The following is a 144179-nucleotide window of genomic DNA, read 5'->3' on the forward strand; positions in this document are numbered from 1 at the left end:
AGGGTGACACTAGTGCTGCTAAAACAAACGTATCAAAAGGTCACAGGTGCTTAAAGAACAAGTTTATTGACAATTTCGTCACAAATAAACAGTCTAAATAAAATTTCAGAGATCTCTAAACTTAGAAATTTTAAAATTTTGTTCTCATTGGCAATATATTCCCACAAAAAAAAAAAAAAAGAAAAAAAAAAAAGAAAAAAATATGTAAGATGTTACTGGTATTTTTAAACTTTCCTAACTTCAACATTTTGGTTCAGTCCTTTAATTTTATAATACACATCCAACCCTTAAGCACAATGAAAATGAGTCAAAGTACAACTTTTCTCTTTCAAGGGGTTCTCAAGCAATAGGATTGTTATCTTTTGGCAAGCACCTCCATTAATCTCGTCTGTTCACAACTTGGTAGGTAACGTCAGCAAGAAATAACTTCATAAATATTCCAACTGAGCCAAATTATTCTGGTGTTCATCAAAGCCCAGATTTCCCCCAAATGATACAAAGCGCACCCCGTCGTACAAGAAACTATGAGCATGCACTTCAGAGGTCATTTTCGTACTTCAGGTATGTGAACTTAAAAACCAAAGAGGGACAATTCTGATAAAAATGTACTCAGATATTTCATAACATTAATATTTATTGCTTTATATGAATACTGTATTGAAAGCCCAAGCATTCGGTTTACACACAGAAATTATACAATTATATACCGTTTCACAATGGCAGTGAGCACTCATTACAATCTACAAAAATCTACTTTACAGAAATTTAAAAATTCTAAATATCAAAAAGGTACAGTTGAAGAAACAGGTATAAATTTGGCAGCCAGTAATTGTGACCGGGAGGTTGCAGCTTGCATGTCTTTAAATATGGGAACTGGAAAATCTCCAGAGTTTAAAGCAGTAGTTTGTGCTTTGAGCTGGTCTGAAAAAAATGTAACACTGGCTGTCAAAGTAGCATGTTCAAAAATATTCAGTTCACTCCCAAAATGTTATACAAATCGTGGTGATTTCTATGCACCCCTAAACCTTTTAGTTGTTTAGCTCAGGTACATCACTATGGTCATGTATTCATTCTTCCAATACAGTGGTGTGATCATACCGATGCCATCTGCAAACCTTAAAATAACTTTGAGACTTCTCTACAATATTCACAATGCTCCAAGAAGCACTCAAAAAGGCAAGTACCTGTTTCATTTCTTCCAAGATATTTTCTTATCATATTTTCAAACATTTCTTCTACAAAAGTTGAAGCTAATGTTTTGATTACAGCGTTCTCAACATAAAGCACATTTGCTCATAAATAAATGAAATCCTTTCACTCAGGCACCTCAGAAGTATACAAAAATGTTGTCATCCGAACAGTTCTCTTGGAATGTGTTTACTCTGGTGTTTTCAACAATGTTAATATTTCCAGGGTTTCATATGGGCCAGATTTCATTTGGTTTGTTTTCCAGAGGCAAAGCAGAGTGCCTTGAGATGTGAACTCTGTCTTCTCCTATAGAAAAAGTATTTGCTGTATTTATCTTTTATAGAAACAGAAAAACAGACCATTTCCCCCTTAGAACAGTGAGGGTACACATACGAGTGCATGCGTGCATATATGTGTGTGTGAAATGTAACACATTTTAAACACACAACATAAGGTTTCATAGTGTGTAATCAAATAAAAACCTGGAAACCAGCATGAAACCCCATATTTCACAGGTCAAATGTTGAAACTGTAACCAAAATATGAAGTAACTGCTATAGCTGTCAGAAAAAGACAAGACAAAAAGCTTTCTTGCTTACATACAACTAGGTGTGGTAATCTCCAAAAAAGTTGTCAAAATTATAATTACCTTCCAGTTTAAAAACTTTTATTCTAAATAAAAAAAACTATACACAAACCACTGATTTGACCAAACGAAAGTTCAGCGGTAAGCAGGACCTGAAGGAGCTGGTATTCACAGTTCTTATCATGTACAACTCTTTCAAGGTTCAATCCATGGAGAAGTTTATTTTACAACCTGCTTCTTTTTTGTAAAACTAAAGGTCCACTTTATTACATAAAATTATTTATACAGTGTAAAACTGGAGCCTTATGGAAAATACTGCATCTAAGGGTATTTAAATTAGTCTTGCTCCATAGGTTCATCTGCAACTTCTGTGGCTTCATCGCTGTTTTCCATGGGGGCCTCCGACGAAGTTTCTGGCGTTTCACTCGCATCGGACCCCAACTCTTCCGTTTCACTGCAGTCAGCTCCACTGCTGGCAGATCCACTAATTTCACTGTTATCTGAGTGTAAATCCTTCTCAGCCTGAGACTGATCAGACTCCTCCATTGGATTGCTCTCCTCTGAGGTCTCTTCATTCACAGTTGAGGATTCAGTGTCTTTTTCTTGACCTTTTCTGTCTGGACCAACATTTCTGGGAGACATGGACTCTAAAAATGGTGAAAGTACAGTATTACTAAGGCTTTTTTAAACAAATCTTAATCCTGCTACTTTCCATTCCCAGCTATGCTGAGCAGTGCTGCTACAACACAGCCAAGGACAGGAAAAACTCACAATCCTCAATTTTATTAGTATTAGTCACCTTCACCAAGATAGCCAAACTATCCTAATATACCATAAAATAAAGTAATTTTTATAAACTAAATAAGTAGTTTCACTTAATTATATTTCATTGAATGAAGACAGTCTAACAAGTAACAACTTCTTGCTTCCCCACATTCCTTTTATCTTCAGCAGCAGTTTTTTAGACATGTTGAAAACGTTACTGTTTCAAGTGTACATCCACCATGATCTAGAGGAACATTTACGAAACATGTGAACTGCAAAAAGATTAATATTAAAAGGAATATGTAAAAAATAGATCACTGTCTTAACTGCAGTTACCTTTTTTTTTCCATTAGGTACAAGGCATGCCTTAGAGTGGGGTAATTTTTGTTTTTCTAATAGGATCGGGAGAGATTGTTGCTCAGCCTCCTCAGTGAAAGAACAAAGTCATGGACATATTTTGGTAATTTATTAACAATACAGATAGTCAAATGTAGATATGACCCATCTCCCTTCTGAAGAAGACATGAGAACATCTGATGATACCCTGAACGAGGATTCCTGAATTCTCAGTGCATCATTACCACCCTCCTGTAATCTATGGCCTAAGTAATAATACCATAAGTATTCAAATACAGATGTAGGACAGAGAAAAAAAAAAGAAGAAATAAAAGAATTGCTGAACTATGTGAAACTGAAGTATGAACAAGCAGTTCACCTTTATGCACAACTTGAGACATTCAGCAATCCCAACAGCACCAGCCTCAAGCACAGAAAATCCCAACTCCTTGGAAAATGCACAAAGATAATTAAAAGAAAAAAACCCTGAAATACCTTCCTCCTCTTCCTCTGTACAGTGCTGTGTGGCACAAGTAGTATCTTTGTCTTTATCCTGAGATGTAGAGGATGTTTCTGTCTCTTCGCCCATGCCTGAAGAGCCTTCACTGGAGGCAGTTTGGTTGGGTGCATCTCTGGCTTCCCCTTCCTTGTCAGACTTGAGTCTTTTTACCTCACGTCCTTCTGCTTCTGTAGGATCATCTTCAGAATGCTTATTTTTTACTGGGCTGCTCTGAGCACCTTCTGATTCAGATGCTGGTGATTCACTATAAACAACAAAAACAGCTTCAGTTTTTACTGAAGAAAACCACTCTGACATACTTAAAAAAAAAGAGTAGCAGCTATTTCAAGTTAAACACTCCACAAAAGGTAACAGTAGAACTTGCTTCACTTATTACACAACAAAACCTCAAAGCCATCACTCCTCCTTCACCTGTTTGCCAAAGAAAATGCAGAGTGATCAGGTAAGTCCAAATTACACAGTTCTTGCTGTGAGAATCAGTGGCAAATGTCTATGAAATATCGTATCTGGTTAGAGCTTCACATCCTGACACAAATATGGTAACTGTGAATTTCTGAACTCTTGTTCACTCCTCCTTTTTTCCATACATCCTGTACGCTTATGAGCTGTGTTACTGCCGCTGTGGAAATCTGAGCTAATAATTATCTAGACAGTGTAAAGAGTAGTAAATACATATCAAATCCTGCTGCAGATACTCATATGTTAAGACTTAATTATGCATACCTTAAATGGCCATTCTCTTCTGATTTTTTTTCTTTAAATGCAAGTGGAAAAATCTGAGAATAATAAAAACTCAAAATACATTACTGCCCACAAACCTGTGTTTTTTATCTTCTGATTGTGGAGAGCTTGATTCTTTGTGTTCCGTGCTGTCTGGCAAACCGTTTGTTGTCATAGGATTTGACAAAGAAACCTTCGGTCGATTTACTGGTCTGGGTGTTCCAGGACCATTTACATTAGATCTTTAAAAATAATAAAAAAATTAACCCATTTAGGAATTTGTTCCTAACAGGCAGAAAGCAGCTATAACCTTGTTTTAAAAGAACACCAAAACAGAACAAACCAACCAAAAAAAAAGTTGAGGTACTTTGTTATTTTATATTGAATAAAAAATTCCTTGCCTACAACATGCAAGAAAAACCTAAACACTTTAAAGTAACAAAAAAATATTCTAAAAAGGAGGTTACAAGCACATAAAAAAGAGTACCTAGTGTGCGTGTTCATGCCTCCTCTTCCCTCCTTCCCCCAGGATTCCATGTCACACCCCATTTTTGAGGCTACTTATTTGGGATCAGAATAGGTAATGATAAAAGATCTGAAGCAGCTGCTTCCAGAACCACTTTGCTTTTATCCAGAAAAAGTTAACTCCCCAAAGTAAACTTACCTGTCAGAGTACCCTGGCGAATTTCCTGGGAACATAACACCATTCATTCGATTTAAGCTATTGGAATTATTTTTCCTAACAATAAAAAGGTAAGAATTAGAATGTTATTAATAAAGGAACTTCAAATTACTTTAAAGATTGTTTGCACAGAATTCCACCCCCTTAACTTCAATAGTCCTCTCACCGTCAGTCCTCAATGTGTTCTCTACCTTTACATTATACTGGGAAAATACACCAGGACATATATTCACACCAACTGTTATTGAGGGGGTATCTGTTTTTCCATCCCCAGCTAGGGTATAAAAAAACCCACCTTAGCATCTGGGAATGATACTGAACTGCACTGTACATCTGATTCCAAAGTTGTTTGTTCATTTCCAAATTACTACAGGTAGCACCTGCAGACCACTACCACTACTCTTGACTTAACTGCTGACAATGAGAATGGAACTCTGCGTGTCTCTCTTTTGGATACAGCCACCAGAGCAAGAGAAATGTTAGACACACATGCACACATTCTCTCCTCTACCAACACAAGCTGAAAGTTTCAGGAAAAAGATTATACTTACTCTGAAGATGGATACACACAACTGACAACCATGACATTCTGTAATACACAAACATATTAAGAGTTCAGAAATAGAAACTTCAGCTCCTGAAAACATCGCAAAACTTAACAGGTTACACGATTTTGGTCCTATCTGTTAAAGTATCTCTACAGAAAATGGGGTTGAAAGCTATCAACAGATTACAGATACATAAAAAGTGTCTCCTCTCCCTCTCTGTGTGGTCAGGCCATAATTCCACTAAAAGCCAATATTTTAATAGGTGGGGTTACTGTCAAAACAAGACCCACACATTAAACCTCAGGCCAAAGTGTTTGTAGTTTCTACTTGAAGTATCTCCAGAAAGCGAAGTATTCTGAAATACAGAAAAACTCCCGAATTGCTGCAGAAATGCTCTATTTGCACACAAGTCCTGCATTCAGAAGTTTGCAAGCACCATTAGCTATTTTTGTCATGGCCACATATTAAATGTTAAATTATTTTGGCCCCACATAAACAAAGGACAGAAATAATGATTAATTCAATGTATTTTACTTAGGCACCTCTCCCTCTTGAATGGCACTGCCAACTAAATCGATTTTAACATTCAGCAACCTAATTTTAAAATTAGGTAAGTTCCTCTCTTCAAATCAGTACTTAAATTACCCACAGGGGCTTTTTTCACAGAGCCAGCTGAAGTTGCAACAATAAACCTGACTGTACCCACTGTAACAGCGAAAACAAACCCACTTAAAAGTTAACTCTTCTTCAATTGAATAGCTTACGTAGGAACCTCAAACCAATTTAGAAAATCCTACGTGGAACCACATCTTCAAAGGCTGTTACCTACTTTTGAAAGATCCCACATTCTCACGTAAGCTATAAAATACCATTACATGAGCTTTTACAAAGGCACAGTCCTCTAGACAAGAGGATTTAAACACTGAAACAAAACACACTGGAGGGAGGGAGCCTCCTTTCTTCACCTACTGCATCTAATCTGAATCCAAATGCGGAAGGAAACGCCTGATCAAAACCATCAAATTATTTCAACTGATTATTTGACTATTTCTAGCTAGGACTCTAAAAAGTGACCTTACGCTCTCCACAAACTACAGTTTGAGCACTGCAGAGCGATTAGAAAACACAACAGTCAGAGCTCAGGGACTTATTTTTATGTCTTAAATCAGTTATTTTAGAATTGCTTTTTGGCCTTAAAAGGTATGAAACAAACTCGTACACTTGGACTAGCTATTAGCTATACTATGGCTGCGAGCCATAATGAAACCAACAGACCTTTAGCAGTAATTCAGTATTTATTTAAGTGGTGGCTGCAACTAGTTGTGTTATCTCAGAAAAATACATACCTTTTCCACACCTCTTAGAAATTTGTCTGTTCCTGTGTAATTCCTCCTAGGATCTGTCAGCAACTCACAGAGTCGCTGAATAGTGAAGGGGATGCTGCAATGAAATAGATTTATAACCATTTAATTTTATTTTAATGAGAACACTGCTAGGAAGCAACAACATTATTGCTTTCTCCTCCTTACTGAGAAGATAGAAAGCAAATAGTACTGAAATTTGTCATCATTAGCACCATACAGTATTAACTCAAGGCCTTATTTTTCCCTGTCTCATACACCGAGGTAACAAAGCTCTGTCTTCTGTGCTCACCACTACAATACCCTTAAGTAGAGTCTAAATACACCATCCCACATTCAAAGCAATTCATTAAAACAATGAAAAGGAAATCAGATAATCAACAGTAAAATAGTTTAAGGCTGTATTTATTATTCAAACATACGGAACAGAAATGGTAAGCAATTCAAAACAAATTTGAGTCATACACATTAGAGCTAAAATTTTCTCCACTTGTACTTTATTTCATGTTTTACAAAATACATTTACAGAAAAAGCATTAAATGTTGGCATTAGTAGAACCATTATACTTCAGCTGTTACAAATACTCTCTTTTGCCACAACTGTACAGTATACTTATCTATCAAGGAACAGCTCAGTAACAATAATTAAACTCAGAGTAAGATATATATATATATATAAATCCATAAGCACCACATTCACGCCTTCTCTTTTCTGACATTTCTGCACTCAACTTCATCCTCACTTAAGTGAGCAACTGACCTTTCAGACAAGCAATACCTGGCATACATTTACCAGTTACCTGTCATATCCTTTCATTGCAAATTCACAGTGTTGCATTTTAACAAACTTCTGTGACTTTTGACAAAACAGTAAATACTTTGAAAGTTATTTCAATAAAATAATAAGGAATCATGCATTTTTACAGTTAACTATTTGAAGGTGAAACCATGAACTTTCAAAAATTCATCTAAAAATAATATTCAGTACAACTGGATACTTAAGAACCATTTCTTGATTGGAAATAAGACTGATACACCAAATCCAGAGCAATAAATTCAACTTTTATTATTTTCTGAGGAATGCAGTACACAGTATCTTAAGTCTGTTCCATTAGCTACCACAAGACGTATCTCTAGTTTAGTTCATTAGCTAAAAAGCCACATCTTAAAAGATGCACAGATCCACTACTAGTTCAGTGCAAGCAGGTCAGGACAGCTCTGATCAATCACACCACATGACACTTTAACTAAAAGCAAACAGTAATCAGAGAGAGATCAGGTATCAAACATTTAATTATGTTTTTCAGAACTGTCTATTAAATTACTAAGGAAGTTACAATCCTCAAGTGGAAAACAATAAGCAGGTGAACTGAAATGCAGCCACCCTTAGCCCTAGTTTCAACACAGCTACTTGAAAAAACACAGAAGGTATCTCACATTTACCCTATTAGTTCATGCCTTCCCTTGCTATTCACACTGAATTACACCATAGCCACCCATATTTACTTGACTTCTAAGAACAGAAAGACGGTAAAGTTAAATATCCATCAATCAGCTGTGGAGAGTTAAAAGACAGCTGATGAAGCAAAGCATTAAATACATTAAACACTTGCAAAAAGTAATGCTATAAAATGACATCTGCTTTGACATGTTATTGCTTATAAGCAGGTAAAATGGCAGAAACCAAGTGTTTTGGCACCCAGGCAAAATACATTTCACCCTGTTTTGATCCAAAGTATTTCCTCCCTCATCCCCAAAATTTGATAGGTACAAACCAGCACAAACTAGGTACAAGTGTTCCTTTAAATTCAGTTTATTACATGAAGACTCTTAAGCCTGACAATGGTTCTGTCATTATTAATTTCTCTAAAGCTTCCTTAGTATCAAATAGTGCTGCTGTTTAGCAACTTTTGGCCAACCAGTAATCCTTGTGACACTCAGTTCTTCATGACATCCAGCTTCTGTGCAGTGCCCTCTTTTAAGGAAATTCTCAACCCTAATTCAGTCATAAAGAATTTACTTGATGTGTTAACTTTTCCACACAGGTACAATAATTATATCTATTGTTTCTCACTGAAGGCCACTTTGATTTTGGGTTGAGAAGTCCATAATTAAAGAGATTTTTGTAGCTTTTTTTAATAGACTAGATTGTCCATTCACAATCGGTTTATTTCACAGCAACAAAAGTATACAATTTTGAATTCCTTTTCATCAGCTAAAACTGTAAGACATTCTGGAGAATCAGTGCCTGGCTAATTTGTATTTAGCTGTATCCAACTGGACACCTGGAGTATTCAGACAAATTTATGTCGTGAATCTCTATACAGTTCTGGCTACTTGGGGAATAAGCACACAAGAAATCGTGCAGCCTGCAAATCTATCCAGGACTAAAAGCTGCATCCCTTTTTTACTGTCAGCCACAAGATGTTTAAACAAAAACTAAAACCAGTTCATTTCCCTCCAAAATTTTCCATAATAAACTGAACTTCCTTTATTGAGCAGCAGATGGCACCAAGTATCACACTATCACCTCCTCTGTATTTAATTTGTTCAACACTGGGTTTTGCCAACTAAAACGAAACAATGTGATTTTAAAATATAAGCAATCGAAATTGGTGCAAGTCTCTACATTAACACCAATGAAGAAGTTCGTGAGCAGTATAAAAATTGATCTTAAATGCTTAGAAACTTAACTAGTTCAGAGCATTAACAGTCCTAATCTGCCTAATTACAGTAACCACTTAAAATTCCATATGAAAACATTCATAACTGCATTTCCTAGCACTACAGTTCGGAATCAATTGCAAATCAAAAATTCATCTTATGGACAAGATTCAATAGGTATCTGGGGAAACTACTTATAACAGCCATAGTAAATCATAGTCAAAAATATACATAATGAAAAGTTTTGTTATGAATATGTCTATTTTATTAATGCTGTGAAGGCTCCTCTGTCATCTGACATCCCCCAATAACTTACCTCGGAACTTTCTGCTTCACTAGCAAAAGATAAAGACAATGGCAAGTCTTAAGAACTTCCTACTCCAAAGCAATTCTAAAGTATAGCAAGAGAATCTGGCTCTGCAAGCATATTACATAACATTAAGGAAGATGCAGTAGGGTTAAAATAACCAGTTTGAGATTCCTTTAAAAGACACTTCACCTATAAAGACCCCAAAACAAGGGTCATTCTAAATGTGTTAATACTTTGACTTTTAAAAAAATTTCAAAAATTAGCTATTTTTAATGTACTCTTTTTCCCCTCACTCTTTTAAACAATCACCAATAAAAACATCTTAATAAAGCCACATCGAATAGCTTTCTTCTGCACTGTGGTAACCTGAAGTGGTACCACAATTCTAAATAAGAAGCCTGAATATATCCAATTGCACAAACCAAAACCTGCTGCTGTTACTTTTTGGACACATCTCCGCATGATTCAGCTTTAACACTCATATCCTCACTGTACAATTTACTAAATGAACCACTCTGCAACCCTAGATTCTGAAACATCCTGCTGTATTATTTGAAGGTAACTAATGCATGCAGTTTACTTCCTCAAAGACTGGGTGGTTCACTTCAAACTACAAGGAAGCTGAGCCCTTTGAGGTGTTACAGCAACAGAAGAAAGCAGCCAGAGTAAGCTCCACACTGGGTCACCAGAGGTTTGTTTAGTCCACTTGGGAACAACAGAAGGTAACAGCAGCCCATTCATTAGCTGTCTCCATGAGAGAACATTAGAAATGTTGTGGGCAGTGAAGCATTAACAAAAAGCTGGGGGAGGCGGGAAAGAGGCAGTCTCCAGCATAAAGGCGAGGTTTGTTTTTGAATTCCTTTAGTGAAGTGGCCTGGTATAAATATCGGGTAGCTGAGAACAAGCTGCATTTCACGTTCTTAGAAGTATCCTACACAAGTAGCAATTGGGGGGTTGGAGGGTGGAGATGAGATTTGACTTAAGACACTTAAACTGCAAATAAATTAAGTAGTATGGAAGAGTGACATTAAAAATTATTAGCCTAGTATCAAAATATGATATTACAGATGTGTTGGTAGCAGCTCTAAATCTGAAAGTTTATGGCAGCAGGGAGGCAGGCTTTACAGCACACCCATTTACCAACAAGCTGAGAAAAATGCTGAAAAAGTCTCCCTTAAGCAAGCACCAAGACTCACAAGCAGCCTGACTCAGCTTATGGTAAGTATGTAATCCAGCTAAACTCAAGAAAAATACTATATAAACTATTAAAAATACACACCGAATGAAAGAAGAAAAACAAAAAAAACCACATCCATGCCACACAAACACACATATGAACAGGAGCTTTATTTTAAAGGAAACAAAACTTCCATAGTTACTAAAGCAGCAAAGAGTATACACTTTAATCTAAGACACTGTCAGCAATAGGTTGAACATCACAAGTCTCTCAATTAGTATCACTCAAGTCTGTGAAACTGAATCTGGCACAAATTAACAATTCAAAACTACACAGACCTTGCCTTCTGGTCACACCATGTTTATCACAGCATTACTTCTTCAAAAGCTACTGAACTGCCACAAAGCAATTATGAATTGGACACCAAAAGACTTCTTTTTAGTAGGTATTTCAAAATATATTGAAAGAAATCTGACTTTATTACCTATTTTACCTGTTAAATAAACATAGTAATACCATGCTTCACTGAACGGTATTACTTAAAAAACACATATTAAAAAAACTGAAGTAACCAACATGTCACAGGATGTCATAACTTCAATTGAAGACAGAATAATGAAAGTTCTGAAACTACTGTAACATATTTTCAAGGTATATATTTGCTTCTGCTCATATACTTGAGAAAGCAGAATGAACAGTCAGATAGCACAAACTACTAAATTAAAAATTGGAAAAACATTGTTATCCTGATTTTAGAAAACAAATTATACATACCCATTAAATCCAGTGACAATTTTCAGGATTCTTTCTTTCATCTCTTCAAAGGGAATATATTCCACATTTGGATTGGGGGGCCCTCTTGGTTCAGGAGCTGAGGTTCTGAAATCATCCATAACTTTCTCCAGTTTGAAAATAAAATAGCCTTTAAACTGAGACCACTGAACCCTGCATAAAACACAAGAATTAAGACATAGGCAAGTCAGCCCTAAACCCACAGAAAAGCAGCATAACTCTGTTTGCAAAACAACATTCATGCTGGTATGCCAATTCTAAAATAAATGGGGCAAGTAATACAGTATTAGTTTTCTTCCTGAATTTAAAGCATTATAACAACTCAAATAATTACAGTAGAACAACATTACACAAGTAAATTGCCATTAACAACAGTGTAAGCCATTTCCTTAAAGAACCAATATCCACTTCAGACTTCACTGTGAAACATGCACGCATGCTGTACCATCTACCAGTCAGCCTACATGGTACCTAAAGTTTTCACTGGGCTCACAAAGGGGAAAAATGAAAAACAAACAAAAAAAAGAAGGTGGAGAGTTTCAAGTCTTGAAATCATACAGCAATTGTACACAGCATTGTCTGCCTTCCGTTACAAAAGGCCTTTCAATAAGATTTTGTAATTAACTGTTCAGTATCTGTGCACCTTAAAAGCATTTAATGGTACCTCTTTTTCTCAGAATGGCAAATACATTTTGTATCACAGTTAGCACTTGCTAATGAATATTTGAGCAAAACAACTTGGACTCCTGAAAAACATTCCTACAGTCAGTAATCTATTAAGACATTTCCAAACTACCTTCTGCCTTACAACGTAAAAGTCCTAGAATTTATAGAATTCCATATACTGACATTTTCATGAAAACAGGTCTCCCACACTGCATACAATGGACAAAGCAGGAAACTCCTGAGAAAGCCCTTCTACACCAATTGCCCCACACAACAATCACAGAAGAAATTCTGAGTCTCCTCTGGCTGGTGCATTTCTTAGCAAGGAGAAACTTGAAAGCAACTAAATTTAATTCTACTCATGCTGATGCAGGAGCTTTCACAGCTACAGGGTAGAGATGCTAGTGGATACAAAGCAGAAACAGGGAGAATAACAAACCAACATTAAAGAAAGAGAGGAAATGATCTTTGACATTCATCTGTAACATACAGAATCTGGAATGAACAGGCTCAAATCAAATAAGTATAAAATCTGATCCCCCTGGACAGCCCTTGAGCTCCTGCTGAAAGCAATGCTACTTAACCCCCAGCTGGATTTCTACAGGCTGCCTTTGGTAGCAGGGCAGGCTTAAACAGCCCTGACTATTTTCAATCCCACATAAAATCTGACCTTCTTTTGGGCTGATACAACTATTCATGCTGTGAGCTACACGTGGTGACCCCCCAAAGTAAGGACATTTGTGTCCTGCACGCTGTTATTCTCAAGCATCACTACTACCAAATATGAAACCACAGGCCAATGAAATAATATGAACCTATTTCATGAAAAAAAAGGTGCCATGTTGTCTTCGCCCTAATTTTCTCCTTCATCTTAAATTAATAATTATGAGATTAAAAAGGCGGAAAACTTAACTCAGGTTTATCTGCAAAGATTAAAACACAAACTTCTCATCTTTTATCAGGAGTAATAAATCTGTAAGAATGAAGGGAAATCCAAGAGGAAAGCAAACCTCCCTTTTCCTTCATAAGAACTCATTAAGCACCTCACAACAGAGGGGAATTCAGGACTTAGTGAATAATAATAAAACCAGAACCTAAAATAGAGAGAAAAAAAGAAACAAGGTGCCAAAAGGGAATGGCATGGATAGATTAAACGGCATCGACTCTCATTGGATTACTGCTCTAATTAGCACTACACAGCCAAAGCAGAATCACACAGAATCACAGAATGTTAAGGACTGGAAGGGACCTCAAAATACCACAATGTTTCCAATGCACATTAGACATGACTACTACAGATGTTAAATTAAAACACTATCCAACTCTGCAGTGCTACCACCATGAGACCAAGGCTTTCATAACAAATATATAAGCACATCACAAAACACAGAAAAGACCCAGTAAATAACCCCATACCAGAATAGAATTATTCCCTACAGAGCATCCCAGGAGCTTTATTTACCTCATGAAAGGGGATTCCACTATTATTCTAAACATTCTTTGACAACCCCATCAATAATTTTTTATGCTTTAAAACTTGAGCTGTTCTTTCTTTTCATTGTTATCTATTTCTTACTAAACAGTAACCCTTATATTTTCATAGATTATTAATCCAATGTTGTGTTGCCAAAATAAACCAACGTATGAGATTTAAAATGGCAATTGCCTGAAAGCAGTACTTATCTTCTCTTTACAACGCTGAAACATAAAACACCCCAAAACAAACACACACAAACCAACAACCAAAGAATGTAACATTTTGCTCCTATATAGATGTCTAGAAAACTATCATTTGTTTTAAACCCAAGTATCTTAATTACTATTTCTACTATCATAACGAGGTTAAGAACCTGCATCTGCAATACACTGCAATACTGACATAAGAAGCTTGTTTCATCCTGTATTTCTAAAACACATGATAAATGACTGCCAACCAGGTGACACAGTCCAGCTTACAAACAGAAGTTTAAGGATAAACTTCTCCTGCAGTCACAACTTTACTACAGCTAAGGCAGAGACAGCAACACCAGCTTTACACCAAGGAAACCAGCTGTTGCTAGAAACAGTGTAACCACAGCAGGGGGAGCTCAGGCCAGGCTTAATGCTCAGACATTTACTCAGTTTCTCAAGCAGGTTTTTTTCAACATTGCTGAATTCTGTGCTGCTGCGGCTGCACTACTAGCAGCATGAAAGCTAACTGGTTGAAGTGGTGTGTTCACATTGCAGTCACAGATGTAACTGCAGTTCATACCATGAACAACTGCTTTGAAGTCACAGAGGTGCCTCGTGCTTCTCATGTCCTGACCTCAGTGTTGTAATTTAGACATTAAAACATATTCCTATTTAGATGATGGTCTTGAAGCACTTTCAATCTATGCAACTGGTTTCTGATGAACAGCTTTATCCCAGTACGAGTAAGTTACATGGGAACTCCAGCCACTCAACAGGAAATATTATTTGCACCACAGAAGACTTAGTCAGCTCCAGGCCCTTCAACCACATATATGAAATCCAGTCCTGCAGTGGCAGCACAGTGGATTCCTGGAAAGCAGGAAGGAGGTTTCTGGAAGCTGCAATGCAGGTCACTTGTTTCTGTTAGGCCTGACTCTGTCCTTACCCTAGGATGAAGAATCTCCACCTTCTGCGCACCACCCTTCAGTGATCTCCTTCCTGCCTCTCTTACCAGCCCAGCAAGCAGCTGCCCCTCTTCCCTCGCCCTCATCTCATTTACTTATAATTCTGTGTCTGCCAGGAAGGGGGCAGGACTGCACACTACTCCTACAGGAGGAAGAAAACACTTCAAAATCAAGGGCGAAAAGCTCTGGAAAGCAGGTTTCTGCTCTCACCCAGAACTGCTATTGCTTCCTTTTCCCCCAAAGCCAGTCCCTTAGTCAGCAACAGCAGCATCTACCACCACGTTTCCAGACACCGACAGCCTCCAAGAGCTCTGTCCTATGCCTCTAGTTTAAGCTAACCCCGAACAAGTCCTCAGAAAAGAAACATAACACACAAGGCGGATTAATAAAGGATTTATATAAAAAGAATCTCACCTTAAGAAATATGCATAAGTAAGGCTGCTGGAAGAAACTTATCTACACTTGTGACAATGTGCTACAAAGTTTCAACACTTAAAAGTGTTTAAGAAAATACTACCATCAAACTGATCTACAAAACTGAAATATATCTCTGGCTGCATATCTAAAGAAATCGTTAAAATAATGAACTCACTTCTGACAAAAAGAAATATATAATTTCTGCAGGGACAGTAAGATTTTCTTAATTTCCATTGACTTCAGTGGCAGTGATCAAAAGTGAGTATCAAAAGAGGAAAGTTACTTCTCCCGTTTTGTCAGTCTGTGAAAATGACATGTAGAAGCTGATATCAAGTAAACCTTTGAAATTCACTTGCATCTTATCCAGAGAGAAAACCATTTAGTTCATAAACAATGGGTAGAACTGTTAAGCCAATGCAACACGCACAAAAAAAGATAAAAACGGCATATCCTCCTAATTAGCAAAGCAATCTGTATCTTCACCTCTAGAAACTAAGTTATCAGCATCCATTGAAAGACTCGTCACTGAGAAAGTCGGACAATAGCAGTGAGAAGAGAAACAAATGGCGAGTACCTCTTTTCAAGAAAAAAAAAAGTAACGGGAGACTGAAAGTTTAGTCAATACCTCCTGTAATTAAACCAAGAGCCAAATGGAAGCAAAAGAAAACTCTTCCACACAGTTTGATGTTCAACCTCACTCAGTTTCATACACTGGAAGATAACTGACAAACACTTTAAACTCTGTAAAGAAACCAAACTGAAGAAATTCCATGGAGAAAATACTACTCACGCTTTCCTCTGAGCAGGCATTTTTATAAATACTTGCTCTTCCTACTCAGCATTGTACATAATCAGCCTTTTCTGAATGCACATTGTGTCTTCTAAACCATACCTTTCCTGTCTGCTACGCTAACTTGTGAGCTTGTACCAGCAATTTTGAGAGCTCTTTTATAGCCACTCAAAGAAAAAGTCCTGGGAACACTGTATGATCTGTAAAAACAATCTTCATAAACAATACTTAAAGAAAAAAAAAAATCAATTGATCCTAAAATGTTTTAGTTCAGTGTACTTTCATTCTAGAAAATGACAACTTTGAAGTTACACAGATTTTATGTATATCTAAAGCACGTTTCACTACAATATCTGGGTCAGCCTGTATAAACATACCCAAAGACAGTTGCCCTGGGCTAACGAGCCTGTTGTTTCACGGATACTGCATGATAAGCTGACATTTCTTCTAAAAGGAAGAGCCCTCTGCTTCCCTCCCACCAGCCCCTGCAGCATCCTTCCCTTAGATCAACCTAAAGATTTTGCTCTGAAATACAGAAACACAGAGGAAGAAACCGATTTTAGGAAAAAAGCACCTAGCAAGGAAAAAAGTCACCACAGGCAGTAGTGAATGGCAAAAAAGCAGCAACCACAGCACACTTCAGAACTACAGCTTCTGCATGTATGCACATATAGATACAGATATATCTCTCATAGCAGAACTACGCATCTCAAACTCTCCCAGGGCTGATATAAATCCTGGTAGCTTAACTCAACAATTTCTATTTTTTTAAAAAGGACCTTCAACAGCCCTGCAACCAATGAAAGCATAGAAGCTAACACAAAGTCCAACAGTTCAGTCTTTGTATATTACTTAAAAATGTGATACTATGTCCTGGATTTGATGTATGCTAATAGCTGTGCTTTAAGGTACAAAAATATGTTTAACACCATGATATTGCACCAGAACACAGGCCCTGACCTTGCAATTTAAATAAAAATGCAAAACAGAGAAACATGGATGGAAGACACTCCAGTGTTTGAAGACACTGTGTTTTACAGGAATTAAACAGGAAAGCAAACAGCACCTAACTGAGCAGCCAATAGTATGAGAAACATAAGCAAGTTCTGAGAATATTTACATGTAGTTAGAGGCAGCATGAGAACAGACTAAAAAAAGAAAATAGTGGGGAAATACATGTAAGACATGAAATGAGCAAGCAGAGATTAAATAAAAGGACAGGCTACACAAGGAATCACACCAAGAAATGAAAATTAAAACAAAAAACCCCACACACAAAACTCCAGGATAGGGTCAGAATTACCAAGTAAAAGACAAGAAAGTTAAGCCCTATGAAGAAAGACAAAGGAATATAAGGAAACTCTGTGGTCAGAACAGTACTACAATAATGTCCTAATTCATTGAAAGTTGATGAGGCAGCAAAAATAACTCCACTGGGTAGGGAAGGAAGAATTAAAAAACAGATTAATTTAGACAAGGGATACAACCTAGCATTACCAGAGCAGAAAGAAGAATGAATACAATCCTAACTAACTTTGTTTTCTAATAAAAGCAACTATTTCACACCTGTACTTGAACTACATGATTTTCTGTTGGAACTGATCCATTACTACAGATCAACTGAAGTTCGCCAAGCAACATCAACCAAGTTTAGAAATCCAGCAGTTCTATTCAATAAACAGCACTCCCTGACAAGGGACAGAGGTCGCCTATAGACAGAAAGCAGTTCAAGTAATCTGATGCTGTGCTTGAATTTAAAAGAATTACTAGCACGAAGTTGCTTGCTAGGTACGATTGCTTCTTTACTAACATGATTTGCACAGAATTAATCTTTCCAAACACGCATATCAAAAACAAAATTGCATTTCACATGGAAACGATCTAATCCTATCACGTCCAGAGTGCAAAAGACTTCCCTCCCATTCCCTTATCTCCTGCTTAGTCAGAATGTTTGTACTGATGAAACTGAGAAAGCAGCTTTCTCACTTACTGCACTGGTTATTGTAAGAGAGGAAAACCCTCTGTCAAAACCTTGCACTATCAAGATGGCTTTTTTATGTCAGAGAATTAACTGATATTTTCTTCTGACCATTGGTCAAGTTCTTATATTCAATTCTTTGGCCACTTAGTAGCTGCACTTCAGGAAACCTGAAATTTCAACAAAAAAGAGCAGAAAGCCAAAAAAATTAAACAAATCTGTTAAGGCAAATGCAAGATCTTACAAATATGAAAAGCCAAGTAAAATAAGTAAATAGTGAAAAGCAACCTAAGAACCTGAAATGAAGAGGAAAGTTTTGCAGTCTGGAGAATCACAAAAAAACCTTAACTTTCAGAGAAACAGAACAAGAAAGGAAACAAAGCTGTAATTGCAATATCCCTACCTCCATCATAAAACACAGTGCCTTCCCTACTGCTCTTAAGAAAAACTATCCATGTTGAACAAGTAATACAGTTCTTTCTCATGTATTTAGGACTACACTGGAAGGCTTTGCTACAACACCACAGTCCCTAACATTACTATTAACTTGGACACTAAGTGTAGATTTGACTACAAGTCTCCGCAAATGCAGAAGACAACTAGTGTAAGTTACTGATCTCCCTTTTTAGCAACTGTATTAAAATATCAGACACAATTCTAAGGTATTACACACAGCTTACACACTTCATACAAACTGTACCAGATTTTAAGTTTCAGACTTCAATAAGACTCATGGAAGGTTAAGCCAGGATAATACCTAAAAATAACTGAACAACAGGAAGAATTCAGAGTGCCTGAAACAAGGCTACCTCCTGAAATAAAGGTACAGCAATTATTTAGTAAATCTTTCTGGAATTGCTTCAAAGATTACACGTTTAATTAAGAAAAACAAAACATTATATTGAAGGAATGTTAAGCTTCTGGAGACCTTAAGAGTCCCAGGAGTCCTGGTGGGATGTCTGTCTTCAGATTTCACAGTGGTTAAGTTCATTGCAAAATTACTTGGTTTAAATTTTAAGAGGATGCCATCTGTTCTGGAGAGATGCTATACGCCACAAAGAACATAATATGAAAAGGAAAACAAAGCAGATCTACTACTGATTCTGTTAATTGAATAGGCCATGAAAGAAGCATCAGAACTTAGCAAGAGAAGGGAGGACTGCCCTCTACACCCTTATCCTATTAGGTCTCTGAAAACAGAAATAAACTTAAAACCAGTACAAAATAGTATATTTAGAATGCAAACACTCCACATACAGCTATGATGATTTTAAGGCAAAGTTCCCAGAACACAGAAGGAAGGAACCCAAGGACAATCTTGGAGGGATTCACCTAACACATAACAAGAAATAAGAGTAGTTTATATTAGCTCCCCCCTTCCTCCCAAGTTATTGTTAACTGAGATTACACTTCCACAGACACTATTTATTATATAAATAAGAAAGACTGCTTCTTAATGAAGAGTGCTCAGTGGTAGAAAAAGGGCTTTCAAATTCAATTTCTTCAGAAAACACTTCTGAAAAATACTGGGAGTAGAAAGCTGGCACCATTGAACTCCCATGAATGGGGAGATGAGCTATGCTGTGTTTCAGTGGGGTTTTCATCACGTGTGTACCCCCCGCCATGTACTCACCTTTGTGCCTGGTCTACACAGGAAAGGACCAAGCCCGCTCTGCAGCACCCACACTTTCCTGTGATCCCACACACGGAGAGGTGAAGCAAATCACTAGTCTAACCACAAAATTAATGCTACAGATAAGCAAGAGTAAGATGTGTGTGTGATGTGACAATAGAGAGCAGAGCCATTCCTTTAAGCAGCTGCCCTCACATACCAGATATAAGAACACACCTTACTTAATTCCACTAGTTTCCAATATTAAATTAATTTTGAACTTATTTTCCTACTTCCTGTGCTTTACTTTAATACTCATTGTTTTGGTGCAATAATTTTAGTGTCATCATTTTGAGCACTGTTGCTATTTTCACCATCCACACAGTGCAGATTAACAAGGGAAATTCCAAACAATGCCAATAGATTTACACAATAAAATCCCCCGTGTATCAATGCAGGCTAGTTTCCTAAATGATACTGGCAAGCACAACCTAACATTACATTAAAACCATAAGTAAGTGTTACATTCTTATTAATGTTTCTGAATGAGCAATACATTTTAAACTTTAGGTGATACAGCACCATGAATTCACTGGAACATTGTGCTTTGCTGTAAGTGGTATCCTCTTGTTGAGAAACATGCTGGCAATCACTCTTCCTGGGGGAGCTTCCTGTTCACTTTCACCTAATGGGTAATTCATGTAAAATTAAAACACACTCACGTTTTATCTTCAGTAGGATTTGACCTCATGTTACCTTTCACTTTAATTAAAAATATATTGAAGAGCTCAAAAGAGGAAAAACTGGTATTTCCCACAAGCACAGAAGGTGTTTTTCCATCTTCACTTGCTGATTGTTGTCAGCCTAATTTAAGTCTTTGCTCTCCTCGTGAGCCCGACGAGCTCATTGCAGAACCACGGAAACCGGAATACAATAGAACTACATCTATTTCGGTAGTACAAGTGTTCACCTCTCTACTACTTGCAAATTACTACTGCTATTGCCAGGAACAACAAAGATTAAGACTTAGTTACAGAAATAGACAGCTGCTGAAGACATTAAAGTAATATCTATAATCATCAAGGGACTAATTCTGATCTCTCCTGATAAATATTCAGCTGACTCAAACAAAAAACAGCTGTTCCACAGAACAGAAAAAATTTGAACTAAGAGTCAGAATTTTTCAAGAAAGTACTTTTAGTAAAATAGTTACCTAAAAACAAACACAAGCACATTTCCTTTTCTTTTATTTTCAAGGCAAAAACTGACCACAAAACAAAAGAGAACAAGATCACAACAGATTCTGCCTCAAGGAATTTTATTCCTGAATGAAGAGTGGAAAATGATATATACAAAGTAACTAAGAGCCTACAAAACCTCCACTGGCCACCAGCAGTGGCTTACCTATAAAGATGAGAGTGAAAGTGCATTTTATTTTCCTTGAATTTTCCTCTTCCACTTGAAAATTCACTTGAAGTTATCTTTGGCTGCTAAAAATAAACTGGTGTATTTACTGATCAATTTCACTTACTGTGCTTCTGCATTATGTACCAGTATTTAAATTCTCACCTTACTCCGATTTCTTATTCTTCATATATTTCATTTATGCCCATATTCAAATAACATTTCTTATAAACCTCAAGTTTTATTGCAAGTAGAATGATCACCTCTGATACTGACTTGCTTATAAAGTGCACAACAACTGTAAAGCTCTCCAAGTCTTACGAACACAGACTTTTGGATAAGCATCAAATACCAGCTAAGTACTCCCCCATCTGAGCAGCACCAACTATAGTTAACCTATTTATTTACAATTTAGTTATCTTTTCTTTCCTATTGTGCAGAAAAATAACTAGTTCAGGGAACCACACTAAACTTATGCAACAATATATGGAGCTCTAGTATCTTCCTGCTGTCACATATTTTAGAGTATACTTTACCTCAAGAGATTTTATTTCTCTAGTTCTGGATAATTTTTTTACCAATATTCTGTGTAATTATTACATTTAGCTTTGTGAAAAATTTAGTTAGCACCCACTGTACTAGATTATTTTAAAATCATCTAAGTTTTGTGTACTTTGTAATCTGATTGATAACCTTCTAAATAATCTTTCCTGCATAACTTAATAATATCCACACAGAATTTTCAGGAACTCTCAAACACTATGTAGAGCAACATTTTTCAGCCCACATCTGCCTCATTTGTGTAGAATATATCTTCAAGACAGGGACTGGATTACTGCATATTTCTGCAACACTTACTGCAAGACTTTGATTCGGTCATTACTACAACAAACCATACTAGAAATAATTATTCCAAAGAGGCACAATTTCAGCGAACATATTATTGAAATTTCATTTTTAACCTGTAAACTTCAGTTAAAGGACATTCACATCAACCTCTGAATTGCAAAAAAGTGTCACTTAAGCAACTAGCACAAAGAGTTTGGGAGGGGAAAACTATTGGACTTTGGTCACGAGCTACAGTCACACAAACACTAGGAACATTTATGTTCATCTGTTCTACCAACAATAACTGTAGCTGCATTTGAACAACACTAGCCGAAAAGATCATCAATAGAAGATAGATATTATCTGTGTCAAAATAACTCCCAAAACTCACTCACATAGTAATCTAGATCTGCCTTTAACATGGTTGAACATTTTCTTGAAATTTAGACAACTATATCTCAGCTCTAACAATTCCATGGATTATTCTCAGCTTTTCCTTGTTCCCATTGCAGATAAAATTTTACTGAACAGATTAGTGTTCACTGGGGCATGTTTCAAGAATGATGCCATGCACTGTATTATAGAGATTCTGCAGGAATACCACAGCAGAATTCAGAGTGCATCCCATTCAATAGATATTGCACAGGAAAATACTCCATCAAGTAAGGGCACAACGTAATTCTGTAGTACTCTGGAGCTGATGCAGGCAGAATATAGACATATCAAATAGATGACACTTTCTCAATGAACCTGTACAGCAGAAGTGGAGGAGTCAAAACTTCAGTAAAGTATTATACAATAAGTGAAGCATGTTTAAAAATCTTCCTGAACTTAAAACAAGTTAAAATTACTATCTTTATAGGAGCTACCTACAGACAAATCACTCTGAGTAATACAAAATCAATGTTTGGATAATTGCATATATAAATGCATCACCTCTTCCATATGCAAACTAAATTCCACATATCTACTAATACCAGACACTGGAATTATTCCAGGTATCACCAGTTTGCACAGAATAATAAAAGGAATGTTGCAACTCACCTGGTAAGCGTAGCTATCGCTGTTAAATGACCAGTGCATCAAGATCCATAAGTTACCACAGAAAAGCAGGAGAGCTTGCTGAGATAATACTATCAAATCCCTACTACACTGAGCAATAAAGCTGGTAAACCTGCTAAATGAAAACATACCCTGTACAACTACTTTTGGATCTGAATTTGCTTTGTGCTGTACCCCTATGCTTGCCAGTTCATGCATTGTCGTACAGAAAGACAGGCTTCACTCAGGTCTGAAAGCAGTACTGCTAGCATCAGGTAAACAGCACTTCCTTTACTAATTCCTTCCAAAACCAGAAACAAAAGCCACCCCAATTGGCTTCTACACAAGGCAGTTCAGCTGACACACACATAGGCTTGGGCTGACAAGCTGTACCGTACCTAAGTGACCTAATACACTGGCATCAGGTATTCTTCATCATCACACTCCTTTATGACTTCCGAGCAAAGCCTCATCAGATGTAGCTATCATGGAAATCCTGTGACCATCTTCAAGTAGTATTATTTCTAAAAATGAGGCCTGCCAAGGCACCAGCTTTGTGAAAAAAGCAGCATCAGTCTGGTTTACCCACAAATCTGATAATCCTTCCCAAAAATCCACAGAGAGGAAGAGGGAGCAAGGCCCATCAATTACATGGTAAAGACAGAAAAACATCTTTGCTACTATAAAGTGTAATATGAAGTGGAATAATAGCAAAATGTCTGGGAAAGTACTTCATGTGAGATAGTAATGAGCAAGGCCACCAAGGAATAGGAGACTTGAGGACCACTGGAAGAGACAGAGGTAACACTGAGGCAGCCACTACAGCTATGAAGAAACATTACTAAGAGGTAAAGAGCTGATAGAAATTCTGAAGATGAGCACAAATTCAATTAAGCAATGCAGGAGAACTGTGCTTGAACAACAGGAGATGCCAACAGAAGGACACTAAAGGTAATGGATGGGACTTTGAGCAACCTGGTCTAGGGGAAGGTATCTGTCACCACAGCACGGGCTGTGGAATTAGATGATCTTTAAGGTTCTTTTCAAACCCTTTTATGATTCAGGCGACCAGAAGCACATGAAACTGTATTAAGTGCTACAGAATAAACTGGGGGGGCAGGGGAGGGAGTGGGTGGAGCTCTGTGCAAAGTAACAGTGAACTGTCTGCAAAGAGACTAGAGGGGGAGTATGCTCACAGAACAGACTGTTTATTGCTGCAGGGAAGAGATGTACTTAAAAATGGAAGTCAGCATGCACATACAATTACATTTGCAGTCAAAATAGCCCTATTACACCAAAAAGGCTAGCAATGCTACGTGGAGTTTGCTTTTTCTCTTGCATTACACACGTATTCTATAGAGACTAAAGTTTACTAAGATCAGTTCATCACGCACATTTTATAATGGTAGTTGAAGTCTGACCTTTATACTGTAAACTCCATTCCCAGTAGATATGAAGTAACAGCATTAAAACAATATAATAATGTGCATTTCCTAAAGCAGCAAGTGATTTCACCTGTATCACAACTAAGTCCTCTGAAATGCTACAACTATACACTTGATACATACATATTTTTTTTAAATACAGGTACAAGAGACAGGAAGCTAAGCTACCTTTGACAAAGATAAATCAGCAGGCTTTTCAGTCGAGATTTCTGTCCTTTGGAGGCATCAGTGGATTACAAAACAGAGAACACAGTGTCAGTGGAATGGGAATTAGTGAGGAATAACTCCAGTCACTTAGTGGAACGGACTTACTAAGAAATAATAGTAGGAAACAATGCAAGGAAGTTTACTCACATCTCTTGCTTCACTGAGAACATGGAAATGGAAGAGGCCTATACTAAGAGAGGCACAGAGACTTCTTTCAGAAAATATTATCCTGTTCATTATGGCAGGAAGTTGAAAATTGTTTTATTTCACTGTAAAAAAAACCCAAATTAATTACATACCCCCAGTAGTGCTAAAGATTTCCAGGTAAATATTTGCTTCCAAATCATAACAATTTTCAAACTAGCCAAGAAATGCTAGCATTCACATGCCAAGCAACAAAACTGCTAGCTGAATAAAACCAAAGTACTTTACAGAAAAAAATGTAGAGTTAAATTTAAGCATGTGAAACAAGCTAGAGGACATATGGCTACAAAAAACTACATATTTGTAACATAAAAAGGGAAATTACTACACAAGAGTTCAGAATATGTCATTAAAACACTAAAGCTAAGAACAGAAACTTATTTTCATCCATGCTCACTGCTACCATATTTCCACTCACATCTTTTCTACAGCGAACAAACCATTTCACTCCTGTAAAGAAATAATATTTAAGATAAACTGATCCAAAAGTGTTTCAAAAAAATGTAGTAAAAAAGTTCACGGCTTCATAGGGTAAGTATCAAAGGGTCATATTTTTGTTTGCCATTATCTGATAGAACTACAGTTATGTAATTTATATTTTATGGTTATATAAGTTACCAACAGCAAATCGTGTCTGGTCTACCTGACTGACTGTTGATTGGAAAGAAAAAAAAAAAGCTAACACTGTTTCAGCTTTAGCAAAACACACAGCACAGTCTCCCACAGCATCTTTGCAGCCAAGCTGGACAGCCACAGACTGAGTGGACCATTAGGCCTACACACTAGGGGTTGTGGTCAATGGGGTCCAAAGTCCGATCGCAACCAGGTATAAAAGACGTTGCTCAGAGTCGATACCGGGGCCAAGACTCGCGCTGAACATCTGTCACTGCAGCTCTGTTGTGACAAAGGCTGCCTGCACACTGGGTTACATTTGCAACATCAGAGAAAGTGATTATATCCCTCTGTCTGGCACCTATGAGTCCATAACCGCTGTGTCCAGTTTGGGGTCATGCAATAAAAAAAAAAGAGAGCAGAAAGACTGATATGAGTGAAAGGCCACTAAGACAGTCCACAGAGCTGCAGCACATGACCTAGGTAGGGAGCTAAGACAGCGGGTCATCTTCCATAAAACAGGCAGCTATGGTGGAGGAATCTTAACTGCTGCCTTTCACAACTGAAGGGGTTAACTGTGTACAGGCAAGATGGAAATAGGTTCCCTTCAGACATACACAAATGAGGGGTAAGAGGCAGTGATCCCAGCTTGCTCCAAGGGAAACTCCAAGCTGCTGTGCACGTGGTTAAGCAGTGAAACAAGGAGTCAAACAGAAGCAACGGAATTGCCACCACTGGAGATGTCAGGCAGAGCTGCACAAAGCCCTAAGATACCTAAACTTCGGAATTAGCTCCCCTCAAATACAGGGCCTGACTGGATGACCTCCAGAAGTCCCAACTTACACTGTTCTATGATGATACTATAGATGTTCATATTTGCTCTATAATCGCATGTATTTACAGAAAAGCATTTCTATTGGTGCTCAACTGAAGAGATGACGCCTGTCTTCAGGCTTAGATGAGGTGCAAATTAGTATTTCAGATCTTCCAAGGAAACTCTGAGGAAAGAATCTGACTACACAAAGAAATAAAACCAGAATGTATTTTAATAGCTGTTTATACTGCATTCATAGAACTGGTATAACTACATTACATCCTGGCCAGGTCAGTGATCTCTACTTAAGCCTAGAACTATTTTACAGTTAATCACTTCTGCCTACATACTTTATTTCTCCAGATTTTGGTAGTTCACTACTTATTTCTGGATTCCTTCACTGCCAGTAAGCCTCTGTATTATACTTTCCACTATAGTAAGCCATTAAAAGTGTGCTCCATAGGTTGCTTCCCCAGGGCAGGAGTGGGGGAAATGCAGAGAAAAATCAACATGAAAAATAAAAACGATCAAAAATTTTAAGTTTTATTTTCAACTTCAGAACCAAAGGAAAATTATACTTCTCCTTTCCAGTCCAACAAATTGGATTTTCTTGGTGAAGTACCTAAACAAAGGGTTTAGAAACATTTTTTACTACTGAAGGAGCAGAGTGATTTTAAATCCAAGAGAATTTCCTAAGAGGTGAGAAAACGTACTTTAAATACAAGACACAAGGTCAAAACTGACAAGTCATCTTCATACCCATTCTTTAAGAATTCTTTGGAAGACGAAAAAATATTTCACTTTCGCATTTCACTTCTAGTACTGCAGTGCTGTGATTTTTGTACCACCTCTTAAGGCTGTTTTTAATTCAGAAAAAAATTGATAAACTGATTTCTTATGCAAAAAAAAAAAAAAGCACAAAAACATTGCTGTATCTGAAAAACTTCTTTTAAAACAGCCTAAGTATTAAGACTAAGAAATTTTGTTCCTCTTCACTTTACCCAGTTTTGCAAGTCACACTGATCTTTTACAAACTAGAGGGAAGGAAATCATAATGATCTTCCCTGATTCTACCTCATCTCACTAAAGAAATTCCATGTTAGTATCTCAGTAAAGTGTCAAGTCAATTAAGGAGTACATCACTCCTCTGAAAACATAGAAGTCCTACGACTCAACGCAAGACTAAAAAAGGTTGAACCACAAAGTTCATATTTCACCCAGGGCTATGTCTTACCATAGCAACTGTTCAGAAACAAAAAATATTTTTCTAAGTAGCCAAGCAATCAAACTTTTGCTTCTGTTCACCTATAATAGAGGAAGTTTAGACAGGCTTTTGTAAATGCAGGCCATCATCTCATAAACAATTAAGTGAATGGTTAACTTTGCACAAGAAGAAAGCTTAAACTTCAAATAGATGAAGTTAACACAAATGATTACATGATCAGGCTTTTACTGCAAGGTATTGATAACACAACTAAGTTTATGCTGATAATATAACCAAATTTAGCAACATTTATATTGCACACCTTCCTTGTAAGTGAAAAAGACTTTTAGTTACAGTAGAGACACACTCTGAAGAGCCTTATCATAGCTGCAGTGCTGGCTTATACAACTCTCGCCCTTTGTTCCTCCACTACGCCACATCTTCAGCTGTGCTGGGGTCTGACATATCAGTTAACACGGACAAAACAAGCCAGGATCAATGCACTGAACCTTGCTAAAAACAGTAGTGCCAAAAAGAAAGGTACTACAACTGGGAGCAGTTTCCTGCACTAGGTTACCATGTAGCTACATAAACAGTCAAAAAAGCACAAGCTAAATAGTGACACAAGTGCTGCCTTAGACAGGACTGCTGCCAAGAGAAATACTAGTAAAATTACAGCCTAACCTAAAGCTGCATTTACCTGTTCATAACTCACTCAGATGAATAAGCACAATGAAGGAAATGGGAGGGAGGTGCCCAACAGCCTTATGTGAGCCTGTGCTTTTCAATCTGGTAAGCAAGCTGTCTAAGCCACCATCATGCTCTGATGAGAACCTCAGAAGTAATTTTCATTTACTTCATTAGAAACCTTTCAAACTAAGTTTACTAATTGTTTACAAGACCTTCTGCAACTATGTCCAAAAGAGGTTGGGGAGGGAAGAACACTCAGGATGTTGACTCAGGATCTTCTCATTCCAAGGCAAGCTATTTATTACTGGTTTAGATTTCTATTAAGTAAAGTTACTTTTGCATAACTGGAAATAAAGAATATTTAGCTCATTTTAAATTAATATGTATTTGGTAGGTTTGTGTGTTCACAGGAACACTTTCACAGTGATCAAGCTGTACTAGCTTAAAAATACATTAAGGTCCTATAATGCATATTACCAATCTTTATGTGAATGTTTACTAAGAGATTTTAGTTTTTACTCATTTCTTCCTGATACTTCGACACATAACACATCACTAAAAACAGAAGCATACTTGAGGAAGAAATACAGACTTCGGTAGATAAAGGGAAGCAAATTAAATCTCACTGAACAATAGTTCCACATCTGTCTCCAGATTATATTAGATACTTCTGATGTTTACATCTGACACTTTTTAAAAAACAATTTAATGCAACCAAAAGGTCCAAGAATGATGAAAAAAGTTACAGACCTGAACAAAACCAAATACAACCCTAGAAAAATAGAAAGCCAGGGTCTGCATGAAGTTCCAGATGATAAATTCCAGTTCAGGTTTAAGCAACAGTTTGTAATAAACAAATAGTAATGTAAGGAAAAAAAAAAATCTATATTTGCCAAATGGAAATAAAAATCGGGAGTTTATTCACTCTCCAAGTTTCACATAAGAAAGAATTTTCCTAAGAACTTGCCCCTACACAATCACTTTTTAAAATTACTTTGGAATATATGTAATAATAGCAGAAAATATTTTAAACATATTATACAGACAGAACACACCACAGTGAGCCCATACTAAAATAAGTAGCACACCAAAATATTAAGCATTACAGCTGTGGATTTCTGCTGATCCAAAACCTTCTAGTCAAGGAGCAAAGCACATTTCAGAACTTGCTTTTATTTTAAAACCACTAGTTCAAGCAGTACTAGCAAGCTACCAATAAATAAAAAACAACATAAAACCACCAAACAACAAAAACCAACACAAAACCCACAACTCAGTAGACTGAAACCTATGAACCTCTTACAAGTTAGAGGTATCCTAGAAACCCAAAACCCCTGTGATCCCTAGTTGCTAATAGAAGACTGCTAAAAGCACGTATCTCCGGCTGAAGCCTGTAGTCTCGCACTAGGCCTCAAAAACAAGGAGACAGCCCGGGCGCCAGAAAGTGAGCAACTCTACAACAAGGCACCCGGGTAAGCCTTTCCCCTTCCTGCCAAATAGTGATCCCGCAGGAAGTCACCCCGCGCTGGCCGGGCCGGAGCGGGCGGCACAGCCCGGCGGGCACAGCCACCCGGGCCGGGACCCGCCGGGCACAGCGCAGCCGGGCCGGGACCCGGACCCGCCAGGGGCTGCGGAAGGGAGCCCAGGAGAAGATAAACTCCGGTCCAAGCTGAAAAAACGAGCGGCTACGAAAATCCAGAGGAGTTCCCGTACATCTCCTCTGCAGCGAGCACCGACGTGGTTCTCCCCTCTTCACTAAAAGCATTTAGACACAGTCATCGCACCGCACGGCAGATAAAGCCTAAAAGAAATAATCTAAGACATTCATATCTTTATGTAAATAATACTATTAGCTACTGTATACAACAGGTACTACAAGATACAACAGACATTACAACAGTGAGCTAAACTTTCAATTTAAAAAAACATGTCACATGAAATGTAGAAAGAGCAACAGGTTTACTGCACTGAGTGGAATCAGTCAGACCTGACAGATATCCCTGAGCAAAGCCCATGCAAAAAGTCCCCCTGCTAAATAAAACTAACTACCATCAAACAAAACTAACCCATACAAAATTAAATGGGAACTAAGGCAAGCTTATTTGACTCACGGAAGCAATCTACAGACAAAAAGCCAACCCAGGTAGCACCTCATTGACTTAAAATGCAGAAATGTCATATGCTACAACTGAAGATCACAAAAAAAGTCAGACTTACATCGTCTCTCCAGTCTTAGCAACATGACAAAGAAACTGATCCAGTATTGGACACACTTCCTTCTTTCCTCTCTTCTCAAAATCTGTTGGTATGAGAATGACACAAAAGGAATGGTAAAATACGACAGGATAGAACAAAAATTAACAATAATTACCGACTTATTTGCTTTAACGCTTAGCACAGCTCCCACAAAAGTATTTTCACACTTCAACAATGCTTCAGTTGTTCCCAGGAGCTCAGCCAGCTTCCCAGCCCTGTAAAACACTTATTATTTTCATGTGGAGAAACTACGTGCATCTGAGTAGCAAAAGTTGATTTGCAACTTCTTTTGAGCAGCTACAACAGAGAAAGAGGCTGATTTCCTCAGGCTGCACCCAGCACGGCAAGCTAGCCCAGAAGCGGACTGCGAGAGGAGAAAGAAGGTGAGGGCAGAGGGGGAGGCAGAAGGGGGAGCAGAGGGCACTCAGGCAGGGGATCCCGGGCCTGGGGAAGGGGACCCGGGGGGCCACCAACCTCCTCCCCGCTGCTGCCCCTCACGCAGCCCAGAGCGAGCCCAGGGGATGGGAACTGGGTGCTCTCCCCCGCTTCCCCACAGGGACCCCCGGGCCTCTCCCCACTCCGCGGGACCCCCTTCCCTTCCCTCCCACGCGGGCTGTCCCCTCCCGCAGCGCGGGGACCCCGATCCTCGTCCCGCCGGAGAGGACGTGCAGCCCGCACCCATGGGTGCTCCCTCCCCACACGCGGGTCTCGGCTGTGAGGGAGACCCCCCCACCCTGTCTCCCCTTCAGCGTGGGGACACCGCTCCCCCACCCCCCGCTCTCCGCGGCAAGCCCCGGCAGCACCTTTCAGAGCCTCCTGCAGCCTCTCGACATCCATGATCCGCCTGGGCGTCTCCCCCCCGCTCCGCGCTGCTCCCCTCCTCCAGCCCCCCCCACCCCACGCAGAAAACGGGCTCCAGCCGCCGCGCACACACAGAGACCCGGGGCTCAGCAACCCTCCAACATGGCGCCCGGGCCGTCCCCGTGCGCGGCCCCGACAGCCCGCCCTCCCTCTCCTGCCGGGGGGCGGTGGCGCGCAGGGGGGCGGGGCCGCGGGGCGGCCCTGAGGGAGGCGGCGGGACGGCGCTGCGGGAGGCGGGTGGTTCGGAGCGCGGCACTGCTGGGCAGCCTCAGGCTGCAGCCCGTCTCCTCGGGCGGGGGTACCGGCCTTCTCACGTCGGCCCCGCGGAGAAGGGGATGGGAACGCGGAGCTCCTGCTTGACTGGCGGGGCGGCCCCGCCCCAGCCCCTCAGGAAGCGTGTGCGGCTTCCTCCCCCCTCAGGCTGAGGGTGACTGTTCTTCCTCCACCCTCTAATACCTGTTTGTGCACAGATACACCTGTCTCCCTTTTATTCTCAAGGAGAAGCTGTGTTCCCCTTTCTTCACTCTACCTACCTCTCCCACCCTTTTGTGTGCTCTCAAGCTCTCCCTGGCATAGGCTCCCTGTGCTCCTGTGGACGGTCCCTCCTGTCACCCTGTGCCACCCCTGCAGCTCTAATGACAGGGACATGAAGTCCAGGCAGTCCCTACAAACATCATAATGCCAGTGGCTGTACTAACTTCCACTCTCCCACATGCCAGCTTATCAACAGAAAACCTCTCACATGCCTGCATTTCTTAGAAATGCTGCTAATGCCACAGCAATACGACCCAGTTTGCAGACCACCACAAGTGGCTAAGGCAAACATGGCACCTGCAGAGAGACAAAAAGATGACTTGCCCAAATCTCTAGAGGATAAAACCAAACAATCCCCCCAAAAATAAAAACAACAACCAACAAACCCTGGTGCACAAGGTGGCATTAAAACCATAGTGAATTTAGCTGCCGTATTTCCTCTGGCCACTTTGCCAATCAGAGACACGAGGTGACCGTCAATATTCATTATGGGCCACCCTGCCCTTACAGCTCTGCTACCATGGCTCTCCCTGCCCCTGGGGCACATGTACCTTTTAGCATTAGAAATTATGCATTAACTGGAGCTACATTAGTTTCCTTCTATAATTAGACAATAAAATGCCCTCTACAGCATTAAAAATATCCTCCCCCAAAATATCACTGAAAAATCTCTTCAACACAGGCAGAACTGTGCTGAGAAAAGAGTTGAGAGAGGACACAGGAAGGTTTCAAAGCAAGCAGTGGACACTGGGCTGGAACAAACACCGAGGCCTCTGCAGGTGCACCAACAACAGAAAAGGGCAATACAATCAAGGTTACAGGTTAGCCTACATCCATTTTCCTTAAGGTCCACTTTATTATTTTAAAAGAGGTACCAAAGTCCAGTTAAAGTAACAAAACCAGCAGCTTACCTTTACAACCTTGGAAAGAGTGGAGAGCAGACCTTTCCTAGAGCAAAGATTCTCTTTAATAACTTCTACACCCCAGCTGACAGCATTTCCCCCAGATATCCCATTAACTCCCATCCCCAGCACAGCTTGGCCCTTGTAATAATTCCCAGAGCTGGTCACATGCTCTCAATTTTCAGCTGTTCCTGAGGAACTGCATTTCCCAGCATGATTGCTCTTAAAGAATTCCACCAGCCGAAACGAGCCTGGAGAGGCATTAAACATGCAATATTAAAGACTGGTATGGTTAAACAACCTACTTGAAAATCCCCAAGAGAGCAAAATGAATAATCCTAAAAAACATCTCATTCCATTTACAGGTATCATCAAAACCAACAAAATAAAGCCCATAATTGTCAATTTGAAAAGTTGTGTTGCTAGCCTGTTCTTTTAAAACAGTAAAAAAAATACAGTTGTTCCCAAGATACCTAGAACTACTATTGAAAACTGGGACAACATGGCATTTCTTCACTAAAAAAGCAAGTGTGTGGTAACAAAGATTATTTGAAATGCATGTTAGGATGAGGCTCAGATTAGGGGAGGTTTGCATATTTTGAAACCCACATCCCCTCAACTAAATGAAAAATATTTTGATTCGTAACAAATAATCTTTTCCTCCCATTTTCAAAGGAGAAACATTTAAATGTAATCCTAGAATACAAGAAAAGCTTGTAGGTCATTTCATCATCGATTTGTTGTGTGATCTCAAGCAAATGAGTCAGGCAATGATAACCTGTGTTTCTTAATTAATGAAATAGAAATGATAATTACTCTTCTTTGCAGGCTATTGGGCACACTTTGTAATAATAACATACACAGAGAGTATGATTTCATTTGTGTCAGTCTCCGATGCTGCTTGTATTTACAGAGAATCAACAACGATAATAAAAAGTGACTGTGTAGGACATGTGGTGCTTTTAAACAGTTAACTAAAGAACAACAAGAAATCGTTTTCCAATCCAGATTTTGTTTCCCTTCTTGCACTAAACTTCTGCAAAACATAGTGTTTGAGAGTTTTTAGGGAGAGCAGGACCAGGTCCTGCCTACAATATAAGTTTAGTGCTCCCTGATGCACTTGGACAGATCCCCGTTTTCTTACTTGATCTTACACTTGAGAAGCTGGGCTCAAGCACTGATTTGGTAAGACTGAAGTTCATATGCTTCACTACTGGAAGAAGACACAGCAGTAACATCGAAGTTACATAGCATGATTATGTGCTTTCACATTCTCGTCTTCCTGAAAAAACAACAGAAATTAGAACAAACTAGAAACCAACTGACAGCAACATAACACGTCACAGTCTTTGCAGACATAAGCAAACAAACAAAACAGGGCAGAACTAAAAAAAAAACCAAAAGAGGCAGAAAATATATTGCTGATTCTGATGGATCTTCAAGAGACTAAAGTGCAGTACCCAAAAAAGGTGTTCCTGCGTCTCCTGTTCCTTTCTTGCTGTTAACCTAGTTGAAAACTATTATTTTTGCCAAGTTAGTTCTCAGCACCCTCAGCGGGTGTCCTGCAGCATGGCCGGGGCAGCTGGTGCAGAGACAGGCAGGACGGGGCGAGCTGTGGAAAGGACGATGACTCGTCTGGGCAGCCGCAGGGCCTCACCTGGGCGAGTTTGTCTCACTGCACTGGAAGGTCTTTAACTCCACAACAAACAACAAAACCCGATTCTTGAGCTTTAGAACTGTAAGACTTTTGAAAGTCGCCACAGAATTATAGACTGTCCGACCCCTGGGCACAGATCAATAGGCTCGATGTTGATTAAAATTATGGAAGGCGTAGGAGCAGCAGATACTTTTGCATTCAATAACAAAGCGTAGATTAGGTATATAGAGATCCCTGACCTAACCTGACTTAGAGTAATTTCATTCACTGATGTGTGACAGCAATTTATAAGGTATTTCAGCTCAGTTTGAACCAAAATTGATTAGTGTGCTTTGAAAGAATGTGTAACAATTCAATAGAACACCAAGGAGCAATTCAATACAATACCAAGCGAGATGCAGCAGAATCCGAATAGGGAAAACAAGAAGAAAATGAGAACAATTCTGTGTTTTGAGACCCACTTAGATCTTCAGAAAATATTGTACATTGATACAAAGGATTTACAAAAGGCGGTTAGGGTGTTTGCTTTTTGGTTTATAGCTACAGAGACTCAAGTATGACACTATATAACGACACTAAAAATTGTGTGTCTCCGAACCATTTCAGAATGGAAAAGTTTTTTGGTTTTTGTTTTTTTCTTTAAAGTACATCATAGCCACTTCGAGACCAATTGTGTCCCTGCTCTGAGAAAACGACTAACAATCTTTAATAGGCTTTTAATAGACCTGGAAGACTTGGGGGCATCAAAAGATCAGAATAGCTCACGTGTGGTGCCTTAAATCCAGAAAAGGCTGAAACCAGAAAAATAAAAATGGTATTTTTGGGAGCTTGGTTTTATTTTGAAAGAGTACTCACAGTCAGATTTATAAAAAGGAAGAGTTATGTACTAATCACTCTAGGCTTTAACTAGGTTGGTCACTAAACCCTACACTGACACACATCAAATCCCCACATATTTTCTCATAGTAATCTGAGAGCCCACAGCAAACGAGCACCAGTGCAGTTTTCTTTCCAAGCTGCTTTCTCACACCTTTCTCCCAGTATATCCCTAGGAGAGAAAGCTGCTTGTAGGCTGCTCTACCAACTACAAGATTGTTCAGATTACAACCAGACTTGTTTTTTTGCCTGGAGCATCGGGTGTGAGGAAGCCAGTATTCAAACCAAGTTGCCGTTCAGAAGTGCCGAGCAGAAGAGGAAGATCATTTTTAAAGGTGTGTACCCTGAGAAGGCACCTGCTTGGCACGGTCGTAACCACCACCACCGGGAATTAACCTCTTGCAGGATTTGGGAACGAGGGCCATGTCATTTCAGCATCACTATTTCAGTACGACCAAAGTTTTTTAGTTCTAAGATGATGTTACTCATTTTTGGACTACACTGTAGTTTTCACAAAATAACAGAAGCAATTATGATACATTTATAGAAATGTGAAAGTCAAAACATTTTACCTCAAAATAAAACATTAACAAAGTGCTTTGTTAATCTTAAATGCTGACTCTCATTTTGGTGTTGTCTGAATTTTCGTTTTCATTTCAAAGGAAGTGTTGACAGATTGTTTTTTATTCCGATCCAGAATGAAAGCAAAATTTCCAAATATTGCTATTTCTATTGAAGCACAAATAGCAATTCCTCATCTCATGCCAACGATGGCTCTTCAGGAGTCTGTAGTCTGTGTGTATCCCAGTGCGGACACACGTGCCTCAAGAGCACAGAGGGGAGATGTTCCAGCCTGTGTGGGGGATGCCCCGTGTCCCTGTGTTATCCCATCTCTGGGTGGGGACTCAGTGACTATTTACTAGCATCATATATTATGATATCTGAGGGAGAGAAGCAAAACACTATCTGAAAGTTGGCTCCTTTGTGGTTACAGGTACCCAGTTCTTAGTAGCCTCGTCTTGAAAAAGTGGGAAGGAAATTATTTGAAATTAAATGATCAACAGTTTGTGTTAAAGCTGATAAAGTGTCAAGATTTATCCTAGTATTGAAGTCTCACATATTTTTAAGTTAGCGGTGCTTTATTCCCAGCTCCAAATGTCATGGAACACACAGAGACGTTCTCTGCTAAGATCATATTTAAGAGGACGAATGTAGAGTCATAGCTGATCTCCATTTAGACTCGGGCTCTGCAAGAATGCGATGAGGACGTCTCCTGGCTGACGATGTGCAGTGAGGGCAGGGGAGAGACCACACCAGCACCCAGGTCCCTCACCTGTGGGTAACCGAGCGCCAAGGCCTTGCTTCAGTGCTCGTTTGTTCAGTTTGATTATGGAACATGTAACCAAGCACCACACAACCACATACTTCCCAGGCCAGGGACGAAGCAGCGCTGCACAGAGCGCTGTTGTTGTACAGCTGCCTGTACCTTTTCTCATGAATAGCAATAGGAGTTTTACTCTTGAGTTCAAAGGGAGCGTGACGGAACCCAACATACCATACAGTCGAGCAAGTTGGGCAAGTGAGAAAACAATTTCATCACCGGGCGGACAACTGGTTTGGCTGACTAAACAGGTCACAAAATTCTGTCACACGGAAATGTCGCAGCAAAACCAAGGACGTCACAACAGTGACCATACAAGAGTGTCAAAGAAATAAAATTACATATTGGAAGAACGGAAGGGAAATGATGCTAAATGACCAGATACTCTAAGGAGCCAAAGATAACGGAAAAACAGTAAAAAGTAAGAAGAAAAGGTAAAACTTCAGTTTCCTTAGAGACCAGGTTGTGATCTATGGTCACTGTGACACAACTGGAGTTGCAGGATGACCCATTAGCACTTTGAAGTTAAATATATGTATTTGTCTGTTTAATAACATACCCAATCTAGTACTTTTTCACTACACTAAGATTAACATTGTAAAAGAGGAACATTTTAATCTGCTTTGATGCAGGCATACCCTGTACACATACCCTGTAACATCACTAATGCTAAACTCCATGCCAACCGGACCCAGTATACACACACAAAACCTGACATTTAAAAGAAAACTATCAACATGCAGAGCTTGCTTAAAACTTCATTTATTTGTAATGTAAGCCAAAGGATCTTAACACAGAAATGCACTGCTAGGCCTCCTTGGGAGCTATAAACAATTGGTGCACTTGTCGAAAAAAAATACACGAGCAATTAAATGACAGAGAAAAGGTACAGAATTCTTGCCACATGCGCTCTTGTTGTGTACACACACACACAGACACACAAACACACAGAGCAGTTTCCAGTTTCCACCTGTAAGTGAAATGACAGCAAAGCTCTCTAAGCCCACTTTGTACTACGCAGGCAAATGGCCTAGAAAAACTCGGAGGTTATATAAATGATGCAACCAAACGCTTCCTGCTCTGGCAGTTCTGTGTTGTTCAACGCGCACTGGTCGCCTGACGCTTTCTTAAATGGCTTGGGGCTAAAAGGAGGTGCTCAGCAGCTCTTAATATAAAGCCCCTATTTATCTATCTTCGGCAAGTTCAAGTATAAGATAGCAAATTTAAAACCTGAATATTTGACACTGATACAGCATGGCCCTGGTCACATGCTTAACTTTATGCACTCCATATCAGCCTACCAACTAAATTCAGAGTATCAAACAACTGCTGGGCTAGGGCTTCCATTCAAATAACCCAGGTGCAGGCCTCTGTTTTCTTTCTCAGTGTGAAAGGTGATTCTTTTCCTTTGTTATCAATACATTCCATGTGTTGGAGTTTCTCTTCAATTAAAGAAAACTATTTTCGCTTCCCCCCTATGTTATGATGACACTGCTCAAGGTGTTAAATTAGCAAAGGTGTTTTGCTTACATTATACCATTGGAAATAGCTAAAATACATGAGAGGGAGGAGAAATGAGGATATAAAGTCTATGTAAGTATTTACACATCCCGTTTTTAAAATAAATGTAGGCTAATTAACAAGGAATTGCCCACAAGTATGAAATAAGAAATGAATGAAACCTGGTTTCTAAACACGATTAATATAAGAACCAACTACTATTAAAACCAAAATACAACATGGTTTTGGAAGCTGTAATAAAATATAAATTAATAGTTCTAACAACAAAAACAATCAAAGCTACATAATTGTTTTAAAATGCTTTGGAGAGCTCAAATTATAGCTTTTTTTTCTTAGAAAAAGCATAGCGGGGGAAACCTCCCCCATTCTTCCTGCAAGTTGATATTACATTAACAAAAGTCTTCATGCTAAAGTATATACTTCATATATTTTAATAGCTGTTAAGAACATAACACAGTTCTTTCTAAGCATAATGTAGCACCTCCTGTAAACATGAAAAGCACTGTTTTAATCTCTAATCATTTCATATGCAGTAATGCCTTTGTTTTGTAATGAATTCCATTCCTTCATTTTAATGTGCCCGTGGTTGCAGGGTTCTGCTGAATCACAGCTTACGCAATCACAGCCTCCCAAACTTCAGAGCCTGAGCACCAGAGCTGCAACTGTCTGGGCAGCAAGACTTTTGCTCTGCAACGTTCTGTGGCTTCTAGATACCAGAGAAATAAGGAATTCGGAGTGGCCAGCATGAGTCGTCTGTCCTCATCTGACTTACGGTCAGCTTTACCCTAATACTTAGAAATAAGGATCAAAAAGCAAGCTAATAGTTTTTAAAAGTTCTCAGTATTGCTAGTCTAAAAGGTTTACCCTGTCATTAGTTAGGCTTATATTATCTCTAACTGTTTAAAACAACCTGCTGAATTTTTCCTTTCTTTGCCTTCTGGTTCTGAAGTCCTCAAGGTCCATTTGAGCTACATTTTCAAACACTCCTCTGTAGCTAGAAATGTACTGTTCTTTTTAAGTGGCAACTAAAACTTCAAACATACTAACACAAGTTGCAAGAGACAGTAACTTCTACACTTAAGTTTAAATGCCTTTCTGGGTCTCAATAGGAAATTCCAGGCTTTCAATCAAAATAGATGCAGAGCTGCCTCTGCCCTTTGCGTGTTGATTAACACTTACACGGCAAAGGCTGCAAGACAACAGATCTGAGTCAGAAACACACACAAACTGCTGATTAGAATTTGCAGCACACAGAGGCGCAAACAGCAGACGTTTCTGTTTGTCTGTCGTGCCTGTGAGAACGAGTACAGGAGCCGCAGTGGAATTGCTTGGACCAGGCCCGTCTGCCTCTTATCACAAACCTCTAACCTAACACCTCCGCTCCCCAGATGACTCCGTAGCGATGCTGTTTGCCGCGCTGGGTCATTCGCACACCACGCTTACAGACGTGTCACAGACTTTTTCACACGCCAGCGTTTGGCAAAAGTTTACCGGCACTTCGGTCCTGTGCACAGCCTGTCTATCTGGCAGCCTCAGGTGCCAGCAAGGTCTGTGTTTTCCCTCCTTTCATGAGCTGCCACACAAGGAGAGAGGAATGTGCAAACTAAAAGGACTTTCTCTTGAAGATTGTTTTTCTTATCAGTCCTGATTGAATAAGGTAGAAATCCCCAAAACTTCAATTCTTCAGAAATCCTACTTTATAACTTAGGAACATATCCTTTCCCGCATCCACATGCCCCACATATTTATCTCTAATAAATGTGTGTTACATGTACAAGATACACAACCTGTATCAGTTTTCCTTTCATCAGAGCAAAGCTTCATGTATTTCACCCTCCTCACCTCTCTCCTACTTGGCCTATTAGATACAGAAGTTCCAAGTAATGGCTATTTTTTTTTTTTGCTGAACAGACTTGAAAAGTGAGATCATTTTCTCTGCTGTTTTCTTAAACACTCACCTACACACACCCCTCGGGGATTACATTTAGAAAATGCCCCCTGGGAGTCTGCTCTTGTATTGCTGCTCTTTAAGACAGTCCTCACTTTGAGTTTCCCAGCACCTTTCAGCTACTGCAAATTTTAATTAGCTCTTGTTTGTGCATGTCGTAAGACGATCATCACACTTTCAAAATCTGAACTAAATGAAGTATTTTAAATAAACATCAAAGCCATCTTGTATCCTTATTCACTTTGGGTCTATTCATTATGACCTTAGCATAAAACACTTCCAGGAACAAAAGCACCAAGCAGAAATATATTTGTATGCCCCAGGTTTCTGGCGAAGCGGGACAGAGCGTGTCCGAGGCAGCATTCTCAGCCTCCCAATGCAGGGATGGAAGAACAGCTTGTGGTGGCATTGCATTGGTATTGTACAGTAATAGCAATTAAAGAGGAAAACAGATCAATAGTACCTTGTTTTTGTACTCTTCATTCACAATATTCTTGGACTGTGCCTAATGTAATTGTTATGACCCAGGTAAGGAATACACTCTTCAAAGCGTAAGGCAGTGGAGGGGAAGCCCTTGGGTGTACTCCACTCAAGAAAGGATTCTCTCTGATCTCTGCTAGCTGTGCAGGTGCCACAGCCTCCACCGCACCCCCTCCCATTCCTTGTACACTGTTCTCTTATTTATGCTGTAATTATTTTCCTTCTAATTCCTTCGTAAGAAGCCCTCACAAAACCACCAAAGAGCAGAAGGAGAAAATGACAATCGCTAGGCACAAAGTGCTGTAAAATACAAAGTAAATAGGCACTTCTATTCCCCTCATTGAGTAAGAGAACTCTTAGGTCCTACATGTGAAGAATAGCAGGTAATATTCCTTCAAACAGAATGCAATTTTAAGAAAATACTTTCCTCTTGCTATAGTAAATTTTCACTCATCGTATCACAAGAGTGATCATTTCTGTAATTCAGCATTCTTACAACAGTCAAGAGTATTTGCCCTATCACTTCAAGAGTTATATTCCCTATGTGTCACATAGCTCAAATCGTAAATTCTTTGTCAAGCCAAAGATCAGTACAAGCTTTTGCTCAACCTTAAAAAAAGTTACCATGAATACAGCTGTACTTAAACACATAATCAAACAGAACTCGTCAAATAAAACTGAGGATCAATCATGAGTGTTGCAACCAAGAATGAATGTAGGAAGAGAACAAAAGGACAGTTTAGGTAGACTTCTAGGTAAGCTTCCTCTGTTTTTGCCATTTCATGGTTTATCAGGAAATTGGATAGGGAAAATATTTCGAGTTTCAGAAAAGGAGTTCATTCATACTCTTATATATTTCATGAGATGGGGTGCAAGAATTAGAAACTCTGCATAAAAATATAGCTATATTTAGTATCTGTGGTTGGCCCCCAAGTAGACAATGACACGATTTTCATACACCTTCTTCATAGTTTTCTCAATTTGCTTCAAAAATACTTGTGGAATTCTCCCACATAAAGTGTGCACTGTATCCAGAAACTTCGACTGCAGAGGGTAGTACAAAGACTGGAAGAGATTGTCTTCAAATGGAAACTAAAGAAAAGAAAAAAGAATTATTGGTTTTCACTAGTTACAAAATGGCATTTTAGAAGTTTCTGTAAGATAACACTTTACACAGGTAGGCAATGACTTGTCCTTCACCTTCCCAGGGTTTCAGAAGAGCCTATCAACTGGAACCACTGGTATTTCTAGAGTCTGTATTTAAAGTAGATCTACTAACATAGGAATACTGTAACAAAACACGTATTTTAGAGAGTGGAGTTGTAGATATACGACATTCGAAGTGGAAATATGGAGCTGTGTCTGCAAGCTTCTGCCTTCCCTGTGTGCAGAGGCTCTCAGTGCTCAGGGAGGACAAGCTTCCGTTAGGCATTTATTGCCTAGAGCTGCAGTACCAGCAGGAAGAGCTCTATTCAAACACTTATTTTCCCCCACCCCCAGTATTACAGAAAAGCAATTTATCAGCCTTTTTGATTAGAAGTTTACTATGATATGAAGGAGGATCACTTAAATCATCTCAAATATACACACACAATAGCACAGGAGAGGCCAAAGCAACCTTGGTGTCTGATGTGTGTACACAAAGCACAACTATGCTCAGCCTGATCACCTGGAACAGCAATCTGAGTCACCCAGATAAAGCAGTGATCTGCACTGAAATGAAAGCACTGCCTCTATTGAGATAAAAGACTTACATCACGTATCACTTCATAGAGTGTCTTGAACGTAGGCTGTTTGTCATCATGGTAGACGCCTCTGTTTCCATGGAGAATAGAGACACCTTCTTCTTCTGCACCTTTACAGTTGCTCCCATACATACAGTGATCAGGACGGTAGTTCCACTGACATGGAAACACATAAAGACACTCTGCCAGTGTCAGGGGAGGCAGGGGGAAAGACAAAAAGGACACGTCAAACAAGAGTTACAACAAATTAAACCATGTTTCTGTAAAATAGCTGGGACAGATGATCAGAAAAAAATAATCAGTAACTTCTTTTGCAAATATCCCAAGCAGCAGCTAGACGTAAAACCTTCCTTTCCTCAGAGGATGACTGTACAAACCTCAGCACTGTTAGACCTGAACTAACAGAAACTGAGTGCAACACAAAGGCCAAGTGCAAACATAAACCAAGAGCAGTTTACGAAGCTGAAAGTGACAGAATCAAACCCAGAGGGTATGCGCCAGGTGGCACCATCCAGGGTCCTCTGCCCTAGAGTTATAGAAATCATTAGGGAAGTGCACACAGCAGTGAGGGTTATGCAAAATCATGGGTTCTTCTGGAGATGGCATGGGAAAGCTTGCAAAGTATATCCAGTGTTTGCTGCTGAAGCTTTCATTGAGGCTATGACAATTTGTTATACTGAGATACAGCAGAGAACAAGAGGTAGGGTGTTTTATGCACAATCCTTCTAGGAGTTGTCATACCTTAATTTCACAGGTCCAGGTTATTTAAAGATGAGCCTAACTCCTCAACAGAGCTTGTAACCTCCTTTCTCATACTGATTTTTTTTTTTAACTTTCTCTATGCACCCACAGTATTTGCAATAGGCTTACAATAAATCATGCCAGTCCCTGTGAACTTCTTGCTTCAGAAATGGAGTCCAATGATCATTGCACTGTACCCGCAGGTCATGTCCAAGGCACTGAAGACTGAATTCCTCACTTGGCCTTTTTTAGCTTACCAGGAAGTCTGCAGCTGGTCCTGTGTGGCTCTTGAAGAAGCAGGAGAGAAAGTTTCTGAAACATTTCTTCCCTCAGGCCCTCTCTAGTAGGAGACTCCTTGAGAAAGGGTAAATTTTAAGTGGTTTCCACTCAGTCTGACCTATCACACATTCAGAATTGCTCCCCAGTGCCACTGAAAGCACAGGAAGAGCTGTAAGTCCTGATCCAAACCTGTTTCAGTGAATGGGGATCCTTTCCTTAACCCTGAGCAGATGTTTGCAAGTACAGCTCATCAGCAGGTCGCTAGGTGGAGAGGATGTCACCAGGTACTTATTAGTTTTCCTACATGTTATTTGAGTATTCTTGATCTTCTCACCATGATGCTTTTATAAATTTTTTTGCTGTCACAGCTGGACTCAAACTCCAGCTGTTCTGTGAGCCTTCAAATTCATTAATCATCAGAACACTCTTCAGAGACGGGAAAAAGGGAGCAACTTTTCAGGCCCCAGGTAACACAGTTCTGTGGATTTATAAGGCAATGCACTGCATCTATAAAGCGCCACTTGCAGCTGCCTCAGGAAAGTCTAGTTTTCTATTTTAGTTGTATCCAGTTCTTTTGTTTTCTTTTCTTGTGCAGTCTGATGTTACGTAATTTGTAAAAGAATATTTACCAGTTACAAGAGGAAGACAGACTACGGTGCAGAAAAAAGTCCCAACATGTGGATTTGATAGAAAATGCTCTCATTACAAAATTAAAATATTTTTGCAATAATTGTTTTTTTCCTCCACGCTGAAGTTAGCAGCTTCAGTTTGACTTCATGACTGATCTGGCTTCACCTTATTCTTCCTTCAGTAGACTCTATTCCCATAACATTAGTTTAGTTTTGGAAATTAATTTATTATTTCATAATGAAGATGTCTTCCATATTATTTTTCCCCAGGATTGAGGGTAATACATGGTGTACCAGAGACACTGATGTTTGACATCTGTCTGCAGTAAACAGATGTTAGCTTATTGCTTTGCTTCTGCTCTCTCCTTTTATTTGCCTGGATTTGGGTATATCCAATTACCTACCCTATGACTCTTTGGAGAAAAAGAAAAGGGAACAGAATAAATAAAGATAAATCCAAACTTATTCTGTTCTTAAGATCACTTGAGGGAATACAAGGCCACATAGGAAACAAGGAGAGGCAAATAAAAATGGATACTCAGCATACTCAGAGGCATGAAATAAGGTTCTCAGCTTATTTGGGAAGCATGTACTATGCTACAGTTTTGAAATCCTGGCATTTCTCAGACATTACAGTTTTTGGAAGTGCCTGAAGGCATTTCTGTGTGATCAGTGTGAAACACTTGGAAGAGGCTGAATTTGCAGAAACTGTCTCAGCACTTGTGGACAAAGTCACACCCTTTTAAAATAAAGATGCCTAAACTTGCCAGTTCCTTGGAAATACACGCTCATGAGAATGCAACTCCAATTCAAGAGGAAACAAAGGACAAAGCAAAAATGTTACAAGTTGTGACAGGCGGGAATCAGATATGACATTTTCCTGGGCTGACAAGTACGTCCATATTGGTCACACACTGGGACAGGTGGGTGTTGCCATCTGTTCTCTGACAACAAGGTTTTGAGAGGTTTCAAGTCTTCCACAGCTCTTCACAGTCCCAGGGCAGGGAGAATACAGAAGAGTACAAAATGCACAAATCTAAGCAGCAGAATATGGACAACACCGCGTTGGTGCCTGCTGAGCCTGGATCATTCAGCTGAGAGGCTGGAAGCACCTTTCTTAAAAAGTAACTTAGTGAAGGAGGGCAACAGTTTTAGACAAGATATTCCAATGGCTGTGTCCATTTTCTGTTATATTAGCATTTGCATAAATATCAGAATTCAGCTGAGTTTCCAAAAAATAGAGCATAGCTTTGAAGAAAGTTTGGCAATTTCACATTCAGATAAACATCTGAAACAAATATTTTTCAGCTAGGCCCTGGTCCAGTGACGCTGTTCAGTACATACAGAACTTGAACTTCATTCCTGCATTTGATCATTAATGTTATACTTCCTTATTTTCTCAGAATCTCCAGAAAACACATGTACATATTCAGTGGAACCAAGTCCAAGCCCCACTACCTGCAGGACTTTCAGAAGTATCTTCATAGGCTGTAAATCCCAAGTACACTTCCATATTAACTTAATGCCAGAGGACATTATGCAGTTTCTTAATTTTTCTAGTTCAAAACATTTTCTTAACACAGATAATCATGACTCCAAGAATCATTACTTACCTGGATTAAAGTAAAAAATTATATTTAGTAAATCCTGGTCTCCCCATGTAATGTAGTTTTTGTACTTTTGGTATAATGGGTATAACATTTCCTCCCAAGTCAAACCACTTGGTATGATGCTGTTCTATGGGGCAGAAAAAGAAAAGCAATGGGTTAATACTGTGAACAGTGATGTGATATATGACTCAGAGTGTGGCACCCACATATTTGTTAGTCTGCTAAGCCGTGTCAGATACCCAGATGAAAAATGAAGAACCGCCAGGAAACGTTAGACCTGGATAAGGCTGGAACAGCAGAGCTGACCATGCCCTTGTGTATCTCAACAGCAAAGCCAGGTCTCCCGGGTCCAGCTCTGATGTCAGCTCCTGCTATTCAGAATCTTTCTATTCTGAACAACAGGAGGGAGAAAAAGTGGAAAAAATGCAAAAATGCAGGGACAAGGTGAAAACTGTGGTATAAAAGTGTGGAAAATTGCAGACTAAAAATTACCATCCTTTCCCTGGGAATCTTAACAATATTAAGAGCAAGGGCTTTTTTTTTACTCGAGCTGTTCCTATAATGTTATAGGAAATCCCTCGCCTTCACTGAGAAACAAAACCACTCAGGGCAAATAAAGTTTTTAAAGAGATGAGAGAATTCATGTTCAGCAAAACAAACGGATTTTACAAGTCGGGTCTTTCACAAAAGAGGAAAAGAAAAAATGTCGCCTTCTTATTTATATCAATTCATGGAATCACTTGATCTGCAGCAGGATACAAAAAATTACTAATTTCTCTGGATATTTACATCAAGTTTCCCTATTTTAAAAACAATACAGTGACTGGTCTGAAGATCCTTGAGTTTATTCTTTCATGTACTCTTCAAGGGAAAATGAAATGTTGAAGCTGTTTTTACTGCTGCTAACAGACTGCTCCATCTGCAAGTTCTCAGTGCTCCAGCCTTTTGGGGAAGTTTCACTTGTTTTAACAAAAATTTTCACTATAATTGCTTTTAGTATCCAAATATATATTCTATATCTTCACAATTCCTTATATTACAAGCTTTATATGATTTTACAAAGTTTTACAAGATGTGAAAAATGCATAAATCACTAGTTTCTGCAACAGCTGTTTTTCTTCTCACCTTGAACTGAGTGTTGCGTATCCGTGTTAAATTCATTAGCATCACTCCAGAATTGACTCCAGTTGTCCCATAATAAGGGTGACGTGCAAATCGGCTATACCAGCCAATCTTTGGGATTTCATGTTCTGGGGCCATAGCTGCTAGCTGTGTTGAGTTGAACTCTTTAAGGATGTGCCAGATGTCATCGATGGGCCTCAGGAAGAGAACGTCAGTGTCCACATAAAGGAGAGAGTCCACATCCTTTAAAATGACCTTTTAGGTTTGCATAGGGAGGAGAGGAAGAGATGAAAAAGAAACCAAATAAAAAACAAAAGGAAGATCGTTGGCAAAAGGTACTTTCATTTTAAATTGATAGCTTGAAAGAGGTTATTGATTTATCAGCTAAATGTAATTACACACAGGAACAACAGTTATCAGGTTATTGGCTTGCTGCTTTGTTTGTTTGTTTGTTTTAAACTGCACAGCAAAACAGCTACCAGACCACAGAAGTCAGATTCTAACCTTCAAAAGAAACAGTAATCCACTAGGCTCAAAAAAAACCTGCAAGACCTATTTAGTATCACTTCAGAACTATAATGCAGACAGTATCTATTTACATAGCTTTGTTACTTCTTTTAAAGAGCTGCAAGTGGTATTGTTATACAAAAAAGAGTAACCATTTGTAGAAAACGTGCAATTTTTGCACATTGTATAGCAAGGATTATGAAAGGATTACTATTGAAAATTATATAATATACAGTATCTTATGAATCTGCTACTCTGTGTGTGAAAGACGCTTCCACAATCAGTCACAACAGCTAATCTGCATCCTGAACCTGCAGCTGGGTTGGCTAGCACATACCTTATGGAACATATACCTTCGTCCACAGACAGACAGGTTAAGCTAATATAACAGAAAACTTTTCATCTCCATTTGGTATCATGTTCCATATGCCTTTCTAATGACTGTATTTCCTATTACAAGCTTGTGCTCCTAGAAGACTCACACTCAGTATTATTACATATTTATGTTTCATATTAAGAAAACCCTAACCATCACAAACGTGTGTGCATCCTCCTGAAGAGCAAAATTTGCCTAGTAAATAGAATTGTCGTATTAAAAGTTATCAGGTCAGATTCTGATCTCTGTTATCAGACTCTGTGTCAGGAATAACCACAGTAACATCATTCAAGTCAGAAGGCTGTAAACTGTAAATTAGATTCAGGATATTTAATCAGTTCTTGTTGACAACATTCCCCCTTGTGGCTACACAAATCCTTACATGCTCATTCATTTATTTTAGTGGGGCAAATTATATAGTGCTTCAACAGCCTAAGAAAACTCCCTTGATGTTTGTTTGCATCAGCTATATATAAGGTTGTTTGTTAGGTAATAAATAACCTTAGCTAAAGCTGACCAACAGTTCCAACTGCATTTTTGTTGCTCTTGTTCATTATTTGCCAAAACTTTCCAAATATTCCTGAAGGACTGAAATGTTCTTACTGTGGTCTCAGCCAAAAGCCCTATTTCTCTCTCTTTCTTTGAAAAGCTAATCCAAAAGGCTATTGATTTTCACCATGTTTTGGAACAGAACAATCACCCTGTCATCCAAATGAAATTATACTAATGACAAACGCTCCTATTTATGCAAGTAATTCAACAAATTCTGCTAAAGAAATTGGATTTTACATCAATTGAAACATATTGTGACTGAAGATTGCTTGTGAAAGAGAAAGAACATTAAGATTTTGAACAAGTATGGGGAAAAAATTACCTTTAAGCAGGCTCAGGAGGCATCCACTAAGATACCAAATCTGTGAGTATGGACTTAAATTAAAATTTTCACCTGACTGAACACTTTGGGATTCAGACCAACATTTAGCCAAGTTTAATCCCTGACCTGTATGTCTGACATGATAACTACATGTCACCATACATAATAGGACAAGCAGGAGAAGGCAAGTGTCTCTACATTTTAAACAGAAGCTATGCTCACAGGATACTCCATGGAATTAAGTCCAACACAATCCAGATAATACTGTTGGATGGAAGGTTGTAGCAATACCCCATTTTTCCATGAAAAATACAAAACAGCATATGAGAGTATCAACATATGAGTGACACAAATAGTTCAATAACACAGTAAGAGCTCAGAGGCAAATATCTGTAAATGTTATGTATCCTGGAGTCCAATACTAAAGAGAAAAACAAAAAAGAAAAAAATAGAAAGAAAAAAAAAAGAAAAAATATAGTTACTTTAAGAGTAAATCAATGGAAGACAGACAGTTGAAAAGAAGAAAGGCTTTTTCATCTTAAGGATATCCTGGATATTGTATATTATTCTGTACCACCTAAAAGCCCTAATTCATAGGGACGTATATAAAATCAAAATATATTAAAAATAGAAACCACCCCAAAAAGCTATTAGACTTTGCCTGCTGCAGCACATTGTATACCATGTGAGATTTTTTCTAAGGGTGCCCTGCTAAAAAGACAAGTTCAGGCATTTTACAGCAGAGGGTTAAGGCAGAAGTTTAATGGGTGCATATCGACACTCCTCCCAAGCATCAATGACAGCGTGGGCAGTGCTTCTTCCAGCATAATACTGTTCTTTCAGCAACCATAAACATACACATAAATTTAAAACTCTGCAAGTCAGTGGACTGAAACAATTTTCCTATATACAAATGGATGCAAGCAGATATTTCAGTTCTTTGTGAAATGGGTGCCTACCAGCACTGGACCCCGCGCTTTCCGCCTTGTATTCCTCCACTTGGGATTCACACAGTCTCGTTTCTGGTGTGTCAAAAGGTTCTTCCCTCTCCTGTGCCCAAGGTGTTGCCCTGCCCTGACACCCAGCAGGCTAAAAACAAAAGCTGTGCTACTTCCTTAAAGCCCTTCACACTTTTCTCTTCCATGTGTGAAGTGTTAGGACTTACTTAAAACCTACATGCGTCCGTTTGAATTGATCACATCCCCTTCTGGCTGTGCACTTAACTTAGAGGAATTCAGTTTCAGAAATTGCGGCTTGTTGAGTTCCTTGCATAGGTCCCGCGATTTCAATGGAGTTACACTGGGGATAAACTTCATTTAAATAACTGCAGCATTCCCAACATCCTGTAGCTTTCAGGTAGCTCTGTTTTCAAAGTAAACAGAGATTAAAAAAAAAATATTTTAGGTTTTACACAGCCCTTAAAACAATATTTAGCTTTTACTTATTCAAAAGCATACAAGAGGGGATGCTGTGTTTTTGGCTGTGCTCATTTTCCATGTCAGAAGCAGTTGAGTAAGACATGGTGACCCTGTGGGACAAGAGACCTTCCTCAGCTTGTTCTGCCTGAACCAGACACTGCATGGTGAGGGCGGACCAGAGGAACAGGACTGCAGAACATGACACACATCTGACCTGGCGCATAAGCAACACAAGTCTGCGTCTGGTAGCCTGAGGTCAGGCTTGCTACCACAAACCATGTAGACACACCTGACAGACTGTGATTTTTGAAATGAATGGTGAGGAATATGGCTTGACTGTGCTTGTCTTCCTCCTCGCTCAACAGGTACTTACAGCTTAAAAGAAGTGGGATTCTTTTTTTGCAGCTATGTAGAGTATTCTTAGTGAATCTGTCAAAAAGTTCTGCACAAAACTGGCTATATTTAGCCTGACACTTGACTTAAAACCTCAATTATCTGTAGTTTTATTTCACAACTTCTGTCTCCATAGATTCTCCCTGTGTTAGCAAGGTTGGCAAGTAATACCACGCTGTGTGAACACACATTGGTGTATTGTGAAGCTGTGCTACCTAATGGTTTGCAATGGCTAGCAAGGCAGTTTATCATAGCTTTATTCAAAATCATGGCTAAATCACAAATCCTTATACTAAGGTAGGAGTACCATGAAGCTGAGTTACTAAATTTAATTGTAGTATGCAATTAACTCAAGTTAGAATAGAGATGGAGACTTTTGTCTAGGTAATGTCCTGACATCTATTCCCAGTGCTGCTGCTTATCCACTGGTGTGGATACTTGAGTGTACTCAAGAGGACAGCTATAATACAGAGATATTGCTAATCTACCTTAGAAGCTCTTATGTAGATTAAGTGTTTTCAGAAGGGTTCTAAATTTTAGTTACTGTTGGAACTAAAATAATCCAAAAATCCCTTAAGCATTTCATGGTACTTTAACTGATTGTTTAGGTAGCTCCAAAGCAGCAATAGAGAGAGCTGCAAGCCAGCTCTGTGGTACGCACCATTCGTGGGACCAGAAGACAGTTTTTCCCCTGGTGTCTTAACATCCACGTTAGTATTACGAAACAGTTTCAAGTGATTGCTGAGATCATTACCATCCTAGTTTATTTTTAAAGTTTCATTTTGTGTTCCTGTTAAGATCTACATCTTCCTTGTTCTGTCTTTACAAATCCCATTGATTGTTTTATGGTAGTAGACCACAGCGAGAGATTTAGACTTGTGAGATTACATGGAGGCTCAATCTACTTTCCCTGCATATAAGTGAGAAGTGTGATTAGATGTCACAGAACGCTTCCACTAAATGCAGGATGCTGCATGATCTTCCTCACTATTTTAGCAACCCAAGTAGATTCAACAAGTTGGGAATGAGTACATCAGCCTATCAACTGGGACAAAAGAGTTCATTACTACAAGCTGCAGGATCACATCCCAGAGCTCTAGTTTTATCAGTGATTAAAACCATTGAAAGATTCTTATGCAATTTTCCCTTAACACATTCCTCATACCCTCCTCTCCACTTTCACACGCCCGCTGGGGCTGCAGAAGAGAGATTTCTGTGTCAGGAGAGGCACTTATGAATCAAAGACTCACATTCCACTCAGGCTTAGCATTATCAGGAGCAAGACGATTTGCACAACTGAGAGCTAAACAGCTGATAAACTCAACTCCTGCTCTCTGGGGTTCTCCCTAAATCCAGTCACATTTTATGCTGCTGCAGAGGAATATGGTTAGTATGGGGAAGGATTACCAAAAAAGGGTACTGACATTCTGCTGGTGCTTATTAAAAAAGTCAAAATAGTTCTCTAAACAATAACACTAGAAACACTCTGCTCCTGCTGTGTGCAGACTGGATTTCTACTGCATTGTCTTGTTAAAATGCCGTATCAGAACCCACTTATCAAGCACCAAAAAAAAAAACGGTGGCCAAAATTACCCAGAAACAGCCCAAGGTTCTGTCAGCCTGTGAACTTGAATATCGAAGTCCAATTGGACACTTGCCAACTCAGCTATTGCTACAACTTGTTTTCTTTACTATATTTGCATCAACTTAATGTCAGATACAACTACTCTTGGACAACTCCTCCTATTCAAAGCTATAAACTATAACTATAACTGCCTCAAGATTAAAAAAAAAAACATTTACAGTTCAGGCTGCCTCCTAATTTTGCTAAGACAACACATAACACTCTAATATTCCTTACAAGAAGTTACTGGAGCATTTCAGCAACATGTGAGTGACAAAAAAGGAACCAAAAAAGCACTGCCCAGCCTAAAGGAATCAGCATGAATATAGAACCCTTTTCTGTCACCAGAAGAGTGGTAACAAATAAATGTGAAATTGTTTCTGTGATCAGAGTCTACTAAAATGACAAAGATAGCAAAGAAATAACAACAAAACATTATGTTTACCCAGTGAAAATAGCCCCATTTGAGTACAACCTTACAAACAATCTGTGTTGAACAAGCTAACACTGGGGGATTATTTTCCAGGTGATATAAATATTTACTCAGGGAAGAGAGGACCCCTGCTGAAGCTGGAGTTACTTTCAACCCATCTGGCCTTTGTGCATATGATAGTCTACCCCTAAACGGCAGATAAGCAGAACTGCTGACAGCGCGTATTTTCTCACATATGTATTCATAGTTCACGTATCTGGACATGCAGCTGTCTCCTGATTGTTTCCATCTGAGAAAGTAAAGATTTCTTCATGTGCCCCCCCCCAGTTTCTCATAAGACAGCAATGAAGAAATCTGGATCATGTGAATAGCATGTCACTTTATTGGAGTCACCCCAATCAACAGCAATGCGTTAAGATATTTTTGATAAATGTTCTCAATTCCACAGAAGCTGCTTTATGCAAAAGTTCTTTCAATTAATTTCTGATATTTCTACACATGCAAAATTGTTATCGACACCTCCCTTCTCTCCAGCAACCTTAAATATTTTCCAAGTTTATGACAGTAAGTATTATGCAGTAAAGAATACAAATTTATATACAGACAAACCTGAAGATCCCAGGATATACAGGGCTCTTGCATGAAATCTCATTTTAGGCACCACATTGGAATTATTACCTTAAGGGCAAATCTGACAGTCTTGGAAAAAGAAATAAAACTCAATGAAAATGGATTGCTGAAAGCATCAGTCTAAGGACTAACATATGGAAAGGGAGATAGTGGGTGAAGAGGATATGATGACTGCATGCTGAAAAGAATGTTATTTATGGAAGGCATACAGCATCAACCCTGAAAGCATCTGCCCCGAAAAAGCTCTTGCACTGAGTATGAAGAGTCTGAGAGGCTAATGGAGCTACAGACAAACAAGAAACACACATCTTTTGTTAGCAGGACAAAAAGCGATGCTGGATTTCTGTTTTGGGTGTTTTGTGGATTTTTTTTTAAGTGGCTAAAGCACAGACTAAAATATCTTTAAGCAGATGTTTCAGCCTGAAAATGGTTTTAATATTACACCAGCAAAGCTTCCTTTCTATGGAATTAACTTTTTCCTGAAGCAATCTACTCAGAAATCCAGGTGCCTTACCGGAAGAAAAAGGCGCTGGGCTGCACATGGTTTGAATAACTTTTTCCATTCCTGAGCATTTCCTACTGAGAAGGTTATTGGGTAAATGTTGTATTCAAACTTCTTTGTATATGAGGAAGGCCATTCTTTTAACTGAAAGACATGGGGGGAAGAATTAGACACTATGTGTTATATAGTTGCTTTTTTTTTTAAATATGCACGCATAAGGAATTGAGAAACCATGTACAGTAAAAAAAAGTGCTTAGTTGCTACTTGTTGATGTCAATGTAATTTTTCTGAGATTTGTGATTTATAACTAACTCATTTATTTATTTACCAAATGACAAAGAAACTCACCTTCTTCTCAAATTCAGGTTTAAGGGAATCTTCAGCAAAAATGTGAAAACAGAGCCTCCTGTTACTAAAGAGAACTGCTGATTTCAGCATGATTAGTGTCTCTTCCAGCCGGTCCCCACATGCCACAACTGCCAGATGCATGCATTGCAAAGATGGAGGCTCTTTGGAATGTTTCTGTTCTCCAGGCTTCCTGAAAATTCATAAACAGGCACATAAATAATACTGAGGTAAACATGAAGAGAATCCCACATTAACAGATATCAGGGTTTTTTCTTCCCCTTCATTTTGTAAAGGATCAGGAGAGGTTTTTTTTTCTGATAACATATCCACAGAACATGCAAGCGGCATGCCAATTTTTGACAATGGTACAAATCAACAGTGTTAAAATTACAACACAAAGAAATACGCTATTCTCAGATTTTTTCTGACTATTCCTAAGTTTCTGAATTTGCAGAAATCACTGCACTGCATATGCAGATGAAACTACTTCAATAGCACCTCAAACCAGACAACAACTTTCTCTGTGCAAATGATAGCTTTTTTTTTTCCTGTTTAGAGGTTATGAAGCCAGAAGGGACTTACTACGACCTAGCCAACTTTATAACACAATGCAGATCATAGAACTACATCCAGTAACTGCATTACCAGGCCCATAATGATTGGACTGGAAGATGACACCCATACTTTAAAAAAATCCACTCCATCCATATGTAAATTATTCTAGCAGTTAATTAATTTTGCTAAAAAATGCCTGCCTTAATCCTGGCCTGAAGGTACTGGCATAATTTCAAAGGACTGCTCTCCATTTCACTTGGTGGAACCCCTGAGATTTTGCTAAAACAGAGATTTTAAAAAACAAACACATATCCCAGATGAATGGGACTATATTCCACAAGCAGTCAAGGGCCAAACTATGGGTTTTTCACTCAGCACCAATCTGTGTGGGCTTAAAATAAACTTCAGCTAGACTATAGAGGAATCTGCATGTAAAAGGCACATGGGAGTTACCTGTTAGCCAGAAAAATCAGAGTTCTTTTGGAAGTTGAAGACATTTCGAAAATGTGGCCTTTTGGTTTTGTTTGTCTCCCCCCATCAGTATAGGTGTAAAATCATGTCCTCTAGGAATGTTTCTAGCGTATTTTACTCACATTCCAACATAGATTGTGTTTATACTCCATTAGATGGATGTGTGCTGACAAAGCAACTACATCACAAGTATCCTAATCGTTATAGGAGAGTTCAAAAGGCTAATCATACATCACCACCAGTTCTTGACATATCACTGAACAGAGGACATCAATCCCTGCCTCTTCGCACCACACAAAATACATAAATGCAATTAATCAGTAAAGTTAATATTGAAACAAAAGTTATAAATGAACGCGAAAAACAACAGTTATCAAAGCTGTCATTATCCTTTTCCAGACATTAAAATGCTGCTCTATGTAACAGCAGCGTTCTATGCTACAGAGTAATCCACTTCTATGTCAAGGAATACCAGCCAATAGTACTTTACCGACTATACAAAGCAACGTGTTTTATTAAGGGTTTAAAGTCTTAAGCTTTAGTCTTAATTAAACCCCAATTTCACCAGTGCATAAATAATGGAATACTACATCTATGTGAAGTGGTATTTACTTTCCAACCTATTAGTGTAAAAACCACTGAATTATTGAAGTGAATAATTAGCTGCTCACACAGATCCCCTTTTCCCCACTGCTCCCTATCTCTTTAATGTTTCCTCTTAATTGAGTCTCTAAATCAAACCATATGCAGGATGAGAACTGCTTTGATATAGCTTGTGGCAATGGAATTCACTGGGAGAGGGGCTAAACTCTGAGCTTTTATTGTAACGTTTCAAAACCCAACACCAAAGCCCTAAGCTTTTCTTTGCAAATTTTAGCCACAGTGAACGCTCCCTTATTCAGCTATTTTGTGGTGAAAAATCCAGTATATTTAGACAAGCACTTCCAATGAACGGGCTCAGCAGAAGCAACCCATGATGAAAGCAGAATGCCCTGTAAGCCCACAGGAGCTACAGATGAACAAGAGATGTCCCGCCTGCCAACACAGACACCCTCACAACCCCATGGAGCTGAGGAGAAAGCTGAGCCTTGGAGAAAAGGAATTATGAGTCATGAAGGTCTGGGCTTAAGGGCTTCAGGAGCCTGCAATGGTCTCAGCAGGAATAAAAATCCCCAAGACAAGGAGCACGAGGTAGTATTTGAACTACTTCTGTAGCTGTCTGGGACACTGAGGGCAATAGTCAGTGAGGAAAGCAGCAATGAGGTACAGTAGAATGTTGGGACACAACATTTGGCATTTTTTTAAGTACATAAGGAAACAAAGAGGACTGTGAAAAATAAAGGTGAGCCAGAAAGGGAGATAGAAGTGTCACAGCAGGATACATTTAATAGTAACTTTAGTTTAGCCTTTACAAAATTATTAACCAGAAGGCTGAAAAGAGGCAGGTGTAAAGGCAAACTGCTAGGAAGGCAAATGAGCAGATTACAGCAAAGAACATCACAACTCCCCTTCCCTCCTCTGTTTATACATACACGTACATACACTGCAAGGAGGAAGGGAAGGGATAGGCAAAAATAACATCTGGATGAAAGGATATTCCTTAAAGATTTGCAGGATACAGCCAATATCTTCAAATCAAAACAGTTCCAGTGGGACTAACAGCATCTGGGATGTTTCTGCTTTACACAGAATAACGGCTATGCTGGCTTATCTGGATCCCCTCTTGAAGCTAAGAGGGGCCCCATCATGTGTTGTCAAGAAAGAAATTGGAGGTTAGAACTTTGCTCATACCAGGGGAGCAACTGCTTCATTTCTACGAGTGGTAGGTTGGGCTCGGCACCAGGAGCCTTTTTGTTCAGACAGACTCACTGCTTAATCAAAGGCCTTCGCTAAGTTGAGGTTTCATATAAGGCATATATCAAATCCTGATTCAATACAGTATATGTCCTCTAATTGAAAATGTTTATTATGTAGCTCCAGCGGTTGATGCAAACACACTGGGAAGTTAAGAGTTTTCCAAAACACCACCTGCTCAGATGCTCCTGGGCCACACAACAAATGGAACAGATGAATGACACGTACCTTTTTTAAAGGATGGAGTATGTTAATACTATAGTAAATTGTACAAAGAATAAAATTTGTTACATAGAATAAAAATAGCTTTCAAGAAAGAAAGAATATATTGCTGGGTTAACAACCTAAGACATTAATAGGTTTTTGACATAGAGAAGAATTCAGGTAGTAGTTGAAGGGTAAGTGAGCACCATCACTGACTCTATTTCAGTAAGTCAGGCCCTGCAAAGCTTTCAGTGAGTGAATAATTCTTTATGCGTTAGTTGTCCTACCTGTAAAATGGGAACAGCTGTTACATTAGTAACAGTTACCTATGTCAAGAGATTTCCAAGCACATTAAAAAGCACATAGATCCATGGAGTACCACAATTATTACTAGCCAGTTCTTCCTAACACTTACAAGCGCATGCATTCATTCATTTAAAGTCCAACTTCTTGGTTATGGATACCGTCTATAATTGGGTTTTATGACCTAAATTAAATGTTTAAATGCATCTAAACCAACTCAGTGACCTGGGCATTAAAGTTTAACGTGTTTGACACAAACAAGTGAAGAAATTATATACACAAGGTCTTCGTTGCCTTGATATCATTCTTCTAATTTCAGTACATAAATGTAGCTTGTCAATACACTGCAAATATAACATTGTGTCAAACTCTTTGCTCTGTTCCCTGTTTTAGCCATCTGTTCAGAGAAAATTTCTCCTGCTCTCCCTTTCCTCCTGTTTTCCTACTATATTATTATCTGGGTTTAAAATCAAGCACTGTTGCCTAAGATTAAGCACTACAGAAAGCACCACAAAATACTTGCAGGATACATCCCTATGAAACAGCTGAAGACAGACTTCATAAGACGTAGCACAATAAAATGTTCATAGTAGAGGCCTTCCAACAATACAAACCAACTCCTATCCAGTTGCCCAATGGTATTTTATTTACTGCATACATTTTTTTTCTGACAGGCATGAGTATTGACATTGCAGATGAAGCCTGAATGCTCAAGCACAATAGTGTATGCTTCTAGGTCTTAAAGTTTAGGTTACATGCAATTTTCTTATTAGTCACAGCCAGACTGTCTCAAACATAATTAACCCAAAACCTGTCTAAATCAATCCAGATCCATTCAAAATAGTGCATTCCCATCTCATTACAGAGCCTGCTAATCTATTCAAGCCTCCAGATTTATTCCTGAGAGAAAGATAATGCATGCAGATTCTTACAAAATGCAATATAGTTGTTAGTTTTTGAAACCTTCTTCACATTATGATCTCATTTACTCTTGCAGCACAAACATGGTTAGGTTTAGGCAATGTATCAAAACTGGTGATTCACTCAATAGGCTCCTTTCCTGACAGTCAACACTGAGTCAATGTCCCAACAGTGGCTCCATTATATGAAACACATTCTTTCACACTTGAAAATTTAAATTAGAAATTCTCTAAAGCTCTAAATGTTTTTAAATAAAGTTCTCTCACTTTACTGCAGTTGCACAAAACCAGCTGTAGTTGCTGACTACCAAAAAATCGTTGAAGTTTCAATCTCCTTCTGCCACTTAGGGAAGAGAATGAAAGAATTAAAAACATTCAAAACCAGAATGGATATTTGTATCTTCTTTTATCAAGTGGGTTCTTGTTAGATGAGTATGAGGTACTTTGGCCTTCGGCATGTTATTATAGGCTACCAAACTCAAGCCAAACTTGTACATGTGTGCACACAGACTGCAAAGAAAGCAAAACTATCTTGACAGGTTGCCATATAAGAGATGTTTTGCTTTGGTAAAGTTATTTCGAGGGAACTAAATGTGCTGGCAAAAGTTCACTTCCTGAGCCTTGCCACGCTGCTTTAACAGAAAGTGTGGTCACATCTGCCCTTCAAATGTAAAATAACTCTTTTGCTTTTTGATACTTTGCACGCATCTGTTTGGCACATATAATTCTTCATATGAAAGAAAATCTCACTGAAGGCATAGGACTTGCTACTTCCAAGCAGAAGGATCAGGAAGACCACAATAAAAAAATCAGTTTTCAAAGATAATCAGAAACTTAAATGCAATGATCATCTAGATTTGCCAAAATTAACTAATGACCAAAGCAGGACATATGAACGTATTTACTAGCATTTGCTAGGTACCAGCCAGCTCATGATATGTGACTAAATTAAGCTTTTATCATGTATGATTACTTACATTAGAAGAAACCTGCACTTCTTAAAAACTAACATCTATTATTACCATGTGACTACAGAAAGTGGTATTACAAATTCCATGTTAAACTACAATTCACCTTGCCTGCAACATGCCTGATTCTTATAAAGAGAACGTACATCCTAGATAATGCCTTTGATTATTTCCAAGTTTGGCCCAAAAGCTGCATCCTTCTGACAAAACTACACACATCAACTTGGCAAAACTGAATTAAAACAACTTTTTACATTCGCATAGGCAAAACTTCACTAAGGTTATTTGAGTCAGTCATGCAGTCTACATATAAACACATACACCATGATCAGATCACAAGATCTTACACAGCTGTAATCAGAATTATTTTATTCTGCAGGAATCATATCATATATGATCTCTCAGATCAAATTAAAAAACAAACAAACAAAAAACAACTTCCTTTGCTATTAAGAAAAAAAAATCTTCCCTTGCTTATAAGGAGTAACTAAAATAATGTATATTATAGGAATGCATAGGCAGTAACAATCCTAATTCAGCATGTTACATTGGATGTGCTTGCATAAGCAAAGCCTATTAAATCAGTGGGAATACTGACTTCTGAAGTCAGTAACTAGTTAAATCACTGCCTGTTTCTCCCACTCCAAATTCAAGCCCCCTGGAAACAGCCTCACACTGTTTTCAGCGTTTCTTGGATCAGAATATCTGAGCAAAGCAGATCCCACCAACTGATGCCTTCACTGTGTGAGCGTGGATGTGATCCATTCCAGAACAGCAGCCACTGGCAGGTATTTCAGCCTTCCCAAAGCAGCAGGTATCTCCTTGACTTGGTCCACATTATGTCGACCTCCCTAAAAAAAAATTTTGTATGGATATCCTCACTCAAATTTTAGTTTGGTAGTCACTAACCCAACACAGAATCTTTCAGCAAGGGGCAGAACTGGAGCCACAGAATTGTGCTTCTCAGTTACCCAAACTGCTGCTGGTGCCAGTGGTGAAGGATCATGCCCTGCCAGTAGATGTGAGGGAAAAGAAAAACAATCCAGCCCCACAAAAGAAACAAACAAACCAACAACAAAACTACCCCAACCAAATCTGAAGAAAAGGCATGGTATAACTACAGTATTCCTCTCTTTTTTTATTGTGCTGCAGACCTTGTAAGAAGCACTTGAAAGTCAATAAATAATAGAAAAGTTAGATAACGTCAAATTTCAGAACATGAAGATGCTCACTGAAAAGCTCATTGAAATGGAACAGTTGTTTACACTCTCTAGCAGTTTCATACTTTGTGGGCTCCTTCTGTCAGTGTTCTTGATTTCCATGATAATCGCAGAGATATGCCTTAAAGAAAAATGACTTCAGGAGGTACAGTTGCTAGCGGAAATAATCCTGCTTTAATACGTGCATTTGAATTCTGTCCATGATCCATTCTCAGCCACAGTAAACACCTCTTGCATTCAGTAGGGTAACAATGCTTGTAAGAAACCAACTGCTTTAATAAGTTAAGAAATAAGAGCTCAAAAAACGGGAATGGCCTTTCATTCAGAAGATCTCTGTGGAATCGTGAATCAAGGACACAAAGACATACCAAGTTAATTAGATATATGAGGTCACACTGACCATAATATAGTTGGAATGCAAAGGGGAAAACAGTCCTCCACCCACCAAAAGCACGCTGCCTGCATCTTTTGCTGAAGTAATTACAGTTTTTAAAAAATATTCTGCCTGTAAGGTGCTGCAAGAGGGAACACAACACACCATGACTTCAAACTCTTTTAAAAAAGTTCTGCTATATTCATTAACATATTAAAACCATTCAAAACAAAAAGCTCAACAACTTAAAATCCCTTGGATCTTCAAAGTATGGAACTCCGTGGTACCACACAGAAGCAGCTATCTGCCTTCCCTTTTCGCTGCAGCTTTAATGAAAAATTCGCAGAAGTGCAGCTCCCGAGCGTAACAGCAGCTCCTCACAGACTCGAGCCAGCGAGTACCACATTCCCCACGTCAGCCTTCAAAACAAGGCCAAAACTTATGGAAAAGCAGCTATTTCAGAGGCCGCCCTCGCACAGGCAGGCAGGGGAGGTATCGTCCCGCTCGGACGCAGGGACCAGAGGCAGAGGTAACACCTCCACGCACTTTCGTGGCATCTCTGGCAACCGCACTCCAAGTGAAAACATATAGGAAAAAGTTGGTACTTCTGTTCGCACAAGCGTTTCTAATCACCGGTCACACGCAGAGCCGAGGGGGGAAGACCTGGGAAAGGGAAGCGCCCGACGTACCGGGCGGCAAAGAGACACCAGCGAGCGGCCACGAAAGAGGGGACCCACAAGGCGGGAGGGCCCGGGCACGCGTGGGGCTGGTCACGGCTGACAGCGGGCGGGCTGGAACTGGGCAGGAGGGATCTGGCGGGCTCCCCGCCGAGGACAGGGACCGAGGAAAGTCGCGCGTGGGGCGCTGGCCGGTCACGCGTGGGCCAGCCGAACTCCCGCGTCCCGGCGCCGGTCGGATGCGCGAAGGCTGAGCCGCTGCCGTTACCTGGCGCTGGCGAGTTTGCCCCCGGCCGGGCTCCTCCGCGGCGGGCTCCGGCTGAGCCGCGGCTGCCGGCGGGCGAGCGGCGCGGCGGGGCGGGCGGGCGCGGAGGAGGGTGCGGGCGGCGGGCGCGGGGGCGCGGCGGCGCTGCCCGCCAGCAGATAGAGCAGCAGCAGGCTGCCCAGGCACAGCAGAGCCGCCGCGACCTTGCAGGAGAGCCGCATGGCGCGGGGGGGTCAGGGCGCGGGGCGCACCGCCCGCCCGCCCCTCAGCCCGCCCGTCGCCGCCGCCGACATCGCCCGCGGCGCGGCCGGCGCGGGGACGTGGCCGCCGAGCCCCAGCCCGGCTCCCGGCAGCGGGGGCGGGGCGCGCCCTACCGTACTCTCTGGACTAGCCGCCCCGTCCTCTCCTCGGCCCCGCCGAAGGGGCCAGCCTGCACCGGCCTCTGCGGCACTCTCCCGGTGGCCACAGCACCTCTGGGAGGCGGTTCGCGGAGTTAACGGGATCGCAGAAGGCTTTGTATAAATCGTATTATTTACTAACGCAGTCATCAAGGAGAGTTTCCTCGTTACAGGAAAAAGGCGAGGCAGGCTCCGGGACCCCAGCTGCTGGCAGGCTGTTTTACTCAAAGGTCTCTTTGATTTCCACACCACGCAAAGATCCCGGCGTGTGCAGGCGTGCAGTGCTGGGAGAGCGTGAGTGTGCACAGAAAGATGAGCAGGAAAAAAAGGTGAGAAAAGAAACTGGTTTCTTCTGTCTGCGCTAACAGGGAACTGGTGCTGAGCGTCCCTCCATCCTGCAGCCCCAGTTTATCACCTGCCTACACACTATTGTCATCGCACCTATTTCAAAAGCATGTTGTATCAGGATAAACTGCAATATTGGTAGAACCGTGAAGGAATATAAACATTCACTTACTTTGGGTGGCTTTGAAGTTGTCCTTATGTGACTGATCAAGTTACTTCAGTAATGTTCTGTGAAACATCAGCAGAGATTGCAACACTGTGAATTTTGCAGAAATAAATCCACTTAGGTTTGTAACCTGACTGATCACCTTTAAATGTGGAGTATGACAGAAATAGAAGTATTCTGGCTGCCTTTGTTTTAAAATAACTGCTCAGTGCCACAACTGTCGGGCGAAAAGCACCATCAAAGTCACAGTGCTACCTGCGGGGAAGTGTTACACCTCAGACAGTCACTACACAGGCTGTGAGGATAAAATCTCTTCTGTTTGCAGATCAGGACCTTGCCAAGGTCAGGGATCAGCATACTGTAAAAGATGCAGCTCGTGCAAAAGGGTGAACCTCCTGCTGCACAGCCCTACTTTGTGAAGTCAGGTTTACTTTTAGGCTAAATCTTCCAGGAGCTGGTCCTTCACTATTTAAATGGCATTGATTTGGCAGTGAAGCTATGCAGCCCAGCCATTTTATATGGCTATCACAACACGCCTTCACTAATGGCATCTCAAAATGTACTTTATCAATGCAAATGCAATGAACAATTACTATTTCAGGTTTTCATCCAGCTCAGATTCTGAGCAGATGTAAAAGTATAAATTACATCATGCTAAGAGAAAATAGCAACACCAAATATGAAACTATATAAAACCACAATGAATAAACATATGCTATTTTCTGAGAACGTGCATACTACAATAAAACCCTACCAAATCTGATACTTGCTTTGGCACAAAAAATTCAGAGTTGCCACAAATATGTACTATACCGGATGTGCCTGTCTCCATACCACTTCATGGGCACGCATCTAAAAATCCTCTTGCTTCACAGTGGCAGCTCAGGCTCTCGCAGAGGTTCACAAGGGCCTCTGCATTACCAGTAGTGATATTACAGTTTGTGTCCTTCAGTCACTAAGAAGCTAAACTATAACTTGGTCTCTCACATGCCAATTTTACATACACTTACTTCAAAGCAAGTCTGACATCTATTTAGCTGGTCACACCACAAAAGGTAACACCAAGAAACACATTACATATTTACATCCCTGACTGTTACAATTTCATTCTTGTAAAGACTACTGCAACTTTGATCCTGAATTTATAAAGACCACCATCCTGCCTCTAGAGACCCATGTTGGTATCCTTACCTGAAAAAGCACAGAAGGTCTTTGTGATCCAGGATACTTCCCTCCTCTGGAGAAATAAAATTAGAAGCTTCTTTATCTTTGGATCGTGGAAACTGCAAGAAGAAAGAGCAAAAATAAAGCTATGAAGATATCATGTTATCATGAACACAGTAATTCTGTAAGTGAAACTGCTAACGATTATAAACTCCTGGAAAATGAAATCTATGGAGGAAGGGAACTCAGCATAAAATGCATTATATTTGGGGGAACAACTTTTCTGCTTTTAGCAATTTTTGAACTCCTTGTTGTATTTTCTCCGTAATGCTGTATTTATTTTGATTCATCAGGATCTGCATCTATTCACATTGTAAATCTTGTTCACATTTATTCCCTGTCCTTAGAAGAAACAACGTAACTGAGAATTCCTGTTGGCAGTGCTGATGGGGTCACTCTCCTGTGTATTTCTGCAGCCATCCACTTCGATGTATTTTAGTTCTTGAAATCATTTTATCCTTACTACAATTTAAATTACATTAGGCCTAAACCTTCCATTCCTATTTACTCAGTTCTTAACTCCATTCTCTCCTCTCTGGAGGCGCTTGTTCTCACTACATGCTTTACTTACACGTACAAGCACTTCTTACATGCTGTGAGACACATCATTTACTTTCAGTAGCCTGTTATGTTTAAGATACAGTACGTGACCGTGTCAGATGCTTACAGTTTTAAGTAATATCTGTGGCTATCACAGAGGACGAAAGACCTGAGGTTGTCAGATGTTCATGCCGCAGCCCATCTTGACTGGCATTCTCACAGCTTGATCAAGATGACAATAATTAAGGGGTAAAATGCTACTTTTGTTTCTTGAGATCGTTACACCTCCCTTGAAACACCACGTCTGGCCCACCACATCATCATTTTTGTTAAAAAACAAGGCCAGTGAGGGGAGAAATCTAAGGGAAAGAAAGATCCCCTTCACCGGCGGGGCCCGGGGCGCCCCAGCCACCACCTCACCGTGAGGGGAGGCCAGGCCGACGGCTGGTGGAGCCCCTCTCAGCCTCCCGCCCGGGACAGAGGCTGCTCGCCTGCCGGTACTACAGTGTCACAGCCCTTCCGCCTGTGTCCCGCTCCGAAGGCGGGCAGCGCCCGGAGGGGCGGCCCGTGAGGGCGGCAGCCGGGGCTGGTTCCCGCCCGCCGGGGCTGCCTGCGCATGCGCGTTCCCGCCCCACGGGGCGGTGAAGACGGCCGCGGGACGCGGGGTGAGTGGTGGTGGGATGGCGGGCGAGCTGGTTGCTGTCTCAGTGGGCACGGCCGGAGCGGCGTTCTCTCCGTGAGCAGCCGCGGCCCTGGCGGGCTCGCTCCTCTAGGAGGCCTCGGGAGGGGTGGTGGCGCTTTGCGGCCCTTGGCCGTGGTGCGGCTCTGCGGGGGGAGCCCGGCTCGGCCCCTCCCGCACCGCGGCCCCCGGTCGTCAGGGGCGCGGCGGGGCTGCCTGGTGTGGTGTGCCCCCGGTACGGCTGGGAGGTCGGGCTTTGGCCCAGAGTAACGAGCAGCGGAGGGAGATCATGTCTTGCTGTGGTGCCTTTGAGGGAAAGCGAAGGGTTCGTTCCTTTTCCTGCCAGCCCCGTGCTGCAACAGAAACTTACTAGTTCTGTTAGCTGTTTGTGGTGGTTTTGTGGGGGTTTTTTGTGTTGGTTGTTTTTTTTGTTGGTGGTTGTTGTTTTGTGTCTTTTGTGTGGTTTTTTTTGTTTTTTTTTTTTTTGTTTTGCTTTTTTGTTTTTTTATTTTTTATTTTCTTTAGTGCGTGGCGGCCTTTTCACAGAAGCTTCATTTTTGGGATACCTGTATTTTAGGTTGGGTCGGGGGTGTTGCATTTCTATGGGATGGATGTCAGCGGTCCCCAGGCCGAGGTTTGTCCAGGAACCTCCAGATCAGTTTGGGGCTGTTAGTTAGTGTCGGGGCCTAAACGTGTAGCAGTGCTGAGAAGCTCCGAGCGGGAGCTTTGGGGCTGCTCTTACATGTTACAAAGCTCTGATTTGGGAAAATAAAAGTGCAGGCCGGCCTGTCATCCTTCAAGGGTCTAAATGAGCTGGTGGATTTTTGTTACCTCTTATCCTGTGTTATTAGTGTGTAGTGTTTAAATACATAAGAAGATCCATAGAAATGTACATTGGCTTGCAAGTGTTTTTCAGGCCAGGTGTTCTCTATCGAGATACAACTCAATAAACACACAACAGCTGCTCAGCCTGGGAACGAGTTGTATCTGTATCTTCTTCGGCATGTGGAAGATAATTTTGTGAGAATGTTCTTCTTACAGAATTTTGAAGAGACAACTATTTGCTGTCATAAATTGGGAACCACAATAATATTTTCTTGTTTTCCTTTTTTGATAGGGCCACACAGCCAGTGGTTGCTGTTCCTGCTGGATTCCATCATGATAACTCCAGCTTTTGAGTTGACCCAGGATCCGGATTTTCTTACAATAATAATCAAAGTACCTTATGCCAGAGCTTCAGAGTTTGATGTGTATTTCGAAGGGGAAGATTTTAAATTTTATGCTAAGCCATACTTTCTCAGGCAAGTAGCGGCAGGATTTAAAGAAATTGAACTTCATAAAATAAATAAAACCCAGTAGGGAATGAACTTTATTTTAGTCTCTTCAGAACATTCCTCATCTGCAACTCTTACATTGTAGATTGCGGACAGCCCATTTTTTTCAAATATTTTTTAATGGATCTGGCCTCATTGTTTTTAGGCATTAAATCACATTAAAGGGAGTTTAAAGGAATATTTTTCCAAGTTTACTTTATGATAGATTTTTAATTATAAAATGGCAAGACAATTCTCCGAATTTATGGAAGTTGCTTTTGAGAGCCAGATACAGTGTATTTGGTGAAGAGTAGGTTTTGATGCACTCATAATAACATAAGGGAAGAAAAGTTGTGTGAGCCTGGGCAGTAGGAAATGAGGTTCCAGGTGTATCTTTTCTCTAGATAGCAAGTTCCCCACTGTGCTGTAGGGAAGGAACAAGAAGCAATCTCAGTATGAAATTGTTGAGAGACCTTTGGCATGTAAGAGCTGACAAACTATTCACCTTCCTTATTTTATCTTTCCTGTATCGTTGGGCATGCTTCCCCTATTATACATTAGTAAACCACAAGGGATTTTACTGGACTGGTTGAATGCTGTGAATTAGTTATTTGGAATATCAGTACAAGAATTCCTGTCACTGTGAGTTAGCTCTGAGGTTTTTAAATTGCAGATCTTCCAAGTGTTGCACATAGTGCCAAGAGTATCATTTCTGTGGTGGCTGTGACCTTGTCCAAGCTGCGAAATGAGGAGTTGCAAGTTTTCTCTTATCTCAGAGGCTGTTGTCTTGTACCAATAGTTAGAGAAAAAGATTTTTGAAGTACATTGGGATTTAACTGCGTGACTTCCCTTAGTATCAATAGTAGTTGTGTAGTTAGGTCCTTTGTACTTTTGGAATGTGCCTTTCGTTTTTATGGGCTGAGATGGTAAGTTGCACAAGTAGTCAGGCGTTCAATGAGACATCTCATTTTTTGCCTGCAGATTGACACTTCCTGGAAGAATTGTAGAAGATGGCAGAGAAAAAGCATGTTATGATACAGACAAAGGTATTAGTTAATGTTCTTAGTGTAGATGTCATTAAAACGCTACTATCTTTCCAATAATTTATATGTTGCTACACTGGAATTGCTTAGAATTTAAGTGAAGTATATGATACTGTAAATAAAGGTAAACTTTCCAATATGTTATGTAGTATAAAAAAAATCTTGCTTTGGCCTAAATAAGTACAATAAATCCTTTGTTAAACACAAAGGACGTGTTCAGGACTGTCCCAATAAGGGAAAAATTATGTACAAGTCTCCTTCAGAGCCTGTGGGGACTGGGCATGTTGTTGTACCTACATCATTAGGCCAGTAAATCTGCAAAGAAGTCAGGTAGTGCTGAGTAGAAGTGAGGTAATCCTGAGGCAGTGTCTTGGCTACGTCTTAAGAGAGAAGACATTAGACTTTCTCCACACCTTGAAGTGGAAGGTATTTCTGGAATAAAATATATACCTTCTGGAATTAATGTATTAATTATAAAAAACCTAGCAATAAAACCTATAATTTGCTGCTTCCTAAGCCTTTATTACATGCTTGGCTTAAGACAATAGTGGAGTTTTCTATGATATTCTGTTTATTGCTTGATTGGTAGAAGGATTAAAAATAAAATAAAGCTTGTATCCTGTTGGTTTGTGCTCAAACAATGTGAATCAAGAGACCAGAAGTAGTTAAATGTTCTCTTTCATGCTTTATTGTTAAAATTTTTGATTTTTGTGGAAGTTGTGAAGTAAGGTTAAAAATATGCACAGAGACGGATGCATAATAAAATACTACCTGCGTGTGTCCCAGATTCTGTGAGCCTTTTTCATTAGAGGAAAAACGCACCTTTCTTCTTTTTATCTTGGATGTTTTAATGCAATAACTGTATTCTGACTTTTATTTTAAGGAACTTTTACAATTCAGTTACCTAAGGAGATTCCTGGCCAATATTTTGAGGGACTGGACATGCTGACATCTCTTTTAGCACCAAAGAAATCAAGATCAGCAAAACCTTTAGTAGAAGAGATAGGTACGACAAAAAAATCTCACTTAAACTTGTGATATAGGTACACAATGAAATAGTTATAGACTTAAAGAGTGATATATGGAGAAAAATAGTGTTTCTATTATTGCCTAATCCAAGGTACAAGAAGCGTGTGAATGAATCTGAAAGTATGGTTAGGTATAAAAATACATGTGCTGTAGGTGATACACGTGTTGTCTTAAAGGCTTAGTTACGTTTATGTTTTTCCAAAATATGCTTAACATATGCTAATCCTTTGTAGATCTTTGTACCCCTCTAGTGGCTGTATAATACAGACACATTTGAGTCTTCTTTCTACAAGCTCGCACAACTGGACTTTTAGCTGAAATAGTAGAAGCTAATTAAAAGCCCAGGGTCTAGTGGATGACTTGCTTAACATCAGTATGTAACAGACAAGAAGGTTTGACTATCTGCGTTTAATTTTTAATACCCATCTTAAATTTTTGATAACATCACTTTGCTCCTGTCAGGATTCTCTTAGCATCAAATTCTGGTCTTGTTGAAATCAGTGGAACAATTAATTCAGTCTTTAAGTAACTAAATAACTTTAGTGTTCCTGGTCTTCATTTTTAAAAGCTGGAGAGTTTGGAGCAGGAACTATGGATTGCTGATGTAAGCATCTGCCCCTGTGACCCAGCCTCGTATAAGATTTCTTAAAAGATATAGTAAAATGAGAGAGGTTTATTGTGTTACCATTGTTTGCCTTTCTGTTAAAGCATATGTATTTCCTATGTAATAATTTTCTTTCTCTGACCATACAATATATACAGCTGCCTCTGCTGAGTTGTCTGAGGAGGAGGAAGAAGAGTTTGACTGGGAAATAGAGCAGACCCCTTACAAAGAAAGTGCAGAAAACACTCTACCACTGCAGTACCGTTATGGATTTGGGAATTTGCGCTCAGGGGTGTTCCAGCGGCTGCAGGTGGATGCATTTTCATCTTTTCCTATCATAAAAGTTCTGGGTAACTTTCTGATGAGGTAGGGTTCCTGGCTCATTCTGTAGTCAGGAGGGGACCATTGGATAACCATTCTTCTCCATTATCCCATTCTGTAACTGAGAATATTCTGCTTTTTGCATGCGGTAGTATGGACAAACCCTTGTTCGTGCAGAAGTAGGGGGTGATCAAGACTGAGTTAATTGTGTAGCAAAGTCAACAGGCTGGTCTGTTTCTGTGAAAATTTTGGTGTTAGAGGAAGGGGCTGAATTGGGTCCTTGGTAAAAATGGCCTCTGGCTGTGGGCTGCTGTCACCAGCAGGGCTCAACTGGCCTATGGAGGGACAGAGAGAAAGGCCTGTGTGGGGTAGGCCACTTACCAGGTGAGTAGTTCTGGCAAGATGCAAACAGTCTATCGGCTTTTAACAGTCTGCTGTTAACGCTTTTGCTGTGTACTTGGTATTGTCTTCTATTCTGACTTCAAACATATTTAACATCCATGTACAGTATACTTCAGGTGCCATAAATTTTAATTTATTTTTAAATTACAAAGAAATTACTAAATTGAAAACAAAAAATACCCAACAACAACAAAGAAACCCCAAAAAACCAAAAATAAACCTGGCTAATCGATAAGTCCTGTTATCACCGCTGCATCAAATTTCTTTTCATTGTAAAAAGAGAAAATTGCCATTGAATTTCACTTCTTATTTTAGACTTGATTTTCTCACAGGACAATAACTTTTGAAGTGTGCTTCCTTCGAAGTGTCTGCCCACCTGGAATCTGGGGGATTTACTAGAGTTACGCTGATGCACTGAAATTTGCTTTTTTGGATTAATTGATAGGATAGGAGCTTTAAAATGCAGTTACTTTGCTCTTGACCATTCAGCAATTTCTTTAATTCATGAATAGATTGAAGCTAATCTACAACCTGTAGCATGCCAGGTAGTATAATAATATTCATAGTATACAGAGATTTTATTAAAATAGTGAATGATAACCTGATTTTTTTGGTAGTGTTCTTACTTTAAGCAGTTTAAGTTTAAAGCAATTTAATTATGTAACTCTGTAACTCATAAATGTATGAAGTTTAGTATTTTCTGGGTTTGGAGCAGGATTGCTATTTATGGAGAAAGTATTTACATTCTGTTAGGATATATACACTGGCTTATTACCATGAAATTCGTAAAGAAGTACATTTCCTATCAGCATTAATGTACCACTATCTAATGATGCTTAAAAGGGCACTGCAATTGCCCATTAATTAATGTCTGACCACTTCAGAGTGCGAGAGTAATCTCAAAAGTCACAAGAACAGTATCTATGACTTGTATCTTTGTTGTGGTTGTGTGCTTTTGTTAAATATTGCAAATTTTATCATAATGCAAAATAACCCACCTGCCTTATGATAAAGTGGCCTGAACATGCTTCATAATACTGTGAAATCTAAGGAGCTTCTAATAATTGAATTTCCTTGGAATGCTGATGTTTTATTTGCACAATGGAGCCTGAATTTGCAGGATTTGAAAGGGAGGTTGAAGTGCATCTAGGGATTGAAGTGCATCTAGGGCAACAAAGATGATTAAGGGAGTGGAGCATCTCCCTTATGAAGAAAGGCTGAGGGAGCTGGGTCTCTTTAGTTTGGAGGAGACTGAGGGGTGACCTTATTAATGCTTATAAATATATAAAGGGTGAGTGCCATGAGGACGGAGCCAGGCTCTTCTCAGTGGCAAACAATGATAGGACAAGGGGTAATGGGATCAAGCTGGAACACAAGAGGTTCCACTTAAATTTGAGAAAAAACTTATCAGTACGGGTGACAGACACTGGAACAGGCTGCCCAGGGAGGTTGTGGAGTCTCCTTCTCTGGAGACATTCAAAACCCGCCTGGACATGTTCCTGTGTGACCTCACCTAGACGTTCCTGCTCCAGCAGGGGGATTGGACTAGATGATCTTTTGAGGTCCCTTCCAATCCCAAACATACTCTGATACTGTGATTTCAATGGAATACTGATAAGCATCTTTCCTAAACTTTTACTGAATGCATCTTGCTTATCATACCTGTGGCTTGGTCTTACTATTTTTGTTCCATCTGCAGGATGAACTCAGTGATGTTATTGACATCAAGGATCCAGACCAAACTCCTGTAGGTGAACGTAGGAGGAAACGCTTGGCAGCTGAGGCTGCCAAGTTTGACCCTGATCATTACCTGTGAGTATCAATTTACTTCACCTGGTCAAGTAAAAGTACCTCATTTGAAATATATTCACTTTTTCTTTTCATAAATAATTGGGTTTAAGATCACTTTAAAAAATAATAGCTTTGTTTGTTTCTTTGTCTCATCACAGCAAGCCTTAGAGGATCTTCTTAAGTATGACACTGACGCAAGACATTACTTATCTGTTTTGGGATTACTCTACTGTTTAATTACTGCTTAAGTCTGTAGTCAAGCAGGGCCTGCTCTGAACTGTTGCAGAATGTTTTTTCATAGCTTGCCTCTCCAGCATCTGAATAGCCAATCCCTGCCAGCATTTTGGGTTGTAGATGTCAGAACTTTGTTTTTTTCTTGTGAAACAAGGATTACTGAACAATCCTGGGCTATGAGGAAGTAAATCTGAGTTTAAGTTATGAAGGTTTTCTGGAGGCCACTTTGTTCTTTGCCTTCATCACATGGAACCTTTTTTATGTCAGAATGAGGAAAAAAGTTCCAAACCAAGACTTTGTGTTTCTTTATGCTTCATCTCACGTATTGAAGGTGGAAATGAGTCTGCATGCCTTTCAAGTTGGGGTATTTCAGGTCAAGTTATGTTCAGAAACTTCCAGATAAGTAAACTGAATTGAAACTGTGAGATCTATTAATATAGTAATTCCTGCAAAATGGTTTTGGTGGGAGAACTAGTATTTGTGGTGTGTTTTGTCAGGAAAGGCAGGTTTAACCCATTTTCTTTGCAAACTTGGAATTTTTGCTCAGCCAGGTGTCCCAGAGGCAGTTGCATGTCTTTGTGTAGCACATAGCAAAGTTTTCTTGAAACCTCACTTGCAAGTACATTTCACTAGAAGTGAAGCAGTTCCTAAACTGTAATGTGATGCAGATTATAGTAATTGCAAGTTTCCATCTTAGAACCTGTATTCTAGCCTGGTGGATGAGCTACAACCATTTAGTTTAATGGCTGTGTTTTGGAGGCTTCAGAACAGATACCAACCTGTCTTCAACAGAAATCGCTTTCCTGTGTACCCTAATGAGAAGGACAGCCCAGGGAGAAACAGTGGCACACAGAAGTATTTTGTTGCCTTTGAGAAAAATGCACACTGGCTAATATCTAAGTTACTTTATAAAGACACTGAAGATAGGCATCAAAAAATCTGTCAGCGCAAGGGTAAAGCAAGTTACATTCTGTGTTCACTAGATTGGGCAGGTTTTGTATGATGATTAAGATGATATTAAAAAATTTCCTGCCTTTTTTTTTTTTTTTACCCAGTGCTCAGTATTTGTGCTGTTGTTTGGCTTGAAGAAAAAGCTTAAATGATAAGAGGAGGCTTAGAACTTGAATCATTTAGTATAAATCGTCCCAGAGTTACTGTATTGAGATTTTCACCACAGTGGCTTTGTGCTGAGGTCATCTCTCTTCCAGAATTCATGTACAGTTCTTTTTCTACCTTGCTACGGCTTACCTAAAAGTCAGTCCCTGTCCCTACTTTGCCCTTCTGCTGCACACCCTTCCTCCCCAAGGTATATGCAGTTCTAAAGTGGGACAGCTTCCCAGTAAAATCAAGTTTGCTGCCAGCAACATTCTCTGAGAAGTCTTCTCTTTGGAATGTTTTCCCTTAGATTACTGCAGAACAAGTCAGGTTTCTTCACCTTCATGTCATGCTGCAACTCTTCAATTTTCTGGGCTTCTGGGTGGCTCAGGAAAGGTGGAGGAGGTAAGGAAGGGGCACTATGAGTTAGTGCTTATACTTTTAATAATTACTATGGTTTTCTGGTTTTAAGTCAAAGAACAGATACTAGTCAGGTTTGTTGTATTTATGATGTATGGAAGATAGCCTGGAGCTAAATCAAGTGTATTCTATGTATGCAGTAAAGTATACCCACATACACCATAAATTGACATAAATAACATATGACCTTTTTCTTTTTCTAGAGCTGATTTTTTTGAAGATGAAGCTATTCTGCAGATTTTGAAGTACAAACCATGGTGGGTTGATGCTCATAAAAAAATGATAGACTTGAAGGGAGAAAGTCATCAAGAACATGACACTTGTACATTTGGTGAGAACATATATATGTAAACATCTGTAGCTTGAATGATAATTGCTGTAATACCATGTTATGTTCTACGTTACTGTTCTTAAAGGAAGAAGTGTGGTTTTACCCTACAATTTTCTGTCTTTAACTGTTCTTAGAGGAGTATTCTATTACTTCTCCTGTCCTCAAAGAATTTTTTTTCTCGGAGGGACAGTTAAGTACTGAGATCTTTGAGACAGTTGTGTGTGGAGCAGTTGACAATATGTTTGTTATAAAGTGGTTATTTCATCTTCAGCTTTTACCTGTTAATCGTGTAGTGTGTACTCTTTTTCATCTGCGTTACATATTTTGCAGTTAACTGTTCTTAAAGGCCATTCTAGAATTTCAGATATCTATGAAGAAAAAGTTCCCTTCTAAGGGTGTGCAGTAATCTTTTAAGATTTCAAAGTAGCTTCTAGTGTCAGTAAGTCATGGTATCTGAAATCAAATCAAATTTATCTTTGTGTAGTGATTGTGGTAGCTAGAAAATGAATACTGTGTTTCTGGTGCTTATTCACTCTTTTTCTCATTTTTTTCAAGAATTTATTTTTTTCTCCCTCTCCTAGTTGTGTTTTCAATGGAAAAAATAGTCAAAGCTGGTTTTTGTGCCCACTACCAAATATGGTTCAGATAGTTTGCAGCAAATTTCCCAAGAATGAGCTGTGGAAGATTGTGCTAATGTCAGCCCTTCTGTCTGTTTGGTAACGTCCTCTGTAGGATGCTTTATTTACACAGTATGACAGAAGTTCATGGCATTTATTACTCTACTGCTGTTTTATGGGTCTCGGAGACCTTTTTGGAAGGAAATTCTTTGTGTCCATATAGAAACTAAAAGGGATGCTTTCAGGTTTAGTACGTGACCTTGTAACAGAACAGTTAACAGATAACTGAGTTTACCTTTCTGTACACAGTGACTGCACAGAACATTACGAGTTACTATTATGCTTATTATTTTGTTGTCCTTTGTTCATTTCCGATGTAGTATGAAAATCCAATATTACTAAAGTAGATAATGATAATCCCTTCACCAGAGGTTCTTAACAAATATTAATGCACTAATAATACCTGCGCTTTCATATTTTCTACAGGAGAACAACAATGGAATTTGGGTAAATGTTGTGTATTTTGCTGTGAATGTAATCTGATCTTCATTACTGGTCTCTTTTCAGCCTCTGAAGCCAGAAATTGTTAATTATACCCATCATAAGCATTTGGTTTAAAAAGCATTGGACAAAGGTACAAGAGGCTTGAAAATAGAATAATGAGGGGTTCTTTTGTTTGTTTTTATCCATTCACTCCTTAGTAAATGAAACACTGCTATAATGTTTGCCTGGGTTAAGGAATATAATGAAAAATATTATGAAAATTTAGAGCTGCTGGATGATTTTATTGATAAAGTATATTTTTGCTTCAAATTGAGATTCTGATGAAAAACACAGATATATGTTGCTGGATTCTAGAGGCAACCACAACAGACAAACTACTCAAAAGCCTGGCAAGCCTGCTCATGGCAGTTGTGCAGAAAATCGGGCTACATAAGGATTGTATTTTCTTTAAGCCAGGGGTGTAAAACTCAGTTTCACCAGGGGCCACATCAGCCTCGCGGTTGCCTTCGAAGGGCTGAATGTAATTTTAGGACTGTAAAAATGTAGGAGTAGTTACCTACCTTTTCCCCACAAAGACTTCTGTTTTCGTAACATTGTTACTGCCGTTTCATTGACAAAAGTGCCTGAGGATCTGAAACTGTTGGGTTCTTAAACCTGAGTGAGTTGTGGTGAAAGAAGCCACCATGAGAGGGAGTACAGGTTCCACTTGAAGGTCTCTTATGAAGGGAAATAGGAAAGGGCCGGAGGTGGGTCCAAGCTGTTGGACCTGGAATCTGATCATCAATAGAATGAGTTCCATGTGGTTTTGTATTGCTTTTATGCTTTGTCAAAGGGATGGTCTGGGTAATCTGAGTTACACATTCAGGAGTTCTTACAAGCTGAATGCAATTTGACTGCATGGATATGTATTCAAGTGTGCATGCTTAGTAAGTGGAAGTGACATAGAAAAGGCACATAAATGAAGCAAAGACTGTGCTAACTGAAGGGCTTTCTGTACTACTTGAGAAATTTTACGTTATTTCCACTAGAGCTGGGGAGAAGTCTGACTGCATTAAGCCAAGGTGAGCTATGCAGCTGGAAGGATGAGGAGGCTGTCACTGGTGCTTCGCTCTGAAAAGCAAAAGGGTACTCGAGCGTGGAAGCTATAGGGGCACAAACGTTATACATACTGCAGTATGGTCTAAGGTTTTTTATGAAGTGATGCGTGGTGAGTGTTTGAACCTGTGCATGCACATGTTGCCCTGCAGGTAGGTGTGAGGTCAAACTTCTTTTTTTAATAAAAAACAGATACAGATATCCGCTGTTTACTTTTGAACCCTTTTAAGGGCAATAAAGGAGGAGGGGTTGACACCTTCATGCAGTGTCTTTTTCTTGCTTGTGGAAAGGGGCATAACATTAAGATTATCCAGATTTCTTGCTTGTCCTGAGTTCCAAATTCATGTCTTGTGTTAAGGAAAGCATCTAAAATAAGGTAATGTCCATAATTTTCTGTGATGAGGACTTCCAAGCATACAGCTTTTAAGGAGACCTCAAATATTGAGGTGTGTAAAACATGTACAATTTGTAGGAGGTGTACTGCCATGACCAGCTTGCCGAAAACATTTGTCTGTCCTGCATGAACGTTATGTTCTTGATTAAACATGTGCTGTCCAAAGCCGTTACCCAAGAACATAGAAGCAGAGGACTGATGGAAATCACATGCTGTCAGATGTGCAGCATCTCATACTGAGGAAGTCTGCTGCCCTCAGAAATGAAATGATATGAAATGGTGTATCTTTTTAGAGGAGGTTGGAATGGTAGTGTTAACATTGATGGCAGGTTACAGGCTATCACAGTATTGAGGTATTGGCACTAGAATTTGGCACCTGGTACCTTTATAGTCCCTGTATTTTGGGCTCTGTTTTTGATGCCATTAGGACAGTTCCCACCTACACAGTGTCTGTGGAATCAGGAGTGTCACTGGGAACTGACTCCTCAAGTTACTATATGGAAAAGTGAATTTAGTGGGGGAAAGTGAAATAAAAACTAGCAGGTTCTTTAAAAGTATATTTTCTTATTCAGCAACACTGAACCAAGAGAATTATTTTTTGTTTCTTCCTCTTGCTGATTTATATTGATGTTTTTATCTTCATTGGTTTCTTGGAATGAAAAACTGGTTTACTTTTGTCTTTATCATGTCTTTGACTACAAGGAATATCTAGAAATACAGATTTTTTTAATTTTTATTATTTTTTAAATTTTTTTTTTAATGGCACTACAATTAACTGAAGGTTTTGTTTGGTTGAGTACTGCTCTTTCATCCCTGGTTATTCGCTCTTCTGTTTTCACATCACGAGGTTTTTTGAATGTCTTATTACCAGATGTTTTTCTTTTTGGATCAGCTCTTCTCACAAACACTTAAACTTTTCAGCTCTCTTCTGTCCTTACCTTGAATCTATTTTTATATAGCCTTTTTACTTTTTCTCCAGCTTGTTTGTCTGGTGTGTGTATTTTGTCTTTTTAAAATTTCTTCTTTTATTGTCCTAAGTGTCTTGTCTCTTTTGTCCTTTTTTACATGTTACTGTGTGTGTTGCAATGGTTCTCTTATTGCCCTTTGTGGCTTTTTGTTTGTTTATTTCCTCCTAGGCTTGTTAGCCACCAGGCAGCTGATATTATTGCCTTTGCAGTATGGCTGAGGAACCCAAAGAAGTAGAGAGCAGTTTTCACCATCATGTTTGCAGCAAAATAGCATTTTTGGACTGGACATCTCTAAAGCTGCCAGGCCCAGATTTTGTTCACGCTTACAATGTCTAATGCAAGTTAAGTAATACTCTGCAAAGCCTGACTCATTACACAGCCTGTCCCATGAGGGAGTAACACTTTCAGAAAGCGTGCTTTCTGCTGCTGCTGAAGTTCACACGAGAGCCTTGCTTCTACAGATTCCAGATGAAACGTTTTGTATTTGCATTCAACTCAATTAAAAGTCCCCTTTTATTCTATTTCAAATTGCACATCTGCAAAAACTCCTTTTTAGGCAACACAATAATCTTCAAAGACATATGCTGATATATGCATTTAATGTAACATTTATATGCTCAGGGGATAATTTATTTTGTTTATGGTAACCGTGCTAGGTAATGGTATGGTAACCTAGCACAGTTACCAGTGACCATTCTCTCTTTTTAATTCCTGATGAATTTGCTCTCTACTGACTAATCTCATCCTTGATCTGGTGTTGCTGATTCCTTAACTCACAGGGACAGAAATACACATTTAAGAAATGTAATATTGTAGCATAGTATTTTAGTTAACATTAAAAAAACAAAACAAAACAAACCAACTAAAAGACAACAACAACAAAAACCGAAAACATCAACAAAAGGATCAGAGTTATTTTCCTTCAAGACAGCTTTCCTTCAAGACTTGGCTTGACAGGACCAGAACCTAAGGCTCTGCTTCCACCAGAAGGCCAGAGCAGCTGATTCTCAGAGGTCCCTTCTGAACCGTACTGCCCTGGTTCTCTGAGTCTGACCACTGCATTAGCTATCTGTCTAGATAGCATGTCTTATCTGAGTACTCCTAACACATTTAGAACAATAAGTGTCACAGTAGTCTATATCTCTAGATCTTACACAGGCTTGATTTAAGCGATGCAGTCGGCAATGTAAAATATCAGTAAGACCGTAACAAAGCACCCTGTAGCTGTCAGACCTCATCTTCCCCTTTTGAGACTAACTTGTGCTTCATTGAAAATCAGGTACTGAAGAGAGATTTGAAGTATCTTGATTTTTAACATGAAGAATCGCTAGTTTAAAATAAGTAAAGGAGATTATTAAAATGCAAGGGCAATCTCTGTAGTATTGTCTGACACTTACTTTGTATGTGAGATTAGTTTGCCTGATTCCTTTAGACATGGATATATTAATACACACTTATAGTGTGGCTAGAAGCAGCATGATTTTGGCACTGAAAATGTACAAAACATTTTAAAAATCAAACTGAAAACTTGCAAATGTAGTACTTGATAAGTAGCAGCAGATGCTGCTTTACATTAGATTAATAGTAATTGTACAGGTATTGTTAATAAAACATTGGTAACGCAAGTGTACAAAATACAGGCTTAATATAGCAGAAAGTGTAATTACAGTTCTTCTTGTTCTGTTAATCTTATACTATGTACTTGTATTTTTGAATTAGGAAAACAAACTGTGTGGCAGTTTTGACATATTCATAATGAGATTCAGGCCTGGATAATTTATTATTCAGGAACATTAAGGAAAGCATAGATATTTATTTGCAAAATTGAAGGATTTTCTCCAGAGAGAGAAATTGTATTTAGAACACCTGGCACTTTGCAGTGAGGTAATGAACATCTTGTAACATTTCTCTTTGGGAATTGTCTAGTCTGCCTCTTGTTTGCTGTTTAGCAGACTTGCATTTTCTGTGTTCATTGGCCAGTTGTCTGTGTTATGATGCTTCAAAGAGTTTGGATTTTAGAGGAAGAAAACATTATCCCATATGTTTAATGAAATTCCCTAGGAGTTTCTTTGCTTTCTGCTTAGAAGGGAAGTGTGGCTCACATATACGTGTTCCTCTAGAATGTGGATTTTAGGGAATCTAACAAATACTTTTTAGTAAGACTTTAAAAAGTTGGTTCAAGTTGTAGTTGCTGATTAAGAAGAGTGGATTCTCAGTAGTGGATCCAGTACTGAATGTAATCAGTTTTTGAAGGAAAACTATGGGTACAACTTGACAGCTAATGGTAGCAAGCATGTTGAGGGGGCCTAGAAATATGAGTGCTGTCTTAACTGATTTGTGTCCATCAGAGCAGGTATTCTACCTGTGATAGATTCTCAGATGCTTTGAAGGAATTGATTAGCTTCTTTGTAACAAACTTCTTTATTACTGTTGTCATCAAAAGTGATTTTAAGCTTTATGAATCTGATCTGCTGTAGTAGTCTTTGCTAGCAAACTTTTGCTGGTTTGCTTTTCAGAACTTCTTTTCCTTCTTTAGCTTCAGTTTCATCTCCTCTTTTGAGCTGCTCCTGAGGGTGAAAGTGGCATGTGCATAGATTTTATAATAAATTGTGTTGTACTCTATGAGAGGGTATTCTACTGAAAGTTAGCTCAAAGTGGAAATGCCTTTTTTCTTTCCAATTGGACCTTCTAACTGTAAACACCCTGTTGTGATACGTCTTTAAACGCACCCTACTGTAGCAGCTTACAGAGTGGTTTTATGTTATGTTCTTCAGAAACTAATTTTTTTCAAATGTGTTACAACTCTGCACATATGGTTTTATGGATAATTTTAGTATGAATGACAAAGGTGGCTCACTGAAGAACCAATGCAATTCAAGAACTTATGAAGAAATTTGCTGATAGAATACATCATCTATATTAGTGATTTAAGGAATAGCACTGAACTGCATTGCACTAACAGAAAAACAAGAATTAGAACTGCTGTAGTCTTGCTGAGTTGTCACTTTGTGCTAGATCATACCAAGTGGAAGAGATTGGCTTTCTCAAGATGATATAAAAGCTGGGATTTATTTTTGTGGGACCTTGTAAATAAATGGAGGCTGGCTTGACTCCAGAGAAGTGTTTAGCTCATCAAGAAGTTTCCATAGGAATGTAAATCAAGTATTTTATGGTTATGAAGCTGATAGAAACATCAAAAAAGTTCATAAAGAAGAAACATTCAAAAAATGTTTTTCTTAATTTGTAATTTTGTGTCTTGATATGAGGTGTATGCTTATGTACATGCCTTTGGCATCACAAACATTTGTTTCAAAACATGTCATAAAATTAGAAAACTTGTAGAAAGCTCCTGCGATAAAGGAGACCACGTGTCTTATAGACAGATTGTATCCCTGAGAATGTGGATTGTGTAAAATGATGATGAGCACTATTTGAGAAGAAATGTCTATAAGTACACTTGCAATCATCATCCTTATGATGCAGAAATGGGCAAGATGTGTAAAAAGGAACTTGGTTTACTAGGAATTCTATAGAATAGAATTGTATAGAATATCCTGAGTTGGAAGGGATCCACAAGGATCAGAGTCCAGCCGCTGTCCCTGCATATGACAGCTCCATAGTTGACGCCATCTGAACTCCATGAGGAGTTGTAATCTTTTATTTCTGTAACCTGTGCTGTAACACCCCCCTGCAGGGATGTAGCTGCTTGTGTCCCAAGGGTGCAGGGCTCAGGATCACAGGCTCTGCCCACCTGCCTGACCTTGGCTTCTGCTGCTGAGAAGGAGCTGTGAGAAAGTCTGCAGAAAAATAAGAACAGTCAAATTGCAGGTAGAATTGTTGAGATGGGGTCATTAGTAGCTCAAGGATTCCAGAGGTAAATACCAGTGTGGAAGATATAAAATCATAAACTGGAAAAACAGAGAATCAGGTTGAGGCAGAAATTGTTGGGTTATTGGGTCAAGTTGTTAGGGCTGATGAAGCTGGTGGAAGGCAGCAGCTCAACAATATTCAAGGGTTTGTGTTGAGGAGCCCCAAAGGCTGACCCCAGGTGCCTGCTTCATCTCGGTGTGTTAATCATTAATTATTTTAGACTTCTAAGTTTACATTTGTCTACAGCTTTTCTCTGCCCCAGCTAAGTTTGCCCGAACATAGTGATTTCAAAAAGGGTGGTAAAAGAATAATTTGATAATTTTGATATTAATTGTAAGGTTTTGGGTTGTGCTCCCCTTCCCCCACCAATAAATAATTAAAATTAAATGAGTTGAAGGGCACATTATGTATCTACCCCTGGCACTTAGGGTTTATTTTGAAAGAGTAACAGAAGTACTGCATTAGGCTTGTTCCTGTCTTCAGAGAAGTCTCCTCCAGTGAGTGGCAGTTTAAACTCGGGCTGGTTCCAGTGTTACTCATGCTCGAACAAATCATGGAATGGGACAAAGCATCAGCTGTTAAGCCAGTGACATTGCTTTCTCCTGGCAAGTCACCTTGTGCCTGTGCCTTTCTTCTGTGGTGTGACCAGAATGTGCTCACTACATGTGTCGTGTTCAGTTGGTGTGGAGTGCCTGTGCTCTGTGCAGCTGTGGTGGAAATCTCTCAGCTCTGACTTCTGGCTGGTTTAATCACACTAACTGGCTTCTTATGTTACTCTGAGTTTGTACAGAAGTGGCTTCTAGTCGGTTGTCTACTTGATCTCTACTGTTATTTCAAGGCAATTCTGCCATCTTTTCTACAGTTTTAAATACTCTTCAGAAGGGTTACCATTCAATATTTGGTCTTAGCTATCCATGTGTATGTCACTGTTTCCTAGAGAAATACTTGAATGCATTGTCACAGCATGCCTGCTGTGGTGTTGTTGTCACCTGCCTTATGAATCCCAAAGAGAAAGTACTGGGGGAGAAGATTTATTTTCTTTTTTTTTTTTTTTTTGAGTTGGGTCAATATAGCTGGTCTGACCTAAATGAGGTACACAGAAGGTAAGCAAAATATGATGGTCACTGGTGGTGGATACCATGGCTCTTTGGAAGGAGAAGCAGCTTTGTTATATCAGTGTTGCTGGGGACAGGGTTTTGATCTTTCTTTGGTCTTCCTCAGAAACTGGAAGGATGTTATCAGACAGCATAAATGAAGCCTCCAAATCATGCTGAGGTTATGAGTCAAAATTGATGATGCTTAGACATGCAGAATTGTACCTTTCTTTCCCCTTGTCCCTATTTCTTTAGTTTCTACCCTTTTCTACAATAAGAAAATATATTTGATTTTGTTTTCTTATTTTTATCTCATATGATGTGGGCTGAAGAAGCTTCAGCTTACTCAGATCCTGAGTGTGCATTTATCTCTGTATAAGATACTCAGGCATCCACAGAAATTCTTGGCACTTTCAGCACGGTTCAGAATTGCCAGTGTGTGCACACAGTACTTTGCAGGGTTGGAATATGACTTTGAAAGGGCTATATCAGAGTTTAATAAAAGTTAAAAATGAAAGTAAGGATGATTTAGACTTTCTCTCTTGAGTGATGAACGACTTGTGATTAGTAACACACTTCTTTTTAAAGAGACTGTCCAAGTAATGTTATCACCTATTAAAATGAATGTGCCAACTTTAAATTCATAATCAATTATCCTTCTTATAGTTGTCTTCTCTGAAGAAGAGAGAGAGCAGCTGAGAAAGTTCACAAATAAATCTTATCTTCTGGATAAAAGAAGCCGTCATCATGTATATCTTGGTTTAATTGATATCCTTCTGGCGTATTGCTATGAAATTTGTGTCAATGAAGGAGACAAGAATGTAAGTAAAAAAAATCAGTATGTTTTAGGAACCTAGTGCTGGACCCTGTACTGTCACTTAGGAAACTTACCTTTTAAAGTGAACTTACTAACAAGCATTAAAAAAATATATATCTAATTGAGTAATTTGAAATACTTTTCATCTCTAAATTGAGCTGTTGGATGCATTTAGGGATTAATATGATTTCTAAATACTTCTGTTTTTCTAGACCAGCATTTTAGCTGTGGGAGGGAAGTGGAGATGCAGGAGACTCCAGACAATTTGATGAAGGATTTGGAGGGGAAGCCACATGAGGAAGGGCTAAAGTCACTTGGTTTGTTCAGCTTGGAGGAGACTGAGGGGAAACCTCATGGTGGCTACAGCTTCCTCACAAGGGGAGGGGCAGGGGCAGGGGCTGAGCTCTTTTCTCTGGCAACCAAGGACAGAACCCGAGGGAATGGCAGAAAGATGTGCCAGGGGAGGTTCAGGTTGGACATTAGGAAAAGGTTCTTCACCCAGAGGGTGCTGGAGCACTGGAACAGGAGGTGTCACGGCCCCAAGCCTGATAGTGTTCAAGAAGCGATTGGACAACATCCTCAGGCACATGGTGTGAATTTTGGGGTTGTCCTATGCAGGGACAGGAGTTGCACTCCATGATCCTTTTGTGTCCCTTCCTACTCTGGTTATTCTATGATTCTATGGCTTGCTTCCCACATACAACTTTTTGCTTAGCATCTCCTCTGCTGATTCTAACCAAGGTAATGTTTTCTCAATGTTTTTAATCAGAATATTGGAACATATGATCAAAACCAATCTGTCTTAGACTGAATTGCAGGGCATGGACTGTAGAATGGCAGAAGTGTCCAGACCTGCTTATTCAACAGAATAAGATGGTTGTTGTATTGTGTGTTAGTGTTGCACAAAATTGCAAATAAGGAAGGAACCCAATTGTACGAATCTTTATTGATCTTTGCAGTAACCATATGGTATATGTTGAAAACACGTTGTGATTTTTATTTTATATTTTTTTAATAGGAAACCCAAGACATTCAGGCCATACAAATCTTTACTCGAGCCAGAGTTACAGATCAGGGCTTCCTGGCTTTTTGCCTAATCATCCCACTAGACCATGCTACCACACAAATACTATGAATCTGTCACATTTTAAGAAAAATGACATTTTACATGTACTGCTGGCTTTAGGATCCTTTCTGAAAGCCAAGAGTCTTGAGCTGTTTTCATGAAACAAGGCATTTTCGCTTGAGCTTTGCTGATTCAAGTTTCTGTTTCTTGGTGAAAAGGGACAGAATTCCTTTATAATACAGTTTTTTGTGACTGCTATTGTATTTTAAAGGTTTTGTGCACGGGCTAGATATTCCCAATACGGAAACCAATTTAGTTATTTAACATATGCATTGCAGTATACTTTTAATGCTGTCCTGTGGCCATTTCAAAGCACGTAATGTAATTACTACTTCGTATTCACAAAGGTTCTTAAATTACTGCCAGAATGTTATCTTAAATAGTTTGCCAGCAGTCTTGAATGTTGAATTAGATAATGGTTGTTTTATGGTGTCCTTTTATCATCAGGTTGAATCATCTTGGAACGTTAGGAAACTGAGTGCAACGTTGTGCTGGCTGGAGGTAAGTTAAAATTTAAGTTCTGCATTATATATTTGGTGTATTGTTTGGTTTTGGTATTGTATATTGCTTTTGTGGAAGGCTTACACTTCCAATACTGAAGATGTATTAAGTGTATGTCCTCTTTTCAATAACTGTTACAAGAACTTGATTATGATTTCTGGGCTCCCAAGTACTAGTAGCCTCAGGAGGCTGGAGTGCGACCTCTCATCTGTCTGAGTTCTGAGCCTTCTTCTGGCCCATTCTGGAAAAGCTAGGGATAAGCACTGCAAAAAGGCTGCTCAGCTACATGCTGTCCCTAGTTCCTGGGCTTGATTCACAAGTCCTGACCTTTATTTAGGAAGTAATTGTAATTATTCCTCACATATGTCCACAGTATGTTTGTGCAACTCCATGCTTAGGGCAAGAAAACAGAGCCTTTTGGCTCCTTGATCAAAACTCATAAATATCTTACTGTTTAACTGGCTAAAGCATGTTAAAATAGAAAGGGCATAAAGGGCAGAAAAAGCAGGGAATATAATTTCTTTGGGTTCTTCTGTCCTTTAGGTCCTACCTCAAGTATGTCTTAACTTTTGAGGATGGCAGGCCTTAATAAAGCAGCTTGTTGTTCACTTGTGGGGGTTTTGACTGCTGAGCCTTTCTTCAGCCTTCCCCGTTCATCATTGGGCACTTCCAGCTTGCTCTGTCTCTTGCCTGCAGATCTGGTGGTTTCTGTGTTCCCCTTCGTCCTGCTGTGTGCCATCAGAGTATGTTGGAGGGTGGAACTGGGAAGCCCAGAAGTAAATGCAAACCAATTATAGGAAAAGCTCTTAGAACTTCCGCCCCCTCCCCCCATATTTCATATTCTTGTAGCAAGAAAACCTCAGTTCTGTAGTTGCAAACCTGTTGTCTCATTCAGGCTTTGATCGTGTGATCTTTCAGACAAGTGCTGAATATGTTTTATTCGGGTTTCTTGCAGAGTCAATGGCCATGGGTTGCTTTACCCGCCCCCCCTCTTTTCAGTGGTACTGCAGCACCCACCACCACTGGTATCAACATAGACTTTCAGATTGTTTGCTGGAAGCACGCAGGCCTGTGTAATTAAGTTGTTGCAGAGCTGGGAGTGGAAGGCACTTCACCTGGCCCGAAGGCCATGACTTTTTATGATGACAGCAAGCTAGAAAGGACCGTCCTTCCCTCATTCCTGAAATTACTGAGCCAACTCTGATTTTGCAGGATCAAAAATGAAATTTGTGACAGGATTTTTGGATTCTGTCCTTCAAACATTCCTAGTAGCAGCCAATGTTACATTCAGTACAGATCGGTTAGTTTTAATTTGTTTCCAGTTGAATGTTGTGCAGTAGCAAGTCACAAAGGAGGGCAGTTAAAATGCAGTGATTGCCGTAACTCTTGAAGTTTTTTAAGATCCATATTCTAACACAGCGAGGGAGTTTTCTGCATGTGCTTATCCTATAATGTAGCAGCTCTTGGCGCAGCCTGTGCCAACAGTATATTTCACACCCAGAAAATTCAGTCTCCTGGCGCCAAGCTGTTAATAACTATATCTGTTATAGAAACCATGTAGAGGCGGGTGTTTTCATCAATCTGTAAACAAAATTGCCTCAGCTATGGTTTATTTGAACTGACTGCCATTTTGCTGTGTGTGACATGTACACACCTTAGACTCTAAATATTAAATAACAAAACATAAATGATTTAAATGCTTACCAGCAACCCATTAAAATGAAAAATGAGTTAAGGCAGTCACATAATACAAAAAAGTGCTGGCTGTCAGCAAAGTGTTTTAATTAATTTTAATAAATTGAGAGTTCAAGATAAAATAGGTATTTTTATTTGAATTCATAAATGGAATATTTTGTCTTGAAAAGTGAAAGCCAAAAAGGAAATTGCTCTCTTAAGAAAGTCTTTAATAACTCATTAATGCCTGTGGCCTGAGTAAATTAGAGGTCTTCCTCACTTGTAAAGGAAGACAATGAACCACTTTCCTTGGGCAGATATATTTATCCCCGTCTTGAAGGTCTATAATTTTCATGAAAGGCAGAGTCATGTATCATTTTTAAAGATCTTATATGTACACATGTATTTTGTTAATATCACGTGGTTTTAATTTTTCTTTATTCTTAAAAGGCTTTTTATAGTTTCCCCTTAATATATAGAATAATGTGGGACAGATGTAATTTATTGCTTTAATCTAAACAATGGAAAAAGTCAAGTTAAATGTTTTATTCTAATGTTCTCTACATTCTTATTTTTTACATTCAAAACCACTAAATTGTATAGAACTTCTGTTACTCTGCCATGCAAACTGAATGTGCAGCGTCTTGTTTCTGTGTAACATCTTGATATCCATATTTATTAAACCACAGATTTTTAGATGCATAATATATTAAAATGTGCTTTTTTTGCTATGCTGCTATGACTTCCTTTTTTTAAAGGAGAATTAAAAAAAACCCTAATTCTTTGTATTAAAAAGCACAAAGAGTAATGCAGATTTTTCATTAATACACACAGAGTTTCACCAGCATTCATGACGTCCTGGTATCTTTTGGAAGAAGAGTGCTCTGCTATCCCCTGCACAGACACTTTGGATTAGTGACACGTGCCTTCAATGATACAGTCATGATACTGCAACTAGGTAAGTTTTTTAGAGATTGGAAGTGATGACTATGTAGCCACATTGTTTGTATGTCTGTCTTTTTAATAACTTTTTTGGCCAATTTCACCCAAACTTGGTAGATATCAACATTCCTGGACATCTTGTGGTTTTGTGAAAATGGGACTGTGGAGAGAACAAAATTGATGTCCTTATGAGGAAAATGCCCCCCAGAGCAACTCATTTATTAGCCAGTGAACAATACGTGCAGTTGTGGTGTAAATTCAGCTGTATTATTCATGCCAGAAAATCCACACATAAGAACTGTTATGAATGTCTCATCCTGAGAAAAGTCTTTTATCAGATCTTGTATCTTAATAAATTGGGATATTCCAGCTGTGATTTGTAAAGCTTTAGGGAAAAGGTCTTCAGAGAAAATAATAGTTTATTGTAATTGTTCATGTTGTGTTGATTTTTGAAGTATTTTTCTCTATACTGTATTTGTCTGTCTGTGAACAGATTTTTCTGGTGGAAAGCACCATATTAATGAAACTTTTGTTATGGTAGGTTAGATACTATAATTGGCTTAGACCTTATTCTAAAGGTGTCTGAAGTTTTTATTTCAAAGCAGGGTCAGTTTTTGTTGCAAGTGTAGCTAGAGTCCAATTGTCTTCTGTTCATCTTTAATTATCTGACTGAAGCCCTGTTAAAAAAGATTGACAGATTTCTGATTACTTCCATGATTTATTCCCACCTAAGGGAAGTTTTTAAAAGCATCCTCTTCAGTTGCTCCAGCTGTTCTGTTTGGCCAAGCTCTCCTCATCATGGTTTTGCAGTTCATTTTGCAGCTTTGTTGCATGAGTTACTGTTTGGAAGAACTATTTCGTTAGAATTTTGACAGGAAGCTTACCTTAATGTTGAGTTCCAGCCCCCCTTGCCCCTTTCTTTTTCTAGAATTAGATCTTCTGTTATGTTTGTTTGTTTTTTAACTTGAGCCAGTCCATTATATTTTTTTTCTTGTTCAAAGTATTCAGTTTCCAGCCATCTTAATTCCTAAATTGTTCCATTGTGTGTGCCAGTGTAGAGTCGCCACACATTTGAGGGGAAGGGGTAGTTTTGTGGTTAATATTCAGTGTTCAAGTTCTTTGTAGGATTAAAGCAAAGTGTTTGAGATGACTCTGTGGTAAGTCCAGTGGTAACCTGGGAAGAACTGAAATCCTGAATTTGTATCAGCATTGAAACTTGTTTTGCATCATTGTTCTTTTAGTACTTCCTATATAATTTTCCTGTGTTAGGAGCAGAGGCCAAAATCTGTGTCTTGCATTTGTTTGTGGGCTTTTTGTTTTAGTTTGTTGGTTTGGTTTGTTTTGTTTTTTGTGGGCTTTTGTTTGTTTGCTTGGGTTTTGTTTTGTTTTTAATTTTGCAACTCACAAGTATTGGAAAAAAAACACTAAGTTCTGCTTCTCAGTGACTCTTCTGTCAGAAAGAAAAGTTGAACACTGAATGCTTTTTTTGAAAGTAGTAACTTAAAATAAATACAGAAGTTGTAAGTAACTTTAACAACTCAATATATAAACATGGTTGTGTACAATTCCACAACTGAAGCTGGAGTAACCATAGGTTTGAAAAGTTGTACTGTTACATGAAAGCTGTCTGGGATAAACAGGGAATATGTAAAAGGAACGTCACTGCTGAACAAATCACTTGCAGTCATTAAGATCATAGAATTATTTTGGTTGGAAGAGACCCTCAAGATCATAGAGTCCAACCATGAGATGATGACAGCTCCACTCCTGAATGTAAAACAAAACAAAACTACAAATATGTGGTGTGTAGTCCATTTTTTATTCTTCAGTTTTAAATGAAATATTTTTAAAAATTATATATTTTTCAACAGAATTGTTTTTATGGTATTCAGGACTTGTTTTTTATCAACAGTCCTATTTGGCTGTTGTTTAGAACTCTCTTACTTTCCTAACAACAAGTAGAGAACTAAAATAACATATGCAAGAGGATCTAAAACCAATTTATTGAGAATTAGCGTTGTAGTCACTAATTTACATTGTTACTTGGCAGATGAGTAGCAGCGGTGGATGTTGTCAATGGTTCAGGCTGGCAGCTTGACAGGTAGAACCTTACAAAAATTAGCAAAATTTCAATTCCACATATCATTTATTTTTAAAAGAGGAGGCTTCATTTTAGTCAAAATAGTTAGGTTTGACAAGCTTGGCTTGACAAGCATTGATGATGATACAATCCAGAAGTTCAGCAGTTATATTTGGGACTTTTTTTCTTTTGCGTTCTTTCCTGGCACTTGTTCAATTGCTCTCTACAGAACTGGTGGGTTTTTCAGTTCTATTTGCCGTGGCTTTTTACTCTCCAGGTTCTTTCTCCTTATTGCCATCTCCCACTTTCTTTAACTTTCATTTTCTCTGTATATTTTTTTCACATGGAATTATTTAAAACAAATAAATTTTGTGCTCGAACAGCAGGGGGAGTTCTGATCTCTCTCTCTCTTTTTTTTTTCTTTAATCTGTGAAATGTAATTTCATCCCTGTTCAGGTTTCATAGCCCAGGAGGAGCCAGCCTCTTGGGAGAGGGTTATTAGATTCTATTTGCAGTAGTGGCTGTTTTCATTTGAATGGCCCGTTCCCCCCCACCATTAAACAGTGAATTTTTTCTTTTTCAGTGTTGCAGCACTTAACCCTTTAGCAACCTTCATCAGAAGACTGAGAGATGAGGTTCCAGCTAATTGAAGGTTACATTAGTTAGTTAGTTCTCTTCTTCACAAACAATGGTTGCATAATGAATAAAATTAAACTGACATCAAAAAGATTTCTAGTTGTGGAATGAGAAAACATTGTTTTTAATCTTTCACTGCATTTATCAACTGTATGTCAAATGGCACCTTCTCGAGCCTGAAGTGAGTTTTTCTTTTGGAGGCTCGGTTTGCCAAATTACTCTGTAACTAACAGAAGCAGGAAAAGTCCCGCTTTAAGGCTGCGCTTAGACGGCAGCCCACGGGATCGCTTACGTTGTTTTACACAATTGCTGTGGCTTCTGTGTGCTTGGTCCTGCTGTGGGCTGTTTCCATCCTCGTTATTTTCCAGAACAGGTGTTTGTGTAGGCATACAGGGGAATAGGCTTTCTCTCTCTTCAGATAAATGATGGAGTATAATTCTTCTTTATTTGCAAGTTACTTTTTTGTTTATTTGCTTTTACATGGTGCGCTGTCTGAGTGTGCTAAAGTCTGGGCTGGACACAGCTCGGGGAAGTGGAAAAGCTGGGGGAAGGGGCTTCAGCTGCAGAGAATTACACGCATGACTGTGTCTTGAGGCTTAAGTGTTGCACGGAGATTCCTACTGAATTCGGAGGCTCTGCATCCACATGGATGCGGATACTGAAGGGTATAGTCATATTACTGCTCTTCTGAGACTGTGAATCAACTTAAATTTACAAGATAATTGTAGATAGCATGGTTATTAAAGCCTCAAAGGTGAGAAGATGATAAAGATCATCTGTTATGACTTCTAGTGAATTACAAAAGTAAAAATCTCTTTCCAGGAAAAGCTGCAGTTTTGAAGTGTCTGCTGGACATTCACCAGATTTTTAGGGAGAATGACCCTGCCTACATCCTTAATGATCTCTTCATTACAGACTATTGCATCTGGATTCAAAAAACCAAGTAAGTTCTTAAGCAGTTATTGATGTGGGAAATGTTTTTAGCATACTTAATCTATGAACAAGTATCAGTAAAATCAAAAGAAATGTGATCTCCTATATATGGAAATGTGATCGGTCCTTTTAACCTTGGGTATCCAGCTAGTCTTACTACATAAACAAAGACATTCCATGCATTTTTTTTATGTAGTGACAACATTGGAGAAGGGAGAGAGGATTTGCATTTATTTGTAATAAAAATATGAATTTTCATTGATATATTAATGGTTTAGGGGAAAACAGCTTCTGGGGAATTTTCACTCTGTTGTGATCTTTCTTTGCAACAAAAACGTTTCTATAGCACTTACGTAACATTAAGAAAAGGTTTGGAAACAACTCCTAGTTCAGCATTGAATTTATAACTTCCAATGGAATTGACAACTTCCAGTTCTGATCAGATGCCCATGCAAACCATTTACATCTGTATGAAACTGCTGGTTTATGGACTGCAGCAGTTGTACCAGTTGGTTATTAACACCAGAATAAGTGTCACATCTCTGTGCACTGTGTCGCCTTGCCCCTGTAGCTGCTTGCCAGCTCGCTCTCCCTGGCAATGTGCTTTGGCCTCCACTTCACCTGAGATGAAACAGCAACTGTGCCACTTGCAGACAAAGTCCCTGCACTTCAGCAATTCTGTGTCTCACCTCTGTGACGTATTTCCTTATTTCTAAAGTCTTGGGAACTTTGCAGCCAGGCTGGTTGGAATTATCAGCATGCTTTAATGGCTTAAAAACAGTGAGAAATGGATTAAATGATCAAAGAAAGCTTCATGTTCAAATCTTTATATTGTTCTTGTCAGATTTATTATATTTTTCATACAGCTTTTGTTTTTCTCCCTCCCTTTTTATGTCTTCACAGCCTTCTCTGAAGGCCCACAAAAGTGTGTATATGAGTTGCAGTCATATTTATCTGAAAAGGGAGGCACTCCTAATATAAACAAAAATGTCATTGTCTTGTTTGTTAATAAAGCGACATACAGACTCGTAAAACTCATGGGTTAAAAATAGTCTTTGCATTCCAGTGCACAATTTAATGAGACACTGGGAGAGAAAAAATAACTTCTTGAGTGCACAAGACATAAGAAGCAGTGAGGGAATAGAGAGAGAACTTAGTGTTAATCATGGTCATAAAGGGGCATACAAAAGAGAATTGAGACAGCTTGCATGGGCTGTACTTTTAGGTGTGACCTTACTGGTACTACTTAGAGTATTAAAGGTCTACAGTTCATAGCTGTGGATTACATGTTGTAGATACTGTTGATTCTTTGTTTACTTTCAGTGACTATGTATCTATGGGTAACAATGCACAAAATATTCTAAAGCAACTACAGGTGTTTCCAAAAATTTTGATTCATTAATCCTCAGTAGTTCCAGGAACAGACAGTTCATTTTACATTGTCATTTTTGAGGAGACCTTTTTTGGCCACACCTTAAATACAGCTACAGGGAAATTCACATTCAGGTTGAAATTGAGTTGAAAAAGTGCAGTAAATGAAGAAGGAGAAAGATATTTAATGCATCTTTCACGAATAAATGAGTCACAAGACAGTAATATCACTGCTGTCCATATCAATGAATATAATGTCTAGCAAGTCAGTCATAAAAAACAAGGCTTTCTTTAAATACAGCAGAGGAAAATGTATGGTAGATATAAGTGACTGATACATTAACACATTTACTCCTAGACGCATACATTATGTACCAGTTAAGCAGAACTGACAGCTTCTAGAAAGAGGGCAATTAAGCTTTCTTATTGTCATAATGACATGGCACAATAGCTGTCTGTCATTAGGAGAACAAGAGAAAGAGGATCTGCAGAAACCGTTCCTATTTTTAGGGTCTGAATCAGGAAGGCATTTAAGCATCTGCTTAAGTCATTCGTGTTCAGTTTAGCAGTGAAGCACGTTTGAAGTTAAGCATGTGCGAAGCAAACAGGAACCTTTGTTTTCTCCCTTAATGTTGAAGGGAACAATGAAGTTCACTCATCATTCAGAAAATACCGTAACAGATACAGAAATGGGTGGTGACTTGTCTACTGAGGACAAGGGCTCCCAGCTGCCCACGGTGAGTAAGGCACTGGAGAGGAGCGTGGTACAGCTTCCATTCCAGGGCAAGAAGGTTGACATCCCTCTGGTAATTGCCTTTGTGGTGAAAGAGTTTTGGGAGGGGAAGGTATTTATAGGTATTTCTGTGGTGATCTCTCCATGAAGTTATTTGCATGTCCGATCAGTCTGGATACTTTCTCTGTTTTGTTTCTTAGCCATTCTTTGCTCTGTGCAAGCTTCATTAACTTTGTCTCCATTTTCTCCTGTCTTTTCATAGCTGTAGTCCCAGAGTGCTTTCAAAATCCGTGGAGGGTTTTTCTTTTATTCCCCTTTTCCCCTGGTATGTAGCCAAGTTCTAGTGGAGGTTGAGCCCTGTTTATTCAAAAAGTTAAAACAGACTATAAGTTCTTTGTAGTGAAGAATCTGAGCACTTTAGAAACAGCTGGAAGCAAGCTTGTCAGCTTACCTGTACTGGCAGAGAAAAGTCTGCGAGCTGTAGGTTTAGGGAAAAAAAATCTAATGGATCTATCAAGTGGTAGTAAGCATGCGGCCCTGCTCCAGATGAGGCTTCTGCGAGAGGAACACCCAGGTAGGTACTGGCTTGTAAATATTCAATGTGGAAACAAAAACCTTGTAGCCAACAGTGTGTCAATAGCTGATTACAAATTTGGTTTGAGATCATAGTTTGGCTATGACTAAATTAGATGAATAAGTGAATGTGTCACTGGGCTGGCAGAAGGTTCATTTTAAGCACAGTATATCTGGAGTTAGAAATTAAGCTGCTGAATAAAACACATGCAGGTGGCTAATAGTCAATTTGGTATAGTGAGTAAAAGCTAGTTCTTTAATTCTTTGTTTTTTTTTTTTTTTAAAGAGAGATGATTTTATTCAGGTTCCTGTTATAAAAAGTAGATTCCTAGAAGTCTTGGAAAATGTAAGATATTAGCAGTGTAGCTAAAGTTTTGTCTTCCTGCTTGCAATCTTAAAGTTAGTTTTAGCTGCTTTCCAGGTTTCTACTATCTCTCTTTGAGCTGCTTGTGAAGTTACTGTTAATAATTCGATCTGTTGCATAAAATGGCATGTAAAATCATTTTAACTCTTCATTACATTTTGAAGAAAGGGAGCGTGTTGCTCAGCAAAACTTATCGGAAGAGAGGTAAAAAAATGAATGTTAACCTGGGTAACAAAAGCTGGACAAAGACCCATGGAGGGAGCTTGTAGTAAATCTCAGCAGGTGGTGTCAACATTTATGTTGAAAAGCCAGATGCAGCCAGATGGAAAATTGCATCTTTAACCTCTGAGGTCATAATGACATGTCATCACTTCATTTGATCCCCCTGCTAAGTGAGCTTATCATCTGCCCTGCTGTCACTTCTCGTTTTACTTTCATTTCCATAATAAAATTAAATTTAATTTGTCTGATTTGCATTTTTTTTTTCTTTAGATCAGGGCTTTCACAAACCGCTGTGGTACACACAGCAGCCTCTCCAAGGTGAAGCTACTACTGAATATGTGTTATAAGTCTGAGCTTTTCTCCACATCTTTCACACCTTACTTTGAGTAGAGGAGACAAGGGAGAGGAGAAGGAGCTTTGGGGCAACCACTGGTTGTCTGATAGCTGCAATATGGGCTGGGAACCCAGGGGTCTCTAGGTGTGGTTTGTTGCAGGAGAGCTTTGTCCCTTCTGTCTGTGACTCCAAAGGAGCTGTGTCCTCTACAGAAGCCAGAGCAGTTCACCCACTGACTCTTGCTGTGCAAGGTCCCTTTGTGTAGCCCCATGTCTTTCTCCAGTGTTTTGTATTCCCCTCTGTGCCAGGCTCTATTCACACTGCTTTTTATTGTCCGCTGTTGTGCATACGTGCCTTCTGGTGGCTGGGCCGTGTGACGCCTGCTGGCCTTGACACAAGTGGCTCGCTGGAAAGCCCAGCGACTTCCAGGAATCCTTGTCCAGGCAGTGTACCACATACTGTTCTGCATCCCTACCTAAGAGAACAACGAAGCCCGTGCAGCTTTAAAATACTTTAACATTTAAATACATGTTTAGTTTTAAATATCTACCACTTTAGTATTAGTTAATGTATGTTTTCTGTGTTCCTGAAGTGGGGGTGAAGCTCTTAGTGTTCTAAGCAGTTTTTCCAGGGTTAGTACACTTACTTATGCACAGTTGTGTAGTTGTAAACTTCTCAGAGTTTCGTGAGTATGAGGAATGCAGGATTAAAAAGTGTTTGTTCCTGTGTAATTTGTATTTTTTCATTATTGCTTTTTTTTTTCTACTTTTTAACTCACCATCTCACCTTTTATTTGTGATCTGTTCTATTGCAAAAATTATAAAATCATTATTTGTGTTGTGTATTGTAGCAGCCCCAAGTCATGCAGTAAAGAAGATCTGTATATTGAGATGAGCTGTGTGTCCTGCAGAACTGTATCTGCAACCTGATTTGTTATACCAGTATATAGGCTGCTTTAATGTATGTATGCTCTGCAGCAGCACCTTCATGTGTATGTGCTTCACAACCTCAGACAAATGTCATCTTGCTACTTTTGGTGACTGTAGTTGTAACTTCCCGGTTCAAGAATGGACTACTTGCTTTAAAGTAAAAACCAGGATTCCTGGTGGCATTTATAGTGTCTCTATAGAAGCTTCTGTCTTTATTGGAACTAAATTAAAGCTAAGTCTGATATTCCTAAGCTTGTTCTATTTCCTTCTCTTGATTTTCAGGTCAGACACACCTAAAAGATAGTCTAGCTTCATAGGTCTGTTTTCCTTTTAATCTCTTTGTTGTAATTGAGACCTAGTCCTTGTTACAACATAATTACCTAGTCTGAAACCAGCAGGGAGTTGCTGCTTTATGTGTAGGGTGGGAAGTTCTCTAAATAAATGTAGGATTAATTACATTCACAGCATGTCATTGAGGTGATGAGAATGACTGTGATTGCTCAGCCCCCCTTTTCCTTTCCCCAGGTTTTCTGAATTACTGTTTTAATCAATATAGTGTAAAGTGGGCCTGAAGTGTTAAGGCCTGATGTTACAAAGGTGTTAAGGAGCCCAAGTCTTTCAGGAAAAAAAAAAATCCATGAGATTTAGGATTTTTACTGTCTGTGTCACATTGGGTCATGAAGTGCTCAAGAGAGTAGGGAACTCAACCTTCAGGATCATAATTCCAGTCCAAGATTTGTGTTCTTTCTGATCTCTTTCTTGGCTTTAGCTGACTTGAAAAATTGATTTTACAAGTTGTTGTCTCTTTATATTTGCAAAAAAGACTACTTTCAAATGTATAAGACAGCCTCCTAACACTTTTTTTCAAAGCATACATTTGATAATCAGAGTAGTGCTGATAGTTTGCTCTTGTGCCCATTTAAACATGCTGTACCTCACGGAGTCTTCAAAAACTTCAATTCATATAAATATTTGCATAGGATTTGTTATTAATTTACATTAAGTTCTCTCCTTTATGGAGCATCTTACATATTTTCCTTGTATCTTGTTTCACAAGTTAGTGCACTACTAACATGTTAGTTTATTAAATTTTTTAAGCTGAGGGGAGGACAGAATGTCTTAACAGATAAGAAAAATTAGTCAGTGCTTTAAAACATTGTCAAATGTTAGAGGAATATGCTAATTTTCAGCTGTTAACTTCTTGGATTTGGCAGCTGTGATTTGGAAGAACAAAAGCATGAGCAGTAATATATTCTGGAGGAAAATCCTGGTGCTTGGCTCTTTGGGATTAAACTGATTTGTACAGCATGTTTAAAGCACTTCATACAGTTAAGACCTTGGGAAGCAAACACTTCATAGTATTGTATGTTATGTGCATTACAGTTTCATGGTCAACTATACTCTGCTTTGGCTGCAGTTGAAGTTTTACTTTACCTTCATTGCTGCCCATGTTAACCTTAGTTTAGTGAAGGCTGCAGTAATTTCAGGTTTGATATAAAACTCCAATATTCAAAGTAGGTGGTGCAGAGAAAGCCAAATTGCTTTCGCATTGCTGCTTTGAAAGCAGCCTTGCAGTTAGCATATGCTTTTAGTGTGTGTTCTGATGTGGCCAGTTATGTTATTTATCAGATAGTGTTGCAACCCTATTTCCACCATTGCAAAATCACTTATTTGGATCTAGCTTGTAGTTAGAGGATTATATTTTTCACTACACTTCTTTAATAGTATTGTCATTGTGGATATGCTAAAGCCACTTAATTCCCTGTCCCCCGCCCCCTGCGAAACAATACAACTTGTTGGATTTTTGAAGACTATTGTTTCTATTTTTCTTTTAGCTTAATAAGGGCCATACAGGTACAAAGGGTAAACCAAACAGTCTTGGTGCTGCTTGTGCTCACACCTTGTCCCTGAACACAGTCAGAAAGCTGTGACTTATCTGGTTACGTAGGCTTTACCCTTAGTGTCCTGTGATGACTTGCTGTAGTAGCTCATGACTACAATCCCTAATTATTGTAATTCCTTCTTAGCAGGCTTTACAAGCTGGCATCAGTACTGCTGGCAGCTAGTTCAGCGTGCAGCACTACGTTTGCTTGCTGCTTTGAGTAATCATGTTGCGTTAGATTTGCTTTTCATTCACTTCTCTGGTGGCCTGTGGTGGTGTATTAACTTTCAGATGTCCCAGCTGGTTTTCAAGCTTTTACCAATAATGGGAGTGACCACTTCAAATGGTCTCTTTGTGGACTCTTTGAGGTTCATTTTATGCATATATTGGAAAATAGGAAAAAAAAAGCTGGGAACATACAGATTTTTGTTACTTTATAAAGTTATAGCCATCCATTGTTTTCAGAGTCTTTGAGTACTGTCCGGTATCTATAACAATCTATCAATAAAACACAGTATGTCTTTTCAGATAAATAACATTTAATGTCACAACATTTTTTTTATTGATAGGTAGAAAATGTATTGCACTAGCTGACCCAGCCTGACAATATGTGCTTATTTGAATAATGTGTATTTTAATACAATCAGGTATAAAATGGTACATTCACACCTGAATCTGGTAGAGAACCCAGAATTATTTGTTTCCATCCCAAGTCATCTGCTCTTAATCCTTAGATCAGAGTTTTTTGATTTAAAAATAGTAACTAATAATTTGCAAGCACATTGTCTCTCTTCACCGTTTTGATGCATGTTTTTAATACAGTTTCTTTTTGTTTACTGTCATCTTGAGCTGCCATGCCTCTCATTAAATGTTGCATCTTATTTAAGGACTGAGGTGTCACTTCAATTTATCTGTAAAGCAGTAGATGCACATAGAACACTTTGTTAATAACAATACCTAAGTCATGTAATATACTGACTGAAGAGCCTTAAAGCAAAACACTGTTTGCCCTGAAGGATGGAAAAGGTGATAGTCAGGTAGATATAATACCTGAAATTCCCCTTTATGTATGTTTTAGCAAGCCCTGTAAAACATGGATTTTTAACAAGGGGTTTAATCTCTCTTCCCAGCTGCTAGCTGCAGTTCTCTTTGATGTTTTTCCTCTCCTCTCCTTTCCTGTGTTGTTTTTTTTCTATTTATTCCATCATTTTTCTGTAGCTCATTTTCCTTCAGGCTGTGTCTGAATGCACCTTGCTGTGGGTAGAGAATGCAAAGAAGAAAGCCATTTTTTTTCCCCTCAGGCTACCGCTTTGATTTTCCAAAGCTGTTGGGAGGCAGTTCCTATCTGCCGACAGAAGGGTCAGCGGTCTGTGTTGTGTCTCTTCAGTCAGCACATCTCTCCTGACTCTTCCACAGTTTTGCCGAGGGGAAGGATGAGCTTGTGGGGTTGTTGCTTTCCCAGGCAGGTGGAGTGTGCAGCTGTGATCAAAGTGGGGAGCCACTCCACAGACTGATATCATCTTGTTTTGTTTGCAAGCTTGTCGGTGGCTAGCTTAGTCTCTTCTACCTGCCCCTTGCAGTGATTGTGTCGTAAATCTCAAGACAAAACAAAGGTAGAATGAGAGAGAAAAAATGTTGAATGAGGGGATGACTGAGTGTGTAGTCTAAAGCCCAATCCCCACTATTCCCTGGGACTCCTCCTTGCCACACCACACTGTCCAGTTCTTGCATGTGCGGCCTGCAAGGTTCCTTGGTGCAGATCTGCAGCCAGTTCAGCGGAGTGTGGTGGTATTTTTAATTATTATTATTTGTAAGAGGAATGATCATGCTCTAGAGCATCTGATACGAGGTGCTTTACAAACATAACAGGTTGGAGGAGAGAGAAGGTGGGAGCAAGCTGTTCAGTTTAGGCTCTTGCAAAAATCTACTTCTCTGCCAGGAATTTGTAAGATGCTCAGATTCTGTGTCTTTTTATATTGATACCATGTGAGTTGAGAGTGGACTGTAAGCAGGAAGGCTACAGGTGATGTTTTCCCTTCTGGTGGTGTTACGGGTGTCAGTCAGAAGCAATGTAGCAGTGTTGGACTTAAAACTCTGAACTCACTAGGACTTTTGGTGGATAAATTCCATTGTAAAGAGGTAGGATTGCGTTGGAGTAATGTGTTTGGAATTGTGTTTTTAAGCCTGTCCGTTGTCATTGTTATTCTTGTTGGTTTTGTAATACATTACTTTCCTAGCATATTCTGACACTAAAATTCACATATTCTGCACTGCTTTGTGTGAGTACCTTTCATTCCCATATTGTAGTACAAATGGTATAATTTACAGCATTAGGAGTGCCGTCCCCTGGATCACCAGAGGTGATGGTGAAGACCAAGTTCTAGATAATGACAGTTGAGAAATTTGAGGTAGATGGGGCTAGTGGGGAACGATTGTCAATGTTCCATTTGTGTAATGCAGCCAATACTTACTATCACATTATAAAATCTGTTCATTCCTCTGTGTCTGTTTTGTGGTGAGTTATCTATTAATCTTTCATTGTTTGTATTTATCATATATAACTTTGGAAGCTGTGCCATTGTTAGATGTTTGGACTGGCTGCAACTTACTGAAGCTATTTTGGCAACACTGAGCTGCTTCTAAGCTGAGCTAAAGTATTGTTAAAACATAAATACTCTTCGGTTTCTTTTTATAGTCCAATATTAATTCTAAGTCTGTTTTCTCTTATGCATATTTTCATAGTATCATCTACATAAGTAAGCTGTATTTAATTTATTTTATAATCCATGATATATTTGGTTTCAACTTATCAAAAAGACCAAGTAATGAAAGTAAGATGTTATATGGGAAAGCTGCTTCTTTTTATTTTTTTTTTAAATATTTATAAATGTGAAGTTCAGCTCATGCAGTATTTAGATTCATTATGAAAGAAGCACTGTGGAATTTCAGAATAAATATGGAGGGAAAGTCACTTGAAATATTCAGACTTATTAACATAAAAGAAGTCACTTAAGCTGAAACAATGGTGCTATGTTTTATATTTGATTTATGGCTAACAAACTGTAATAACTTAAGCTATGTTGATAGCAGTTCATGTTTACAAGACTGCAAGTTGGATTGCAGTAGATCACTCTCTTAGTTTCAGAATTCATGTAATGCCCTTTGAAAGCCAAAATTTCAAGATGAAAGTGTTTCATGTTCCCCTGAGACCCTTTGGATTCTTCCACATCAGCCACTGTTTTATGGTTCAGGACTTCCTGTCACCTGAAGATAAGTGGTGGGTTTCTCTTGTCATAAGTAGTCTCTTTATGCTGGATTTCTGCTCTTCCAATCCTGCCAATTTAAAGTGCTTACAGGGAGGCGTATTTTCCAGACTTCTTTTTGAACCCAGTGCTCCCTTTTTTTGTAGTGTGGTTTTCCTGTATTTCCTATATAAAGATCTGGTGTGCAGTGGAATGCTTTTCCAGTCTTCACTTTATCTGATGCCTACAAGGGAGAGAGGAGAAAAAAGAAGATTGTATAAACCTCTTACAAACCCAGCCCTTGTGCCTGAATCTCTTCACCACATCCTTTGACACCTCCACGTGTGGGAGCTGCTCTCAGCATGGATCAGCTGCTTGGGATGGACATGCCGTGAACTCCAACCAAGCCGATGCACGAGAGCTGTGTTTGCTGGCCCTTTTTCATGAGGGTCATTATTTATACCTCTGCTTATTTTAATTAAATACATATGAATTTGAAGATCTTTTTTAAACACCAATTGCTCTTAAATGTGATTGAAGTTGCCTGGTGTTTCCACGAGCTGTTAGAAAGGGAATATTTAACAGTAAGCAAAGGTGTGGACAGTGTAACTGTGTACACCTATGTGATCTAGGCTAAAAATCAGAAGCCATCCTCTTGAGAAATGGAAAGAATGAATTCTTACCTGCAGTCACATGAAATATATTGAATAGACTGAGCACATTCTATTTTAGCAGCTGGCTGTCGTAAGGAAGTGTAGATATTAAGCAGTCCTTAGTGCTATGTTGTGGAGATGGCTTGTTTCTTTCCTCTGAAGACAGTGGTTATCTAGTAGTAAATCATGTGAACAAATGTTTCATTGTTTCTGTTGTGTTTACACTTATCTGCCTTTCCTTTGCTGAAGATAATGTAGAAGATTAGTTAAAGTTTAGGTCAATTTTTACCTGAGTCCTGAACAAAATGGTCCTGTTTCTCCTTTGCTAATGCATTAAATTCAGCTTTGTTATATTATCTCCCAAACTCACTGATCAGAGCTAATGAGATTTTAATGGAGTTATTTGTTGGTTCTGCCTCTTACTATATACATGTATAATAAACTAAGCACACAAAACTGTTGAATGGTGCTGTGTCTGTTTATCTCGCTGGCTGTTAATTGTACTACCTGTTCTGTGATTCTTTCAAATCTCAGAAGCCAGGTAGGGTTATGATGAGTTAACCAGCTAATAAAGCCTGGAATGTGGTTTAGTAAATGTTGCGTATTCATCTTTCTGTTTAACTGATACAATAAGGAATTCTGTGGATAGAGGTGCCACTTTTGAAAAGAGATGTAAAATAGGCTTTAGACTTTCCTTATCACTAGGAACCTTTGGTATTTTCTGAATGACAGCCTTTTGTTTCTATGACAGGGTTGCACCGTGATTCAGGTGCTGTGTGTATTTTCTGTTCCGCTTCATGCCTTAAATTTCATGGCAGTATTGTTATGCTTTGTTAAGTTCAGCCATGTTTCACTGTGAAGAATGGTTGTGATCTCAGAGCTGGATGAGATGAGATCTGTGCATAGTTTCCCTAAGCTTGTGGGGAATTGGGGTAAATGTGTGTATAAGGTACTTTACAAGCAAGTTATGTTGGTTGTTGTAGTCTGTCAAACAACAGTGTGTACAGATAGGCAAAGTGGTTGTCACTGTCAACAATTACCAAGACTACAGGTTTTCTGCTGTGAATTTCTTTCAGAACTTCCTTTGGAGTAATTTTGTTCCCTGATTCTGAGCTTGCTTTTTCAAAACTCTTTCGCTATGGCTGGAGGTCACTGACTAGTGTGTAACTTGAGGCATTCATTAGGACTAACCTTGAAAGTGAAATAAAAATGGTGAAATATGGCAACTCATATAAAACACTTGCTAAAAGGTGTAATTGTCTCTTATCTCCAGGCAGATTGTGAGGCTTATGTTCTTTTGTAACCCCTGACTTTTAAAGACTAGTTTCAGCAAATTGATGGTCTGTTTAGTGTGATGAGTTTATTATTATTGCAGCTTAATGTCCATTTGTAAGGATTCTTTTCCTGCACTGGAGGAGTTTTTTGTTATCTAATCTCATTGTTCAACCAGTTATGCTTTTTTTGTGCGTGTTGACTTTAGATGCTTCTATGTTAATGAAGTCTGCTTTTGCATTGAACGCCATCATTATCACTTCTATGTTTTACTAGTCAGGACTGATCAAACCTATACTCGTTTCATGTCTTGAATATTTTATTAAAATCAAATTGTCTTTCAATTCTGTATTATAAGAATTAAGTCATTATATTATTTTTTTTCTTTCTAGCTATTTGAAATTGCACGTCAAATGTGGAGGGATGTTTGACGTTGTTAGTTGCATTTCTGAAGGAAGCATGCTGCTCTTGATCTAAAGTCCTGAAATACATATTATCTTACAGTAATTCAAGAGTATGTGTCTCTCCCTCGCTTTATTCTCCACTCGTGGGTGTCAGAATATGCTGTTCCAGTGACTTACGGTGTTTCCGAAGAGGGTGAGCTCAATTACCAGTTTCAGGAGACTTTTCCCACAGATCACTAGTTTGGTTGCTCTAGCCAGCTACGCAGGACTAGATAGAAGCTGACATCTGAATTTTAGAATGGAAAACAATTTATTTTCTTCTCAAGTATATATAACAATAGTTGGATGCTTTGTCAGCCATGTCATTCTTATATGAGCTTACTTTCTTATTTTTTTTATGTTGTGTTTGGCTGTAACTTGATGAGCCTTCTGCATCAAGGGAGCTTAAGCCGTAGACTCACTGCCATAGAGATGTTAATTTTCATCAAGGTCATGACAGACTTCCTCTGGGAAGTTAATGTTGGCATTATCAAGGGACCAAATGCTGAACAACGTCTCTTCATACCTTTGGTTCTGGATAGATAAGGCTTGGGCTGAAAGACAGTGGTGGAGGGAGTCCAGCAAGAACCACTCTGGGCAGGGAAAGAACAGGATGGTCTGAAGGGTGGGGAGTGTCTGGCCCTTTTGCAGGTGCCCGTTTGTTCACCAGTGACAGTCCATGCAGAAACATCAGTTCCATTCTGTTGCAGCTTGCTCTCAACTGGTCTTGTGGCAAGGCAGAGAACTGCATTATCCCTTATAGTTTAACTGGCGTTTCAGTGTCTTGCAGATACTAAATTTACACATCCTCTGTATCTGAACTGCTGAGGCTCTACTTTGGGATGATATCTGGTGATGTCTGAGATAATATTAACTCTAGAATTGTCTCAACACTTATGATGCCTCTGGCTAAAAGAATAATTGTGGGAAATTGTAAGCAGTGATGCCAGGTATGTAATTTGGAACACATTGAAGTGGTATGTGTTGTATTGCTTGTTATCTTATCTGTTATATCTAATAAAGAGGGTGTCTGTGAAACTTTTGTAAGTCTGAGTTTTGCCAGGCCTTGTTGAGAAAGGTAGTTCAAATAGAGACTGATGCTTTCTCCTTAAACTAGGTTGTTTCTCATACAGTAAATGTATAAATTTAAGGCAGCTGGGAATACCTTGTGGTCCAGCAGACAGCCTTTTGCTTAATGCAGCAGCTTTGTTACTAGATGGATCCTATGTGTCCAGAGCTCCTGCTGAGTGGAGAGAAGTTAAATGACCACCCATGTGATATTTGTCAGGCCTGCTGACTGGCACAGAGTGCTGGGGGTTCGTGTCTGAATGCATCTCGAGGAATTGTAGGCCTACTGGGGGATGGCTGCCTGGCAATGAGACAGGTCCATTTTCATGTTTGGTGGAACCCACAACACTGCAAGGGCACGTCTGCACTTGAAGTATCTCCTGTTTCTTTCAGACTTGTTTATCTTGCCTGTAAGGCTTAAAGATAATTAATGTAAAGTGTTTTACATGTAAGACAGGGCTTGTCAGCCCCGTAGAGCAGAGTTAGGGCACTGCTATCATGGAGGACTGATTCTCATTGTGATACAGTGAATAGGCCCTCACCACATTTGTACAACGTAACATAACAAGACTTCAGTTGGTTTCAAGATTAGTTGGATTCCAGCTTGGTTCTGAGACCAGTTAGGTCACATTCACACACTGGGCTGGTGACCAAAGCTGTTGACAGTGGTTTTGATACAATGGTTCCCATGCTTTGGTGCTTTTGTATTGTGCTTGGGCAAGAATAGCTCCATCTGCCATGACAGCACTTGTGCCCTGTGCGCTGGCTTGGGTAGGTAATAAGAAAATTCTGTTGCCCTGTAGTTGTATTTTGCTGTGTCTTACACCTAGTTTACAGTGTGTACTTCAGAAAAGTAGATGTTTGTGTATGTTTATGAAATGCAAAGCCAAGTTTATGAAGCAATAGGAATAATCCTTCTATTGTTTACAAAAACTAAAGCAAGCTATAGCTTGTGCTTGTACAAGAAAAGTCGCTTTTCATTCCATAGTGAAATGTTACTGACTCCTGCTTCAAAAGACTCCGCTGCCAATGTGACTATTTACTGCCACGTTTGCAAATACTCTGCACACTGTTGTAGATATATAACTCCCATGCCATGATCGAGGGTGCAGTGCCACCCATCCTACAGAATGAGGAGCAGAATGCTGATTTTTGTATTTGCAAGTTCTCTTGGAGTTCCTTGGTGGGGTGGGGTGTGTTTTGTTTTGGTTTTTTTTTAATGTAACTAAACTTCCAACGCAAGATAATTAGATGTAGGGTTGTTTTTATCAGTCAGATAGAAAGACCTGGCTCATTAACACTTTTTCTTTAAACCTTTCCTATTTCTGACTGATGGGCACAGTGTACAGAAGCATCATTACTTATTTTTATTTTAACATTTGCGCAAAGTTAGAGGATTTTATGGCTGGGTCTGTTCCCCAAGTCCTGCATTTATTTTTTACTTTCTGTGGCCAGGTTGACTTTTGTCTTTCCTTTCCATCTTATGTTAAATCTTCCTTGGAAACAATCCCTAATTTATGTCTTCTGGGAGACTTTTTTCTCATAGCGCTGTTCTGGATATAACAGCTCTCCTTACACCCTCTTTATTCCATAGAACAGAAGGTAGAACCGGAGCCCGCAGGATCATCAGTCTTTCCCTGAGCAGTTGTGTCCTGTGCTGCCACAGGTGGCTGTGCTGGAAACCTATAGTGATTTCCTTTCCTTGTTGCCATAATCATCTTTTTACCCCTTGTTTTATCCATCTCCCTTTATTTGCTAAACGTCCTTTGATTCTTTGTTCTTTTCACCCCAGTTTTACTCTTTTATAATCTGAGATCTGGCACATGAAGAAACTGTCCTGCTGCCTAGACAAGGATTACAGTTGTTCTGTCTTGAAACTGTAATTCCAGACGACATGGACAAGACCAGAAATGCCTCTGTTATCTGTTCCTCAAAGCTATACATTAAACAAAACATGCATCTGATCAGTTTAACCTGTAATTAAACATTTTCCTTAAGCAACTGACATCTTGATAACTAATAATTATAATGTGTAGCACCTTTAAAGCCTGTTATGCATGTTTATGTAAGAACACTATTACCATAATAATAAGATATCATTACTGCAAATGTGCATACTGAATGAGCATGTCTTAAAGTAATCATGTGATTCTATTAATCATACTTGAAAAATTATAGTATTTGCTCTCTACTCTCTACAACACTTCTCAAAAGGTTTTGGAAACAGCAGGACCTGTTTACTACAAGTCTAATACATGATATCTCTTTTCTAGTGTCTCTCATTTTTGTTTCCTGATTTGTTGCTTATCTGTCAGCTGGGGAAATTGAAGACCATCAGTCTCCCATTGAAATAATTTCCATATTTTGATTTTTATGCTATTTGCCTTGTTTTTCGTCCAGGCAATGCTACCACCTTTTCTTAAGGCTGATGTGAAATGCACTCTTGAAACTCAGCTCTCCTTGAAATTAGATAATTGCCTTAATCAAGATGGACTGATAGCTAATTGTAATTCTGTTAGTCCCTTGCACAGGGGGAGAAAAAAAAACCCAAGCTGTTCAAGTGCTCTTTTTTTATTTTAATAGAAGATTGGAAAGTTGGGGAGAGGAGTTTTCTGCTTTTATGTATAAATTTTGTGAAGAGTGTGACAGTTGATTTCTCATATTGAAAGGTTGAGCTCTGTAGACCATCCATTTTTTTTTTCTGGAAGAGACTTGTGAAAGTTGGGAATAAACATTTAGCCTACTAGGAAATATGAGCAACTGAAGAGGCTTTTTCATAGTGTTTATAAGTGATTAAGAGCTAAAATAAAATAGTAAAATAATCTTATAGTTTTCAGTGATTTGTTAAAAGACTTGTGGTTGGTGTAACGTGATCTTTGGGACACTGGTGGTGCAGAGAGCAAGAAGGTTGTGCGGGTCTGCGTAAAGTCCGCACGCCTTCCCCGTCCTGGACCTGAGCAGAGCTGGCTGCTGTAACAGTTCAGACCTCGCACGTGGTGTTGGTGGGACCACAACACGAGGGAGCTGAAGTACAGAAGTTGCAGAGATTAAGAGGATAGATGGGATTGTTGGCCTTTTGCAGGTGTTTAACTCATCCAAGCAGAGTGTCCATTTGTGCTGTTGTTAGAAGGGAAGAGCAGGCTGTTTAATCAATGCCTTTTTTTGACCTGTAATCGTTTGTAAAGATAAAAAGCATGTCCTCTCTCAGTAGTTCTATCAAAGCTTTTTAGAAAAAGGACTAAACATGGAACTTGAAGCCACAGTTGTTTTATGAAATCAGTTATTGTTGTTATTTTGTAGTGTATTTTGATCACTCAGAGAGAATTAACCCCCGGGTTTCTGACTAAGAATGCTTTTTGCGGTTTCACAGTTGCGTGGTGGGACGGATGTTTCTCTGTAGCTGTCAGGCATCGCTCTTGTCATTCATCCTCTTTGAACTCATTGATAAAAACACATTTGTGTGCAGAGTGACCAAATGCTGCTTTACAGAGACTATTTTTTGTCTGTCGGTAGTACCACATCTAATTTACTAACATAATGCGTGTTGAGTCAAATGAGTATATCGCTGTGTATTTTCTTCCTTACTGCTTAGTGTGACAGATGCACTCATCTGTGACAGTCAGCATTAAGTAGTTTGGAGCACACTGAAGTATTTATTAATGCCAAAACGTGCTTGATGCCATACATCTCCCTAACACTTGATTCAGTTATGTGATGTGTTTCTATATCTAACGTGTTAACTGCATTGTAAGAGAACAGTAAAAGAGGAGGGGGGAATTTTAAGGGAGTGATTTCAAACTGAGGGCATCTAGCAGGAAAAACATGCATGAGAAAATCAAAACAGCAGAAATAGGGAAAAAACCAAATACATACAGGATTGGGAAGTGAGGTGACAGACATGAGAGAAAAGATGTGAGGACAAACAGGACTTTCAAAATTGATTTTCTCTCTGTAATGGCAGTAGTGAAACAGGTAGGTGAGACTGAGGTACCTGAAGATGTATAACCAGAGAAAATTGTGCCTACAGTTAGTTGCTCGTGGCTGTCAATTAAATTAAAAGGAACTACATACAAAATGGGTACAAACCAGTGTTCTCATTCATAGCGCACATTTAGCTTTTGGAGCTCGTCGTATTCTTGTGGACAGTCAGGCTACAGGACAGGAAAAAGGATCGGACTTCATATTGTTAACAGTTCTTCCAGGGGAAGGGGCATGTGCACAGACGGACGTGTGTACAGTTGGAAGGAAGGAAAGAGACTGTTTCAAAAGCAAAGCAAAATGCTTTCTGAAAAGGATATAAACTCTTGTGACCTGGGGTATAAACCAGCTTCTCACCAGTGTGTTCAGGAAGCAGATTTCTCTGCAAGCCAGTTATTCTGTTATCACCTACCTGCAAAGCTTCATGAACCTTTCTATGTATCGCTTGGCTGCTTTTTCTTTATTTTAACCTGTGGAGCAGGGAGAATGCTTTCTTTGTTCCCAATTAGGTTGGCTATTTTTCAAATTCTCCTTAACTTTTCAAGAAAAATTCAAGTTCTTGACAAAAAGAAAATGGAAGTATATCATCAAAGAGAAAAAATAGGAAAGTGTTAGGTAAACTGGTTTTTCAAATTTGGTATGTGCGTATATATTGGAGGCTGTTAGGATAAGGTTGTGATTGAATTCTTAGCTTTAGATTTAAAAATTCGAGAACTATAAATTGTTCTCTGTTGCTTCAGTTATTTCTGGGAAACACTTCTTAGTTTTCTAGTCTTTGGGTTGAGCTAAGGAAGTTTAATATGTTTTATTCCAAGTTCAGCTTTTAAATGTTTCAATGTCTCTGTAAAATGTATAAGAAGCTGCATTGAATTCCCCTTCCTCCACTTTTAAATACAATTCCTTTAGGACGGAAAAAAAAAAAACCCGCATGAAGTGTCTATGTTATACTGAGTAATTATACCCCCTGGGAATGAGAATATAAAGATCTTTAAAATCATTCAACTGAGAGAACAAGCACTTTAACTTGTGCCTCGCAGGAGTCGTGTATTACAAGATGAGCTGCTCGGCGGTGTCGGTGTGCGGTGCCTGGCAGGTTCGCGGCTCTGGCAGAGGAAATGAAACCCCGTCAGTTACTGCAGGATTTATAGCAGACCTGCTGCTGCAGGAAGTGGTGAAAAGTTGATTGATAGTCTGAGGCAAAACTCTACAACAAGAAACAGGATGTGTGTTTGTTATTTTATACCCATTTTCCTCTCTGCCCCCCGCCCCTCCATTTCAAGGCACTCTTTGACTTTTTGTTCTCTGTTTATAAATCCATGATGCGCTTTTCTGGTAAAGCATGTGCTGACTTCAAAATATCTGAGGAAATGGCGATGGCTGTACCAAAGATTTGAGGCTGACATAGTGTGCCTGCTCTGTTAGAGGTGTTTATCTAAATGAACCTGATATTTTCATTGAATTATATTTCAGCTGAGTTACAAATGAAAGGTGTAAAGCACATCTACAGACAGAGTATTGAGCTTGTGCTATCATGTGTGCCTAAAGCTAGCTGTGACACGAGGAGAATGTGCCACTAAAATGGACCTGATCAGCTGTGCTTTACTGCTTCATCTGCGTTTAACAGACATATCAGGAAGGGTAGTAAAACAAAATGATTCTGCTGCATGTGAACTTAATCCAGCAGACCACATAGTGCAGAATTCACTGCTAAAGACAGCAATCCTGAAGAGGTTTGTTCTGAAATCCATTTTCCCCTACTGTGCAGTGCTGAAACATCAAAGCAGCACGGTCTTTTCTGAATGGGTCACCAAAGACTTTCAGTGGGATATTATCTAGCCTTGTGGGAAAAGTTACCCAAAGTAATAGAAATTACGAATACTTTTGATTGTTCCTGCAGGATCATCTACTTCTACAGTCATATCTAAAGAAAGTTGTTTGCAAAACAAGCAAATAGTATAAGTGTTTAAGATTTGTTTTCTCATTATCAAATGGGAAAGTTCTCTTTGTGAAGTTAAATAACGTATCTTGTTCTTTGTTAAAGGTCAAAAAAGTTGGCTGCACTTGCTGAATCCTTGCAGAAAACCACCCTTACCAAGTCCCACATAGGATTTGAACTAGAAGAGCTGGAAGCAGCAGCGGTGCTGGTGCAAGAGGAAGAGCGTGTGTTAGAAGCTGCTGGCACAGTTTCCAAGCAACAGCTGCCGTCCTCTGAGTCGGAGACAAGTGACTCTGAAGAATCAAGCTGTACTTCATCATCTGAGACAGAAGGCTCTGATTCAGACGAGCCAGAGTCCTCAGCTAGTGAGGATGGGAAAATAAATTCTCTCCAAGGCACGCGTCTAGAGGAGAGGACAGCTCCACTTATTGACTGTAATGGATTAAGGCAGGGCACAAACACTTCGACGTTTGAGGTTAGTGATGAAAAACCAAACGGTTCTTCGCAATCTACATCTGTTCCTGGAAAACTGATAGAAGAATTAGGAAAACAAATGCACACTGCAATTAGACTTTCAGAACAGCCTGAAGGATTGGCTACTGCAAGCTGCGTTTTACAGGAACAAGAAGAAAACGGTGTATCTGAACTGGACAGATTTTCAAAGGATACTACTGGGAAAGGAAATTTCTTGGAGGTGTCTTCAAAGACAAACCCCTTGCTTTTTCTTGGCAGCACAAATGAAGATGGAGACTAAAGGTCTGTGGTAGAACATGGTGTGACCCACTAGCAACACAGCTCGTGGCTATAAGAAGGTGTCCAAGGCTGTCCTGAGCTACAGAAATAAGTTGATATTTTTCTTCTTTGTATTGACAGTTTGGAGGACAAAACTGCTTTGAAAAGGATTTATATGATTGTATGATAGTTAGATTTTTATTTTTCTTCTGTGGTTCAAAGTCTCAGAATTAATGGGGGAATGTGTAATTTCAGTAAACTTCTAGAAACAGTTTTCATTAAGCTTATTTGGTAGTAGAATGATGTCCTGAACAAATACAACTGAAATGAGCTGTAGCATCCTTTTAGTTATCTTCATATGTTGAGATTTACTTGAAAGATATCCTTATTATGTTTGTATAAACTTGTTTATGACATTTTGCTGCATTTTTTAATTTTAAAAGGCTTTATAGCTAACCACTTCAAAATAATGGTTATAACTTTAAAAGTCTAAATAGTGCTGACAAGTTATTTTAAAATATTTATATATTTTATATTTTTGTACAAAATAAAAGAAATGTCTTTATCATCAGTGCAAGGCAGAAGGGTTATAGCTTATATTTCTGCAAGATAGAAGGCTTATAGCTTGTATTTCTGCAGTTCTTACCTGTTTCAGTGTTTTTTTCATGTATTCTTTTGTGGTGTTTTTGAAATGTTTCCACATGTGGATACTACTGTTGATCTTCAAAGAACAGAAATCCTAATTATTTTGTATTTCTTTCTGTATATCCTCTTAATGTCACCACAGTAATGTGCTGTGATTACTTTTCAACCTTTTTTCTATTAAAAACTGTATAAAAATCCTAAGCTTAAAGACTTCTTCACCAGCGCTACACCCTGCTGGAAATCAGCAGCCTCGCTCTGTTCCTGTGCTGACTCCTGTTCAGTAAGAACCGCAACCCTCATCTGCCAGTATTTTTTATGTTCTTAAATACCTACTGGTCGCTTAATCAGCCTCTGTGTTCTGTTCCCCAGGGGAGGAACCTTTCCCATCTTGCGTGTCAGTGAGCACTTACTCTTCTAAATGCTAGCAATAAAATCTACACTGTAGCTGCAATTATTCAGCATATGTCTGAGGGGAAAAAATGTGCTTAAGGAAAAAGAAAAGTAACCTGCATCCCTCTCTTCTACATGTATGAACTCTGAAACTCCCTTCAGCTGAACATGGGCTGCAGAAAGCTGCGTTAGAATGAGCTAGGAAATACACATTGTGGAAAATGATAGGTATTTGTAATATCCCATGTCTTTGGCTCTTCGTTTTTTCATTTATTGTTTCGTCTCCCATTTTGTGGCAGACTGAGGAGAATGTGCTGCTTTTCCCAGCAGGCCTTATTTTCAGGGGCTGGCTGCCCCTTCTGGAGTGAGGATAACATCTTTGGTTCATCTTTTTGTTCTTTTGTCTACCTGCCTAAAAGCATAATTTGTTTATGCCATTTGTCTTTTCCACCATGTCTGTGTGAATCCAGTTTGGCTGTAAATGTCTTTAGTGTCCGTATAATGTGATGCCATAGTAAATGCCACGTGAGAATGTGGCACACAGATGTTCACTCCCAGATAACTTAGATATCATTGATGTCCTCACCTTTGAGACCCTACACAGTTGAGCTGTTTCTACCTCTGAAACATCCTAGTGCCCATTATGCCTGCAGGTCATGGTGTGGTGTCTGTCTGTCCTGCCTGTCTGCCCAGCTCTGCCCCTGCACACGGGCAAACCCTGAGTCCCATTCCCAGGCTTCCTCTTCTTCTTGTCCTGTGTTGGTGCTCATCATTGCCTTGTTTGCAAAACTCTGTGTTTAGTGATCGTGGAGCTGATAATGAATGTTGATTTATATCTTGATTGATAGCAATTTTATGTGACCTTTGCAGTGGTGGGTGGGAAGTTTTTGCATATTGGGTGATAAGAATTTCACATGTGGCTGCGTTATCCAGCCCACCCAGCGTTCCCAGGATGAGCAGTGCATGAAGGAGACACCTTGCTTCTCTGAAAAGAGCACATTAAGACACTTTCAAAAGAGGAGCTCTGGAACCCTGTTCAGCCAGAACTGCGGCTTGCTGAACCCATGAACCACAAATGCTTGGGAAAAGCAAAAAAGCCCCAAACCCCCTTGCTGCCCCCAACCCCTCAGTCCTGTAGTTTGCTGTGAGCTCTGAAAGAAGTGGGTGAGCTCCAATAAGGAGGCAGATTTATGTAGAGGAGCTATTTGGATAAATCTATAGGAGTTGTTCTCGTGCAGGTTTTCCAGGATGGAGTTCAGTTGATATTTGAGAAACTCAATACATGAATAATCTGTTCTGTTGGCTTTAAAATTCTCATGGGTTCTAGTGCCCTCCCAGTCCCATCCACCCAGGCTCATTTGTAGCACAGCCAATACTTTGTTTTAAGCCATTTGTTGCTCATCATCATAATCAGTCCAAAGGGAACAGAATTGGAATGTCTGGACAAAATTCTTACTGAAAGTAAGTTTGAATGTGAGCTAAGCCTGAGAGAGGAAGAGCTGTGGGATTTCGCTGGAGGAGGGGAAGGCAGGTTGTCTGAGGTATATGGAGTGCTCTGGGGGAGAGATTAGATGGAGTTGGAAATGTAAGTTGCTTAATGTTTTCTTGTTAATTGGTTAACTTTATATTAGAGATTTAGGCTAAATAGAGCTTTTTGTCCCAACTTTTTGCTGTGGCAGTGGTGCAGAGCTCCCCTGAAGCCAACTAAGGTGGCTGTGGGAAGGTGGCTCCTGTTAATGTCCCGACACTTCTCTGCCACCTAGACTGTCACTGGGACAGCACGGACCTCCGTTCTTACCCAGGCCCAAGCAAAGGTGAGGCCTCATTCCCAGCCCTGCGTCTTGGCAGAGATGTTTGTGAGCTGTCCTTACGGAAACCCAATCTCCCTGGGTTTGTGTGGCAGCAGCCTGGATTCTTGCCTGAGGCCCCGGGGGAGTCTGTTCTCCATCCTGGCTGCTGTCTGGAGTGCGGCTCCCGCCAGGGACAGCAGGAGAGGGATCTGCAGGCCCTGTCTGTGCAGATGTGCCAGCCCTGCTTGTCTTCAGCTGCCTGAGCATCACAGAGCCCTGCAAAATGAGAGTGATCGCCAATCTGACGCTCTCAAGCCTTGGTTGGCTCTGCTGCTGTGTGGCACTGAGGGGCAGCGTGATGTGAGCGGAGGTGTTACTTAAGAATAAGGTGTTAAAGACAAGTGAAATATTGGAAATAATAAGAAGTAGCTAAACAAAATTAGTTTGTTTTTTTTCTTCTTTATTTCCACGGGGCCAGAGTGACCCACAGGATCTTTTCATTTCTTTCCCTGAAGAAAAAAACAGCCCTGAATTGATTAAATATTCGCCCCCGCCCCCAGCTTATCTTAGTTCCAGACAGCTTTCTGAAGAAAGTTTGTAAAGCCTTTACTCTATATCTAAAGAAGAAAGCATTGATCATACTTGATTTACTACAGCAAACTATGGATATGGCAAAGAAATTGCTTCAGAGCACGGAGTGAAGGGGCCAGGCAACCCTTTGCCATTGACACAGCTGAATTCTGTCAGAGCCTGAGCCGACTGTCTCAAGGCTGGAGAAAACAAACAGGGAAACGCATGTCAAACAGATAAATAGCTCTGCTGTTTAGAGCTCTCCATGAAGGCCATTTGTCTCCAAGATAAGGAAGAATGCACTCCAAAGCTTTGAGAAGATAAGCTGGGAGAACAAAATGAATGTGGAATTGCCATCGCTGCACTTGGGCGTTTACATATGGAGCAAATAATGTACCCCCTGCCCGGGCGTCTCTATAGTAAGGAAAGTGTAACATCCAGGGAACTTGCAGACTTTTCTTGAATATTTCATTAGGGGATGATATTTACACCTTTATAGCAAACAAACAAATGGTATTGGTGCCAGTTGTCTTAGCAAGTCACTAATTTTAGTTTCTGAACCTGTCATGGATCTGTTTCTCTCCTTTTTAGTGTAGCTTGTGGTTATGTGGGCATGTGTGAGGCATGATTTTGCATCGACACAACAGATTTGGGTTTGTAGTATTGTGGCACCTATAAATCATGCTATTTTTATATTCTTAGATTTTGGAGAAGTGACAGTACCATTTCCACAAGCACTGCATTTGGAGACCTGGCACAGATTGTATCTGAAATGTGATTGGTAATGTTGGCTTGCATTTCATTCAACATTTTCTCATCATCAGAAGCCACCATACAATTGAGTACAATTGGCGGCATGTTGGAGGATGCTTGAGGACAAGAACAAAAGCCGTGTCCCTTAGGTGAGGACTAAGATGTTGGCAGAGCTCCATGATGGAGGACAGCTCTGACCCAACAGCTGCTCATTTCTGTGGGAGAAGCTTCCTTTAGTCGGGTGGTGCTGGTTAGTGATTGGCAGGGAAAAGAACAGAACGTCTCAGGTTTATAAACCAGCAGAGTCAGCCGGGCAGTATCGGTACTAACCAGTAACTCCAGGAGCGCAGTGGCCGGTCCTTCTCTTTGCTGTTGATGTTCTGAGTGACTTTGCAAATCATGTTCTCTGGTTTCACAGAGGTGCTGGGCCTAATTCAGGAAGGTCCAGACTTCAGAAAGGAAGTACAGAAATGCAGTAAAAAGGAATAAAGCCCAAATCTGACAGCTGAGACTTCCTTCTCTGCTACTGACTTGTGCTGGGCGGGTGAGAAACTGAAATCTACAATTTCTGAGGTATTCTTAACTATCTTTCTGTGTATCAGTATCTGACTGTCTGATTTGAGGCAGTTGGTGCCTTGAGAGCTGCAGTTCTCACCAGCTGGAGCCGCTGCTCCTCTAAACCCCTGAAAATTAGACACACCGGGCCAAAACTAGATGCCAGAAACCTCTTTAAAAAATAACAAAAGTACATGTCTAAGGCTTGGTTGTCATTCCACCGCGTATCCGTACCTCTGTAAAACAGACCTCTTAGCTCCGCCTAGAGGGATTTGCGAGGTCTCATCACCACGTGAACAATTCTTTGGTGGTTGCCTTCTGGAAAGGTCCTTTCTTGGGCGATCCCTGGGCACAGCCTTGCTTTGGGTCAATAAACCAGGATAAAACACATGGTGTGTGCGTGAGACTGTTGCTAGCACTGGGAACAGATCCCTGGTGTTTCCTCTTGGCAGGCAGATCACCTTCTTTGAAGAGCCCAGAAATTTAATAAGCCTCTCTCATTCTCATCAGTGATTTGGCTTGCACGGCCCTTTTTTTGTGCACGACCCCGCTTTCAGCCCAGAATCCCACTTCTTGTGTGCTAAACTGCTCTTGTAGGTCCCATCTCCAGCCACCAGTCCCCTCGTCGCCTCACCTGCTCACAGGGCACTTCCTTGCATCTTATGTCAATATATTCCACTCCTCACGCCTCTGTTCTGCCAACGGGATGTGGTGACACCAAACCATCTCCTGCCTTCTGTGTGGTGGGAGCTGCAAGGAGCGAAGAAGCTGCTGGGCAGGGAGCGTGGAGTCAGCATGGACCTTAAACAAATCTGTGTCTGGCGAGTGGTGAGACAAGGAAGTTCAGCAGCTGGTTTTGTCAGCAGAGAGCAACTGTGTGTGCTTGGCCTCTGCTGTATGAGCTGGGGTGGGCAGGGGGGGCTGCTGCTTGCAAGGAGGATTTTGCATCCTTTGGTTGTGCTTTTTGGCCTGGAGTCAGTGGCAGGGTGAGTGGCAGTAAACATAATTCTAATTATGGATGTGTGAGAGATTTGGGGTTATAACTTATAAATGGTAACGAGATGTTTAAGGCATAAATCAAGTGTATATCAAGATGAGAACAAACTCCCCTCAGCTGTACTCCAAATAGCCCAGGTAGTGACCTGATTGCAGCACCCTACCTGCCAGGGCTGTCGTTACTTTTCATCTTGTGTCTGCAATTTTTAGCAATTATGCAGAAATATCCCATTTCCTGCTGTAAATAAATTGGGATTCGTGTTTTGCCTTGATGTAACTCCTCCTCCTCTAATATGCTGCATTGTCCATTGATTTGCCTAATTATGTGTATTACAACTGCATAAGGCGCTGGGTAGCAGCAGGGGTCCGTCGCGTGGAGAGGAGGAGGGTGATTGCTCCATCTGTTCCACCGAGCTGCCGGGAGAAGCGTTGGCGAGTGAAGTGGGAAATAGAGGGAAGGAATTACCATTTAGTGCAGGTGCCTCTGGAAGGGGAATCCCACTGCCAGGTGCTGGCAGGCAGCTCTCCTGAGCTCCTCGCACGCTTAATTACCCTGTAGTGAGACTTCCCATCTCAAATTAGAGCAGGCAATTGCAACTGAAGCCTTGAAACAAAATGGGGAGTGTAGCAGTGCTTAATCTATCTCACTATAGAGACCTGTATTTCTCATTTAGCAAGATTCATGTCCCATTCGGCTGGATTTAAAAGCAGTTACCTGGAATTAGATGATTAATTTTAAAATCTGAATGTAAATGTGTAAAAGCAGACAAGGTCAAAGCGTCGGAGCCTGCAAATCTGTGTTTCAGTGATGATATTCTAAAAGGCAAGCGCAATGCTTTGTAGTGTGGATTTAAGTAGTTTCTCAGGACTATTGGAGCCGGAGCAGGGAGTACCAGGCAGAGCATGGGAGGAACCGTCAGTGCTTTTCAGTATTCGCTGTCCTGGACAAGCAGCTTAATGCAGCCACAGCTGCTTCTGCCTTTCACACTCTCAGGATCACTGATGGATCAGTATTGGCAATAGAGTAACGTGTTGTGCTCTCTCCTGCTGATTTCTAAGAGGCTGCTAACAACTGGAAGCAGGTAGCTCATCAGATCAGTTTGTCCCTTAGTCAAACTGGAAAATATCTGAGGAATAAAAAAGGGCCAGAAAGTGTTGTGTGCCGTCGTAACAAGTAATGCACAGGGACTGTAATGCCCTGGGAATAATGCACTTGGGAGGGGGAAAGCTATCCAAGTTAGAGTTGCAGTTTGTATCCTGTGTTTTAAATTGCCTTAGTGCTCCTTTGTGTGCTTCTGCACCTGGGAGCAGCGCTGCGAGGAGTTACACACTGTTTGCATCTGTGCAGGTGTGATTGTGTCCATGTGATACATCCTAACTTTGCTATACCTGGCAGATTATGCAGGAGTTGTTGGTTCTGTTGTTAATTTAGGAATTAAATCGCCTGAAGTGGTCACATAATCAAGAGGGTGACAGAAAGTTGAGGTTTTTGGTCCATCTTTCCAGGGCTGCTTTCTACCTGTCCTGTGTGACTGTCCTGTTTGTGCCTGATCCCTACAGCAGGGGGTGAAAGAGTGAACTGGAATGGCCTCTCCATGAAATCTGGTGTAAGCTATAACACTAAACATCCTTTTCTTCCTATCTCTGCAGTACATGTACCCTGCTCAGGCCCGCCAAGCAATACTGTGCCTGCTGCTTTGGGCAATGGCAGAGGCGAAGGCGCAGAAGCCTTGGTGTGCTGAGACCTCTCCGTGGCACCTGTGGGAAGGATCACGGCTTCATCTGCAGAGACGCGCCGGGCTCTATCAAATTCAGAGTTGTGAGGATCATCTATGAGAGCAGTGAAACTAAACTGAGGTGCTTGGCAGAGCTCCAGTCGTTCATCCCTGGTTGGAAGCATTAGGTAAGGATTTGGCGTGGAGCACTGGCAGAAAGTTCCCTTTTGTCTTTGCATGTCCAACAGCAAATTTCATTGGTCACAGTAGTGGAGGATGTGTAGGGCCTATGGGAGTAAATGGAATGACATTGTCTAAAATTGGGAAAAATCTTTATTCCAAGAGATACTGATGCTAGTGTGGTTATGCTCTAAGGCTGTGATCCTTAGGGATTTGAGTTATGAATAATTACAGTGATGTCTTTTCTGAACTTATTCTATATTGCTGAAACAATAAGCTCATGGACCCTTAATGCTGTGCCCCTAGTGACCCCAATGAAACTGCCTAAATCACGCTTTTCTTATCAACTGCAAAGCTGATTGGGCGCCATTGAATATCCAAGTAGCACAGACGGCAGAGGAAGCACGTGTGCGCACGCTTGAGTGTGTGTTAATCAATTTGCTTTTCAAAGTGGCTAAAAACAAAAGCCTGAGGAGTTCCCCCTGCGAGGCGATTTCCCTGGGTGCTGCTCAGTTTGCTAATGGTATCCTCTCACCAGAGAAAACATGGTACTTCAGATCTGAAGTGGCTGGCAGAAGCTGTAATTGAGGTGTGAAGTGACTTTCCACACAAGAACCTGCCGTATAGTGTTGGGCTCCTCACTCATCTCACCGCAGAATGCTGTTAACAGAGGCTCTTCGGTAATTAGCTGTTCATAAACGGGGCGGGGTTTGAAGCCTATTTCTATTCCTGCTATTCTGTTTGGATTGCTAATCTTCCGCTTTGCACCTAAAATCCCTTAAAACAAACGTGGAAATGTTATCTCACCGACTGCAGTAAGAAACGTAACATAACAAAATATTTATAATGTAAACAAATATTTTTAGCACCAGCTTTATCAAAACCAAACTGCGATTAATATTTTTAAAATATTGATAGTTAATAGAAGATTGATTCTGAGGCTTGGAAATAAGGTTTAAGATCATTTTTGCTTTATAAATCATCAGCTTTATTAATTGTGGATAGATTTATATGGGGAAAAGAGAAACTAAAGAAAATAATGATGTATTGGGTCAATAGGAGGCATGATTCAAATTAATCCCAGGAAGTGTGTGAAGTCTCAGACCAGTCCTTTAAAAGAATCAGTTGGATTTTGGCAAGTCATGGGAAGATACGTTAGTTGCTAATGTGATACAGCCCCTGACGCACGTGTTAGCCTGCGTGGGAACGCAGGAGGCACTGCAGTGGGAGCACCAAGGCGTGAGCCTGTTGCCCTGGTTTGGGGATCCATGTCTGCCTTCCCCAGGGGCCTCTGACCTAACCAGGCCCTGTAAAAAGGTCTAGAGTTGCAGTGTTGGGTTTTCATGGCTGCTAATGTTATTTTAAAACATCCTCGAGTTTCCTGAAATTGGCCAGATATTTCCACTGGATACAACTCCAGGCACAAAAGAAGAGAAAAGGGGCTGAGGAAGAGGATGTGGGATCGGGGATGAGTAATTGCAGCTCTGGCACCTTTCTGAGTGACCACGGGCACCTCCCTTATGTTCCTGATGCCTCAGTTCCCTGTCCCTATAAAGGAAATAGCAACGCTGCCTTGCTGTGTAGCGCTGCTCCCCAGTTGAAAGCACAGAAGAGGTGAAATCTGTTCGTATTCTATTTTTGTCGTAAACTTATATTTTACTTACAAATTACTTAAATCACAGGTTAATTGATAGTACAGAGTAACTGGATGATCTAGTGTAACAAGGCCTGAATGTTGAAGAAAACCAGTGACAGCTACAAGCTGTAGCTGTCAAAGCCCCACTGTGATATAAATATTAGATGGGTGTTTTATAGATTAGGGAAAATGGGCTGGATGACTGACAGTGATGGGGAAAATCCAAGTACCTGTAGACATTCAATACTGGAAATGTGGTTTGAGCGCTAAACTGACCATGGCATTACACAAGCAATTACGAGCTGTGCGGTAAGCAGATGTGAGCTCCAGGGAGATTTTAAGCTGGTGTAACGCGTGTGAGGTGAGGCAGGAGAAGATACACAAAACTCCCCTGGAGAGCATGAGCTGTGCGCGTGGGAGCCCCAGCTGGATTTGGTCCGTGAGGGTGCTGATGTGAGGGTGTAGCTCCGCTTTGCTGAGCTGGATGCTACCCAGAGCTCCAGGTCTTCCAGGCTTTGAGGAGACGTTCTGGCACTGCTGTGTGCTGGAGGAGAGTCACCTGTGGGGAGGAGGGCATCGTGCTCAGGTGAGGGACAGGAGAGTCCTTTGCTCTTCAAACTCTGTTGTGGCTGCTGATATTTTGTCCCCTTCCAGCTCAACCGTGTGTCTTTGCAGCATCCTCCATGGTAGATTCAACAGGGCAAGAGGCTGGGGGCTCTGCCTGAGCTGAGACCACAGCTTTCCTGACCTCTTCCCTTACTGTTAAATTTGTATTGTTCTTTGGGGAATGTAGACAGGAAAAAATAAACATGTTCATCTTAAAATTAAAAATAAGATGCTGAATCGCAAATTCCATCAACACCCTGAGATGCTGAGGTGCCCGGCAGTGGCCTCTGCCTGCCACGGGTTGGGTGGGAAATGGAAGACCAGAGATTTCACAGGCAACACAATGTTGAGGCCTGAAGAGCTATGCAAAACAAACTGAAGAATCTGATGAAAAACTTTTCCAAGTTGCCAGCCTGTATTTTCACCACACCCTAGTCCGAAACCAGCCCCTGGCAGTTATTTGCTGGCTGAGGTTAGTATGTGGATGTCTTTAATCTCAAACACTAAACTGGAGAAGCAGTTTCAGTTTGTGCAAACCTGCCCGTGTTCGCTGTGAATTCTGATTCTCTTTTTCCGTTACTTTTTCCCCTATTGCTACCACAATTAATTAAGAATGGTTCTGCTGAACCCTGTTGATTCATTTGGCACTTGGAAGCTTAATGAGGTGTAAACCTGCAGACTGCGGCAACAGTATGCCTGACATGGTAATTTATATCAATTGGCGTGATTAGTCCAGGTCCTCAATCACCACATTGTTTCTCCCTGCAATCTGTCATAGTCCTAACAGAGGAACCTTAATACTGGATTTCTGTTACATTGGCAGTAATGTTCTTGAGGTGCTGCTAACAAGGAAAATACAACTCATGTGATGCTTTGAGAATAGCAACATACAAATTGCGTTCATAATAACGTGCACTTTTCACTCCAGAGATGACTGAGATCCAGACTTCAGAACTGCCTGCTGTCTAATTCGTGTTTGCAGTTACAGCAGCTGCAGGTCTGGTGGGCAAATACCTGCGGGAGGTGGAACTGCCTGCTTCGGTTGGTGTGGCGTTTTGGGAGGGTTTTCTTTCGAGACATAGAAAACACCTGGCCGGAGGTCCTTGTTGCTTCAGACTGTTGGGATCCTGCTGAGAGAGGGCTGTGAAAATCACTTTGTGGGTTGCTGTGTGCACTCTGCCTTGGCGATATTACTCATTGGTAACTATTAGTTCTGCAAATTCAGTCCAGGGATGTTGGAGCCGCCCTAGATTTCTCCTCCCTTACATCAACCATAGTAGAGGGGTCAAGTAGAGCAGAACAAGGGTTGTGTGATCTCTGTGCAAGCACACAGATTTATCATTAGTGATGCTACTGCATCCTATTCCATATTCTAACAAAAATGCAGCTATTCAGAGTTTTGGAAACAATTTTGTGGGTGAAGTATGACAAGAAATAGAAGCAAATGGCTCCCTTTTGGCAGCTTAGGCTCAGCAAAGCGAACAACAATGAAAACATAAATCAACAGCTGCATCTCTGCTGTTCAAAAATAATTAGTTCACGGGGTAAGCATTTGGACAGGCAGTGCGGTTATGCAGACTCTGCTTGGAAAGTACGTTGGCTGTTGCTGTTTCTCTCCGGGTACCCCCATACCCATGTGCCTCGTTTGTGCCCTTCATTGTGCCAAGGGGCCACCAGCGAGCCCATGGCTGCACCCTGGCCTGGGGCAAGGGCTGGGACCAGCAGCAACACCAGGGCAAGCAGCTGCTGCTGCTGTAGATGTGAGAGGAGTCGCCCTGCGGCAGCGGGAGGATGGCTGAGCAGAGGGCAGTAAATCAGTGCTGGTAATGGGGACTGGATTAAATCAGCCTGATTGAGTTGGTGCTGTTTGGATGGAGTCCGTGCTACTTTTGTTTAATCTTTTTGGCGTGATCAATGGAAAAACAAATGAAACAACCCCCCTCCCCAAATGAAACCAGAAATCAAGCTACACCAAAATAAACCCACCTTTAAGTATTGCCTTAAAAGGTGTCTCTAAACAGGTTAAATAGATAAATGAATAAATCTAAAAAAGCAGTACAGTTAAGGTAAAGATCTTTTTAATGTTTGAAGAACCAGCAGGAAATTTAAAGTTGATTCTTACGGTAAAGAAAACCTGTCATAAATTCTGCATATTTGATGTTTTGATTTTAGGGTGAGCAATGAAGCATGGGCAGATCCATTTCTGTACCAGGACCCTTCTGTACCACTGCAGCTGGGTAAACTCATTTTAACACCCTTTCTGTTTTCAGTGCAAAGAGTCCTTAGATTAAATGAGTGTTTGACCTGTGACTACTGAGAGTAGTATTCACTTTGGAGCCTATCTAAGCCTTGTGTGGAGGAATATAATTTATTTTAATGATAGTTAAACTAATGAGCTTGGCTAATAGATATTTTTGAAGCCCTTTATAGGGGTTCAGTCATGGGACAACATGCCACTGGGCACAAATGCTCATTTACTCTGCAAAATGACAGAGAATGGCCCATCTATTAGTAAAGTGCATTTTGCTTGATTTTTAAGAATATATTTCCATAAATTACTGTTTGAGAAATAAAAATAAATCAGCCAGCTATTCAGTGAAATCTCAAATGTTAATTGAGAGTCACAGGAGTGACTCAAGCCAAAGGAGAGAAGGACGTGATGAGGGGGGAGCTGTCAGGGTGGCTCTGCTGGTGTTTGCTTGGAGGCCGTGTTGCCTGCTCGGTGGCTTTGCTGACAGGTCTCCTACAAATGCGTTCACCCCAGGTCTGTATTAACTTCTGCTGATGGGATCTCTGTCAAGAAACCTCTCCATGGCTGGGCAGATGTCCTGCCACCAAGCTGATGGTGCTGGGGCTGCTCCCCCAAGCAACTGGGACAGCCTGGGGGTGAAAAATGACCTGCGGGAGGAGGAGGATTGAGAAACTGCCTCAGGACCAGAAAGGTGAAGGTCAAATGAGTCACCGCAGCTCCACACTGAGTATCTCTGGTGCAGCCACTTGAACTGCATCACGTGTAGGCTGGTACCTATAAGCTTAGCTGCCTTCGCTATAGACCTGGTTGAGATTTGTGTGTTATGAGAGTTCCTTGCATGTTCCTTTCTACATATTTATTTTGCTCAATGCCGCTAACCAAAGTTGCCATTTGAGGGAAGATGGTTTCTGCCATCTGTGGCCAGCTTGAGCTGGTCATTTTCCAGCATCCCCAGAATTTTCCAGGACCAGAGAGGGAAAACTGTACTGGTAAAGTCATTGCATCAGGGAACGAGGAAAGGGAACAGACCTTGCAAGGTCTGTTTTTCTGCCCCCAGGCAGGCTGATTTCTGTCAAAATCATTCCCAGCAGCTGTTTATTTAACCCATTCTTGAGCTCTGCCAACACTGGAGATCCCACAGTGTCTCACTGCCAGCATCATTACAGTTTCGGTTACAGCCTGTGGCATGGATATTTTGTTATAGAAGTGCTACATAACAAGGACCATGGGTTTCTTTTCCTCTTGTTATGTGACTTGAAGCTCCTTTATGCCACAGAATAGCAGAGGGAGGGGGCAAGGGCAGCAACTAAATTGGTGTAAGTCCTGTCTGTGGGCAAGCCCTGAGGCTGCTCAGCGTCTAAGTGGATCCCTGTATCTGAACCCCCCCATCTCCTTCCTTTTCCCTCTGTCAAGTGAAATGGTTTGGGTTTGTGCTGCTCACCCTCCTCCCGGATGTCAGCCTGGGGAAGGATGGAGCCGTACCAGTGGGCACCATGCAGCTAAATGGGCTGTTCCACAGGTAGAGCTGTGACACCTCCGAATGCCAGCAAGCCGGGGTCTGCACTGAGCAGATGAGAGATTACAGTGATCAATTTGGTGAGAAGGGAGATTTTTCTCCATCTGTCCACCCTCGAGGCTCTATTTCTTCATAAACCATTCCCCGAGACATCAAGAAAATTGAAACTGTTCAGAAATGGAAAAGATAGTTAACCCAAAATGAATGAATATCCGATACACTGGCTGGCTCTCCTGAAACAGAAGGGAAGCAGCCAGCCGAGCCGATGGCTTTCCTGCAGCATGCTGATTTTTTTAAAGTAGAAAAGTGCCTTTGTAGCCTATTGTTTTCACCCACTGTTGCTCACCTCCCAGCCGCACCCCTCAGTGAAGCACGTTGCAAACTCTCCTCCCCCAAAGATTCCTCCTCCCCAAACCGAGATCCAGCTCCCAAAATCCAGCTGCCTTGTGTACCCTGACCATGGTGTTGGTGCTCATTAGGAAAGCCTGGGGATAAGGGACTCATCCTGGCTGGCCTCGGTTGCTCAGCTCTTCCTACAGGCACTGTCCCCCTGCCAGCCATGTCCCCCTACTGTCCCCATCCCCCTGCCAGCCCCGACCCATGGCTCTGGGCTTTGGGTTGCTTCCACAGTGCAAGTAAAGGTACGAAGCAGCATGCTATTGTAAGCACAAATGTAAGACCAGACCTTTTCCTACCAGCTGTCAAAAAGTATTATTTAATCTCAAATAGCTCTCAGTAGTTTTGTATTTTTTTTCCCTGTTGTTTCCTCTAGTTTGTTTTAAGAAGGTTGTTGAGTGTGAGAGAGCAGGAAGCGGTGTCAATAACACAGTGGGTTTTTTCTTTTCACAGACACCCTTTGAACTCCCTTTACTCTGTCTCCCCTCTAGTTACATTTACACACCCTATAAATAACGTTCTAGTTCTTTGAAATGCTTTTATTAAAGCTAAAAGGAATTTTTTCGTCCCCAAAATCCAGTGTTATTTTCTACTTTATCTGTAGACAACCTCCAGAATAATTATTATAAATGGCTTTAGGTTTTAACCCGTTTCACTGTGTACACTAAATGAGAAGGGAAGCCATGCATAAAAGCAGCAGAAGCTTGCAAAGGGTATGATTGATGCGATGTGACCCCATCAGCCCCAGCTCTTCCAGCAGCTGCATCTGTGGGGTGAGGGGAGCGGAGGCTGCGCCTGGCCCGGTGCCTCGGCTGCCCGCAGTCCTGCTCAGGGACAGCTGCCATGGCCACTGCAAGCTCCTGCACGAGCACTAGTGATGTCTGAATCCTCCATTCCCTACAGACCACTGGTCTGTTGGAAGGCACTGGGAGTAGCACTGGGGAAGTGAATATAAGGGGGTGAGATTTAAGGCAGGCTTAGCAGAGCAGGTGTAGCTATACCCACAGGCAGGTTCTCCAGCCAAGCCCAGCCTGCTCTGCCCCAGCACCTGGCAGATGTAAATCCGTCGTCTGCACTCTGTGAGTGGACCTGGGGCCACCCTTTTCTCTTCAATCTGACTTTCTGGGATGTATATTTCTGTTGCTTAGTTTGTTACTTTAGGCTTTACTGTAGTAACTCCATGGGTACTCCTGATCTACGCTGATGTAAGTCAGAAGATAATCAAGTCTTCCATAATAATTCCCTGCTGTACTTGTTTTCCCGTGACAGAAGCATTGCAGATCTTGCAGATGCCTCTGTTCCAGGTTACCTTCCCTGGCTGTGCAGTGAATTGATGACAGAACCATCCTTCTAGTTTTTACTGACCTGCATTTCTCCCTTTCCCCAATGTTTTGGTATTAGACATCAGTAAGACTGTGACTTAAAGAAGTTTTGCCATGTCCTCTGGAGTCAAGTCGCTGGAAAACCACCCAGCCTCATTAGCATAGCAGTTAATGACAGCAGTTGAAGCTTTCTGGAAACTTAATGAACCACAAGGTAAGACCACTCCTGCCAGCCTTGCAGCCTACAGAAATATTTATCTCTGCCTCTCGTTGTCTCACTGAATGATGAAAACCTTGTTCACCATCATTGATCTTCAGCTTTCTGTACCTTAAGCAGGTCATTCCCAGCAAGTGACTCCTCCAGCTCACTTGAGTGAGAGATGGGCTTTGGGTCTCTCTGTAGGGCTTCTTGGTGGATTCTCTTGTAGCCACCACCTACAGTTTTTGATGAGGGACAGTGTCACCATGAGATAAAGTGCATCTGCTATCATACCGGGATACCACGAACTCTGCTACAGTGTTCAACATGCCCAACTTTAAATGAAACATTAAGGTTTAGTGTGGGAATATTCCTTACCAAGTAGCAGAGGCCATTAAGGCACTTGTCACCTCCATTGACTAATCTTGTCACTTACCTTTTCTGGAGCAAAACAAGTCCTTGACCTGCAGTTTTAAAAAACCCATGATACAAACAGCTAATTTATTCTGAATGAAACAAACAAACAAACAAAAATAGAAGAAATCAGCAAGCGGCCATGCTGTTTTGTAGGTCACACCACATGGTCTTTCATAACTTGGCTTCACTGGCAAGAGTGTATTCTTTTTTCTGAGGGGGTATTTATAAAGATGTAACCAGCCTGCAATAGTTCACTTGTTAAATCTAAGCACAAAAAAGGGGATGTCACGTTGCATCCAGGAGGTGGGATGAATGTGCCCAGTTCTTCTGGCTGAAGCTCACTGTGCCTGTACATCAGCATTTCAGAGCAGGTCACCCCATATCTTTTCACTGAAGATGAAGAGGCGGCCAGACACTTGTGAGTGATTTAGAGGAGCAAAGAAGTTATCACTTCTCTCCTGCACTCAACTAATTGATTGTGTGAGCATTAATAGCCTATAAAAATGTGATGTGAGAGCTCTGCTTAAACCATCTTCTGCAGGGATTTACTGGAGGTGCTTCCTCTTGAGCCTGTGGATGCAGAGTAACATTTATAAGTAAGTTCCTTCCATTACTTCTAAAAATAACAATTTTTTTCTCAACTGCTTCCCCCCTAGTCTATTAATTTCTGAATTACCAGTGGCTCCAATTCCTTGCCTGCAAAACTCATAGTTTATGATATTGACCTGAAAGCAGGAGAAAGATGAATTTGAAAGATATGAGATGGCAAAAAAAAAAACCGCATTATTTTGAAATAATTGAAATACTTCTATTTGCAACCCTTTTTTTTCTTGCTTTGTTAGTGTCTATAGATGTACAGTTAAAGACAACTCCTTAATACATAGTGAAAGACTAGAAATTTCAGAAGTCTTCATCATAATTTTAAATAGAATAAAATATTGTAATAGTGGCAGTAGTGGATTAGATATTCTTTAGTACATTTACATATATTCCTTCACAATTGATTTAACTGTTTTGAGGTGGACACTCTTGGTAAGGTGAATCAAAACAAAAAAACCCAAAAATGGCTCTTGGGGAAATGTTATTATTCCCTAAGAATAAACCCACTAGTGCTGAAATATTTATAAACACATTGTTGATATTATTGGGACAGTGCATTTTGGAGGAACTGAACGAAGGAGGAATTTTTTTGACCAGTCTGCTGTAAGCCTGGCAGGTCATCTTCTATTCTATATGTAGCTTTTGCAGGAGAGTGCGAGCGATGAAGGGCATTAGCTAAATAAGAGATGATTTAGTGGTGATGGCACTGTTGGTCTGTGTATCCCACAGCTGCTAAATTTCAATATAAACTCCATAACTCTGGATGCAGAAAGAAGTGAACATGCACAAGAGACTGTTTCTGAATATATTTTTCCCCCTCTTTCCAATAAAAGGCACAAATAATAGCACATTTTTCAAAGCGCAAAGCACTTTACATTGCAAATAGTTACATTAAATTTACATTTCATGGGTGAGTGGCCGTAGCCTCTGCTTGCCACATCCTCGCTGGTGACACTCCGGCAGTTGTACATGATCTACTGCCCAGCTGGCCCCAGCATGCCGGGCTTGTCCGGGGCTAGGGGTGGCTGATGACAGGGTCCTGTTCAGCTCCACCAGCATCTCTCACAACCTTGACTTTAAAGTTGAAAGGTGAAGGAGCAAAGATGCAGGAGCCCAGGTGCTGGGAGAAAGCCTTGTGCAGCCACACGGTCATTTCTGGGCAAAGCCAATGACCTACTGGTACTGGAAGGACGTGATTCCTGTGCCCTCCAGGCAGGGGGTAGCAGGACGCCTCCTTTTTTTTTGTGGCAACAGGCAAACAGCACAGCCCTGGTCTGCAGAGAAAAGCCTGCAAGTACTTGGTGCTTTCTCTGTAAAGGTCAATACACTCACCGTCCCCATTTTCTCCAGAGATAATCGATGCAATGCAAACACTGTGTTGACAGTCATGCCTGCCATGTAAAACTCATTTTCAGCTGCTTCTCATTGGGATGTGCAGAATGGCTGCTGTTACCCTGATAACAGCTGCACACTCTCCTGCCATGGGCAACCTTTTTGCTTTGTGTTGGTGGAGACAATTTTAACACACTCCTTTGAGGACTTCACAGGTTGGAGCCATCCTGGCAGTTGCCAGCTCCCTGATTTTCCTACCTGAACAGTTTCCTTCCCCGCCTTGTCCCTGCAGATGATCGCTGCTGTCACCAACCAAAACCAGGGTGCTCCCTGGGGATGGGTGGGTTATAGAAATGAGAGTACAACCCCCTGGCCATGGCCATGTCCCTCTGCAAAGTCCCTCTGCCACCAGCACATTGTAGGGAGGGTGTCAGGCAGGAGCCCGGCACTTCTTCACTGTTTCCCGCCACCATGAAAAAGCGTTGGGGATATTTTTTCCCCTTTCTTTGCTTATCTGCAACAGCCTCAATGACTTTTCTGGTCAGTCTCTATTGTGGCTTTTCTACTCAGCATATTGTTTTATTTCTAGTCTCAAGGGTCATTGTCATTTTTCTGTGTTGGCTTTGGCACCTGTTAGCCTGGAGTATGCGCCTGAGTCACTCATTACCTGGCGGGGATTATTCTTCATTAGTCTCTGTGCTGGTATTTACCATCCTGGCAGCCTCGAGATCCTGCCTGGTGCATGATGCTGGTCTGAGTCACAGCTGGGTTTGCTTCCAGGGAAAATTAGAGGTGATCTGAGAAGCAGTGCTGGGGTCTGGTCACAGCTCTGGAAGGGCCTGGAGATCCCTGGTTCTGATGTCCCTATACCCCAGCCTGGCCCAGGACTGGGGCAAGCATTTATTACCTATGGGATTTATCCTAATATGGCTTTTGTCAACCAGTGCTCACAGATTAAAACCCCATATGGGTTTGCCAGCCTGTGTTGCAGCTGTGACTTTGCTGGTGAACAGCCGTAGCGGCAGCCCCGCTCACTCCTGCCTGCTGGGATTTGCTCTTTTACATTTGTTTGCAGGCTCTTGGGAGAAATCTCCCATTTTATGGCTCTTTTTTTTCCTGCACACTGTGCTCCTGTTCCCCATGAGCGGTGATGCAGTGGCACTGTGCCACCACACCACGCACCGTGACACCGAGCTGTGCCACATTACAGGTCTGGCTCCAGCTCATAGCATCATAATTTCCAGAACAGTCCCTCTCTAAAAAATCTCAAGCAGCTCCTTAATAAACTAGCTCAATGTATAAAGTATTTAACTGTTGTGTAATTTCCTGGTAAGCCAGCAGGTCCCCTAATAAATGCAGGAGCGTCGTGCTGGCTCCCTGCCAGTGCTCAGGCATCCCCGGCGAGTTGCCATACACCAGCTAGTAAAACCCTCCCTCATTGTCTCTCCTCCTGTCCCACTCCCCACTCGAGTCCCCAAAGACAGCACGGCCAGGTAGGGGGATCCCCGGGAGCCCTCCAGACCCCATTGGAGCCAGAAGTTGCCCTGTGCTGTGGGGAGGTGGCGAGGGCTGGATGGCATCACCCGGCCACCGCATCCCCATCGCTTTTCTGACAGAACCGGTTTTTCTCCTCCATGCTTGTGCACACATGGAACCCTTTCCCCAGGGTCTGGCGGTTTCTGGCATCTGCTGCATGGCCACATGAAATATTGCCGACTTCTGAGGTTTCTCTTGGTTTTAGCTGAGTTTCTCACCTTTCTAGTCAACGGGGAAAGCGTGGAAAAGTGATTTATCCCACCATTGAAAACCAAACCAAAACCCTCTGGGGAACCAACTGAGCCTCAGGCAGCAAGTTAAACCTCGCTGTGCTCTAAACCAGAGTTGTGATTTTTGGGGGCCCTGGCTCAGATACATCAACCTTTAGGGTCTGATCCTGGGGGCCTGACAACTCACCCCAAAGGCTTGTCCTTTCTTTCTGCTTATTAATTCCCTGCAATACCCCCCAAAACTGGTGCCTTCCCCATCAATCTTCCTTGAGACATGGCACCCAGCTGAGAGAACCACGGCCAGACCAAGGTGTTGCCAGGGTGCCAGCAGGTCTGCTGGGGTGCTGGTGGTTTGTCAGGGTGCTGGTGGGTCTGTTGGGGTGCTGTGGCCACCCATCCAGCAGCCCCCTGGCTGTATGCTGCCAACAATGTGCTGGCCAGCTGATGGAGGCAGGCCGGCCGTGTTGTGTTTGAACCAGGAGGGAGGTGGGACTGGGATGGAGCTTCAAAGGCTTTGGACTGGTTGCCAAGAAGTTCAAAGTGGCAGCAAAATTCTGAAGTGATCCAGATTTGGGTTTTATTTCCAGCCTCATAAGAGTCTTGATACCTTATTTTCAGGGCTGTTGGGTTGTTGTAACGGGGTTTGGGGGGGTGTCCCAGCCTGGCTGGCTGCTCAGCTTTGAAACAGGTTGTGTGTTTGCTGCAGACCCCCTCCAGCCAGCAACTGTGAGGACCTGATAGCTGACCCAGTTCAGCAGCCCCGGGTCCCCCTTGCAGGCCTGGAGGAGAGGGCTGGATGCTATTGTGTGTCAAGTGAAACCATCTGGCAAGAGACGGGCACCCCATGTGGGGCTGTGCGAGCCCAGCCCTGGGCGGTGGGGGTTCCCTGGGGTGGAGGGCAGGGACAGGAGGACACGGGAGCTGGGCTGCATGACAAAACCCGGCATTTCCCAGCTGGGCTGTGCTGTGAGGGGATTGTCTGGTATTTGACTGGCTAGACTGGGCACGCTGTCCTGCCTGGGTTTCCTGCGGCCGGGCCACCATAGAGGGTGATACCTGCCCTAGGCTGAGGTCTGCACCCCTGCCAGCCCCTGCCTGTGCAATGGGGGCTGCTGGAAGGGCTTTCCTCTGTTCAGTATTGGTTATGATTCCTCTTTGTCCCATTCTACATTTTACTTTTTTATTTCCTCAGATCCTCTGCGTGTTTAAACCAACATCTGTTCGGGTGTGAGCAAAGGTTAAGCTACAAAAGCTGCGTGTGGCTATCCCAGGTTTCCACTGCACTGAAACAAAGAGCAAAGGAGATTTCCTGCATGCACTGGGCCTGGTGTAAAGTCCACTGAAGCTGATGATTTTTTTCGTTTAACTTAGTGGACTTTGGACTCTGCCCTTTGACATGCATGTCCGAGTGCTGTAGGAAGAGACTGGTGCCCAGCGTGTAAGAGAGGGATATGCTGGGAAGCCCCTTGCATTTTCCCATCCACAGCCTTTATTTATTATTGTTATTTTTTTATACTGGGCACTTTGTTGTATTAACTTGTACTTATTGGGTAAGTCAGATAAAAGCACATGCAAAATGACTATACATATTTCTGAAGTGGAATTGCTCATAGGATCTTTCACAGCATTTGGAAAGGTGTGCTGGCATGAATCTGCCCAAGGAATGCGCTTGTGCCGGGCATGATTTTGATCTGTTTGAGTAATTTGTGCCAAGCCAGAAAAGGAGCAAGATCATCATGCACCTTCTGCAGTCTGAATGGTCTTTGAGAGGATTTAGTTCCCCTGGGACTTTTGTTAATGAAAATTGTCTGCTGGTGGGCAACACTTTTGAATTTGGCAATTCCTACACTAAACGCACAAGCAGGTAAAATCTGTCAGACCTTCCCCCAGAAATGCTCTCAAGTCCTCAGCTTCAACTCATTTCTCATCAGCCTGGTGCTAAAGTGCACGTTTCAGTCCTGTTCGTGAGACTTACACCAACTCTTCCAGGTGAGCCCCTGCATACATACAGAGGAAGGTGCCCGAGCACCTGCTCGAGTGCTCTGCTGAATCACATCTTTACACCACAACTTGTGGCTGTAATACAATATAGTATTTTCTTCTACTATTTTGTGCAAGACCTATATGTACCTTGTTCCTCAGTGGTGTTTTCTTTTTGTTTTTTAATCTTTCCAGGCAAACTGTAAATCCATTTCTTTGCCACACTTGTCCTGCAGCCATTTGCTACAACCAGCTTCTGTGGTTAAAGGTTTTGTTTGGACACACCATCTTATAAAGAAATCAGTTGTGTTTTTGTTTGAAATTGTGCAGAAGGCAACTAGTTGTCCATAGTTCATTATTTTTGGTTAAGTGGCCATCACCTCCTAATTATAGTTTCTCTTTTTTTTTCCCACTACTGTACCCAACTTGCAGCCTAATTACCCTTACCTTGTTTGTTTAATGAAGCTTATATAATGATTCCTGTGATCTTCATGAAACATTACGCTGGGATTTTATTTTTCACTTTATAAACTGTGATTTTATATTAATGTTTCATAACCTCAGGTTTCTAATCATAAAGTCATAAGGAGTTTAATTGATTTGAAACTAGCCATGCCCTGAAGGGTGTACATGTCAGATTGATTCAAATTGATCCAATGTGTTTAAATAAAACTCATGCCAAAATCACATAGCACCTTATGCTACCAGATATTTGCCCAAAGCCCTCCAGAAACTTAATTATGCTGCCATCTCAGTATAATAAATTATTGACTAAGGCACGCTTTTATGTTATGTGTGTTTGTTGTACTTTCAGAAGCCAGAGGAATCCCCCAGTCCCTCAGGACAGCATAGTCACATCGTGTCAGAGGCAACTGGTGCAAATCTGGCTCGAGTCCCTGCTCCCTGCAGCACTTCCCACATGTCTGCTCGTATCCTTGTGTTTTCTCACAGCTCACCTTTTTTTTTGGCACTCTGCAGAGCTACTTTTACCAGTTAAAGAAAGGAATGGGAGATCAGAACAGAGAATATGATGTTGAGGGGCCAAGCTGGAGCTGACACAGCAATGGCATCTGATTTCAAACCGATCGGTCAGCCTGGAAATCCTCTATGTCTAATCTGCCCCGCATGACTTTTGTGTGTGGACCTGCAAATTTCTTCAGATCTAATGGGCCCAAATAATATCAGATCACAAACATTCAGATCTATAATACAGAGAGGCAAAGAGGCTCTGCTAAGACTGCAGTCCCCAGGTGAGTCCTGCAAGCTATAACCAGAGCTGCCTCCCATGAGATGCTACATTTGGTATGAGGGATGCAGCAGCTATTCCTGCTGTTGAAAGCATCCAAGAAATACCCAAAATCATTGCTGGATCAACCCTCATGGTGAAAACCCTGCTGAATGGTATGAAACAAAAGGGTAAGGTCCTCAGCAGCTGTGGGAAATACGTTTTGGAAAGTAACATGGGATCCACACAGCCCAAGATGCAACTGGCAAAACCAAACGCTTCTTTACCTGAATCTGCCATAGCGGCTTGGCTTCTATCACCCGGGGGTGTCTCAGTGGGGCCCACACCCCTCTCTCAGACTCATTTATGTGCCTGAAAAAGCCTGATTTACTTGGGTATAACTTTGCAAAGTGAAGTGAGGACAGTTTAATCTGGAAAGACGGCAACAAGGTTTTGTCTTTAATTATACTTCCGTGTTACTATTGGATTTTTATTTATTCCATAGTTGGATTAGATTTTAATGAAATAGTTACATATGTTAGCACAGAGAGATGAGCAGAGACAAAACTGCTGAATAGGCTAAAACGCAGCGAAGTTGATTACGGTGACTTGTACCCTGCCTGCTGGAACTAACAAAGTTGTTATGTTCAGCAGTTTCTTTTCCTTAGAGGCTTGTCCTGATCCTTTTTTCTCACGACATTACTGGCCGGGTGCCTCTGTCCCACCGAAGTGAAGCCGACAGGGTTGGTGCCGGGCTGATGAGAGCACAGCTGCTGCAGTAGGTGTTTGTGCTGCACTTGCAATGCATAGCTTAGACACGCCGACTTTACTGGCCTCCTCCCCAAGCCTGTGAAACTCCTCATGGCTGAAGGAAATAGTTACCTATTCTTGGGATGGAAGAAATAAAAACTTCAGGTTTTTGTTTTTAACCATCTTGGAATGTTTTATTATAAATTTATGAAAAAAAAAGTTAGCTGAGCTGTGACACGGGTTAATGCAAAGATGCATAAATTAAAAAATAATCAGGTGAATGCTGAGGGCCAGTAAATATTTCCTGACACAACCCTCCCCTTGCAGCTTTCACTGTATGAAGAGCAGAGTGATTTGTCTCCTTCCTAATCGCAGGGGTGAGAGGTTCTGCCTGCAGACCTCTTTGTGCCCGGGGTGGAGAGCTTGTGCTCGGCTATTCCTGCTGCGGTGAGTGATGAGGTGAATCACGTAGAAAAGCATCCTTGGGGTCGTGGGCCTCTGTGGTTTGGCTGAGTCAGCAGAGCAGGGGCAGGCAGCACGGGGGTAGTAGAATGCAAAAACGCTGTTACCATTTATGCACCTGATTTCCAGGTTTCAGGGTTATTTTTCTGTGCTGCTTCAGGTTTTGTTTTGAATGGTGTTTTTCTATGTAAATGACACTAATTAAGTAAATGAGCCCTCTGCCACACAGACAGGACTTGTGAATTCAAAGAAATCAGAAACTGTACCTGGCAGGTGACCTCAGAAAGCTGATGTTCATTTTGTTTTGTTTAAATTTTCGGTCTCCTGAGAGCACAGAATTAAGGGAGGGCTTCGTGCACACAGCAAGTGCCCTGGAGATGCTGCAGAGCAGTGACCGTGTCTTTTGTCTGCACGAGCATCACTTGTGATCTCTGCACACCACTTTGGTCCGCGACAGACAGAGCCAGAATCTTCTCAGATGAAATTTTTACCCCTGAACTCCGTAAGACCAAAATAGAGAATGTAATTCTCATTTTAAACAGCTCAAATCCCATCTGTTTTCCATAAACCAATCCAGACTGCTGAGCTACGGGGCATCTAAACCAGCATCCTCTGTCCCATGAGGAACCTTTGGGATTGCTTTCCATGAGAGCTTCAGCCACATCAGGGCAAGGAGCTGGCACTTCACTGCTAGTTAGTGCTTTGAGATCCTCAGGTGTCACAAACCTCCAGTGTGACTGTCCCCACATCCAACATGGATCGGCTCGCCATGGCTCTGCTCTGTGTGAAGATGGACATCACAGTTACCAAACAGAACTGGCCTTATCAAAGCAGTTTGTTTCCTGCAAGAACCTGACCCAGTGCCACACATCTGGAAAGAAGACACGGATGAATAATCTAGATTTTCATGTTCAGTTTTGTGAACACGTAGAGAGCTGGAGGAAATCTCTGCTCTGCTCTGCCAAAGGTGTTTAAGACAATAGTAAGAAAATATGGAAGACTGCTGTGGATTTTGGTTTTTTCATCACACTGGATTTTGTCTTGCTTGGGAGCGTTGCCGTTGAAAGCGTCTGATACTTTTCTAACAGGAGACGTCCACGCAAATCTTGCTGTAGATTGTCATCTCTCCGCAGGCCAAACAGAGACATTGTGCCTCAATTCCAGGGGAAAATTCCCCACGGAACACCTGTGCTTGTGTAATCCGTGTCAAGGTAGCCTTCTGTGTTTGTTGTGTAAATCACACATCTCTGCACTGACTCACTAGTAAAATACTGGAGCTCTAGAAATAATATGCATTGCTCTCATGAGAATATTTTTTATCAATTGGCCCATAAAAGTTCACCAAAGAATTATGCGAGTACCAATATATCTCTAACATCCTCCCACGGATGAGAACATCTATTTGGTATAGATGAAATTGAATTTTAATTTGTTCTCTTTCACACACAGGGTTTTATTTTCTGGGTGTATATATGGTGCTTACATCAAACAATGAGTCTTCTGGAATGTTGGTTATATGCATCACTACTTTTCACGACTTGGTGGCATTGGCCGGCAGCAAATATCGCAGGCCTTACACTATATATCTGTGCCCAGCCAGCTCTGTTTGCAGTCTCTTGAATATAGCATGCCTCATAATCATTCCTGAATAAACTGGAAAGGACAGATTTCCCTGGGTGGCCGTGGCAAGTGTAAGTCCCCTTAGCACCATCCAGTGCCCATGCTCTGGACTTACAAGCACTGCAGGCAGTGGCTGTCTCTCTCTTTATGCACAACACACAACTTGCACCAACTTCTCCTACCTGAGGAGATCTCTGTGCTGCCTTCATGGCTGTAATGGCCCCCGAGCGCTAGCAGTGAAGTCGCCTGTGTGAAGCCTGGGCTGCTCTGACAACAGCCGGGCCGGCTGGCCGATGTGCTGCATCCCTGCAGACGGCAATCTCAACCCTGCCTGCAACACCGACATGCTGCATGCCTGTGGGCTGCAACCCCAAATCTGCCAGCAATCCTTATGTGCTTTGGGTTGTAGCAAACCCTCTTTGCAGTAGCAGTAGGCCAGACCTGGGCTTCAGCCCATGTTGTTTTCTGCATCCCACAGAGGATCTGAGGCTGTTGGAGGTCTTGGGGGGAAATGTGTGTCATGGAGCCAGCTGCTTCCTAGGGTTTGTGTCCCATGGGGCAGCAGCATGTGCTGCCTCCCATGGGACTTGACAAGTGGATGGGGTTGAAGGCACAAAGGGATGGTGACACCTGTGAGGCCAGTGAGGGTTATTTGCAGAAAAAGGGGTATTACCCAACTGATGCCTGGTCTCCACCATCCCTCAGCGTCCAGCCACAGGATCCAATCTAAAACCCAACTGGATCCAAATGCTGTTTTTCCTGCATGTATATTTAAGCTGTAGTCTCGGTAAGCTGTCTAGAACAGGGCATTTATAGCTGAACAGTAAATTAGGGCATCCCTTCTTTCCCACACTGCAGGGAGAGCATCAGGATGCTTGTGAAGGACCCAGCCGTGCTCCCTCGTCCTGGCTCTTGCAGCTGACTTGTGTGAGGATTGGAAGGGGGCAAGCAGGGGTTAGGCGTAATAGCAGCGCGAGGACAGGATGATTTATCCCAAGTCACTGCCAGGCAGGGGGATATCTTTATCTCCGTCGAGCCCCACAGCTGGCTGATAGAGCACAGCTCTTTCTCCCTTGATAAGCATGTGAGCAGCATATATAATTCTTGCAGAGGTTTCCTGCTAACCTAAACAGAGATTCTGCAAACTTTATGTGCTCAGAAGATAAAAGGTAATGAGACTCCATACATTTCCTGGCTGAGCTCCTTTACCAACCTTTCAATTGCTTCCAAAATGCCCTCTTGTAACCTCTCCATTAGAAATAGATTGGAGGTCTTAATTCTCCTCTTATCACAGACAGCACCCAGGGGAAAGAGTCATGTCCTTCCCCTCCTGCTCTGCGGGAGGGATTTGCTTCCTGGTTGGGTTGTAACCCAGAGCAGGTCCTGTGCTTCAGGCTGTAATGCTCGCAGCTGGGGAGGTGGCAGGGATTTGTGGCAGTTCATATATCTGTACTGATGGAGAAGATTTAAAGAAACCAGAGTGCATTGAAAGCAGACGATTGTATTCCTAAGGTCGGGCTATTACATTTTATTTATCATTTAAAACTAATATGTCTGCTGCCCTTTGAAACCTGCTGAAATCCAGCCCTACTGGTACTGTCCTTAGTTCACAGAAAAGAGTAATTTCTGTTCTTCATTAGACAAAGATGCCATCGGCTTTTGTTTTTGTGGTTCAAAGTTGCTCAGATCTATTTTAAGCTTCGTGATGGTTTTAAACAGTAGCGGGTGCCTGGTGTGCCCACCTTTCCTTGCTCCCTGGCTCCCTAGTCAAACTGCTGAACAGCAACACATTGCTTTAGCCTGGTCCTCCGCCGACTCAGAAATCCAGGGTGGGTTCCCAGCCCTGAAGCAGCAATCACATTTCTAGCACTGAATTCTGAATTCTTGTTCCCCCTGTTTCTGTAGGTTTCTGCCCGCTCTCCTGCCACAGATGCTCAAAGTATCCACACTGCACATTGCGGCCAGCTGGAGATCCATATTGCTGGTATAGGCTGGGATGCGTTTTGTATAAACATGACGTATTAACCTGTCAGGGCTCTAGTGAGGTCGATGTGAGGTGTGCAACGCATTTTGCAGGACTTTCAGCATAAGCAGGCGGTCAGCAGTGAGGATGCAGCTGCACTGCCATGGGGAGTGCAAGGGATGTTTCCGGCCTCCTCCTGGGGCTGGGGCTGTCCCTGGGATGGGCACAAAATGAGGCTCCTGGAGTTTCATACGGATTTATCAGGCTGTGCTGCTCAAATGGCCCGAGATTATCTGCCCAAGGCCAGTTTGAGCCTTACTGGTTTTTGCTTACTCAGGAGACTGGCGAATTGGAGCTGCTCCTCCCAGAGCATTGCAGTGCAGCGAGACAAGTACCAGAACGTCACCAAATGACTATGGATTTTCTAGCAGCACTTCTGCGTTGTAGGCAAGAGAGCCGCTCTTTAGCCTGGCCGCATGTTGTGAAGAAGAGAAAATCAGCAACTTAAAGCCCCCGGTGTGCCTTGCTGACCCCCCGCATGCTGGGTACTAAGAGATCTTTACTTCCACAAGCAGCAGGTGTTCGTGTTTTTTCTGCATAACATCAATGAAACACTTTGAGGGCTGTGCAAGCAGAGGAGGCACATGGGGCTTGCTGTTTTATGGGTCTGTGCCACAGGTGATGGTGCACAGGTAGCTGGGGAGCTCCCAATACACCAAGGCAGGTGTGTTGCAGCAAGAGGCTCGTGCTGTGCCTGAGAGCCGCCCTCCTCACCTGTGCCTGTAGGTTTTTGGTCACCACTGCTGCTCAGATGCTTTGTGCACCGAGTTTCACTTCTCAAGGTGCAGCTGAGAGTTGCATAACTGCTGCTGCTAAATGACAGAGCCTGTTGCTATAACTACAGTGCTCAAAATTTCAGCCTATTCTTCCACACGTGTGTCTTGCAGGCAGCGCTCCCAGAATGGCAGGATGCAGAAGGGTTTGCTTGGTTTAATATTTATGATATCATGTATGATGAAATTGTATCTTGAAACCAAATTCTGCCAGGTTTGTATCTGTGATTTGGAGACCTCCAGAGAGACTGGATCTCCAACATTTAGGCTGCCAGGTGTCAGAGCCTGAAGGGTGTCCCACAGCCACCATGCTGGCATTCCAAGGCCCTGGTGAGGTGCCTCCTGAGCCACAGGGCTGTCCTTCAGCAACAGGACACCAAAGCGATGATCCTCTGGCACTTTGAGAGCTGTTTGTGTCACAGCAAGTGCTGCCTCAGTTTCCCCTCTAGCTCTCCAATAAGCTCACACTTACCTATGGTACAAATACAGCTCTTCTCCCTGAATGGTAAGAACAGACCTGGCCTTAGTGGACACTCCTGTCCCTGCTTCTGCCTCCCTTCTGCCTTAGAGTGCAGCCCAAACACGCTGTAAACCCCTGCCCGTCCCTGCCATGGCTGCTCCTGCTTGGAGACCTGAGCAATGGGGTCAGACTCCTGTCCATGCAGCTCCCTCGGGCAGGAGGTGGTTTCCCCTGGCAGGAACATTCCCAGCGATGTCTGATTGTGATGCTCTGGCAGAGGTCCTGGCCGGTATCTTTTGCAGGGCCTGCTCTGGCCCCTTCATCCCAGGTGTAGTCCAGGGGATATTTTCCAACAGAAAGACACCAGCAGCAGAAGGAAGAAGTTAGTTCTGTCTTGGTGAGTGCTTCAACAGGAGAGACGGCCAAAAGCCGCTGTTTCTTCCTACTGGCTTTCTAAATTGCAGCAGTCTGGGGCGAGAGGAGGGAAGCAGCCTGCAAAGTCACTCCCAGGGCTGCTGCATCCCAAAGCAAGGTCATTGGGCTGTGAGAGGGACCAAAAACCCTCTGCAAAACATGGTCAGGCCAGGTCAGGGCATTTTGGAGCAAGTTTTAGCTGCTTAACATCAGCTCCTCCTCGCTGCTCCAGCAGGGCCAAGGTGGCTGCTCTGCAGGGCTGGTGTTTTGCAGCTGTTGGTTTGGGAGACAGAAGGTTTCCTGGGCTAAATAAAGCCTCCAAATTAGCCAGCTCTGTAGCTTGAGGAGAACTGCATCCTCTCACTGCCTTGCCGTGAAGATCTGAAGCTAGTAATAACTCTGGCTAATTTAGCCACTGCCCAATTCTAAATAATTACAAGCCCTTTTAGCTTTGTTCCTGCATAAGCCTTTAAGTGTTTCCTTTGGAAAAGGCTTTGCTCATGCTAAATGCAGAGCCTGTGAGCTTCTCGGAGCCTTTCCAGGATAGCATCAAAAGCAGGCTGCCAATAAACCAGGCTGCAACACGTGTGGGAGAGCTGCCGGGTCTGGCGTGGGAGTGCCCAGGGCAGGGAAGGTGCCGGTGGCAGCTAACAACTCCATTTTCCTCCTCTACTTTACAAGGAGGGAGGAGGAGGAAAGCACAACATCTTTTGACTACACCTTGAACTGAGTAATAAAACTGTTCTGAGGGATTCATTTTTGGTGCCTTGGGGCGCTGCTCATAGTGGAGTTGAGGGACATAAATTCCTTCTTTGCAGGCAGATGAGGGGGCAGCGTGGGGCAGGCTGCTGCCCCAGGCCACTGCTCCGGTCCCGCTCCTGCGTCTGCAGGGTGACCTTGTGCATGCAGGGGCTGTACATCACAGGACTGGGCTGGGGAGTCCCCTGTGACCCACCCCTGGAAGAGGCTTTTTATCCTATAGCTGTGCTCATGGAGGGCTGCTCTTGCTTGCAAAGGTAGGCACTGCAGGTGTACACCCATGCATTGGGGGCTGTTTGATGTTGTGGAGGTCACGCAGGTGCATTTGTTGGCTGCACCACCCTGGAGATGGCAGCAGGAAAGGGTCTCTCTGGGGGGATGTTTCCTGTGGGGAGCAGAAACTGGCTGGGGCTCCCTGGCAATGGATATTTGTGTTGCCTCTCTCCTGGCACCAATCCACGTGTTGGGGCAGCTCACACCCACACCTGTCCCGATTTGGCTGGCTGGGGAGGCGATAGGTCAGCACAGAGCTGGCAGCTCCCTCCAGCTCCTGCCGGGCGTCTCAAGGCTGTGAGCCCTTGTGTAGCCTGGGAAACCAATGGGCAGTGATGATATTAAAATAAAGACAATTTGTGTGGTGTGGGCGAAGGCAGTTTATGGCAATAAGCAGCTACTAGAGCTATGAGATGGGTCTGGCACTGACTTGTACTGTGCTGCAAGCTGGAGGAAAGTGTGGCAGGGTTATCCAGGGAGCAGCAACCCCCTCACAATTTATTAATGGCAAATGTTTGGTATTTATGTCTAAATTGTCTGCTAGACACAATGTTGTGGACAAGAAATGACTTATTTTCTCTCCTTGGCTCTAAAACATGGATGATGACCCCCCTGCTACCTCAAGAAGGGATATAGCACTGTCAGAAACTGCTGGGGTGTTTTCAAATGCCAGCGTCCAGCCTGGTAAGACATGGGAGGACCTGTGTATGTTTTCACCACCACAACTTAACTTCTCCTACAGCAGCACTGGAGAGCTGGCGGCTCCACAGAAACGGGGAGGTGTGTGCAAGTACGGCTGTGACACAGAGATATGTTTGTGAATGTAAAATAGTTATTTAGCAAACCGCCAGAACGGGAGGCTAACTGATGTTAAATGGAGCAGCTGTTGGCTTCTATTTTCCTCCAGCAGCTTATCAGAGATCATTTCTTCAATCAAAGGCACTTAAAAAATCTCTGACAATCAATTCATATTCTACTCTGTGCCAGGGAGAGAAGAAATACTAATAAAAGACCTCCCATGATTGCCTCTGTAATTTCCTTTGTACAAGATAAGTTTAGGTCCCAGTTCGTAAAGTACAACGTAGGACATTAAGTTGTTGTTTTATTCAGAAAAATGCTGCCAGCCCCTAAAAAATTCAATTTTGTGATTCATTAAACCTTTATTCCACGTCTCTATATCACGTTATTTGAATACATAATCCAAGACAGACTTGATTGGTAAAAAGATAATCCTATTTATAGCTTGCAAAAACATCTATACAACAGCAAGGAAAACTTTCATAGCAGAACAAGGAAAAGATATAAGATCCTGTGACATTAGAGTAACAACAAAACGCTCATTAAAATGAATGGCTTTATAGAAGCTAACTGGAGCCAAGGAAAAGACTGTACATAAATACACAAATGGCATTTTGTTGTGTTGTTATCCCATATTATCAATGCCCTTGAAGCACCTCTTGCAGAAAAAAAGGTGTTTGTTGGGATTCCACAGGGATGAGTGAGGCTGGAGGTGCAGGAGGAGTGGAGTCCATTCGGGAGGGCGGCTGGAACGTCCGACTGGGCTGTGAGAGGAGAGGTGATGGTCTGTGATGGTCTGCTGCTTGCCTGGGGGTTTGAGGCAGCTCTTCTGCCCGAAGGAATGTAGGGGGGTGCACATCCTGAGGGACTTTGAGGTTAAGACATGACTCTGCAGTGCTGCAGCCCATTTTACCCTTTGCACCACGGCGACAGGTTTGTCGTCTTTCTTCTGCTCAAATCTGGGCTCTTCTCTTGAAGAATGAACCAGGGTTTGTAGTTTTATTGCCTTTTCATCTTGGTTAATGTCTTAACAAGAAGGCTGGTTTGTAGCTGACAGCCCCAGAGGCTGCTCAGGATGCTTCAGAGAGCACCTCCTCTTGCTGGTGAAAAAAACCTATTGCGAAAATGCAACTTCACCAGAGAGCAGGTACGAGGTGAGAGATATTCTCTCTGTCCAGGTGTTTATGCTTATAATAAAGTCAATTGGATGTGCTGGCTTGGGTTTTGCTCTTTCTCCTAATTGTAAGTAATGGGAAAGCAGATGTTTAGGGCCATATTCATCAAGGCACTTAGGTATCTAACTACCACTGTAGGGTTTGCAAGTCCCAAACGCACATCTTCAACTCCCTTCCTGCAAAATCTCTGCAAGGAGGATTTATTTTCTTTTTCTTTTTCTTTTTCTTTTTCTTTTTTTTTTTTTTTTTTTTTTTTCGCATGATGCTACTTCATCAATTAGAGATCAAGCAGATGAGCAGGGAGCCAGGTGTCTGCTGGCAAAACTGCGCCCACAAAGCCTCTGCTGCGGGCACACTGCTGCCAGCCCCTGCCCCAGCCGCCCCGGACCTGGCACCCAAAACCTCCTCAGCTCCTCAGGGCAGGTTTGGGTTTTTACTCTTTGATTTGAATTTTTAAATTGAGCAGCATCAGGTGCATGGGCATGAACTCCAGGAGTATATATAGATATGCACATATATAGCTTGGGATCTGCTGGGCGTGTTTGCACTTCTTCAGATTAAATGTGAGAGGTTGAAACAAGACCCAAGGCAGCAGAGACCCCATGGCCACAGCCATTGGCCCCCCGTCCCCCCAGCTCCCTTCCCGGATGCTGAGAGAGGCTGAACAGGTAATAAGGGAGATGCTACTGCATCCCCAGTGCTGCAATGCTTTGCACTGTGGGGGCACTGGGGCCAGGGGTGCCGTGGTGCCCAGCTTTCCCACCCCGGCTGGGATGCCCCAGTAAACCCACAGAATCCCGTGCACCTATTTCTGCCTTGCTTCCTGCCAGTCCTGCTGGGAACAGAGCTGTTTGTGTCTCCTGATTGATGGTGGGCATAAAACTCTCCTACTGAGATGAGTGTGGTTTATTGCTCCGTAATTCATCCCCCGGGGGGAGGTGGCTGCCCTGCGTCCAGACCGTGATAACTGGTAGTGGTGATATACAGCTCGAAGGCCACCTCGTGCCCTGCAGTCCCCAGCTGTGCTCCACGGTGGGATGGGGCTGGTGGCAGGGGGAGAAACCCTGGGGCTGCAGAAGGGGTTTGGTTCAAGCTGCTCTGTCTGGAGCTCCACCATGCGCAGTGCCAGCATGTATACATACATATATACACATATTTCTGCATCTGAAGACCCTCTCCTCAGTATGCCACTCGAGGTGAGGGCATCCAGAATCTCTGTATTAGCTGAAAATTGGCCCCTGGGCCCTGCAAAGGGCAGCA

General features: G+C 41.0%; 3 protein-coding genes across 3 annotated transcripts; 1 reads left to right on the forward strand and 2 right to left on the reverse strand.

Moving 5' to 3' along the window:
• Positions 1-616: 616 nt before the first annotated feature.
• On the reverse strand, positions 617-31316 carry PPP4R2 (protein phosphatase 4 regulatory subunit 2). Its single transcript, XM_080350365.1, has 9 exons — positions 31257-31316; positions 30415-30496; positions 11632-11802; positions 6692-6785; positions 5349-5386; positions 4780-4854; positions 4214-4357; positions 3371-3639; positions 617-2421 (listed from the first exon to the last, which is right to left on the reverse strand). The coding sequence occupies exons 1-9, from the start codon at positions 31288-31290 to the stop codon at positions 2111-2113; spliced, it is 1218 nt and encodes a 405-aa protein (XP_080206491.1). The 5' UTR covers positions 31291-31316; the 3' UTR covers positions 617-2110.
• Positions 31317-41522: 10206 nt separating this feature from the next.
• Positions 41523-61875, reverse strand: GXYLT2 (glucoside xylosyltransferase 2; the record flags this gene model as incomplete). The annotated part of the gene is made up of 7 exons (XM_080350533.1): positions 41523-41705; positions 42368-42540; positions 45621-45744; positions 46743-46994; positions 53509-53640; positions 53845-54034; positions 61658-61875. 7 exons carry the CDS (start codon positions 61873-61875, stop codon positions 41523-41525), a joined length of 1272 nt encoding a protein of 423 aa, XP_080206659.1.
• Positions 61876-64960: 3085 nt separating this feature from the next.
• On the forward strand, positions 64961-110594 carry SHQ1 (SHQ1, H/ACA ribonucleoprotein assembly factor; the record flags this gene model as incomplete). The annotated part of the gene is made up of 12 exons (XM_080350749.1): positions 64961-64992; positions 66124-66307; positions 67301-67365; positions 68246-68368; positions 69154-69305; positions 71418-71530; positions 73462-73589; positions 82798-82952; positions 84522-84575; positions 87084-87207; positions 90730-90850; positions 109946-110594. The coding sequence occupies exons 2-12, from the start codon at positions 66165-66167 to the stop codon at positions 110592-110594; spliced, it is 1827 nt and encodes a 608-aa protein (XP_080206875.1). The 5' UTR covers positions 64961-64992; positions 66124-66164.
• Positions 110595-144179: the final 33585 nt, after the last annotated feature.

Source organism: Nesoenas mayeri, assembly GCF_963082525.1.
Source record: "Nesoenas mayeri genome assembly, chromosome: 10".
Classification (NCBI taxonomy): Eukaryota; Metazoa; Chordata; class Aves; order Columbiformes; family Columbidae; genus Nesoenas; species Nesoenas mayeri.

Bases quoted from the DNA above. Each gene is read 5' to 3' on its own strand.
- PPP4R2 (XM_080350365.1), bottom strand. From the start codon at position 31,290: ATGGATGTCGAGAGGCTGCAGGAGGCTCTGAAAG. The intron at 5,387-6,691 runs GTATGTATTTTT...TGTGTATTACAG, and splicing joins TTCTAAGAGGTGTGGAAAAG to AATGTCATGGTTGTCAGTTG. The intron at 4,358-4,779 runs GTAAGTTTACTT...TTATTTTTAAAG, and splicing joins TCGCCAGGGTACTCTGACAG to ATCTAATGTAAATGGTCCTG.